Source organism: Podarcis tiliguerta (assembly GCF_965153285.1).
Source record: "Podarcis tiliguerta genome assembly, chromosome: 16".
Classification (NCBI taxonomy): Eukaryota; Metazoa; Chordata; class Lepidosauria; order Squamata; family Lacertidae; genus Podarcis; species Podarcis tiliguerta.
Window position 1 is genome coordinate 42,094,002 of NC_139549.1, and position 110,713 is coordinate 42,204,714.

The 110,713-nt window shown below is 47.5% G+C and overlaps 4 protein-coding genes across 8 annotated transcripts; 2 read left to right on the top strand and 2 right to left on the bottom strand.

The window, feature by feature from the left end:
• Positions 1 to 11,824: 11,824 nt before the first annotated feature.
• On the bottom strand, positions 11,825 to 43,850 carry PITPNB (phosphatidylinositol transfer protein beta). Its single transcript, XM_083419089.1, is given in 13 exon segments — positions 11,825 to 13,377; positions 14,507 to 14,592; positions 16,074 to 16,196; positions 16,432 to 16,542; positions 17,969 to 18,046; positions 31,674 to 31,757; positions 32,657 to 32,731; positions 33,892 to 33,899; positions 35,598 to 35,689; positions 36,091 to 36,236; positions 37,760 to 37,790; positions 43,761 to 43,786; positions 43,788 to 43,850. Coding segments are annotated over 12 exon segments (870 nt in total). The 5' UTR covers positions 43,836 to 43,850; the 3' UTR covers positions 11,825 to 13,377; positions 14,507 to 14,544.
• A 21,128-nt stretch (positions 43,851 to 64,978) lies between these two features.
• On the bottom strand, positions 64,979 to 81,130 carry CRYBA4 (crystallin beta A4). 2 transcript variants are annotated; one of them, XM_083419096.1, is made up of 6 exons: positions 81,050 to 81,130; positions 71,952 to 72,006; positions 70,985 to 71,103; positions 70,152 to 70,293; positions 68,616 to 68,758; positions 64,979 to 68,059 (listed from the first exon to the last, which is right to left on the bottom strand). In XM_083419096.1, exons 2-6 carry the CDS (start codon positions 71,988 to 71,990, stop codon positions 67,912 to 67,914), a joined length of 591 nt encoding a protein of 196 aa, XP_083275222.1. In that variant the 5' UTR covers positions 71,991 to 72,006; positions 81,050 to 81,130; the 3' UTR covers positions 64,979 to 67,911. The 2 variants fall into 2 exon arrangements, with proteins under 2 accessions (XP_083275222.1, XP_083275221.1); XM_083419095.1 differs by lacking the exon at positions 81,050 to 81,130 and adding an exon at positions 72,884 to 73,182.
• On the top strand, positions 73,991 to 83,161 carry CRYBB1 (crystallin beta B1). 2 transcript variants are annotated; one of them, XM_083419093.1, is made up of 6 exons: positions 73,991 to 74,173; positions 75,150 to 75,303; positions 77,199 to 77,317; positions 80,021 to 80,153; positions 80,324 to 80,469; positions 82,791 to 83,161. In XM_083419093.1, the coding sequence occupies exons 2-6, from the start codon at positions 75,169 to 75,171 to the stop codon at positions 82,969 to 82,971; spliced, it is 714 nt and encodes a 237-aa protein (XP_083275219.1). In that variant the 5' UTR covers positions 73,991 to 74,173; positions 75,150 to 75,168; the 3' UTR covers positions 82,972 to 83,161. The 2 variants fall into 2 exon arrangements, with proteins under 2 accessions (XP_083275219.1, XP_083275220.1); XM_083419094.1 differs by having other exon boundaries at positions 80,327 to 80,469.
• Positions 83,162 to 90,004: 6,843 nt separating this feature from the next.
• Positions 90,005 to 105,078, top strand: TPST2 (tyrosylprotein sulfotransferase 2). 3 transcript variants are annotated; one of them, XM_083419080.1, is made up of 7 exons: positions 90,005 to 90,254; positions 99,216 to 99,309; positions 99,994 to 100,919; positions 102,432 to 102,630; positions 103,726 to 103,776; positions 104,302 to 104,350; positions 104,593 to 105,078. In XM_083419080.1, exons 3-6 carry the CDS (start codon positions 100,081 to 100,083, stop codon positions 104,329 to 104,331), a joined length of 1,119 nt encoding a protein of 372 aa, XP_083275206.1. In that variant the 5' UTR covers positions 90,005 to 90,254; positions 99,216 to 99,309; positions 99,994 to 100,080; the 3' UTR covers positions 104,332 to 104,350; positions 104,593 to 105,078. The 3 variants fall into 3 exon arrangements, with proteins under 3 accessions (XP_083275206.1, XP_083275208.1, XP_083275207.1); XM_083419081.1 differs by lacking the exon at positions 90,005 to 90,254 and adding an exon at positions 90,998 to 91,336; XM_083419082.1 differs by lacking the exon at positions 99,216 to 99,309 and having other exon boundaries at positions 90,162 to 90,254.
• The last annotated feature ends 5,635 nt before the right edge of the window (positions 105,079 to 110,713 follow it).

Here is a 110,713-nt window from a genome sequence, read left to right on the forward strand (position 1 = left end):
ACCAGAAGGAACTTTGTCCTTTTTAAGTAAATGCCCCTCTTACACCATATGCCAAACTGCTGTTGAAGCTCTCCATGATCTACTGCAGCCCCTTACTCTTCCCAGATGTGCAGTTCTTGGCAGTTTCCACCATTCTGAATTTGTTTACATCTCTGTGTGGAGTCCTTTAAATTGTTTAATTTTGCTGTTTGCAGCTCAGTGCTCCAGTGCATCAAGGTTATACATGGAAGAAAGCAGCAATTTGAAAAACAAAAGCTGAGATAATTTGCTATCTCTCCCTTTCAGCACCTGCAACATCACAAAATTGCATCCTGGAAGGGTGCAATTAATTGCATCACAGGACCAAACAGTCCTATACATGGAAAAATTGGCTGCTTCCCACAAGCCACTTAAACTGGCTTGGAGCTGCTGAAGTTGATGGGTTTGAAAACAATTTAAGTGCAACGTGGACACTTTAAAAGGCTTGTGGTTTGTAATGATTAGACCCTGTAACAGTTAAGAGTCTGTTAATTAATTAAGGACCAGCATGTGAACCCAGAAATACGCAGCTATGACATGTGTCTCCCTAGTTTAAGACGAGATCACAAACATGGAAGGAGTAGCTTAAGCACTCTCTCCTTGTGCTATTTTTCTATTTGTAAGATTGTTATGCAGGGGACCATTAAAAAGTGGCCTGTCTTGTTCCTTCTATGGGCATTGGTATCAGAGACCAATGTTGTCTAGAAGACTCACTTCTTTTTAAGTAATTATGTTTAGGATGGTGGTATGAAGTCTGCAAAACTCAGGAGAACTGTTACTAGCACAAAAGTACTTAGGATAACATTTCCCAAGTGCTACACCAGTACAACATCTCTGCAATTGTTCCGTGCTGTCTGCCAGAAGAGCCCAGTGAAGTCAATAATTGTTATTCCTGTTTTCCAGATATGCAATGAAATCTGAGAGCTAGCAACTACAGGACTCTGAAAATCCAAGCAAGCTAATAAGTGCTTCCCACAGCTGTCTTCAAACTGGATGAATGGGCAAGAAAATAACCAATTAGATTTTCAGTTAGTGTAAAATTATTCAACCTCCCCCCACCCAACTTCACATATATACTGATGAGGCATGAACTGGTAGTGAGAAGACTAATCAGGAAGAAGATAACTTTAGTTTAGTTTTGTTTTATTTATATACAGTGGTACCTCTGGTTAATAACTTAATTTGTTCTGGAGGTCTGTTCTTAACCTGAAACTGTTCTTAACCTGAAGCACCACTTTAGCTAATGGGGCCTCCCACTGCTGCCGTGCCGCCGCCGCCTGATTTCTGTTCTCATCCTGAAGCAAAGTTCTTAACCCAAGGTAATATTTCTGGGTTAGCGGAGTCTGTAAACTGAAGCGTATGTAACCTGAAGTGTATGTAACCCAAGGTAAAACTGTATACCCAGAGGTCTTAGGGCGGTTCACATAAAAGGATCACAGTATATAAAATAAAAATAAAAGCAATAACCCAATAATATCCCCCCCCCCAAAAAAGAGCCACATTTTAAAAGGGTATGGGATGTTGATCAGGTCAACCAAAGGCCTAGTTAAAAAGGAATATTGAGCTTGTGTGGATGGCTCAGTGACAGTGTCAGCTCCCTGTGTAGTGCAATGAATGAAAAAGGCACCACAGAGGATTAGGAAATTGAAAGTATTAGGGATTAGGGATTGAAAGTATCTTTATATGCTTGGTAATCTATAATACAACCATACTGGCATATTGGGTACTCTCCTGATCGCCTCATTTCAAGGTGGGAGCTAGAAAAGGTGCAGAAAAGAGCAACCAATTTTTCAAGGGACTGGGGCAACTTTTTTTATGAGTAACGGCTAAATTGTCTCAGCCTGAGGCTTTTTAGCTCAGAAACATGTCAACTACAGACCAGGCCTGACAAGAGACCTCTAATGTTAAGTGTTACATAATGTTAAAGTGTGAAGAAAGTAGATCTATGGGTCCCCCGCCTCCTTTCCTCTTGGAAAACAGCAAAACTCAAGGTCTTCTAATGAAACCAAATGCCAGTAGACTAAAGGCAGACAAAACAATGAGCTTCTAAACAAATCACATAACTATTTTATGGAATTGGTTGCAACAAGATGTGATGATGATCAATAGCTCAAATGGATATTAAAGATGCTTATAGTGCAATCCCATACATTTACTTGGAAGTTAGGTTTAGTATGTGCAATTTACTTACTCCCAGGTTGCAGTAAAGGGTTGCAGCTGGGAGGCAACGTAACAGGTATGTTAGTAGATACGTAACATCAACTGCTGTGGGCCATGATAACTAAACAGCTTCCATGTTCAGAGGTAGTATACCTATGAATACCAATTGCTAGAGAGAGCCATTGCTTTCATGCTATGCTTGTGGCCTTCCTAAAAACCTCTGGTAACCTACCGTTAGAAACAGGGTGCTGGATTTGACCTCATTCCATACAGGCTGCTCTTATATAGATTTGTTCAAGGCCGTACAATAAATCCATGTTACTTGCCAAGCCTAACCCAACCTTGCTATTCACAGATCCAGAAATACTATTCAATATTATCCTGTCACTGGAAATAGCAACTGCTCCAACAAGAATGTTTCAGATCACAGTGCCAGGTTTGGAAATAAATTCCACTGGAATTCATCAGACTTGCACCTCACTTTGAGACCACCAGTGCCAGGACCATTCAGTGGCATCCAAACTGAAATTTCTCAAGCTCAATTTTATAGTGCAGAAAAGAATACAACAGAGTTATTGCTGCCGTATCCATGTGGAACCGGGAAGGGTGGGGGGCTTCTGACACGTGAGGTCCGGCTGCTGTTTCAAACATGCCAAGGCTGAGCCACATGATTGGATGTTATACAGGCCAATTCAACTTGCTGAGAAAAGTTGCTGCACAGCAAAATACATGTCCTTTAAAACAAAATGAATGCACCATACATAAAACATCACCAACCATACACAATTAGCAAGGAAATGCAAGAGTTTAGCTTAGTCCATAATTATTCAGCAAAGCTATTGAGAATGATACTCTCTCCCCTGCAGCAATCAACTTTGTGGGCTCATTACCACTGAGAATCTAACTAGAAATACTGACATGTAAACTGCACAAAACAAGCACGTACGCGGGAGAAACTTGAGCTCAGTCAGTCAGCAGCAAGAAAGACTCTTTTAAATTACTTCATCCAGCAAAAATGTATCTTACCTTTGCTTGCTATAAAGAAGCCATTTCAGTAAAATGCAAGTCAGAGCTGCATATACCGTATAGCCTTTGAGAAGCAAAGGTTCCACTCCAAAATTTGATTTGTGCTTCCTCCTGTCTGAAATGGGGTGGTGGCGGGGGGATTGATTAGCGTATTCCTGTGGCAAATAGAATTAGTTTCTGTCACTGAGCATGGGGCTTCAAAAAGGGCCTGTGTAAATTGACAATCTGAGTGCCCACCTATTGTCCATGTAATCCAGCACTGTTGTTCATTCCAACAGTCACCAGCAAGAAGTTTCTAGGAAACTCATAAGCAGGGACTTGTGGTGGCTGCCCCCAGATTTTGGTAGTTACAGGACTACTCCCTCTACACAGAGAATGAAATACTATTTGTAGCCATCATGCTTAAAAGGCAGAGGGTTGTTTCTCACACACTATAAAACAGCATGCATGAAACTGTAATGAGGAGCAGCCCTAATAAAGGTGAATGGGTGCACAGTTTAATGTATTTTTTAATTCTTCTGTATCAATGGCCATCTTAACATCTTGTAGCAATGAATTCCACAGGCTACTTCTGTACTGCATGAAAAAAGTATTTCATTTTGATTTGAACAAATTAAATTCATTGAGAGGTTCTAAATTTTAGTGTTTCTGACACACAGAGAGAAAATTATTTCAGACTGTTTGCAGTCTCCATATAATTAACAATTGTATAGATCTCAAACATAAAATGATTGGCCCATTTTTAAATGCATTGTGCAGAATTTTGGGGCTCAGCAGTTGATATCAATGGTAGAAGAAGTTAAAACATCTAATTTATTTATTTAACAACATTTTACCACTAGATTCTAACAAAACATTTAAGTGTTGTTTTTTTAAGAAATATGAAAATTATCAGTAAAAATAGTTAAAAGCAAGGAATAAAAAACCATTAAAATTAGCAGTAAACTAAAAAGAAATTAAAATACATCAGCATTTTTGTGTCTGGATAGGCTTGTCTAAACAAAATGTTTCAAGAAGGCCCTAAGGAGAACACACCAAAGGCACCTACCAGGTGACAATAGGCACGGAGTGATAGTTCTGCCACACTAAAAGAATGATTCCACACATATTCACAGGGGGTTTCCATAATTTAGCTCACCTAGTGAGAGAATTGGCCCATTTACCTTTGTAGGAAAGCTGCTGAGGGAAAGGGCTTGCCATAAAAGAGGGCTGGAGCATCACCAGCGTAGGCACATGACACTTGGCCGAGTGTTGGCAGAGCAACAAATGGCGTCAGATCAAGATGCAGAGTATCCAAGGCCAGCCGTAGTATTTTGGAGGGGTGGGGGGAACTCACAAGTGCTTCTCTCCCTTCCTAGCAGTAAAAATGCATGAAGGAACAGATCAAATCGTTAACAATCTGCTGCCCTTTCATAACACTCAAAATGAGCTGCCTAAGGCAGCTGCCTCCCTCTGCCTAACTGCAGGGCTGGCCCTGAAAACTTATGCAGAGAGGACTTCTTTTGACACATTGACCTGAGAAGCCTTGAGAAACAAAAGTTCCACAAATATGCTTTCACAGAGGGCCTGTAAGGGCTCGGGGAAGATGGCGCAACGCTTCCTTCATTTTGTAATATACACCATAACAACAAGGGGAAATGAGACAGATTTGGAGGAGCCCCTCCCCCCTCAGCCAGGATGGAGCCCTTCCCCCCCTTGCACAGCATCCTTCTGGCAGAACTGCCCCTCCCACCAGCCCCTGCAAGATTCAGGGTGCTGCAAAGGACAGCCAAAGGAGGGGCTGAGCAGACCCTCTCCCTGCAACCCTCTCCAGGCCTTGGCCTTGGCCTGCTCTGGTGAACTGACTCCTGCCTTTAGGGCTCCATCTTCCCCCAGCCCCCCCCATTTAATCCCCAAAGGGGGGGGGACTGGCTGCTCTTCCTGGGAGGGGGTGTTGCGATGGGCTCTCTCTCCCTCCGTTTCTTTTCCAGCTCAGCCTTGCCAGCTCAGGGAATGACCAGCAATGCTCCTGCAGATGATCTCAATGACTGAGCTGGAGTGCAAGGGTTGAGGTGATTCCTCTGTTAATACTTAGCATTTCTAGAACATATTTTGCATATTTTTATTACAGCTGTCATCTAATTAAAAATAAACACTGTAATCCTAAAAAGTTAAGGCTATCCTAAACTGACTGATTTTGGGAATTCAGTGAATTCAATGGGATTACTTCTCAGTACACATATATGATCACATTGTTGAATCAATTATTACATTAAATACAGGTTTGAAGGGGAAACAGCAACATACTTTGTTCTCAGGCAATGTCCCAGGAGACACCATCCTGGATAAGGGATTCCCTCTTGTAGCAGGAGAGCCTTGCAGCAGCTGGATGAGGCCAAAGGGGCTCATCTTGTCCAGCATCCTGTTTTCACAGATGCCCCGTGGGAGTAAGCTCACTCGCAGGACCTGAGCACAACAGCCACCTTTTCTGTAGCACTACCCCCCCCCCCCACTTCAGCCCCCCAGATGGGAAGAATGCCATCTATGTGTTTTATAAGTAAGAAGGCTCTTTTAAAAATGTTCCACCCAATTAGTCAGAAGCACCTTTTCCTCAAGCAAAAGGCTTTTCTAATCGGTTCAGTGTTGCAGCCTTGCTATCATCTTTAGTTTTCACTTAAGTGTTCAAATGCACCATCCCAGTGATCCTTGCAGCAACCATGTAATGCAGGCCAGGAGGCTTCCCTAAGGGGACCCTGAGAAGGCTCAGCTTGAGCCACGGACTTCCTGGCTCAGGAAGACTTTTTTATACAAGCATTTCAGTTCTTGTGAGATTAAAACTTCTTTATTCAGACGACTTGCCTTTTAATACAGAATACAGAAAAGAAAGCAAAAGGGTGATTTGTTGCACAAATGAGAATCCTGGCCAGCTTTGGCTTCTAGTGCCAGCAGGAAATCTATCCGAGGAGCAACCAAGGTGTCCTCAAATGAAGGGATGGGGACCCTGTGGGCTTTCAGATGCCATTGGATCCCACCAGCTCCAGCCAGTGTGGGCGACAGCCAGGGATGATGGGAACTGCAGTCCAACAATCTATAGGCACCACATGCTTCCTTTCCCTGACCTAATAGGTAATACTGAGGTTGGTCAGTGGAGAACATGGACCCCCCCCCCCACCAAACAACCCTTTCAAAGTTACCTGGTATATACTGTAAATGGCACAGCCACTCCTATCCGTAAGTGTGGAGTTTTTGCCTCTCTCTCTCAATTAATGGATGGGATGTTTTGTTGACCAGTCACACAAGAAGCCTGTGCCCATCTTCTCTGACCATCTCCTTTGATGTGTCACCTCTGCCTGTGAAGCCCAAGTTGGGGAAGGCGAGGGGTTAATATTGCTGAAGTGGAATGGGGGGTAGTTACTAGAGTGGATACCAAAGTTCCTCTCAGTGAAGTGGTTCGGAATATGCTCCATTCACAGACTCTCTCCATGTAGTATAAATGAAGTCCACGTTCCCCTGGAAATTCTTGACCAGCTCAGAAAAAGATTCTCCACTTGCTCAGTTGGCCTCCAGACTTCTCTGTTGAAGTTCACACAAAAGTCCTTTAACATGAGCAGCTCTTTATTTGCACTGAAGCCTTAACGGATTGCTAGGAAAGGGCACAAAACGGCACAATCCAGATGCAGAAGCTCTCTGAGGGAGGAAGTCCCTCACTTGCTCCTTCCTTATCCACTCTCCTTCATCACTAAGAACTCTGGGAGCAGGCAGCCTTCCCTTTGCCCTCTTCTCCCCATTTCACTCAGTCCTCTTGATTGTGCTGTGCAAACATTTTAGGTGGTGATTATTCCCTGTGCAGAGCTAATCGCCCTCCTTACTTTTGTTCTTGGGTGTGCCCTGCTGAGGGGCAAGACAGAGTTAGCCAGAAGTACATAGCCCCCTCAGCACACATGATGTGTCAATGGCAAAAGCCAGGAGAGAGCTCTCAGAAACTGATTAACTTTCTTCCAACTGGTCACCCACAGCTTCTGAATTCTCTTGAGCTGAGGGGAGTGTTCCTAGAGCAGAGTGTGAAAGGAAGGAGGCTGGGGAACAACCAGGAGGCCATCCAGAAAATGTTAACTCCAGTAGTGCAGGGAATTGGACAATGTCACTGGGACCCCTTGGGGAAAACTGCTCTCCCCCAACACACACAAAAACACACCCCAAGCTTGGTAGCTCTTCCAGGCACTGGGGACTCCCAGACATTCAATATAACCACAACTAAGGATTCAAACAGCCAACACAGGCAATGTAGCTTTCAAAAACAGCTGCTTCCATGCATATAGTTCTGAGATTGCCGCCTGTCTCTTTTAAATCCTGATCATTCAGTACAGGAAGGGGGTGAGGAGAGGAAGCAATCACAATTCCCCGTGCACTACATGCATCCAACTCTCTGCAAGCAGAGTCCTAGGATATTATATACAATCTAATTGCTTTCCATTTTATAAACATGCAATCTGCATTTTCACTCCATGAACAGCTGCTTTTGGTTAAAGTCCTTCAATATGTGTAGCTGGCTTGAGTAGTTTGTGTAAAAGCAGCAGCAGCAGTCTTCCTTGCCCCTCCGTCCTGCAAGGAGTGGTGATCTTGCACAGTGGGGGAAAAAACGATCAGAGGAAGTCAGGCCTATTCTCACATCCTTCACCACCACCTACTGGTCATTGGACTCAAATACACACGACTCTCACACAGATAGAGGAAACACCATCCAAGGAATGACTCTGGGAAGGTGACAGGAGCAAAGAGAGATGCCCCAAAAACCCATGTTCCCTTCCACACCTTAACTATTACTTACCTTGCATAGTTCAGCAGTAGGGTCCTGCCCTGACAACACCTCTAGATAGGGCTGGGAAAGACATTCATGTTGCCCACAATCCTGAGCTGCTTGGACCAATGACCAGACAGCTTCCTATGTCTGAGATAGCTGCTAACCCTTAGCCTGTTTGATAGATGGATGACTTCATGCAATGAATTCTTAACTGGTTGTGAGGTGTTGGTTATCTAGCTCCGTCGGGAAAGCATGAGATGCTTACTCTCAGGGTCATAGGTTTGAGCCCCACACTGGGCAAAGGATTCCTGCATTGCAGGGGGTTGGACTAGTGGTTCCTTCCAAATCTACGATTCTATGGTTCTATAAACAGTGATTTGCTCCTGTGCCCAGGTGGGCTTGTGTCATCCAGTAGTCTGGCGTCTTTGGAAAGCATGGAGTGTCATGTGAAACAAGGACACACAGAGGGATTAAATTATTGAAAGCTACAGAAGAATCACACACACACACACACACACACAAAATCAGTATTCTCTGTACAAAGGAAAATCCTGCCTCATTGTATGGCACCAGCATCCTTGTGTAATTGCTAGGGTCCCAGCAGAGCCCACTATTGTTGATGCCTGGCCATCTGAGTCCCCTATAGAAAAACTGAGAGGCGTCTGGTGCTTTAAGAATACCAGGCCCAGTGGAACTGCATCATGAGGAAATTAAATTGGGGCAGACCATGGCAAGTTCAGCTGCTCAATCCTGGCCATTCACGGTCACTGCTGCAGACTGAAGGCTACTCATTGTTACCTGGTAATCCTTTCGCTGGGCTGTGAGGGCACTTAGGGCCTCCTGAAAACTTGTGCCACCCTTGCCAACCCCTGAGCGTGGTGGCAAGACTGCAGGCATCATTTTAATTCTAAAAATCTTCTGACACAGTCCTTTGCACAGCCAGGCATCTGCTGAGGTTCTGTTGGCTAGACCTGAAGCAAGAGGGCCCAGAGGCCCCCCAAAACCTGGAGCCAACGCAAAGTCCTCTGATGTATTGGTAATTAGGAAGAGGAAGGCGAGGATTAGCAACATATGGTCCTTACAGTCAAGGGATGTTAGCAGTGGAGTTCCACACAGCTGTAACGCAACTGGTGTTATTTAATATAAAAATGATCTGGAGTTAGGCACAACCCGAGAAGCGGCCAAGGCTGTGGAGATTCAGCAGAATGCTGAGAGCCCAAAGACAGTGGGGTCCCTCAGCCCAAGCCACTCTCTCTATACCAGGTGAATGGCCAATTCCATGTTAGGGATCATCAGGAAAATAAAAATGCTTTGACCCATGGTGTGACCACCTTTGGAGTGCAGTGTTCAGCTCGTGTTGTCCATCTCAGCTGCAGGAAATGATCAAGGAGTTGGGAGAATTGTTCTGATGGCGTCTGGGGCTTTTGGTTACAAAAAATGGGTTGTAAGCCAATGCTAGTTGTCCTGAATGTAGACCCATTGAAATTAATGGGCCTAAGTTGATCATGCCCATTACGTTTGTTTACACTGAGTAAATAACATTAGACACAACCCCAAATCAGCATCTAAGAAAGAGGGAGGACAGTGGATGCTTGTATGATTCTGAATGTTGTACAGAAAGGTGATTTTTTTCCTTCACACGAGAACTTGAAATCCAGCCACTTAAATCAAGTATGAGAATAGCTAGGCAATTATCAGTTCTTGGTCTCTGGGCATCTTACTGAAAAGGCCACTCGTGTGTCTGAAGCAACTTAGCATCTGATGACACCTTAAGTATTAACACATTTATTATAGCATAAGCTTTTATGGACACTAGCCTATGTCACCAAATGCATGAAGTGTTGCTGTGAGTTGCTGGTATATGTAAGTACACATAAGTTGTTTTTGGGATGCAGGTAGAATTATAAATACTAAGGTCAAAGGGAAATGAAATGTAGTGAGCAAGGGTTCTTAACCAAGGGTCCATTAATTTGGCACAAACATTTATTTTTCCAACGTGATAAAATCAGTTGTTTGCAAATCTGTGTGTGTGTGTGTGTGTGTGTGTGTCCTTTTCTGGGAAGAAGGTCCATAGCCTTCATAAGATGGTGATCCCCAACCAACTGGCATGGACAGTGACAAACATGCTATTAACAGTGGCAGTTGGCAACAGAGCTGGCAATAACACAAATATATTGGCATTGGTAAGCCATTTAACACTTGTCCTTTGTCTTGGTTCAAGTCGCAGCTGACAGAATTTAGTATCTTTAGAATTTGTAGTTAATAGGTTGCAGTAATTTGAAGTTCCTCTATTGCTTGACTCTTCTTTAGGGGTGGGGTGATGTCTGTTCTGGAGTGAATTTTTGTTGTTGTTGTTAAGCAGAAAGCAATACAGATGAATGATATCTGGAACACAAGATACTTTAGAAATAATCGTGGCCTAGCAAACCAAAGCCTGAAAAAACTAAGCAGGATACATAAAATAAAAATAATGCATTCCAAGTGCAGATGAGGACTCTAGAGAGAATGAACTCAATTATTCTAATGTGCCAGAGGCTTCATGGAACATACTTCATGTAAATCTTCCACACTTATAGGAGATAAAATTAGAGTTTAATCAAGAGAATCAATAAATAAGAGTGTTAAATCACCTCCAGGCCCAGGAAGGAGACACTGCAGAGCACTTCCTACACTCTCACTTTGTGGGGACAATGAACATGATGGTGAAGGCTAACACTTAATGGGCAGATCATAATAACTTCAAACTCATTAGCGCCCCAGGCCCACCTTTCAACTTTGTCACTTGGACATATTAAAAAGGACAAAGCTGCATTGCTCGAGACGACAAGCATTGCTTTCCTCACCCTCGGCCCAGCAGGCAGCCAGGATGCCTTTGGGACGACTGGGCTGCTTGAGCTCAATCACCAGAGAGGCTGCAGATCCACTGGGATGCACTGCCTGGCAGAGCGTTCTCTAGAACTGAGCACCAAAATGACACCTTCATGGATCCCTCATATGACAGGGAATCCGGCTCAAAATGGCACACAAGCCCTTTCCTGAAGGGACTCCATCAAAGGATGCACAACCAACTAAGATCAGGATGCCATTGTGGATCTGGTGCTCATGCCAAGGCAGCTTCTTCTATTATTTAATCACCACCATTATTAATTCATTTAGAGCATTTGTACCTATTATTCAGGCAAAAAGCTCCCAGAGCAGCTCACATACAATAAAGTCTTGCAATCTTTGCCTTCTTTGGTGAACAGTCTCTTTCCTGCTCCCTTCACCTGCTAAGTGGCCTCTGACTCTTTTGATCCCAAATAACAGGCAACGCAGACTGACTACTGAGCCACACTCACTACAATAGAGGATAAAAAGAATCAGAGAAGAAGGGAGAGGGGAACCAAATCTCAGAAAGAGGCCAAAAAATGTATTCATATATGATAAAGTGACATAACCCCCCAGCCCCGGCCATAAACACTAATGGATAGCAAAGTTAAGATGGCCAAATTTCACGATCACAGGAACATCTTCCTATAATCGAGCAGCTGCATACTCAGTTTTGCCTGTCCCAGGGCCTTGGTGGCATAATTGGGGTGGGGTGGGAGGGACTCTAACCAAACCGTTGCTTTTCTTAGCCTGTGTGGATATTGCCTTCTTTGAGCATCAGATGAGGGCAATTCCTAAAGGACTATCGGCTGCTACTCTTCGGCTGATAAAATGGCCATTCTGTGAGGCTCCAGGCAAAGCGACCTTCCAGACTGAAGGCTCTGCCTGCCCCTCCCTCTGAACCAGTTCTACGCCCTCCACTGCTTCTAATTCTGCCCTTCCTCACCAGAGCCGAACACAACAGACAAGGAGTATTTTCTGAGCAAATTTATTTAAATTTTCTTAATACAGTTTAGAAACTGCAGAAGTAAACTAAGTTTTACATTCGCTACAAAGTTCCCCCTCTTCGTTTATTATGAACCGCCCCCCCCCCAACCAAACCCACACAACTGATGCATTGTGTAACTTGCTGTTTGGGGCAGGTATTGGGGCTCTCCTTTGTATTGGTGGGAGCAGACTCTTGCATGGGAAAAGCCAGCCCTTGGATTATTTTATGAGCAACAAGCCTAGAGGAGCAAGTCTCTTAAAAACAGTATTTATATATTTACAAAGCTAATCATCTGGTGGGGTGATGAAGAAGCACCATAATCCTGGAAAGGTCAGGCTCCAGATGAAAATGCAGCAAGCTTCTATTGCACTTTAAGTGCCTCCCCCCGAACAAGCCAGTGGCATGCTTGCCTCATTCAAAAAGAGGGTGAGCTCATCAGACCTCAGCGCCTTTTGACCAAACAAACAAAAGTCCATTAGCTCTCAAACAGAAAGCCAAACCCAAACTCTAAGCTTGCTTGGGGTACTGGAATATTTGCTGCTGAGCTACTAAGCACTGTGATAGTTATATCCAAGATACAATTCACCTTCCTCAACTGAAAACAGCTTTAAGAAATTTCTATGGAGTGCCAGCTTTATGTGATCATGTGCTTGGTGCAAAACTCCTGAACTTCTGCATAGCTTCCGAACGAAACTGTTGGAAAGGCAACCTTTCCAGAAAGCAGCCGCTTTGGCTCTTTTTGGGCGCTTTGCTTTTATGGTAATTTATGCTTAAGAACAGAACTGACAAGGTTTCAGTAATGCCTTTACTCCTGATGCTTATGACATAAGCATTTTCTTATTTTGCCAATTATAATGAAGAAACACTTGATTTTCCAATGTAGAAAACTCCAATAAGACAGATCCTTTTGCAGCAGACAGATAAAAGTTGTGTTTGTATTTTTCACTCAATAGAGGGGGAAATGATCCTTACTGCCAATAAACAGTTCTGATTTGATTCCAAGATAGTGACAATCTAGAAATAAATAGCTATAAATACATTCAGAGTTCCTATTACAGAATCATGAAGGAAACACAAAATGGGGAATTAACTTCTGATCCAAACCTAAGCATAAAAGACAAGGCATGTCCTAGCAGGAAGAGACACTCAAGACAGGCATAAAACAAGAGGGAAAGAATTGGTCCAGCATCAACAGTCTTGAAACATACCAATTAGCATAATTCAACAATCTCTTCCTCTCTTAAATGACACTAGGTGGCTTTATTTGCTTTGGGTATACATAATGAAAGCAGCTTCTGTCTTTTTTGGAAGAGATTCAGTACCTTGGAGAAACTGCAGCGGTCTCTCTGTACAAATGCACACCATATGTGTGTGTGAGCGTGTGCATGTGCATGCATGATTGCACGTGCAAAAATCATGCACCCACATGCACACACACACAGTTGTATCAACACGCCACGTATGCGACTTGAGCACAGATCGGTCTTCATTCGTCATTGGCAGCACTTGTCCCTCTCACTTCACCTTGGTTACGCAACTGTATGGGGGGAGAGCGGGGGAAAGAGTCCATCAGTCAGTGACCAGCTTTCACTGATAGACAGACAGACAGACAGACAGAGAGACAGACAGACAGACAAATGCTCTTGAACATTTCTCCAGGGAAGCCATCTTTACATCGTGCAGCTAAACCACCAAGATAAAGGAATGTTGTGAAGCTGATGTGAATGTCAATTTACAATTGAAGCAGCATTCAGCGATTTGCAGGGTGTCCCACTCAGAATAAGAGATCCTGATGTTGTGCATTTAGGTATGAAGGCCAAACTTTGGGGCTCAAGAGGCTGTAGTTCATTCAGTAGGAAGATCTGGCCTTCCTGGAATTCCTCGGGAGCCCAAACATGCTAACTTGAGAGAAACAGCCTAGAGTGTGACTATGGCTCGGATACACCTTGCAAAATGAGGAAAGGCCTGCAGCCTGTTACTTCTTTTCCAGTTTAACCACCAAGTTTTTAGTGCCTCTCCTACTTCAGAGAAAAGTCCTGAGCGACCCAGATAGCTCTGTCTAGGGTATATCTAGGGTGTGGCAGGAAAGTATGAGGTTCTGCTACTGGGGTGAGGGTGGGGTTTGTTTGTTTTTTAACATTCTGATATAAAACCACAGCTGTCACATTCACAAGAAAAGCCACTCACTGTTGGGGTGAAGCAAGGACCCAGAGTGTGTCGCTCTGAGGAGATGCCTTTGCCCTGGAGTGTGTCGCCATGTTGGCTGGCGAAATGCCCTCCCCTGACAGGCACACCAGATCCCCAAGTGAAAATGAGCCTCCTTACCAAGGCTTTTTAGGTTTTTAGCTTCTTCTTTTCTGCAACTGTTTTCATCACCTTTTGTTTACTGGCGTCTTAAAGAATTATTTTTTTGTTTTACTGATCAGTTCTTTATCATTTATATTATGCTGTACCTCATCATCATGAAAGGTGGGCTATAACTCTTTTAAGTAAAGTAAATAAAAAATGAAATGCCTGCATTGAGGTGCCAGCGCCTGAGCTGGGAAAGGTGGAAAAGGAGGCTAGAGGAGCACTGTGGCATCATTTGAGTGATACAGTAACTCCCCTTGGCAGGAAATGTCCTTTGGCAGGAGAGGCCTGAGATCCTCAGCACCCAAGTCACTTACACAGCTTCATTTGGCCTCTGACCCTACAGAAGATTCCTCTAGACATCGGCAGCCAACGTACCTCGGACGGAACCCTTCTTACGCATCTAGATGCAAAATAAAACTGTCAGCCACTAGGCAGTTAACAGAGGAGGATTTAGTTGGAAAGGATTACACTGGTCAGAGAAAAGCCTCTGGTAGCCAGTATCAAATAGCCGTGTGCCCTGAAGCAAGTGAGAGGAAGGAAGAGCGCTCCATTTGCAACCAACAGCACACAGTTCAAGCAAACGGCAAACTCCGAGTTGCCCAGGGGAGGAGAAATGGAAAGAGAAGAGGAGGAACCACCACCAAGAAAATATATATTAAAAGGTTAAGAAATGGATCCCCAAATGTATGTTAGGGTTAAAAGTGGTCCCTAGGTCTAAAACAGTTGAAAACACCTGTCCTGCAACATCTCTCCCCTGCTGGGGCCTCCTATGAAGGGCAAACAACCACCAGATGCAAGATGTTAGTCACAACAGACAGAAAGAAGGTGGGATGCAGGAGGTGAGATGAATCAGAGAAGGAGCACACACAACAAGATGTCAAGAAGAAACAGAAAAGCTGGCTGAAGAAGAGATGAGCCAAGGCAGCCAGAGACCTTCAAGGAAGGAGGAAGGCCAGAGGAGCTCAAGGCAAGAAACCGGGTCCTGAGGGGGCAAGAGGTCCGTAAAGCCCACTCCCCCTCCCTCCAGGCTAGGCAGTCTTGGCACCCCTCAGCACCCCCGTGCCTCTGATCACATGAGGAAGCATCTGCGCAACTGGGCTGCCCAGAGACACAAAGATGCTTGTGAAGAGGGCAGCAGCTTCAAGGAGCTGGATGGGCTGCTGGAGGTCCCAGTGCAGAGCCCAAGAGCAACCTGCATTTACCTCCATGGAGGGAGCCCCACAAAGCAACACGCAAGAGGAGACAGGCAGCAACAACATGACAGGGAAGGACAGAAAGGAAACACAGGACAGTCTCCATGATGTACATGTACTGTAAAATCCTTGTTCGCTTGAGGATTGAAAAAATGAGCAGCAGCAGAAGAATGTGGCAGACACCAGGGGGCATGAAACAAGTAGCCCCTTGCTCTCTTGGGGATCTTCCTTCCTGCTCTGACTCTTTCCTCAGGTTTCTCAGCCACTCTGCTCTATGGGGAGATGTCCCTTGTAGCGTTAGTAGCATTAGCAGTAATTCAGAAGCGTACAGAACAAGCACACATATCCAGCAAAAAGCCAAGGCAAGTTTTAATAGCCAAACTTCATACAGGGGAAAGGAAAGCCCTGCAGACTGGCCAGGATGTCCTGGTCAAAGAGGCAGCTAGCCCACCAATCTGTGGTTTGCCCTTTCAAAAAGGGGGGCTGGCTCAAGTGAGCAGCCTGCCTACAAGCTCTGTTTGCCACTCTTGTCTTTTTTGCTTCAAGAGTGAGCCTCCAGAGGGCTGAGCAGTCTCTCCCACCACAGTAATGCTCCAACAAAGTGCAGTCCTGCATTTCCCAGAAGGCCTGAATGCAGCAGAACATGGCAGCTGCGCCAAGTCAGAAACCTCTGCAAGAGCACTCTTACCGCTTCCAGCTCTCTCTGCGTTTCATCCTCCATCCGCCGGATGTCCTCCATCGTGAGGTCAATCCACCTGTCAATCCAGCAGAAGAGCTGGCGATGGAAGTTGGTAAATATCCTTTTTTCTTGCTTTAGAGAGAAAAGAAAGCAGGCTGAGGCCACAGTCCCTCAGGTTCACTAAGCAACTGCTGTTCTATTTCTCCTGCAGCCTTCATAGCTGCCTCTCTCACAGGACTAAGGGAACAGTCCAGAAGCAGATCTACCCCCAAGAAGGCAATTCTTCCAAAGTCAAACCAAGCAATTCAAATCAACACGCAAGAAGCTCGTCTCCTCCAAGCTCTGACAAACATTCCCAGCTTCTCACCTTCTGAATAAAATTCTCTATTTTGTTCTGCAGTCCCCACCACTTAAACTTGATTGTCACCAGCTTGTAAGCACACATTTTCGGACAGTCTCCATCAGCAGACAACTCCTTCTGTTTGCAGAGAAGCAAAAGAAGAAGGTGAGTGGGGCGTTTCTGTTTGACAGGCATCAGGCAGACTCTGGGAACTGAATTGAAGTGTCTTACCTTGAAGTCATCCCTACTAAAAAATCAAGCCACAATTCTATGGAACAGGACTTCCTCTCCAAGGCTGCTTTGGGCCCTCACTGTCAGTCCTTTTCAATGGCTGATTAAGATGCACCCAGGAGGCCTCTGGCCCAGTGGGCAGTCTTCCTTCCAACATGGCTGTGCAATGCAGTTCTAGCTGGTGCACATTTTCACACACAGGCCAGTCACCCTCCTCAGAGAAAAGGGCTGATAGGGAGGCTGGGGGAGGCTGGGCAATATCCTACCACACAGCAAGAAATGCTGGTGCCCCGGAAGAGGCGAGGGCAGCAAAGAGCCAGAATAAATGAACCGATATTTTATCAATGCTACATTCAGTTCAAGAGCAGGTGTGCCATTTCATATCAAAAGAAGGCTCAAAAGAGATTTAATATTCACAGTACCCCTGTTCTCATAGGAACACAGGAAGCTGCCTTGTGCCAAGTCAGACCCTTCTAGCTCAGTATTGCCTCCACGGAACGGCAGCCATGGTTCTCCAGGGTTTCCGAGGAGGGAGTCTCTCCCCCGCCCACCTTGAGATGCCCCTGGGCATCAAACTTCAGACATTCCACATGCAAAGAAGATTCAAGGTTTAAATAGTTTAAAGGCAACCACCATGTTTACCTGCTGTGGTTGCAGATTAATAGGAAGCAGTTAGGATTAATTAGGATGCTGAATACTTCAAAAATCCGGCACCATGATAGAAAACTAACATGCCAGTTTTGCCTTGACGCTCACCCATTCACAGGAGAAGGGAGCTTTAAGAGATCTATACCTACAACCCCCCAATTCAGGCCTCAAGACACAGCCAGGAGAAAAATCCCTCCCTCCCTCGCCCAGACACAGACCACAGGCAAACATGCCTCTCACTCAAGGGCAAATGCTTCACCTGCACACCTGTGCCTCACTCTCACAGCCCACCTATTCAGACATACCTCCCCCCACTCCCCCCCCCAAACTACCCAGACACTTGCTCTTCTCCTTCTCTCACAAACACACCAAACAGATGCACACCTCTCCCTCTCTCACACTTGTGGCCAAAGGGGCACAAAGCAAAACACTGAAAAGGTACAGCAGGCTAGATTCTCAACCCCCCAAAACAGTAATAGTCTATATGTTTTATTTCATATATCTGGTTCTAAAAAAGGCTAGAAACCTTTTTAAAACAAAAACTGGGAATTTACGAATTATGGTTCATCCTGGGGGCACCAAAGGACCACAGCGCTTGTGGGTGCTGGGTTGGCAATCCCTGCTCAAGAGCTATTCCATGATGACTTTTTCTGTTGATTAGGACAGAAAAGTCAAATAGTATTACCTTCCAGTTAGGTCCCAAAGGGCCTCTCTTGGTCTTGACTGACTGGAACAAGGCTGGGTCCTCATCAGCTTTGTAGTCCTGTGAAATCAAAAGCCCAATGAGGAATTAGGATGGGGTTTTTTTGGGGGGGGGCACTCAGGCAGCATTTTTCATTGCCAAAAAACAATCAAGTAGGAGCCACAGAAGCTGTAGAATAAAGGAGAGTATAGCTGTGTTCTGTTCATTTAGTACAGGGGTAGGCAACCTAAGGTCCGGGGGCCAGATGTGGCCCAACTGCCTGGGGAATCAGGGTGTTTTTACATGAGTAGAATGTGTCCTTTTACTTAAAATGCATCTCTGGGTTATTTGTGGGGCATAAGAATTCATCCCCCCCCCAAAAAAAAATAGTCCAGCCCCCCACAAGGTCTGAGGGACAGCGGATCGGCCCCTTGCTGAAAAAGTTTGCTGACCCCTGGACATCATGAAGATGATTTCAAAACTGAGCCCACTTGGTTGGGGCGTAGGGTTAAGCATGCAACCCCCACATCTAATTGGCCACTTTACCAGCCAAGGTGTGAAATCTCGTTAGAACATTAGCACCGCCTTGCCTAACAATAAAAAAATACAGCTGGGGAAATTGTGTTGAACTTGCAAGGGGAAGAGAAGAAGAAAGCCTCACACACTGCTGGGAATCAACACCTTCCTGGTATAACTGTGATGCCACCCCAGAATGGGCCAGTTCCAGAGGCCCGCTTTAGCTACATTTCAGTCCACAGCTGAAAAAGGTTGCTGACCCCTGATTTAGCAGCAGCTAATTCCCCTAAAAAGGGGAATTTAACACAATACTGGCCACTTTTCCAGAAGACTCGCCCTTAAGCTGACTTCCCAATGCGTCTTCCATTAATATCTCTACACACAGGTGTTATTTATTTATTTAGGAAGTCTCATTAAGAAATCCTAAGTCCATTTAAAAATTTGGACTTCACTTGATGCCTGAAGGATAGCAAGGATGGCAGCAAGTGAACACATTCCAAAAAAAGGCTTGTCCCCCACCCCCGACACTGCAGAATCACAGGTGGTCACATCTGTTGTTGAGGGAGAGCATTTTGGACTTGTTTATGCCAGTGGGTGAGCAGGCTTTAAAAATCCGTGTCCAGACATATGACCAACAGAATGGAAGACTGTCCAGCCTCTGGGCCCCCCCACCGCCCTGCCCCCATCAGGATGATGAACAGGTATGCAAGAATCAATCCCATGGATACCAGAGAAAGCAAAATGCTCCATTAGCAGTTTTGGAAGATGGGAGTTCTGCTGCCCTCCCTCGGCATTTGCTCCCAGCTCTAGGTGCACACGCCAGGCTCTGGCCAGGTGCAAGTTGGGACCTTGGCCTTAAGTCAGTTGAAGCCAAGGGATTCCTGTGCAATTGCCACAATCACTCTTGGTATGTACTTTTTCCTTCTGCGTCCAACAACTACAGCACAGAGCAAACATCACCTCAGCTCTAATTCTGAGTTATAGAGAAGCAACTGACCAGCAGAGCCAACTCGGAGGCTATTGGGGAATGGGAGAGAGACGTGGCTGAGCAGTTGCCTTCTCCTTGCCACCAACTACAGACTCTTCATCTCATTATCAAACCAGTGCAGCCCAGGCAAATCTTCAATGGCTGGTTGCTTCAGATTCCTCCTCCTTTGCCCGGCAACGAGAGCACCATCTTGTGGGCAGGCCTCCCTCCTGGGCAGCAGAGCAGCACCTAAGCCACTTCCAATGGCCCCTAGCAGTTGGCACCTATGCCTGGAGATAACAGAGTAAACGATGCCAGGAGGGAGCTGCAGCCCAAGATAGGAAAAGAGGTGCTAAGGAAACACTAGGCTTCTTTAAATGAACTCAAATCTCCGGGGCCTGATGAGGTGCACCCACAGGTACTAAAAGAGCTTGCAGATGTAATCTCAGAGCTTCTGTCTATAATTATGTAGAATTCTTGGAGAAGAGGTGAGGTCCCTGTGGACTGGAAACGAGTAAATGTTGCCCCCATCTTCAAAAGGGGGTGGTGGTGGAGGAAGACACAGGTAAGTACCAACCAGTCAGCTTGATGCAGATACCAGGAAAGGTCCTAGAACCGATAATTCAACAGTTGATCTGTGAGCCCTGTGATTACTAAGACCCAGCATGGGTTTCTCAAGAACAAATCATACCAGGTGAATCTCATTTCTTCTTTTGATGAGTTAGAAGCTTGGTGGATCAGGGGAATGCTGAGGACCTAATGCATCTTGATTTTAGTAAAGCTTCTGACAAGTCCCCCATGATACCTCAATTTGTATCTGGTTGGCTGACCAAACCTAAGGAGTGTTCACTAATGGTTCCTCATCATCCTGGAAAAAAGGGACAGGTGGGGTGACAGAGGGTTCAATTCTGGGCCCTTTGTTGTTCAACAACTTGGAGAAAGGAATTCAGGGAATGCACATCAAATGTGCAGATGACACCAAGTTGGGAGGGTTAGCTAATGTCGCAGAAAGCAGAATCTGGATTCAATATGACTTTAACAGATTGAAGAACTGGGCTCAAACTAACAAAATTAATTCCAATAGAAACAAATGTAAGGTTTTACACTGAGGCGGGAAGAACTATCTGCACAAATATAAGATGGGGAACACCTGGATTGTCAATAGTATATGTGGAAAGAATCTAGGGGTTTTGGTGAACCACAAGATTAACATGAGCCAACAGTGTGATGCAACAGTGGAAAAAACTAATGTCAGCAGAAGTATAGTGTCCAAATGAAGAGAACTAATAGTTTGACTCTATTCTGCCTTAGTCAGACCACACCTGGAGGACTGTGTCCAGTTCTGGGCACCACAATTTAAAAAGCCGGAAGGTGTGCAGAGGAGGGTGACCAAGATGATCAAGGGTCTGGAAACCAAGTTTTATGAGGAACACTTGAGGGAATTGGGTATATTTAGCCAGGTAAAGAGGAAACTGAGGAAACATGATAGTCATCTTCAAATATGTCAAGGGCCGTCACATGGAAGAGGGAGCAAACTTGTTTTCTCCTGCTCTAGAGGGGAGGACTCGAACCAATGCCTTCAAGGTACAAGAAAGGAGATTCTCACTAAACATCAGGAAAAACTTTCTGAAACTAAGATCTGTTTGACAGTGGACCCTCCTTCCTTGGACGTCCACAAGAGGTGGTGGACTCTCCTTCCTTGGAAGTTTTTAATCAGAGGTTGGAGGGTCGTCTGTCATGGATGCTTTAGTTGAGATTCCTGCATTGCAGGGGGTTGGACTAGATGACCCTCCAACTCTACAATTCTGATTTGTATTGCAGCTATTTTGAAGGCCATTTTTTGTGGCAAAAAAGGCCTTTAACTGTTGCTGTCCCCTTCATGGATCACTGCCTTGCCGTGGTGAAGGGGCTTGAATAACTCAGAGAAGCTATGAGCTATGCCGTGCAGGGCCACCCAAGATGGACAGGCCATAGTGGAGAGTTTTGACCAAATGTGATCCCCCTGGAGGAGGAACCGGCAAGCCACTCCAGTATCCCTGCCAAGAAAACTCCATGGACAAAAGCAACAGGCATATAAAAATTATGGCGCTGGAAGATGAGCCCCTCAGGTTGGAAGGCGTCCAAAATGCTACTGAGGAAGAGTGGAGGACCAGTACAAGTAGATTCAGAGCTGATGAAGCGGCTGGGCCAAAGCCGGAAGGTCACTCAGTTGCGGATATGCCTGGAAGCGAAAGGAAAGTCCAATGCTGTAAAGAAAAATATTGCATAGGAACCTGGAATGTAAGAACCATGAACCTTGGTAAGTTGGATGTGGTCAAAAATGAGATGGCACAAATAAATATTGACATCCTGGGCATCAGTGAACTAAAATGGACAGAAATGGGCGAATTCAGTTCGGATGACCATCATATCTACTACTGTGGGCAAGAAACCCGTAAAAGAAATGGAGTGGCCTTCATAGTCAACAAAAGAGTGGTGAAAGCTGTACTGGGATGCAATCTCAAAAATGATAGAATGATCTCAATATGAATCCAAGGCAGACCTTTTAACATCACAGTAATCCAAGTTTATGCACCAACCACTGGTGATGAAGAAACTGAAATTGACCAATTCGATGAAGACTTACAACACCTTATAGAAACGACACCAAAGAAGGATGTTCTGCTCATTATAGGGGATTGGAATACTAAAGTAGGGAGTCAAGAGATAAAAGGAACAACTGTCAAGTTTGGCCTTGGAGTTCAAAATGAAGCAGGGCAAAGGCTAAGAGAGTTCTGCCAAGAGAACAAGCTGGTCATCACAAACACTCTTTTCCAACAACACAAGAGACGACTCTACACATGGACATCACCAGATGGGCAGCATCGAAATCAGATTATATTCTCTGCAGCCAAAGATGGAGAAGCAAAAACAAGACCTGGAGCTGACTGTGGCTCAGATCATCAGCTTCTTATAGCAAAATTCAAGCTTAAACTGAAGAAAGTAGGAAAAACCACTGGGCCAGTATGATACAATCTAAATCAAATCCCTTATGAATACACAGTAGAAGTGAGGAACAGGTTTAAGGATTTAGATTTGGTGGACAGAGTGCCTGAAGAACTATGGATGGAGGCTCACAACATTATACAGGAGGCAGCAACGAAAACCATCCCAATGAAAAGGAAATGCAAGAAAGCAAATTGGCTGTACAAAGAGGCATTACAAATAGCGGGGGAGAGAGGGCAAGCAAAGTGCGAGGGAGATAGTGAAAGATACAGGAAATTGAATGCAGATTTCCAAAGAATAGCAAGGAGAGACAAGAAGGCCTTCTTAAACGAGCAATGCAAAGAAATAGAGGAAAACAATAGAATGGGAAAAACCAGAGATCTGTTCAAGAAAATTGGAAATATGAAAGGAACATTTCGTACAAAGATTACCATAATAAAAGACAAAAGTGGAAAGGAACTAACAGAAGCAGAAGACATCAAGAAGAGGTGGCAAGAATACACAGAGGAATTATACCAGAAAGATATGGATGTCTCGTACACCCCAGGTAGTGTGGTTGCTGACCTTGAGCCAGACATCCTGGTGAGTGAAGTCAAATGGGCCTTAGAAAGCAGTGCTAATAACAAGGCTAGTGGAAGTGATGATATTCCAGCTAAACTATTTAAAATTTTAAACGATGATGCTGTTAAGGTGCTACACTCAGTATGTCAGCAAGTTTGGAAAACTCAGCAGTGGCCAAAGGATTGGAGAAGATCAGTCTACATCCCAATCCCAAAGAAGGGCAGTTCCAAAGAATGCTCCAACTGCCGCACAATTGCACTCATTTCACATGCTAGAAAGGTTACGCTTAAAATTCTACAAGGCAGGCTTAAGCAGTATGTGGACCGAGAACTCCCAGAAGTGCAAGCTGGATTCCGAAGGAGCAGAGGAACCAGAGACCAAATTGCAAACATGCGCTGGATTATGGAGAAAGCTAGAGAGTTCCAGAAAGATATCTACTTCTGCTTCATTGACTATGCAAAAGCCTTTGACTGTGTCGACCACAGCAAACTATGGCAAGTTCTTAAAGAAATGGGAGTGCCTGATCACCTCATCTGTCTCCTGGGAAATCTCTATGTGGGACAAGAAGCTACAGTTAGAACTGGGTATGGAACAACTGATTGGTTCAAAATTGGGAAAGGAGTACGGCAAGGCTGTATATTGTCTCCCTGCTTATTTAACATATATGCAGAATTCATCATGCGAAATGCTGGGCTGAATGAATCCCAAGCTGGAATTAAGATTGCCGGAAGAAATATCAACAACCTCAGATATGCAGATGACACAACCTTGATGGCAGAAAGTGAGGAGGAATTAAAGAACCTTTTATTGAGGGTGAAAGAGGAGAGCACAAAATATGGTTTGAAGCTCAACATCAAAAAAACGAAGATCATGGCCACTGGTTCCATCACCTCCTGGCAAATAGTAGGGGAAGAAATGGAGGTAGTGAGAGATTTTACTTTCTTGGGCTCCATGATCACGGCAGATGGTGACAGCAGTCACGAAATTAAAAGAATCCTGCTCCTTGGGAGAAAGGCGATGGCAAACTTAGACAGTATCTTAAAAAGCAGAGACATCACCTTGCCAACAAAGGTCTGTATAGTTAAAGCCATGGTTTTCCCAGTAGTGATGTATGGAAGTGAGAGCTGGACCATAAAGAAGGCTGATCGCCGAAGAATTGATGCTTTTGAATTATGGTGCTGGAGGAGACTCTTGAGAGTCCCATGGACTGCAAGAAGATCAAACCTATCCATTCTTCAGGAAATCAGCCCTGAGTGCTCACTGGAAGGGCAGATTGTGAAGCTGAGGCTCCAATACTTTGGCCACTTCATGAGAAGAGACGACTCCCTGGAAAAGACCCTGATGTTGGGAAAGATTGAGGGCACAAGGAGAAGGGGAGCAAGGAAGAAAGGGGAAACCCCACCCACAGGCAGCTTTGTGGGGGTGTTGGTGTGTAGGCAGGTGGGCAGAATGGGGACACTATCCCCTTTGTGGCGTGACAGGCAGAAACGTGAGTCAATCGGCTGCCCTTTGCTTCTGCTCCCTAGAAAGGGGAGTGGGCTTGACTTGCTGCAGTTTTACAGATCCTTTGGAAGGCTGTCACAGTTGAATTCACCTTTTCTCTAGGATGATTCCCAACTGCTGGCAAAACATTTTTACAACCAAAAGCATACTGAGCAACTCTGGTGAGCCCCAGTGATATTTCAAGGTTATGGGAATGGCTTGTTCTCTCCAATATGTTTTCATTTAATGTGAAAAATCCTGCTCTCCATATTGTTAGAGAGACTGTCAATTCACTCAGAAGCACTTTCCACAACAACCACTGCATTACATATATATATATGTATGTATGCTAATGAGCCCTTTCAAGAACAGCATTAAAAAGTGCTGGAACCAGAGTCAGCCGTGGCTTCATGTCAAACCACAGCAGGCGCCTCCAGCAAGATTGCAGCTCCTCACTTCTCTTAACCTAATTTCATGTATTAAAACTAAATTAGCAGGAATGTTAAAACAAGAGGAAGCACATTCAAAAGATTCACTCAATATGCAAGTCAGCGTGGAGGGAGGCAGATGGAGGATCCTGTCACAGCGTGTGTCTGCGTGGGGTAAACAGCAGGGGCAGCACGTGGAGGTGGAACAACAGCCAGGGCTCTTGACCGTCCTGCCAAGGGGGTTCCCAGGAGCTGTAGAGACCACCAAGGAAGGAGCCCTGCAGGGATCAAGGTGATCCTTGCTAGCCCTTTAGCCAACTGCCCAGGAGGGAGTTCAGGAAAGGCAGGCAGTGGTTCGTGCTCTGGTGTCTGGGGGTGCTGCTGCTGCTGCTCCTTCTTCCTCTCCACAGTCCTGTTGCCAAGGGAAGGAAACTGTTGGAAGACGCTCCCCACTTTGTGCATTTGAACCCCCACACCCCGGAAGCTGCAGCAGTAGCTCATGGTTCACATGCAAGACGCAATGAGGCTGGCTTGCTGAATGAAGACCCAAAGGGGTGGTCCAGATAAAAAGGCTAGCTAAGATGACAGTGCCCTGAGGGCAGAGCTTCCTCGGAGGTCCTCCTCCATCCAATCAGGATGGCAGCCCTAGGATGGCGAGGGAAGCCAAGACACTGACAGGGAGGTGATGCAAGTAATAATAATAATAATAATAATTTATTATTTGTACCCCGCCCATCTGGCTGGGTTTCCCCAGCCACTCTGGGCGGCTTCCATAGAAACAAAAAATACAGTAAAATATCACAGATTAAAAACTTCCCTGAACAGGGCTGCCTTAAGATGTTTTCTAAATGTCAGGTAGTTATTTATCGCTTTGACATCTGCTGGGAGGGCGTTCCACAGGGCGGGCGCCACTACCGAGAAGGCCCTCTGCCTGGTTCCCTGTAGCTTTGCTTCTCGCAATGAGGGAACCGCCAGAAGGCCCTCGGCGCTGGACCTCAGCGTCCGGGCAGAACGATGGGGGTGGAGACGCTCCTTCAGGTATACTGGGCCGAGGCCGTTTAGGGCTTTAAAGGTCAGCACCAACACTTTGAATTGTGCTCGGAAACGTACTGGGAGCCAATGTAGGTCTTTCAAGACCGGTGTTATGTGGTCTCGGCGGCCTCCCCCAGTCACCAGTCTAGCTGCCGCATTCTGGATTAGTTGTAGTTTCCGAGTCACCTTCAAAGGTAGCCCCACGTAGAGCGCATTGCAGTAGTCCAAGCGGGAGATAACCAGAGCATGCACCACTCTGGCGAGACAGTCCGCGGGCAGGTAGGGTCTCAGCCTGCGTACCAGGTGGAGTTGGTAGACAGCTGCCCTGGATACAGAATTGACCTGCACCTCCATGGACAGCTGTGAGTCCAAAATGACTCCCAGGCTGCGTACCTGGTCCTTCAGGGGCACAGTTACCCTATTCAGGACCAGGGAGTCCTCCACACCAGCCCGCCTCCTGTCCCCCAAAAACAGTACTTCTGTCTTGTCAGGATTCAACTTCAATCCATTAGCCGCCATCCATCCTCCAACCGCCTCCAGGCACTCACACAGGACCTTCACCGCCTTCACTGGTTCTGATTTGAAAGAGAGGTAGAGCTGGGTATCATCTGCATATTGATGGACACCCAGTCCAAACCCCCTGATGATCTCTCCCAGCGGCTTCATATAGATGTTAAAAAGCATGGGGGAGAGGACGGAACCCTGAGGCACCCCACAAGTGAGGGCCCAGGGGTCTGAACACTCATCCCCCACCACCACTTTCTGAACACGGCCCAGGAGGAAGGAGCGAAACCACTGTATAACAGTGCCCCCAGCTCCCAGCCCCTCTAGACGGTCCAGAAGGATGTTATGGTCGATTGTATCAAAGGCCGCTGAGAGATCCAGCAGAACCAGGAAACAACTCTCACCTTTGTCCCTAGCTCGCCGGAGATCATCAACCAGCGCGACCAAGGCAGTTTCAGTCCCATGGTGAGGCCTGAATCCCGATTGGAAGGGATCCAAATGGTCCGCATCCTCCAGGCGTGCCTGGAGTTGTTCAGCAACCACGCGCTCAATCACCTTGCCCAAGAATGGAAGATTTGAGACTGGGCGATAGTTGGCCATACTGGCCGGGTCTAAAGATGGTTTTTTAAGAAGCGGTTTAATGACCGCCTCTTTCAGCGGATCTGGGAATGTTCCCTCACAGAGGGAAGCATTCACCACCCCGCAGAGCCCATCGCCCAGCCCTTCCCGGCTTGCTTTTATTAGCCAGGATGGGCAAGGATCAAGGAGACAGGTGGTTGGTTTCACGCGTCCAAGCAGCCTGTCCACATCCTCGGGGGTAACGGATTGAAATTGATTCCATGCAACTTGACCAGACAGAGCTCTAGCACTCTCCCGCCCCGGCCCTGCTCCCACGGTGGTGTCCAGCTCCTTCCGAATATGAGTGATTTTATCTGCAAAAAACTTTGCAAAATCGTTGCAGGAGATCTTGGGGTCTTTACAAGGCCCCGGTGGTAAAGGTGGTTCCGTTAAATTGCGAACCACCTGAAAGAGTCTCCTGCTACTATTTTCTGCAGATGCAATAGAGGCGGTGAAGAAAGTCTTCTTCGCCGTCGCTATCGCCACTTGGTAGGCTCGACGTTGAGCTCTAACCTGTGTCCGGTCAGATTCGGAGTGAGTTTTCTGCCACCGACGCTCTAACCGTCTCAACGATTGTTTCATCGCCCTCAGCTCCGAAGAAAACCACGGGGCTGTTCGGGCTCCATGCAATCGGAGAGGGCGCTTCGGAGCCAGACAGTCGATAGCCCTGGTTAACTCCGCATTCCAGCGGGCCACCAGGGAATCAGCTGAAAGGCCATCAACATGGGCTAAAGCATCCCCTACCACTCTCTGGAAACCATTTGGATCCATTAAGTGGCGGGGGCGGACCATCCGAATTGGTCCCACCTCCCTGCAGAGGGGAAGGGTCGCGGAGAAGTCCAGTTGCACCAGGAAGTGATCTGACCATGGCACTTCTTTTGTTTCACTTTTACTTAGTGTCAGATCACCCATGTCACTAGAGGTGAACACCAGGTCTAAGGCATGTCCATGACTATGAGTTGGGCCAAACTTATTCAGGGACAGCCCCATGGAGGCCATGCTTTCCACGAAGTCCCGAGCAGCCCCTTGTAAGGTCGTGTCGGCATGGATGTTAAAATCCCCTAGGACAACCAAACTAGGTGTCTCCAGGAGAAAATCCGCCACGACCTGAAGCAGCTCGGACAGGGAATCCTTGGTGCAGCGGGGAGGTCGGTACACCAAAAGGAATCCTGTACTGCCCCTATTGCCCAACTTCCAGAACATGCACTCAGAGAGCTGGATCTTCCCAGTAGGACGCCTGGTGCAAGCTAGTGACTTCCTAAAAATCACTGCAACCCCCCCTCCCCGCCCACATGACCTGGGTTGCTGTGCGTAAGAGAAACCTGGTGGGCAAGCAGCGGCAAGGACAGGCCCATCTGCTTCCTCCAACCAGGTCTCTGTCACACATGCCAGGTCAAATCCTCCATCCACAATCAAGTCGTGGATGGCAGTGGTTTTATTCATCATTGACCTGGCATTGCACAGCAACACTTTCAGGTCATGTGGGTTTCCCCTGTTGATTCCAGCATCCATCCGGTCAAGGCCAGACCCGGAGGCAGGGATAGTCTTCAAACAACGACTAAACCTGCCTCCTCGGTAATGACATGGTCTGGTCTTAGCGTAACTCCGCCTCCTGCCCATGATCACCGAGATCGGATGTCCCAGTGCTTTCCCCCCTGTGAAACTTGTCCCAGCCATTGTGTTGGCTGGGGAGCCACTCCCAGGCAGCCCTGATCCCACCCCTTAAAAACAAAACACAAACTATACAGAACCAATAAAACAACAACAAAAAGGAACAGAACAATTGTACTAAAATTAATCCCCAACCAACTATCCATCCCACCCACCCACCCCCAGCAAGGAAAAAAGAAAAAAAGGAATAGAAATTTAAATTGCCACCGACTGCTTGAGGACATGAGGAAGGGAGCAGGCCCTGCAGTCCTCACCCAGCCGATGGTCCGAGGCTTTCCTGCAGCAGGAGTCCCTTTATAGCCGGGAGAGAGGGCCTGGGCCACGCCCCCTGGGCCAGTTGGAAAAGGCCCTGGAAGGGAGCAGGCCCTGCAGTCCTCACCCAGCCGATGGTCCGAGGCCTCACTGCAGCAGGAGTCCCTTTATAGCCGGGAGAGAGGGCCTGGGCCACGCCCCCTGGGCCAGTTGGAAAAGGCCCTGGAAGGGAGCAGGCCCTGCAGTCCTCACCCAGCCGATGGTCCGAGGCCTCACTGCAGCAGGAGTCCCTTTATAGCCGGGAGAGAGGGCCTGGGCCACGCCCCCTGGGCCAGTTGGAAAAGGCCCTGGAAGGGAGCAGGCCCTGCAGTCCTCACCCAGCCGATGGTCCGAGGCCTCACTGCAGCAGGAGTCCCTTTATAGCCGGGAGAGAGGGCCTGGGCCACGCCCCCTGGGCCAGTTGGAGAAGGCCCTGGAAGGCAGCAGGCCCTGCAGTCCTCACCCAGCCGATGGTCCCAAGTGACTGAACCATCATGGATGGCCTGAACTTGTGGCCCAGGTCCCTTGCCAGACGGAAAGCCAAGGAGATGGTGCCGGGAAGCTGGCCTGGGCCTGGGCAGAAGAGGGGGCAAGCAAGAGAACCCCCAGCCCCTGGGCACAGAAGAAAGGCAAGAAGCTGATTTCAATTTCTGGGTTTTCACTCTGCTCATTTTCTTCCAAATCACTTCCAAAAGCAGAGGCCTTTCTGTAGTTAATTGTGTGTCTCCTTCTGCTTACACTTTAAAAGATTCCTCCTCTCTTGGGAAGTGACTTTTGTATACAAATCACGTAAAACTGCTTAGACAAAACTCTGGAGATGATTAGAAGGGGCCAGCTTTCCATTTATACCTTAAGAAAGCAGCAGATGTCAAATGAACCATTTGTATACATTTGGAGAGGCAAAGAGCTGGCATCTGAGTTTCATTAGGACCTTCAAGAGCACACAGAGCTTGGGGCCAGCTGCTCATTGATTAGAGCCTTGGAACAAAAGGCACCGCCTTGCAAAGATGGTTTGGCCAAGGTTCACTCAAGTCGAAGGCCGAATGCTAAGCATAACATGAGCAGCACATGAGCAGCTGGAGAGCAAAAAAAAATCCCTGTGCTCCCCTCACAGGGTTATCTGCTCACTTTTCAGCCAAGTCTGCAGCACCAAGAATAGCCAGGCTGCGGCCTGATTCCGAGAGGATAGCAAAGAGCTCTTTCTACTACAAAAACACTCCGGGGCGGGGGATGGGGGGAAGCAACAGGAAGGGCCTTTACTGCTGAGAGATCCCCTTTCCAAACCAACACAGGAACTTGAAAGGCAAAATATGACAAGTGTTGCAAAACATTCCACGGACCGTGCTGAAACAAAAAGAACAAAAAAGTCGCTTCAAAGGTTAAGCCTGATGAAAAGAGGAGTGAGAAGCCCAGCAAAGGGAGGTCTGAGCAGTGGGCTGTGATGGCCCAATTCTGTGCAGGAACTGCAAGCCCTTCCAAGGTCAAACGCTTCCAGACCTTGAAGTAGAGCTAGGACAGCACAACTGGGATGCACGAGTCCTCCAACTACCAAGTAGGGACAAACTGCAGAGGGAAAATGGGGGCTGTCATCATTCCTCACTTTTGCGAGTGGTTCCTATAATTCATTTGGAGCGTTCAGAAAGGAGTTAACTGTGTTAAATGCAACACAGAGCGAGGAGGAGGAGGAGAGTGGGGCGAGCTGCTCAGGATTACAGTACAGTCGAACCTTGGTTTTCAAAAAGAATGCATTCCTGAAGTCCGTTTGACTTCCGAAATGTTCAGAAACCAAAGTGCGGCTTCCGATTGGGGGCAGGAACGTCCTGCAGCCAATTGGAAGCCACGCCGGATGTTCGGCTTCCAAGGCAAAATTTGCAAACCGGAACACCTACTTCCAGGTTTGCGGTGTTTGAATTCCAAGTGGTTTGTGAACTAAGCTGTTCAAAAACCAAGGTACAACTGTAGTACATTGTTCTGCACATGGATCATTCACTCACTCTACAGCTGAAGCAGCTAACCTGCAGCCTGGATCCCCTCGCCGAAGAGCTCTTGTGGACTCCCAACATTTCAACAATTAAATTTTTTTAAAAATCTGTTCTGCAGAGATGTTCCCACCTTTGGTGCTGTGGGTATCCCAGCAGCCCCCCCCCCAAAAAACCTGGCTGCTTCTGCCTCCATTTACCTCGCCTTTAATGGCCTCTCTTCTTCGTCTGCTGTGGTGACATTGTCCTTGGCACTCAGAAAGGAACACTCCTTCCCCTTCCCTCAGCCCATATTACAATGGGCATGGGGGGGGGTAGGGAAGAGGCACATTTGCAAGCTAAGAAGGCACCTGAATGCATCCCCCCCCCCCTCAACACAGTGCAAGGACGTGGACGGAAAATGCTGGAGAATCTCCACCCCCACCCCACTGCTGGTCTCTGTGAGGCCTGGGGGAGGAAGGGGCAGAAAAAAGGCTAGAGGTGCTTCTGCCCTTCAGATACAGCAGATGCCAAGCCAAGCAGGGCAGGTGGACTAGCACAAAAACAGCAAAAAGTTTCAATGAAGGCACTGATTCAGGAAAAAAAAGCCTTCCACAGGCCCATGTGATTAACCCCACCAGAAGTGTCTGCAGCACCCTGAGTTGTGTGATCTGCAGCTGCATGAGACCACTTACTCCAGGCTCGACTTGGCTCCTGTCAGCAATGTCAATGTGGACAACTTCCACGTTCTTCCACGTGTTTGGATCTAAGTCGTGCACCTGCAGGGAGGAGGGGAAATGGGGTCAACCTGGGCAGCAACTAAGAGTTTCCCCAATAATGCCCTCCTGGCTCAAAGGAGGAAGAGATCCTTCAATGTGGCCTTGAGGGTAGAGTCAATGTGAATCCATTTCCCTCTGACTGGGGCCACTGTCAGGCTGCAGCTCACCCACCCAATATGGACCACCAGCTGCAAACACAACAAGGCAAAAAGAGGGCGTGAGACCATTTTGAGAGGAACATGCATGTCTCATTTTAAAGGGAGTTAGTTTCACATTTAATGTAACTTTCTTTCACCTGAGCTTTTAAAAACATTTTAAAAATTAACGTTAGTATTTTAAACTGAATGAGCATTTATCTGCTGGGTTTTTTGCATGTATTTATTGTTGATGTGCTTGTTTTAGAAATTTCTTAGCTACCTTGAACTAATTGCTAAACGTCCGTATACATACATGTTTAAAATACAGTGGGGCCTCAGGTTACATACGCTTCAGGTTACAGACTCCGCTAACCCAGAAATAGTGGTTCAGGTTAAGAACTTTGCTTCAGGATGAGAACAGAAATCGGGCTCCGGTGGCGCGGCAGCAGCAGGAGGCCCCATGAGCTAAAGTGGTGCTTCAGGTTAAGAACAGTTTCAGGTTAAGTACGGACCTCTGGAACGAATTAAGTATTTAACCCGAGGTACCACTGTACCAGAGCTGGATGGAGCCAGAGGCTGAAGTACAGTATGAGCACTCAGGGTAGGGGAGAAACATTTGCTTTGGTATGAACCCCCGTGCCCCCCACCCCTAGCGTTGCTTAGTGGCTGTCAAGCTCTGGAGTCTGCTGTCTGGCAAAGAAGCAGCAGCAGTAAAGGCCTTGCCCAAACAAGGTGGTGGCAAAATGTGGTTCTCCAACTTACATTGTTAGATGTTCCCAAATCTGATTTATGCCAAGTCTCAATTTTGATGAAGAAGTCGTCTTTCATATATTCATTCTATCAAAGATAAAAGATAAATAAGGCAGTAACTAATGTGGCTCCTTTGTAAATCCTCTTCCAGTCTTTTGCAATATATCCATCTGGTCTTTAGAGAGGCAATCAGGGATGGGGGGAGGCAAACCTGATTCCCACCCCCAGCTCAAAGGCAAGTACATGTGTGGTAGAGGAAGAGAACTGTCAGGAAGCAGGAGAATGCTTGAAGCTTCCAACCAACCAGATTCTTTCCTGCAAATGTCCCCCCCCCATACCCCACAACAGCAGATTCATAGGAGAGCACTGCCCAGAGCAGGTAGGGCAAAGCACCTTTCTCCACCCTCCCTAACCCTCCTGCGTAACAGGGCAGGCAAACATTTGTAGGCAGACCACCAATGGAGTGTTTTGTTTTGAGGTTGGCCTAATTAAATTCCCTGCTTTTTTATTTTATTGTTTATCATTGTATATTATTGTTACTGTAAGCTGCCTAACTATTGGGCAATACCTACATAAAATAAACATGGAACTCCATCATGAATGACTCCCCCCCCCCCGCCCCGAGCAGCAGTCTCTGCACCCTGCCTTACAGACTTACCCTCCACTAAGCAACCCACATGAACTAGACAAGACTCCCCTCCAGCCCATCCTTGTAGGATCCTGGCCACAGCTACCACATCCGTGTTGGGGAGGGGACACCGCAGCAATGCCCAAACAGGCAAGCTCCAGAACGTCACCCCACTTTATTATTTTAGCTGTATTGTGATGGCAAGTGGGGAAGTGTTAAACACACCACAGACTAAAACTTTTGTCTGACCCACCACTCCCAGTTTAGCTCTCACAGAGCTGAATGTGGCATGTGTTGCTGATTGAAGGCTGTGAAGGAGGGAAACCATTTTCAGAGAAAGGTAAGAGTGCTTTTTTTTTTAAAAAAAATGAGGTGCCTATACTCATACCTTGATAAAAGCATTGTGGGCACCAGCACAAAATGGCTGTCATGGGGAGGGGTGGTACTCTACTGTTGAGCACTATCATAGAAGCAGGACTGCACCTGAAAGATTGAACCCCTCATAGAGGGACCTCACACTGAGGACCCAGGTGCCTACATTCAACCAAGAAGAGCTAAAAAGCTTCAAAGGTGCCAACAGTTCAGCCTATTCACAAGCCAAGAGAAACATAGTACTCACCGTTACAACTGAAGCCCACCAAGACATGGAAAGAAAAAGAAAAGGGAGACAAAGAGGTATGAATGTATCTCAACATTCTTATTTACAGAACTCAAGGGTGAAATTGCTGGTCTCACAACAAATATAAGTAACTTTTGCCCAAGAACAGCTTCTGTACCTGATGGCTAGAAAGTACTAGGGGGGTTATTAGGTTGTCTTAGTTTTTATTATGTGTTTTTTTTTTTTTTTTTTTGTATCGCAATTTTATGTTGTGAACCACCCTGCGCTCTACGGGTATAGGGCAGTATACAACCTAAATAAATAAAACTTGATGTGATAGAGATCTAAAATAACATCAACATCATAATGCTGTGGATACATTTTCACTTGGGGATAAGAATGGCTGCAGGCGCTGGGGTTTTTCCCCGATGGCTTGGAGCACTGAGTGGGACTGCGGCAGTCAGGGCAGCCACCAGAGGGCTCATGGTTTCCCTCAGAGTGACCAGGATGTCTACTTAAAAGAGCTCTATGAGACAGCCAACAAATATCACTTCCTCCACAGCCTGGTCTCCTGGCTGTGCCCCACAGCCGCTATCCCTTGATGGCTGGCGGCTCCCTATCCCTGGGCATGTTCTCCGGTGCCCTGTATTGCTACACAGTGACAGGGGACCTGGTCCTGACCAAGGCAGCACCTTGTGATGGTTCCCTCCTCATCCTCAGCTGGATTGCCATGGCCCTTGACACCCCCAGTCCATCCCCAGGTGCACCCTCTCTCCCATCGCTGGGGCAGCCACCCCTGCTGCTCATTCCCCCTCTTGGGCTTGCAAGAAGAGAACCCTGGGAGAGGAGAGATCTCCCAAACATCAGAGAGGGATCCCTTGAGGTTGTTAGCCTGCTCTGAACGTGTCTCTATCCTGCATCTTGGAATTCCCTAAATGCTGAATCCTTTTTTAGAAGTCAAGATCCTTTTCAAAAATTGCAGCCAGATTTGAGTTTGTGATGGAGGAAGAGCTTAGGCCTCAATGAAATGTTGGTGCTTTTTAACTTAATAAATGAGAGTGATTTAACTTAAAAAACAACCACCACCACATCATAATGCTGGTGGCTGCATTGTGAAAAGGCAGGTTGGCCACTCTAAAAAACCGTATTCAAGGTTACTTGTGAAATACTAAAATACAAACAGCATCAAAGCAGGCATCATGAAAAGATATGAGCTAAAAACAAATAAAACAAAGCACTGCAAACTGCAAAAAAGCCCCTCTGGACATCACAGCTTAAGAACCCCTTGTTTGATTGGTGCTTGGTGCGATCTCTCACAGACACATGTGGCTCCTGCAGCATCAGGTCCAGGCTAAGGCACACACTGCATGAGCCACGGTCACAAGGAACTGCCCCCCCCCCCCGCCTGAGAAAGCAGCTCTTTATAACTTCAGACAGGTCAGAACTGAGCCACAACTCCAATGAAAGCAATCCCAGTTGCAGACAACTCTGAAGAGTTTGAGATCGCCCATATCCCTGCAGTTCTATGAAGGGTTCAGGCCTTTGGTGCTTCCCCTTATGAGGACCTGGCATTAGTGACAAGCCCAGTCAAAATCCCTGGAAGTCAGAGGGTGGAGGTGGGGGACTGAAGTGGCAGATTATTTTCCTGCCTGGCCCGGCCCCACAGTGGAGTTTTGCTTGAATACCTTTGAAACCACATAGCCAAAGAATGGGGAAAGGAGACTCACTCGTCCTGCAGTAAGGATAGGCATTCCAGGCCTTTTCATGGAATACCAACGAACCTTCTGGAGCAAACATCCGCACAAACCCAGGAACTTTGCTGCAACAAACCAAAGTGGGATGTCAGATGTGAGCCTTGCCAAGTGAAGTATGGTCCAGGCACCTGCTCCAAGAGGCATCCCTTACACAAACACATTCTATGGCATGCACAGCCTCAGCAATGGCAAATGCAGTTGTACTAAAGTCAGGGGCTCAGCTCTGCCTCTTTCTAAGAGTCGGAGGGAGGGAGGTATGGTGGACAAGGAAAGGTCATCAAGTCCGAAGGAGGATGTCTCTCCAGCCCACCCCAGCTGCTGAGATCTGTCGTGCCCTCAAGAGTGGAAGCTGAGGGGGGCACTCAGAAAGGGAAGCTCCTGTAGCCCCCAGGCTGCCTATCAGGGATTAAGGCTGAGTCACCCCACTCTTTCAGGCACACCTCTCTGCAAGCAGCCCTTCTCCTACCTCTTTAGGTGGTAAATCTTGTGCGTATACTGTCCTTTTTCGCCATCCTTCTCATAAGGCTCGTTGGTTAAGACTTGGATCCCTTCACCACCACCAGTTTCATTTTTACTGGCTTCAGCCACAGAATAAAGTTGTCCAACTTGATACTAAGGGGGGGGGGGAGGAGAAAGGAATGTTAAGATTCTTTTTTTGTAAAGTGCCTCGTATCTTTCAGCAGCCCACCACACATAACTGTGATATTTATGGAACGGCTGGGAAAGCCCAGCATAAGGGAAACCCCACAAGAGTTCCCCTTGCTGTTGTCCCCACAATGCTCTGTTCTTTGGCCAATAAAACCCCATGCTCCAATACGACCAGAGGTTCTCCTGGCACCCCACATACAGGACTACCATTCACCAAGAGATCTCTGCTAAGGCTCAAGAGAAAACTGTTTCCCAAGACGGCTTACACTCATTCTTAAGAACATTTTACAACATGTCTAATTTTTTAAAAAGCAAAACAATTCCCAATAAATATCAATGAACATGTTAGTTTAAAGCTTCAGCTAAAGGCAGGTTAAAATATCATGTTTAAAGCCCACTTAGAAGCAGTCAGGGAAGAAGTCAGAGACAGACCTCCTTCTGGGAGGGAGGGACATGCACAGATCTGTAGCCTCCACTGAAAATGACTCTGTCTTTTGTATCCACCAATGGTAACCGACCTAGTAGCAGAGCCTCTGTGATGGTGCTTGGCACCTGGGCAGGTGAGCCTTAAGCACTCTGGCCCCAAGGCATTCAGGGAAGAATGGGGGCCCAAGGGTGGCACTGACAGCCAGTCATTTTTTAAAGGGCCACACCCCAGTGGCAGACACAGCCAATATAAATGCATATACACACACAAATATATAAACTCACCAGTCATGCAGGAGCAAAGCACCCACTCCCAACCCCACCGAGCATTTCTAGCCCACCCCAATCCAGCACTTGGGTATGTCTGGAAACGCTGCCTTTTGTTTTGCAAATCATTCTGTGCAAATTAAAAAGAAGCCTTTCTCCACACACCCACTTAAGAGATGAGGTGGCTAGCAATACTGCATTTCACTATTAACAAGCAGACAGAGAACTATTTCTACTCTGAGTATAAAGCTGGCATTTGCCAGCCACTTCCTATGATATGGTTGGCTAAATCTGGCCCACAGGCTGCAGGACTGGCACTCCTGGCTTGCAGCTTTAAGGGTCAATTTATCACAGAAGAAAGCAGGTAGCCAAAGTATCTGACACAGAACCAGTTTCATGTCCTCTGAACACAAACATCCAGGCAGCTGAACCATCTTCAAAGGCAGATGAATGTTTGCCTGCCGAACTGCCTTGCCCATCCAAGCACAGGGCCAGGAGGAACCCCAGCCCCTTTTCACACCCTCATCTTCCTGGGCTGAAGGGGAGTCGAGAGCTGGCTGGAAACTCATATCTTCACCAGTAACCAGAGTCACATAATCCCAAATAACAAGGAAGCAGCTGCCAGGCCCTTGTGAGCAGCAAAGGATTGGTGATACTTCTCTGGGCGGTGACAGCCGATCCATTTTCGGAAGGATGGGGCAAGCATTGCCAGGAAAAGCAGCAGGCAGCTTCTAGCTTGATTCAATCCAAATAAAAATTGGATCACCAGGGGAACGGGGCAGGGACACACGTACCTCTTGGACAGAGCAGGGCAGGACCACACGGCTGAAAGACAAAAGAGAAGAGGCCATGCATGTAAGACACCTTCGAAAGAGGGCTGGCAAGAGGAAGAGTCCACAACAGTTCAAGGCTGGCTAAGGATTTATGTTTGCAGATAAAACAGTTTCTTGGTGCAAGGGGTGGAACAGTTTCACTCAACTACAAGAAAGTTCAAATCCTGCCCTGAAAACAAACAAGAATTGGCTAATAAGCTTTGCAGTGTTTTTTGTTCTAGAAAAGGGCTATCCAACTTTTCATACCAAGTGGGCTGCGAGAGGACTTTGAGACAGAACCTGTGGGCCATATACTGAATTAAATTTTCATACTGTAAATTAAAGTGTTCAATATATTTAATATATACTATTAATATAGTTAATTAAAGGTAAAGGGACCCATGACTGTTAGGTCCAGTCACGGACTCTGGGGTTGCGGCGCTCATCTCGCTTTACTGGCCGAGGGAGCTGGCGTTTGTCCGCAGACAGCTTCTGGGTCATGTGGCCAGCAATGACTAAGCCGCTTCTGGCGAACCAGAGCAGCACATGGAAACACCGTTTACCTTCTTGCCGGAGCAGCACCTATTTATCTACTTGCACTGTGTGCTTTCGAACTGCTAGGTCGGCAGGAGCAGGGACCGAGCAACGGGAGTTCACCCCGTCATGGGGATTCGAACCGTCAACCTTCTGATTGGCAAGTCCTAGGCTCTGTGGTTAACCCACAGTGCCACCCGCGTCCCAATATAGTTAATTATATATACAGATATATACATATAAGTAAATATGCAATTTTATGGGGGTGCTGTTTTTCTCACATGTCCGAGAAAGAGATAAGCAGCAGGGTTGTGGGGAAAGACTCCCTGGCTCCTTTTCCCTTCAGCCCTTTTCAGCTTAATCTGCCACTTCAGTCCCCCCACCCTCTGACTTCCAGGGATTTTGACTGGGCTTGTCACTAATGCCAGGTCTTCATAAGGGGAAGCACCAAAGGCAAACACCCCTTCAGAGAACTGCAAGGATATGGGCGATCTTCGTTCCTGGGTTTTATTCCCTTCCCCTCCACCAGAGGCAACACTGGATCTGATTGCCTGGGCACCAGGTTATTTTTTCTACAGCTATTTAGTGGCACTTTAATGGTGGGCTTGTGAAAATGTGCCACTAAATATCTAGAGGTAGGAGTGGAAACACTATAAACCATGCCCACTCAACTGATCCAGTTTAGGTACCTAGAGATGGGAAGGCCTGGGGGGAAACCGGAAAATATGGGACGGGAAACCAGTTTCCCCCCGTTTTTCTCCCAAAGCCATTTTTTTCTTTTTAAATTTTTATTTGCTTTTTTGTTGACACACTGAGAAAAAAAAGGAAGAAAACTAAAAATACAAATGAAAATAATAATGAACACAAAATTATTTACAAAACAATAAAGCAAGATTTGGTCTTTGAACCCGACCTCCCGTCCATTCCTTACTTCAATTATATATTACTTGTTACCAATACACACTTTTATCATAATTTAACTAATCCTTAGTTTGTCTAAGATCTCGTGTCTTTCTTAATGCAACAGAGTTTAAACTGCTGTAATTATTTTTCAAATATACTTTAAAGACCTCCCATTTTGAGACAAATTCCTGTTTTGGTTTATTCTTTATTTTTCTGATAGACTATCTAACTCTGCATATTCTGTCAATTTTTGAGTCCATTCATGAATAGAGGGGATTTCATCACTCTTCCATTTTGCAGCAATAAGAACTCTTGCTGCAACCATAGCATATAAAAAGACACCCTTCATTTTTGGGAGGATATCCAAATCTGTAATTCCCAGAAGATAGGGTTCTGGTTTTCTGTTAAAGGAGATCTTTAGCATTTTTTGTAATTCTGAATGGATGCTCTCCCAAAATACCAGGATTTTCTTACATAGCCGCCACATGGGATAGAGTACCCAATTTATCTCCGCATCTCCAACAATTGCTTGGGACACCTTTATACATTTTTGAGAGTTTCCAGGGTGTTAAGTATCATCAGTGCTGCATTTTTAAGAAATTCTCTCTTAAGGCATAACAATTTGTAAATTTCCAATTGTTTTCCCATTGGGACATAGTTACTGAGTGCCCAAAGTCTTGTAACCACTTAACCATGGCCGTTGTCACCTCCCCCTCCTTGACTTCCCAGTCAAGGGGGAGTTGGTATACTTTTGAAAGGGTTTTTTTGTTTTAGAATTTACTAGCTCAGATTCAAATCGAGAAGTTTCTATTGCAAAACCCTTTTGTTTATCAGATTTGAATTTTTCATATACCTAATAGTATTGGAAGCAATCTGCAATGAACTCTCTTATTTCCTCAAAACTTTTTAGTTTTAGTTGGTTATCTGGTGTTTTGTATGTTGGTCAACCTTCCTGGGTATTTTTCCTTTTCACCGCAGAGGTTTCTATTGGGCAAGTCCACCACGGGACTTTGGGCTCCAACAGGTCTTTATATTTCTCCCAGACTACAAAATTATTATATGATTTGTGAACTTATGGACTTTGGCTTTCCTGTATATCAGGTAAGCGTGCCGTCCCCATCGATTATTGAAGCCCTCCAAATCTAGGAGGTCTGGGTCCTGCAGCATGCACCAGTCTTTCAGCCATGTGAAGCCAGGCTGCCTCATAGTATAATTTCAGATTGGGTGGGGAAAAGCCTCCTTTGTCCTTTATATCCATCTATTGGGGAAAAGGGGGGGACTGGTTCCCCCTCATTTTTCCAGGTTTTTTCCAGGCCTTCTCATCTCTAAATACCACACCTGAACCTAGATTGAAGTGGATCCTTGCCTACTGATATCAGGCAGGTGCCTTCACTGTACTCTTTTTCAGCACCTGCTAAAACATTTTTGTTTAGGCAAACCTATCCAGACATGTAGAATGTTGATGTGTGTTGAACTCAACACATTTGCAAAGGTGTCAGGCCTACAGGTAAATTTTGCAAAGTCTGAGACTATGTGCTTCAACACCGCCCCCCAATACCCAAAAAGAATTCACCAGCATCACCAACATAAAACTTTGCTGCACCAAGTTCAGATACCTAGGGGTACAAATAACCAGAAACCTCAACAAATTATACCTCCACAACTACAACCCCTTGTGGTGACAAATCAACAAAGCCCTGAAGAGGTGGAACAACACCAGCTTCACTCTCTCACACAAAATAGCCATGATCAAAATTATCACCCTCCCAAAATTAACATACCTATTCCAAACCCTCCCAGTCTGGATTCTCCCAGCCCAACTTTGCAAATGGCAGAGAAAATTACACCTTCTCTCACAAAAAAACAAGAATAAGCCCCAAATACCTGCACCTCCCCTCCTCAGAAGAAAGATAGGTAACCCCAAACATAGAAGCGTATTACATTGCCAACCAAGTTCACCACATAATCCCTTACATCCTGTAAGACGAGACAAAACAATGGGTACACCTGGAGAGGAATACAACTGAAAATACCCACACCACAGCATACCCAAACAAACTAAGGGAAATCCCCACAACACTAAACAGGTTCACACAGACCATGCTTAAAGCATGGAAAGAAATAGGTAAACTATCCCCAACCCCATCCCCACTAATTCCCCTGGCACAGCACTTGCTATTCCACCATGCAGCATAAAACCTCCAGATAAAAACCTGGCAAACCAAAGCTTATACCACCTAACAGATTTCTACAAAAATAACAAACCCATATCAACACAAGAAATACAAGACAAACTAGGGGACACCCAAATGGCCTGGCTAACACACCACCAATTACATGCCCTCTTAAACAATCCAGTAGTAAAGTCAGCAGCAACTAGGCCCCTGACAACCTTCGAAAACATGGCAAAGGGATGGTATCCGCAATATACAAAATACTACTCCAAAATCCCACAAAACCCCTAAATGTAATCAAAAAACAATGGGGGGATGACATAGGCTTTGAGATTAACCCCACCCAATGGACCAGAATGTGGTCTAAACCTCCCTTTAAATCTGTATCAGTGAAAAGAAAAGAACTCACTCTGAAACTCACTTACAGGTGGTACCTAAAACCACGAACACTAATACGCCCCGGAGCCTCACTAAAATGCTGGAGAGGATGCACCTCCACAGGCACATACCTCCACATGTGATGGGAACGTCCTAAAATCCAACTCTTATGGACATCAATCATACAAGAAATATGCAAAATAACTAAGCAAGTATTACAAGTCACCCCAGAACTGGCCCTACTAAACATCTTCCAAGACAATGCCCACTCACATCACAAGGAGCTCATAACCCACCTACTCTCAGCAGCCAGAAGCATCAAACCCTGACACTGGAGAGACCTGTCAGGAGTAATGGTATCAAATAGTATGCAAAACAGTCTTATTAGAAAAACTAACCAACAAACTGAAACTGCCACGGGGACAAATCGAAGAAGACGTCTTCACCCCGGCATAGTTACCCTTTATCACATACACAACAAGATAACAGCAAGAACCCACCAACAGCATACAAATCAATCTGGCTAACCTGATCCAAAACCAGACACACACACACACCCCACTCACACACAAAAACAGATTTCACTACAGTCAATCAAAGAAAACCACACCCTGGGCCACCCCTAAACTTTCTCACCACAAGCGAATAATAAAGAGAACCCCCACAACTGATGCTGACACAAAACCCCCACATTCACTAAATAGAATACAGTGGTACCTCTGGATACGAATGCGATCCGTTCCGGAGTGCCGTTCGCATTCTGAAGCGAATGCAGCCCGCGTCTGCTTGGGCCGCGATTCGCTGCTTCCGCGCATGACGTCATTTTGAGTGTCTGCGCATGTGCAAGCGACGAAACCCGGAAGTAGCGCATTCCGTTACTTCTGGGTCGCCGCGGAGCGCAACCCGAAAAAGCTCAACCCGAAGCTACTTCAACCTGAGGTATGACTGTAGAAGCATTGCCACCCAACCCCCCTCCACCTCTTTCCCCCTTCCCCCACGCATCATTGAACAGCAGAGACTAAAAAAGACAACTCCTAGCTAAAGTAGTAGGTTCAGCAGGACGCAAAGCTCTCTCCTGCACAGATCCAGACACTGGGTTGCATCAATGAACTTAGTGAAGCATGCCTAAGGGCTCATTTCTTCAGTATCACTGATTAAACCTAGATGATAACTTCACATTTCACCACTGGGGTTTGGAATCAACTATCATCCCTGTGGATAAACCTTTCCACAAAAGTGTTTGTGACTGCAACCCTGTAATGAAGTTTGGTTCCAATACAAAACATTCAGGTACATTACAGGAATTCTATAACGCAAGTGCTGCCCAGTCAATAGCACAAGATGCTCACTGGATCCCGTATTCCCGGAAATAAAATAGGAACAACCCAAAGCAGCTCACTCTACAGGATAATGTGTCCAGCAAGGCTCAGAAGGCTCTAAATTCTGCTTAACTTTATGTATCCCACTCAACATACGTTTCAAAATGGGTCTTAAACGCCCTCCCCAAGCTCCTTATGAGTGAGCAAAGCTCCACATGGATAGGAAAATAATATTCCTGCCTCCAGACAGAAAGTTCGCGTTTCTTCTAGTTAAATACCATCTGACATTGTCTGGAATTGAAGCTGTTGCTTTTCTTAGGGGAACTGGCATCAACCCATCCCCGCAGGGGCGGCCCCTGGGCTGGCCAGGAGTGGAGGCGACTTGCCTTCCCAGCGATCTTCCCCTTCTGCTCGACCGAGTTTCTCTCTCACGGAGAAGCCCATACGAAACCCGGCCAGCTAGCAAAATACAAGCCGGCCCGGCCTGGACTTCAAGACTAGCGCTCCCCCCCCCCCCAACCGCGCAGAAGCCACCGAGAAGCGCAGGAGGCGCCCCAGGCCGGCCGCCGCCTCCCTCCGCCTGGCTCCCCTGAGCGCCTCGGGGCTTGGTCGGGCGGGGGCGGCGCTGGGGCGGCGAGGCCGGAGGAAGGACCCCTCCCCGCTCCGGCCACTCACAATTCCTTGATGAGCACCATCTTCCCCCGCAGACAGGAGGCCAACGCGCAGGCGCGACCGGCGCCTCCAGCCCATAGCGCACCGCGCACCTTCCGGGAGCTGCTCCCCGCCCCGAACGAAGAGAGCAGCCAATCGCCGTCGTGACCTTGCCGCGCTGACCCACCAATAGGAGCGGGACTTGGGAAGGCACGACGGCCGGGAGTGTCCGCCCGCCCCCCAGCGTCCCGACGCATTCGCTCATTGGCGGAGCGCGCGAGCGGACGGGCCGTAGTCTCCAGCCAATGACAAGGGCGCCCCGGTTCTAGCCAACCAGCGCCACCCGGCGCCCGGAGGCCGGGCGGGGAGCGGAGCGCGGCCGGAAGTGACTCGCAGCAAGCCGAGGCGGACATCCGGCCGCCCAACGGAGCGGCTTCCGGGCCCTGTCTGCGGAGGCCGCTGCTGGTGCGTCCGGGCCAGCCCTGCCGGGGAGGAGGCTGCTGGAGACCCGGGCGGCGCTGAGCCCCTCCCCGCCCTCGCTTCCTCCCAGCGGGCGGAGCCCTCCGGCCCCGGCGGGAAGCGGCTCTCGGGGGAGCGGCGTCCCGGCGGTGGGCGGAGAACGGGACCGCGGATGGAAATCATAATAATAAGAATAATAATTAGTAGTAGTCGTAATGCTTTCTGTGATTTACACGAAGCAGCTTTGGCGCTTCCGAGTCTTGGCTGCCTTGGCCTCCTGCCTGGACACCTCCGCTGGCTAAAGCTGACAACAGGCCGGTTGTCGGTCGACTCCCCGCCTGGGACGGCTGCCTATTCCTGCACTGCAGGAGGTTGGACTAGAAGATACTTGGGGTCCCTTCCAGCTCTACCGTTCTTTGCTTCTATGCCGCGAGTCCCTTCAGAGACGCTTCATAAAGACCTTTGCCAAGCCAAAGGGCGCTGAGCATCGCCCCAGAAACAAGCGACACACACCGGGAATATATAGGCCACTCACGGAGAATATATAGGCCCAAAGAACAACCCACATTTTTATAGCATAACTGTCAGAGCTGGCTCCAGGTCCCAGCTCACAGAGGACCAACGCTAGCCGGTAGTAATGTACAAAAGTCTTTATTGAAGTACAGTTTCCATTTTCAAGCCGGAGCGCCCCAGCTCTACGTCTAGGGTTTAGATCGGCGAAGCTCCATCTGAATCTCCGCCCCCTGTACACCAGTTTAAGATTCTAGCCTTACTCCACCTCTTCCGTCTCTCCTTTCTCCTCTGGGTCCTGCTACCCCCCGGGGTCCCTTCCTTCCTGGATTCTTCTGACGCTGATGCTGACCCCCCTGACTCCTCCCGCTCTTTTCGGCGGGCTTTGGGACCTGGCTCCCTATCCGGGCTGCCAACTGCGCCGCCCTCCTGTACATTTGAACTTGGCGCGCGCGCCCAGCCTTCAACCTTCCTCTCGACCGTTTCCTCGCTCCCCGATGGAGGCGTGGCCAATCCTGACTCATGTCCTCCCGCTGGCAGTGCGCCGCCTGATCCCGATGCCTGGGACTCCTCCCCCCTACTGCACTCTGGTGTGGACGCTGGTACTGATTCCCGACAGCTGCTCTCTGAGTCCCCTCTGGCCCCTTCTTCCTGGGGTGCCCCCCTAGGCACCCCCCTTGCTCTGACCATGGGAGCCCCTTTCTGTGAATCTTCCGATTCGCTGGAAAGACTCAGAGACCTCGGACCGCTGTCATCGCTAACATTTCCTTCGGACTCCTCCCCCTCGCTCTCTATTTCCTCCCTTTCTTGTGCCTCTGCTCCTGAACCCCTGACAATAACTAAACAGGGCTTTCTGATTACCCGCAGAATACTGATCTGTGGGATTTGGACTGAGAAATGCAGAGTCCTCCTTCCTCGCTTGTTGCTGTTTAGTCATGTCCGACCCTTCATGACCCCCTGGACCAGAGCACGCCAGGCACTCCTGTCTTCCACTCCCTCCCGCAGTTTGGTCAAACTCATGCTGGTAGCTTCGAGAACACTGTCCAGCCATCTCATCCTCTGTCGTCCCCTTGTCCTTGCGCCCTTCATCTTTCCCAACATCAGGGTCTTTTCCAGGGAGTCTTCTCTTCTCATGAGGTGGCCAAAGTATTGGAGCCACAGCATCACAATCTGCCCTTCCAGTGAGCACTCAGGGCTGATTTCCTGAAGAATGGAGAGGTTTGATCTTCTTGCAGTCCATGGGACTCTCAAGAGTCTCCTCCAGCACCATAATTCAAAAGCATCAATTCTTCGGCGATCAGCCTTCTTTATGGTCCAGCTCTCACTTCCATACATCACTACTGGGAAAACCATGGCTTTAACTATACAGACCTTTGTTGGCAAGGTGATGTCTCTGCTTTTTAAGATACTGTCTAAGTTTGCCATCGCCTTTCTCCCAAGGAGCAGGCGTCTTTTAATTTCGTGATTGCTGTCACCATGTGCCGTGATCATGGAGCCCAAGAAAGTAAAATCTCTCACTACCTCCATTTCTTCCCCTACTATTTGCCAGGAGGTGATGGAACCAGTGGCCATGATCTTCGTTTTTTTGATGTTGAGCTTCAAACCATATTTTGTGCTCTCCTCTTTCACCCTCAATAAAAGGTTCTTTAATTCCTCCTCACTTTCTGCCATCAAGGTTGTGTCATCTGCATATCTGAGGTTGTTGATATTTCTTCCGGCAATCTTAATTCCAGCTTGGGATTCATCCAGCCCAGCCTTTCGCATGATGAATTCTGCATATACGTTAAATAAGCAGGGAGACAATATACAGCCTTGCCATACTCCTTTCCCAATTTTGAACCAATCAGTTGTTCCATACCCAGTTCTAACTGTAGGTTCTTGTCCCACATAGAGATTTCTCAGGAGACGCATGAGGTGATCAGGCACTCCCATTTCTTTAAGAACTTGCCATAGTTTGCTGTGGTCGACACAGTCAAAGGCTCTTGCATAGTCAATGAAGCAGAAGTAGATGTCTTTCTGGAACTCTCTAGCTTTCTCCATAATCCAGTGCATGTTTGCAATTTGGTCTCTGGTTCCTCTGCCTCTTCTAAATCCAGCTTGCACTTCTGGGAGTTCTCGGTCCACATACTGCTTGAGCCTGCCTTGTAGAATTTTAAGCGTAACTGTCAGAGCTGGCTCCGGGTCCCAGCTCACCAAGGACCAACGCTAGCCGATCGTACAGTAACAAAGTCTTTATTGAAGAATAGTCTCCATTTACAAGTCTTAGCGTCCCAGCCCTACGTCTGGACTTTAGACCGGCGAAGCTCTGTCTGGATCTCCGCCCCCTGTGCACCAGTTTAATACTCTAATCTTACTCCACCTCTTCCTTCTCTCTCTCTTCCTCTGGGTCTTACTACCCCCCGGGGTCTCACTCCTCCTGGACTCTTCCGACGCAGAGCTTGACCCCTCTGACTCCTCCCCCTCTCTTCGGCGGGCTTTAGGACCTGGCTCCCTACCCGGGCTGCCCACCTTGCCGCCCTCCTGTACATTTGAACTTGGCGCGCGCGCGCGTTTTACTTTCCGGATGACCGTTTCCTCGCTCCCTGACGAGGGTGTGGTCAGTCCTGCCTCACGTTCTCCCTCTGCCTGCGCGCTCCCTGATTCCGATGCCTTGGACTCCTCCCCCCTACTGCACTCTGGGGGAGACGCTGGCCCGGATTTCCAGCTGCTACTCCCTGAGTCCCCTCCTTCCCGAGGTGTCCCCCTGGGCTCTCCCCTTGCCCTGACCATGGGGGCCCCTTTCTGTGAATCCTCCGAGTCACTGGAGAGACTCAGAGACCTCGGACTACTGTCGCCGCTGACATTTCCTTCCGACTCCTCCCCCTCGCTCTCCGTTTCTTCCCTCTCCTGTGACTCTGCTCCTGAACCCCTGACATCCATCCCCCCCTCGAAGCCCCCCCTTCCCCCCTCCCCTTCCTCCGGCGGGGGTGCTGGGTGCTCCGTCGTTGTGGGGGTGAATGGTGGATACAGTTCGTCCCCCGTGGCGTGCATCCAGTTAGAGAAATCCGGCTCGTCCTCCATGTCTTCGCCGACCTCGTTCTCCTCTGCTTCCATCTCCGTGCCGCCATGCTCGAACCCAACGTCCTCCCCCATCACGTCCATGTCCCTCTCACCCTCGTTCCCCTCTGGGTCCGTTGCCTGCCAAGGGCCCCTCAGCCACCTCTCCTCTCCTCGATTGTCCCACCAAAAGGAGCGGTCTGAGGCAAACCCCGAGGGCGAGCCCTCCGGTGAACGTGTTTCTAATGCTGGTTCTTCGTCCGAGGTGAATCCCTGGAACGTGCTGGTAGAAAGCGTGGGTGTGAAAAGCCAGTCGTCGAAATACTCGGCTGGCATGGGCCTGTGTGGGAACAAGGCATGAAACTCCTCTTTGAGGAGAGGCTCGTCCAGGGCATAGTCCGGTACCCAACTGTTGGCGCTGGCCGGGGTACCTTCCCTTGCGAGAAAATATTCGACTCCCTCCTCCCCCCATCTCGAGTCCAAAATCTCTGTGACCTGGTTGATGGGTTCCCTTCTTGGCGACTCCCTCCTTGGGGGGATCTCCTTATACTGGTCTGGTGCCGTGCCCTGCGCCTGAAATCGGTGAGGTGCTTTGTAGGGCGTGAGCACCGACCTATGGAATACTGGGTGCATTCTGGATCCTTCCGGAAGTGTCAACCGGAAGGCCACCGGATTGATCTGTGCCTCAACTAGGTAAGGTCCTAGCTGCTTATGTCCGAGTTTCTTCTTAGCTAAGGATCTTGTCGGCACTGCGTGGGCCGCTAACCACACCCAGTCTCCCACCTGTATGTCTTCACCAACTCTCCTGTGCTTGTCAGCCTGCAGTTTGTATGCGTGCTTTGCCAGCTCTAACTGCCTCCGAAGCTGCTCGTGAACTTCCTGCAATTCCGCCGCCAAGACTTCCGCTGCCTGTGGTTCCCCCTCCCCCAGTCTCTCTAATCCCGGGAAGGTTCTGGGATGCCTCCCGTTGTTGGCGAAGAACGGCGTCACCCCTGTGGACACGTGCTTCGTGTTGTTGTAAGCGAACTCGGCGAGCGGCAGGTAGTCCACCCATGTCGTCGGCTGTTGATTTGCATAGCATCTCAGGTACTGCTGCATGACGGCGTTGACGCGTTCCGCTTGTCCGTTGGTCTGCGGGTGTCTCGCCGACGCTAGGTTGATCTTGACATTCAGGAAACCCATCAGCTTCTGCCAGAAGCTCGAAATGAACTGGCGCCCCCTGTCGGACAAAATAGACCGTGGCAGTCCATGCACTCTGAAGACGTGGTCTATGAACAGCTTGGCGGTCTGTTCTGCCGTGGCCACCTTCGCGCACGGGATGAAGTGGGCCATTTTAGTGAACATGTCCACCACCACTAGCACTGCCGTTTTACCCCTTGAGCTGGGTAAATCCGTGACAAAGTCCAGGGCCACCCTCTCCCACGGTTCGCTCGGAGTCTGCAGCGGTTCGAGCAGTCCCGCCGGAGGTTTGTGCACTGATTTGGCCCTTTGGCAGGTGTCGCACCTCGAGACGTACTCCGCGACTTCCCCCCGCATCTTGGGCCACCAAAAATCCCTGGCAACAAGGTCTGCCGTCTTCTCCTTGCCAAAGTGCCCGGCGGTGGGTGCGTCGTGTAACTGCTGCAGTACCTTCGCCCGGAGGTCGTCTCCCGGTACATAGAGAGCTCCTCTGCGGATGAGCAATCCGTCTCGTACTTGGAACTCGTCGTCCTTCACCGTGCCCTTGTGCACCTCCTCCATCTTGGCTTGTGCAAAGGGGTCCCCCTGCAGTGCTCGACGGACCGCCTCCAAGTCCACGGTTGCTGCAGCGCACGCCCACGCTTTCGGAGCGAAAATGTGCTTGGCCGCTGCTGGTGCCGCCTCTTCAAGGTATTGCGGCTTCCTGGACAGTGCATCCGCCATGATGTTGTTGTCGCCTGGGATGTATTCTATCCTGAAGTCGAAATCCGCGAAAAATTCCGCCCATCTGATGTGCCGCTGGTTTAGGAATCTTGCCGTGCGCCAGTACTCCAGGTTCTTATGATCCGTGCGAACCTGCACGGTGTGCTTGGCCCCGACGAGGAAGTGCCGCCACGCCTTGAATGCTGCATGAATGGCCAGCAACTCCCTGTCCCAGATGGTGTAGTTTTGCTCCGACTTGCTGAGCTTCCTAGAGTAGAAGGCACACGGTCTCCAGTCTCCATGCGGGTCCTCTTGCAACAGTACGGCGCCCACGGCTCTGTCTGAGGCGTCTGTTTCAACCCTCAGCGGTTTGCTGGGATTCACATGCAGTAGCTGCCCTTCGGACGAGAAGAGACGCTTAAGGTTCTGAAAGGACTGCTCCGCTTGCTCCGTCCAGATGAACTTCTTCTTCTTAGAGCTGAGCGTGTCCGTAATGGCCGCCGTCTGCATCGCGAACCCCTTGATGAACTTGCGGTAAAAGTTGGCGAACCCCACAAACCGCTGGACCTCCTTCCGATTGCGCGGGCTCTTCCAGTCCAACACTGCGCGAACCTTGGCGCTGTCCATGGCGAGCCCCTTGTCCGACAGCTTGTAGCCCAGGAAATCCACCTCCTTCCTGTCGAACTGGCACTTCTCCAGCTTGGCATACAGTCGATGCTCCTGCAGTCTCTGCAGAACTTCCTTGACGTCTCTCTCGTGGGTCTCCTCAGATTCTGAGAATATCAGGATGTCGTCCAAGAAGCAGACGCATGTCTTGTAGAGGAGACCCGCCAGGACGTGATGCATGAAAGCTTGAAAACAGTGGGCGCCATTTTGTAAACCGAAGGGCATAACTCTGTATTCATATGTGCCCAGGGGCGTGAACATGGCAGTCTTCCACTCGTCTCCTTCCCGTATGCGAATCAGGTTGTACGCCCCTCGCAGATCCAACTTTGTAAAAACGCGTCCTTTCCTCGCCGTCGCCAGCAGGTCATCTATCTTGGGCATGGGAAAGGCCGCGGGCTTGGTCTTTGAATTTAAGAGCCTGAAGTCTACCACAAGTCTTTTTTGGGGCGTGTCCCTTTTCTTCACAAAGAATACAGGACTGCCCCCCGCTGCCTTCGACTCCCGGATGAAACCGCGCTTCAAGTTGAGGTCTATGAACTCCTTGAGCTCCTGCAGCTCGTCCTCAGACATGGAATACAGTTTCCCGGCTGGCAGCGTCGCTCCTGGCAGGAGGTCAATCTTGCAGTCATAGGGCCTGTGGGGAGGCAGCTTGTCCGCTTCCTTCTCGCAGAAAACCTCCAAAAACGCTGCGTACTTGCGCGGCACTGCTTGCAGCGTGCCTAATTGTAGCTGCGGGTCGTCCCCTCCTTCTTCCGGGCTAGGAAGGATGCAATGTTCCGCGCAATAGGAGGAGCCGAAGGTCAGTTGGCGCTGGTACCACGCCAATGCTGGGCTGTGCCTGTGCAGCCAACTCATGCCCAGGACTACAGGCGTGTCTGACAGGTGGGTGACGTTAAAGCTGATGACTTCTCGGTGATTTCCAATCCGCATCACCATTGGTTGCGTTTGTTGCACCACCTGCCCCCCTAACAAGTCTCTGCCATCCACCGTGACAACGTTCAGGGGCAGTGTGGCTGGTAGCAGTGGTATATTGTGCTGCTGAATGAATTCCAGTCCTATAAAGTCAGCGTTGCTGCCGGAGTCAATGGTGATCGGCACCTCCACAGTGCGTCCATTGGGCAGTTGGAGAGACGCTGTAAGCTGCACCACTGGTTTGGGTGGGAGGGGGTCTGTGGGTTGCAAAAGTGCTGGGGATTGTTTCATTGACTTGTCTGGCTGGACCCCAGTGCCTCTTCCTCCAGCCAGACTCCGTCGTTTAACTGTTGCTGCGTTTTCAATTGAGCTGCTTCAGCGACTGTTGCCGAGGCTGCAGTGTGCTTGTGGAGCCTCTGGGGACACTCTTTCGCCATGTGTTGAGCACTGTCGCAGATGTAGCACTTCCTGTTCCCTCTAGGAGGCTTCGTTTTGGCTGCTCCCGGCGTTAGGGCTCTGTTAGCTGACTGAGCCCTGGCACCTCCTATCTCCATCGGCTCTTCTCCCCCTCCCTGCGAGGGTGTGGAGTGCGCACGCGCTGCTTCTCTGGGAAAGAAGGGAGGTGCTCTGGCTGGTGCCCTTCCCCAACGTCCTTCTTCCCTGTTCCAAGGACGTTCTTCCAGATGCACCCCGATCTCCAGAGCCCTCTGGACTACCTGCTGGGTGCTCTTTGGTCTCTCCCCTCTTCCAATCTCCGCTTTTACATCTGCATTCAACCCCTCCCAAAAGAGGTCTCTGACTGGCGCAGAATCTTTTTCCCACCCCAGGGCATGAACCAGTCCGAAAAATCGAGTATGGTACTGCCGCACGCTGGCTTTGCCTTGTTTAAGTCCATGTATGTCCCTCCTGGCAATATCGACGTCTACCTTTGATAAAAAGCATGAGTCCATTGCTTTAATAAAAGCCTTCGCATCTTGGAGCGCTGGATCATTGTCCCTCCATAGATTCCGCAGCCACGTTTTGGCTTCCCCATGCAAATGGGACAGGATAAACCCCACTCTCTCTCTCTCATCTCTAAAGTCTTTGTCAAGGAGATCCAGCGCAAACAGCAGGTCTGCTCTGAAGTTGGGGTACTGCTGCAAACTCCCGTCGAAATGCGATACAAGGCTGCCTCCCCTCCTCCCCAAGCCAATGCCTTCTGCCTTGGATCCCGTTTGCCCCTGTTTAGAAAGCACGTCCAACCTGGCCTGGAGATCCCGGCAGGAGGTAACCATTTCCTCCTCTCTCTTCCTGGATGCAATTACCTCCGTGCTGAGGTGCGTCACCGCTTCTTGCAGGGCTTTTATCTGCTCTTCCGTCGTCATCTTGCCTGAGTTTTGTGAGCTCTGTAAGCACCCCTCCTCTGTCCTCGCTGCGTCGACTCACGTGGCGAGGTTCTTGGTGCCAAAACTTTAAAATTTGAGACAGAGCTTACTGTCAGAGCTGGCTCCGGGTCCCAGCTCACCAAGGACCAACGCTAGCCGATCGTACAGTAACAAAGTCTTTATTGAAGAATAGTCTCCATTTACAAGTCTTAGCGTCCCAGCCCTACGTCTGGACTTTAGACCGGCGAAGCTCTGTCTGGATCTCCGCCCCCTGTGCACCAGTTTAATACTCTAATCTTACTCCACCTCTTCCTTCTCTCTCTCTTCCTCTGGGTCTTACTACCCCCCGGGGTCTCACTCCTCCTGGACTCTTCCGACGCAGAGCTTGACCCCTCTGACTCCTCCCCCTCTCTTCGGCGGGCTTTAGGACCTGGCTCCCTACCCGGGCTGCCCACCTTGCCGCCCTCCTGTACATTTGAACTTGGCGCGCGCGCGCGTTTTACTTTCCGGATGACCGTTTCCTCGCTCCCTGACGAGGGTGTGGTCAGTCCTGCCTCACGTTCTCCCTCTGCCTGCGCGCTCCCTGATTCCGATGCCTTGGACTCCTCCCCCCTACTGCACTCTGGGGGAGACGCTGGCCCGGATTTCCAGCTGCTACTCCCTGAGTCCCCTCCTTCCCGAGGTGTCCCCCTGGGCTCTCCCCTTGCCCTGACCATGGGGGCCCCTTTCTGTGAATCCTCCGAGTCACTGGAGAGACTCAGAGACCTCGGACTACTGTCGCCGCTGACATTTCCTTCCGACTCCTCCCCCTCGCTCTCCGTTTCTTCCCTCTCCTGTGACTCTGCTCCTGAACCCCTGACAGTAACCTTTCTAGCATGTGAAATGAGTGCAATTGTGCGGTAGTTGGAGCATTCTTTGGCACTGCCCTTCTTTGGGATTGGGATGTAGACTGATCTTCTCCAATCCTCTGGCCACTGCTGAGTTTTCCAAACTTGCTGACATACTGAATGTAGCACCTTAACAGCATCATCGTTTAAAATTTTAAATAGTTCAGCTGGAATATCATCACTTCCACTAGCCTTGTTATTAGCACTGCTTTCTAAGGCCCATTTGACTTCACTCACCAGGATGTCTGGCTCAAGGTCAGCAACCACACTACCTGGGGTGTACGAGACATCCATATCTTTCTGGTATAATTCCTCTGTGTATTCTTGCCACCTCTTCTTGATGTCTTCTGCTTCTGTTAGTTCCTTTCCACTTTTGTCTTTTATTATGGTAATCTTTGTACGAAATGTTCCTTTCATATCTCCAGTTTTCTTGAACAGATCTCTGGTTCTTCCCATTCTATTGTTTTCCTCTATTTCTTTGCATTGCACGTTTAAGAAGGCCTTCTTGTCTCTCCTTGCTATTCTTTGGAAATCTGCATTCAATTTCCTGTATCTTTCACTATCTCCCTCGCATTTTGCTTGCCTTCTCTCCCCTGCTATTTGTAAGGCCTTGATGGACAGCCACTTTGCTTTCTTGCATTTCCTTTTCATTGGGATGGTTTTCGTTGCTGCCTCCTGTATAATGTTGCGAGCCCCCATCCATTGTTCTTCAGGCACTCTGTCCACCAAATCTAAATCCTTAAACCTGTTCCTCACTTCCACTGTGTAGTCGTAAGGGATTTGATTTAGATTGTATCTTACCGACACAGTGATTTTTCCTACTTTCTTCAGTTTAAGCTTGAATTTTGCTGTAAGAAGCTGATGATCTGAGCCACAGTCAGCTCCAGGTCTTGTTTTTGCTTCTCCATCTTTGGCTGCAGAGAATATAATCTGATTTCGATGCTGCCCATCTGGTGATGTCCATGTGTAGAGTCGTCTCTTGTGTTGTTGGAAAAGAGTGTTTGTGATGACCAGCTTGTTCTCTTGGCAGAACTCTCTTAGCCTTTGCCCTGCTTCATTTTGAACTCCAAGGCCAAACTTGACAGTTGTTCCTTTTATCTCTTGATTCCCTACTTTAGCATTCCAATCCCCTATAATGAGAAGAACATCCTTCTTTGATGTCATTTCTATAAGGTGTTGTAAGTCTTCATCGAATTGGTCAATTTCGGTTTCTTCAGCACCAGTGGTTGGTGCATAAACTTGGATTACTGTGATGTTAAAAGGTCTGTCTTGGATTTGTATCAAGATCATTCTATCATTTTTAAGATTGCATCCCAGTACAGCTTTCGCCACTCTTTTGTTGACTATGAGGACCACTCCTCCTTCCTCGCAGGGGAATTCAAATAGGGACACGGTCCAAAGTAGCACAGGCTGCTCTGGCGCATGTGGCAGTGAGACAGTTTTGGACAGCACAGAAGAGGTAGAAGGGTAGTTATGTTGCTAACATATGAATGTATTTCAAAACAATACAAGGAAGGCTTTCATCAGTTGTCCTACATTCCAACTACCCAAGCTCACAACAGTAGCAGAGAGTTGCTCTCCTGCCTTTAGCAGTCCTCAGAGGCAGGACCTCCTTTAAAACAGCATTTTTTTACATAACTGGCAAATAAACCATTTTGCCCCTGAAGAACAGTAACGTGGATTGGTTTATTTGTTAGGGCAAATAAATCACTTGCAGCTTCCTCCTCTGCGGTCCTCTATCTCTCCCTGTTGATTTTTAGCCACCTCTGTCATGTTGTTGTGCAGAGCAGGAGAGCAGGTCTGGGATTTTTTTCAGTGCAGGGGTAATGGTGTCATCTGCTGGAGTGCCATGTTGCCTCGCAGACCCTCCTGGCTCTGAATCAGATCTTGATGAGGCTTTTAAGCTTTACTATTGTTTATGACTGATTAGCATGGAAGGAGGATGAGGAAGACAATCAGATAGAGGCTGGACCCCTCTTTTCTTTGAAGGGGTTCCTACTTCATGCTTGCAGTTTTAATGATTAACACATAGAATCATAGAGTTGGAAGAGACCACAAGGGCCATCGAGTCCAACCCCCTGCCAAGCAGGAAACACCATCAGAGCACTCCTGACATATGGTTGTCAAGCCTCTGCTTAAAGACCTCCAAAGAAGGAGACTCCACCACACTCCTTGGCAGCAAATTCCACTGTCGAACAGCTCTTACTGTCAGGAAGTTCTTCCTAATGTTTAGGTGGAATCTTCTTTCTTGTAGTTTGGATCCATTGCTCCGTGTCCGTTTCTCTGGAGCCGCAGAAAACAACCTTTCTCCCTCCTCTATGTGACATCCTTTTATATATTTGAACATGGCTATCATATCAGCCCTTAACCTCCTCTTCTCCAGGCTAAACATGCCCAGCTCCCTTAGCCGTTCCTCATAAGGCATCGTTTCCAGACCTTTGACCATTTTGGTTAGAATCATGTTCGCTGGGTTGTTTGCACTTCTAATTAAAAGCTAAAGGTTACATTTCAGCTAGCTGAAGATCTTTTGCTAAAGCTCAATGTGCTTTACAAGCTGCACTTTAGCAGTCAGAAGTCAATGTATCCGAGGTCTGTTGAGCTTCCTCCCCAGAAACAATGTGTAGGGTTGTGATCTTGGGATGTTATGGTGTTGCTGCTGTTTAGGGTGTGTGGGTGTTATACACATGATCAGAGCAGCTGGCTGCATTTTTGCATTCTCCATGGTTCTGTGGCTGCTGTGGGGGCCTCTCATTATGGCTCCTGCACTTCAGAATTTACCTCTGCTTCCCCAAAGCAGCTTCCCCCTGAAGGCCTCGTTATTCCCTGATGCTGCCTGAATTTTTTTGAGCTATGGGAAATACACAAAGTGGTTTTGTTTGCATGTTCAAGTGGGGAAACGGTTGCTCCATTAGTGCAAAAGGGGACCCCTCTCTCCTTCCCTCTCTCCAGACCCTTTCCGCTGCTCCAATAATTCTCTTTAAAGTTATTGGGAAGTGTATGCTTAATTATATTTGCATATGAAAAATAGGGTCTAATTAGTGTGATTGATTATTATTTTAACCTTAATGACATTTTGAGTATCTGTCCCTCCCTAATAGCAAAAGTATCACTAATAAATCATGGTCTTTGTATGGCGATGCTCTATTGAGCTGCCTTATGAAATATATTTTATTAATGTTCCAGAATGTATTGAATCTGAAACAAGTCAAACAACTGCTCATTTATTAAACCGTTTAAATGTCAGCTTTATACAGGCATAATATTACAGGAAATATGTTCCTGTGAAAGACATCTGCAGGCCAAGCCGACTCAAAATATTAGTTATTTCACTCAAATATATGAAGGAAATAAAAATTCAATTATGTAATTTATGGCACTAAATAAATTTATATCGGCTAACATAAATGTTTTGAATTAGCAGGCGTACTTTTCTCGCAAAGTTTCCTGCCTTCCCTAAGAAGCTCAGCAGCTGAGACCCATTTGCACATTTCCCCCCCTCCCAAGACAAGCGGCAAGCAAGGAGCGAAAGGAAGGAAGCGGCCAGAGGGGGCTGCTTGCACCATCAGCATGCAAAAACACCTTGCCAGAGAGGAACTTGGCCGGCAAAAGAGGATCCTCGGCCGTTGCCTTAAGAAGGTTGCCTGCAGTTCATATGCAGCATTGGCATTTCAGCCCTAATTAGAAATTAGCATAGTCACGGAGACTTCCGCGTAGTCTTTGCTCACGGACAGATGCGTCTCTCCCACTTTGCCAAGGTCAGGAGGTACGCGTTCGTTAGCGGAGCTAGAAGGGGGAGCTAAGGCTAAGCTGACCCCGAAGCCTCGGAAGGAGATTCCAAGGTGATATGGCGTTGCTGCAGCACGAAGAAGAGGACCCCCAGACCATTTTCAAGCTCTTAAAAGCAGAGCAAGAAGGGGGAGAACTTCTTCAGTGCTAGTTCCTGCAACCCTCCGCTGACGAGAAGCTCGAGTCCGTGGGTATGTCTGTGGCTACACTTCTAACAAACTGAAGCAAACCTAAACGATTAGCCTATTTTACTTCCTGAACTTGCTAATTTACTATTAAAACAAAGCGTTTGAACTTAAAACAAAGTGTTTGAACCTAAATGGCTTTTCGCAACTGACCAAGATTTACTTACAAGCTATATCAGACTGTTTCTTTTAAAAAGACGTCTATTCCATTAATACCAAGGACGTTTTAGCCATCCTTTCCTGCTGGAGTTATGAACAAAAGAATACCAGTGGCTTCATTAATGTTGAGACAGAAATAAACCAAGAAGTCATGAAGAAGAAATAATAATAATAATAAAAAGACCTTTCCCAAGTGGTGAAATTATAAAGAGGTTTCCAAACTCTTCAGTACAAAATTAACTGTTGTTCACAAGCCAGTTCTCAACTGTCTGTTTCTGCTGGCAAAAGGAATATAAGAACCAGTGACTCCCAGAGAACGGCAGTGAATGAGAGGGTGATTGATTACAAAGTTATAAAACTGTCACAAGACTGATAAGCATCGCCTCTCCGCTCCCACAAAGTGTTGCTATCCCTCTTTTCTGGGGATTTCTGTTTTTGGCTGCAGACTGCTACAGACACTCAACGGAGTATAAATCATCTTACAACGGCTAAGGGTACTTCTGCTGACTCATGCACTCCGACATTTTCCTAGTCGGATATTTTCCTGGCTGAGGAACGGAAGTGAATTGCATAAGTCTGCCATAGACTCACACAGATTGAGAAGGGGGTTGAAAGTCGCAAAGAGGGAGCAGCTCAAACAGCGACATCAGCTGGTGAAAAAAACTTTGCACTCTTTTGAAAAAGACGTTCCTCTAATAAGACTTCTAAGAACAATTACAAGGATTTTTACAAGATCTGCAACTAATGAAGATCCCAGAGCGCTGCATCATAGTCTGCTGAAAGAGACAAGGTTTCATAAATTTTTACAGACCCTATACCTCACTACTGGAATAGCATTCCTGTTGCCTCTGGAAGAGTAACATCTAGAGAGAACTTAATAGCACATAATATTATTGCATTGTACGTTATTAATTGAAAATACTCCCCAGCTCTTTTCTAATTATTTACACATACTTTTGTATATACTTTTCATATTTTCTTTCCCCTCTTTATTTCTCTACAAATTATAAATTGCACTATTATTATTACTCTCTCTTGCTTTTTTTTTTCTTACCCTCCCATCTTTTCTTTGTTTTCTTTACCTTGCTTCTTTTGTAAATTTTTTTGGGGGGTTTCTTTTTCTTTTTTCTTTTTTTCTTTTTTTTTTTTTTGTTTGTTTGTTTTGTCTCACTGTTTCATTTTTGTTGTTTTTCTGGTTGTGTTTTTTGTGTGGTTTTCGACTTGTGCGGTTTTGTTTTGTGTTTTTTTTTTGTTTCTGGTTTTTTTTTTTTGGTTTGCTTTGCCTTTTGCTATCTATTGGTAGCTAATGCAGCTGATATTTGCATCAGATGCCATTAGCTTTGTTGCAAGGGGCTGATTAACTGAACCGCTAACCTGCTTAAAGATCTATATATATGATCTATCACCCTGAATGAGTAAGTGAAGCAAGGAATGCAATCATTTATTATATTTATTTATTTGATCTGATGAATTTGTGATATTGCTGTATTGAGGCTTGGCTGTAACTAATTAGATAATTGTTCAAAATCAATTTAAAATTTATTTAGTGAAATTGGTGAATATAAAGAATTAGTGGATACATAGGCCGGAGATTATCATCAGACTGGTAAAATTGTCATGATTGTAGTAAGAAAGACTGGATTTAATTAACATTCATTAACTATCACATTGAAAATATTGTCACGATTGTATTAAGAAAGATTGAATTTAATTGATATCCAAGCTGTAAGATAGAAAGAAAGAGAACAAATTACCTAGTGAGCTAATTGAATTTCTTAGTGATGTATGGTAAAAAAACAACTGTGTCAGGTTCTGCGGCAGTTTCAGCTTCACAAACCAGGAGAACTTCTGTAAGTGACATGGATCAACAATTAGATATGAGAGAATTAATTTTAAGTTTGAAGAAAGATATCCAAGATTTAAAAAATAATGTAAATGAAAAGGCAAAAGCAACAGAAGAAAAACTTATTTCAATGGGAGTTAAAATAGATGAAAATGTGAAAATAGCAGCTGAGTTATCAACTCAGGTCAATAATTTAGTACAAAAAAATTCAGAACTGACGAAAATAGTGCTAGACCTTAAAAGTAAAACACAGAACCTAGAGGAAGCTCAGAAAAAACTACAAAATGAAAATAGAGTTGAAAAGGGAATGCGATAAGATAAGGAAAGAAACAGCAGATCTGAAAGCGCAGCAGGATTCAACTTTGGACTCTATTGCGATGTTGCAAATGCAGAGAAGGGAGAATACCCTGAGATTCAGAGGACTAACAGAGGACGCAGAGGAAATAATTGAGAAAAAAATCTCAAAAGAGCTAGCAGCTTGGTTAGACCTAGAAGAAGCAGAAGTAGCACAAAAAATAGAAAAAGCATTCAGAGTCAAATCTAATGTAGCAAAAGCAAATAACTGGCCGGCGGACTGTTTAGTCTCTTTTAATTCTTTGGATTTCAGAAATAGAATTTTACAAGCTAGTAACAAGAAGAAATTCCAATCGGAAGGAAATGATATTATTGTCCACAAGATTATCCCAAATCGGTTGATAAAAAAGAGAGAAGCTTACAGACCTTTGGCCGAAGCACTAAAGGCAAAGGCAGTGGAATATAGGTGGGAGTACCCCGAAGGCATCTCCTTTTTCTTTAAAGGGAAACGTAGAAAGTGCTTGTCGGCACTAGACGCGGACAAATTCTGGAGAAAGTATCGGAAAGAGCTCGGAGGAAAAAGGCAATTGTTGGGAGAATCAGAGGAAATTGATCAAACAGTTGAGAGTTAGGAGACAGATCTAAGAAGGGAATTTATTAAACGTAGACTGAGACCTTGAATGTGTAATTTTTATTTTTTTTATCTCATTAAACCCATTGACGTATCATAAGAAATAAAGTATGGATTATAAATTTATTACTTGGAACGTAAATGGTCTAAATGAAAAATCAAAAAGGAACAAGGTGGAACATATTCTGGTTAAGCAAAAATATGATTTAATCTGTCTGCAAGAAACCCATGGAGCGGAAAAACATAAAAGAGTATTAATAAATAAAAGATTGGGGCTTGAGTCTATTACATCAAGTAAAGAAAAAAAGAGAGGGGTGGTAATCTATGTAAAACCTCAGCTGGAGCCAAAACTGCTTTACAATGATGAAAAAGGTCGAACAGTGATTATAGAAGTTAAGATCAATAATGAAAAAGTGATAGTTATTGGAATTTATGCACCAAATGAAAGAAAATCTGAATTCTATCAATTCTTGGAAGAAAAAGTCATAGAATATTTAGGGGGGGAAATTATATTATTAGGAGATTTTAATGGAGTAGTCAATCCAAGCATGGACAGAACAATAAAGAAGAAAGAAAAGAGGCAGAATAAACTCCCAACTACATTTTTCCAATTAATAGAACTCCTGAATTGGTTTGACGCTTGGAGGTTTAAGAATCCAACAGAGAAAGAATTTACACATTACTCAGAGCCACATAAATCGGCGGGACGAATCGACGCGATCTGGACAACAAAGGATTTATTAAATAATATTACAAAAGCAGAAATTCATCCAAGGACAATTTCAGATCACAGGGCGGTCGGGGTTAACTTTAAAGGAAAAGAAGAAAAGGTTAAGAGGTGGCAACTTAATGAGAGTATGCTAAACGATGAAAAAACTGTACAAAAGGCCAAGCAAATCTTAGAAGAATATTTTAAGTTCAACTTAAATCAAGGAGTAGATCTAGAGACGGTTTGGGATGCGGGTAAAGCCGTCATAAGAGGCTTCTTTATCCAACAAAACACATTCCAAAGGAAAATAAAGGAGAAGAAGAAAATGGAGATATGGGAGGAAATTAGAGGAAAGGATCCTTTTCCAAAAACCAGATGATGAACTAATTAAGCAAAGTATAAAAATTTTACAGACACAATTCTCCATGATAATAAATGAAGAGATAGAATGGAAGATAAAATGGTTGAGACATAGAAACTTTGAGTTTGCAAATAAACCTGGCAAACTTTTGGCCTGGCAATTAAAGAAGAAAAAGGAAGATAGAATTATCAATAAAATTAAAATTGAAGACAAATGGATTCAAGAACCGAAGGAAATTAGTAAAAACTTTGCTAGTTTTTTCGGAAAACTATATAAAGAAGGTCCAGAGACTCTAGAAAAAATAATTGATTATCTGGGCAGAAATGAACTACCAATAATACCTAAGGAAAAAACTGAAATCTTGAACTCACCAATAACAGCTATGGAGGTGCAACAAGCTATACAGAGATCAAAATTAGGAAAGACACCGGGCCCAGATGGTCTCCCAGCTATTTACTATAAAAAGTTAGAACAAGCATTATTTCTTCCCATGAAAGACCTAATGAATAATATTTTGGCAAATGGAAAGCTACCGAAAATCTGGAAGGATAGCTTTATTACTCTTATCCACAAACAGGGAACAGATACCTCAAACATGGCCAATTACAGACCCATTGCACTGTTAAATAACGATTACAAAATATTCGCAGACATTCTTGCAAATAGATTAAAAATGGTGCTGAAAGAGATAATTCATAAAGATCAAACTGGATTTCTTCCCAGACGATTTATGCAATCCAACATTAGATGTGTGATTAATGTATTAGAATATTTGGATAGTAAAATTGACAAACCAGCAGCTATTATGTTGGTGGATGCTGAAAAAGCTTTTGATAATGTGTCCTGGAAGTTTATGAAAAAATTAATGGAAGAAATTGGACTGGGAGAAAATATTTGTAAAGGAATAAATGCCATCTATACAGAACAATATGCAAAACTGATAATCAACGGAAGAATTACTGTGGAATGCAAAATAAACAAGGGAACCAGACAGGGCTGCCCACTGTCACCACTGATATTTATCTTGGTGATGGAAGTCTTGAACAACCAGATAAGAAAGGATCAGCTTGTTAAAGGCATCACTCTGGGAAACAAAACATATAAAATTAAAGCTTTTGCGGACGATTTACTCGTTATGACTGAAAACCCTAAAGAAAGTCTGAAAAGAGTGCTGGAATTGATTAAAGAATTTGGAGAAGTGGCAGGCTTTAAGCTGAATATAACAAAAACAAAAATGCTTGTTAAAAATGTAACCACAGAAGAAAAGGACGATTTAGAAAAAATATTGGGCCTGAAAATCTCATCAAAAGCGAAATACCTCGGTATTTGGATCACCCCCAAGAACATAAATTTATTCCAGGATAATTACACCAAAACTTGGTTAGAGATTAGAAAAAACTTTGTAACCTGGAGTAAACTAAAATTAACATTTCTGGGTAGGATTTCCATTATAAAGATGAATGTGCTTCCAAAATTAATCTTTTTATTTCAAATGATTCCAATACTGGGCGAAGCAGGTTGTCTCAAGATATGGCAAAGAGAAATTTCCAAATTCCTGTGGGAAGGGAAAAAAAACCTAGGATTAAACACCTGATCTTAATAGACATAAAAAAGAGAGGAGGCTTTTCCCTACCCGACCTAAAACTTTACTACGAGGCAGCCTGCTTCACCTGGCTAAAAGATTGGTGCACGTTGCAGGATTCGGACCTCTTGGACCTGGAAGGTTTTGACAACTGCTGGGGATGGCACGCCTACCTAATATATGGAAAAGCGAAAATTCATAAAAACTTTACCAACCATATAATAAGAAAGTCACTCTTTGCTGTATGGGAAAAATATAAAGACCTGATGGAGCCTAAAATCCCGTGGTGGACTTCTCCAGTAGAAGCCATAGCAGTAAAACGGAAAAATACTCAGGAAAGCTGGTTCCAATACCATCAGTTATTTGAAAAATTTAAATCTGACAAACAAAAGGGGTTCTCAACAGAAATTTCCCGATTCGAATCTGATCTTGTAAATTCTAAAAGAAAAACCCTTTCCACAACTTACCGACTCCTCCTTGACTGGACGGTCAAGGAGGAGGAGGTAACAGTGGCAATGGTGAGGTGGTCCCAGGATTTTGGCCACTCAATAACCATGGCCCAATGGGAAAATTTATGGAAGATCAATTGGAAATTCACAAATTGTTACACGATTAGAGAGAACTTTCAAAAAATGCAACATCGATGGTATCTAACACCATGGAAGCTTTCAAAAATGTATAAAAATGTATCAAGTAATTGTTGGAGATGTGGAGACTCAGGAACATTCTTCCATATGTGGTGGATATGTAGGAAAATACAGGTATTCTGGGAGAGTATACATGCAGAGCTGCAAAAAATGCTAAAGATCTCTTTCAATAAAAAACCAGAGGCCTACCTCCTGGGAATTACAGATTTGGATATACCACAAAAGAGGAAGGGTATCTTTTTATATGCCACGGCGGCAGCAAGAGTTTTGATCGCAGGAAAATGGAAGAGTAATGAAATCCCCTCTATTCAAGATTGGATCCAAAAGCTGACAGAATATGCTGAATTAGATGGTTTATCAAAAAAAATAAAGAATAAATCAAAACAGGAATTTGTTTCAAAATGGGAGGCTTTCAAAGAATATCTGAAAAATAAATATAGTAGTTTAAATTCTGTTGCAGCATTCGAGGAACTTCAGTAATAGTTGCAAGGTAGATATAAGAAATTAGATTTAATGAGAATAAGTTTAATTATAAGAAAAAAATGTGTATTGGCAATAAGTAATATGAATTTGAAGTATGCAATGGACGGGAGGTCGGGTCTTTAGTGTTAAGACCAATAGATGTTTTATTGTCTGTTAAGAATATTATGTGTTTATGGTTATTTTTGTAATTTGTGTATAATTTGGTATTTATGCTCTTTGTTTGTTTGTTTGTCTTTCTTGTTGTATAAATAAAAAACTTTTAAAAAAAGAAATTAGCATAGTCACATTGAGATGAATTGAATCAGACTAAAGATGATTAGCAAAGTAATGCAAGAAATCATTAAATTAAGCCAGTGTGCCAAGTCCACTGCTTTTCTATCACAAATTTGGGCTCCTAATGAGCTATTAATTAATGGGTTGGGTCAAAATCATGTCATTCAGCCCAGGGAAGATACACCCCCCTAACCCCCCCCCATGAGTGCTGAAGACAAATTTATCAGGGGTGAGTAAACAGACTGCGAAACTAACAGAATGCCAAGGTGGCAGGTGGCATTGCAGCAGTGATGAAGAGGAGGATTTGTCCTGAAATGTTTGTGGGATTGTTGGGGAAACAGCATAGAATCATAGAATTGTAGAGCTGGAAGGGACCACAAGAGTCATCTAGTCGCCTGCAATGCAGGAATCTCAGCTAAAGCATCCGTGACAGATGGCCGTCCAACCTCTGCTTAAAAACTTCCAAGGAAGAAGGACCATTGCAAGATTGGAACTGGGAGCTTCCTGGCTCACAGCTTGGCTTTTTAACCTCAACTGGTCCTTCCCCTACATGACTGGCCTTTTGCATCTGAAACCCTGGAGAGCCATTGTTGCCGGCCAGTGTCGGCAACACTAAGCTAAATGGACCTGTTTTCTGACTGGGCTGCCCACACTCTGCAAGCTGGCAGGTGGAAGATCAGGTGCCTCCAAGGTCTGAAGAAGCACCTCAACTCAGGAGTGGCTGGAGGGGCCCAGACTCAAGATGGGTGGCAACAGAACTCCCCAGCAGCCTTTGTGAAATCTCTTGCTGCTGGCTTAAAAGGCACCAACTGCCGTTGATCAGTATGGGTCATGAGGAGAAGATCTTAGTGGAGGAGAAGGATAGGCATAGAGGTGGGGCTATGAAAGGGGAGGAGAGGTGGGATTTGGATTGTTTGTTGTTTTGTTTTGTTTATATCAGTGGACACAAAAGGCCTTCCCAATGGGAATCCTAAGAAGAGTTCCACCGCTGAGTTTGTAGAATTTCAGTGATAAAGAGGAACATCTTGCCAAAAACATTGTTTTTGTTTCAATCAATCCTGGTGGTAAGCAGTGTGAGCTGCTTCAAAGAATGGCAAAAAGACATATCAAGAGTTATCTGGAGAGAGGGAAAACCAAGAATTAAACACAAATTATTAATAGATGTTAAAGATAGAGGAGGTTTCTCTCTACTGGATTTAAGATTATATTATGAAGCATCTTGCATTTGCTGGATCCTGGGTTGGATAAATTTAACAAATGCTGATTTCTTAGATTTGGAAGGTCATGATAATAGATTTGGTTGTCATGCGTATCTATGGTATCATAAGGCCACAAAAGTTTTTATAATCATATAATAATAAACTTGATTCTTTAAGTCTGGGAGAAATACAAAGATCTATAAGAACAGAAAACACCATGGTGGCTTTCCCCATTAGAAGTAATATCTATGAAAAAAAGTGAATATGAGGACAACCAATTAAAATTAAAAGATTTTGAAGATGTTAGAGAAAAAGTAACAGATGGTTACAATATTTTAAATTAAATGAAACACTTTAAAATGATAAAAAGAAAGAATTTAGTTATGAAGTGTCAAGACTTCAAAGAGAAATAGTAGAAGGTAGTACAAAAGTGCTGTCAAAAATCTACAATCTGCTCTTGGGAGTTGGACACCAAAGAGGAACAGGTCAAATGTGTTATGATAAAATGGGCGAAAGATGTGGGACATAATATATTAATGGCGGATTGGGAAAGGCTTTGGAAGACAGATATGAAATTTACTGCATGTACTCTGCTGAAAGAGAATTATATGAAAATTATGTATCGGTGGTATCTAACCCCGGTTAAATTAGCAAAAAGATCTAATAAGTGTTGTTAATGTAAAGAAACAGAGGGTACGTTATATCTGTGGTGGGAATGTAGGAAGGTTAAAAACTTTTGGGAAATGATTTATAATGAAATGAAATAAGTGTTTAGAGTAACCTTTGTTAAAAAAAAACCAGAAGTCTTTTTATTAGGTATTGTAGGAGCAGAGATTCCAAAAGACCAGAAAAAAAAGTTTCTGTATGCTACAACGGCTGCCCGGATACTGTTAGCCCAAAGATGGAAAGAGGAAGCAGTCCCAACCAAAGAAGATTGGCAAACCAAGTTACTGGACTAACTAACTGGAAAGCTCACAAATCAAGATGACAAGAAATTTTAAAAAGAATGGGAAATGTTTATTATGCTTTTGCAAAAGTATTGTAAACAGGTTAATACGTTGGGAGGATTTTAAAAACACTTGTAATTCTAGAAATAGTACAGAAAATCTGAGGTAAATAATAATAATTTGGAGTAGAAATGATATGCAGTGGGTGGGGGGAGAGGGGAGTCACGGGATTCGGAGAATCCCATTTTATCGATTTGATATTGTTTTGTATATATTTTGGTTGTTATTGTATTTGTTATTGTGTGTTTTTTGTTTTTGTTATTTTCTTGAAAATGTAATAAAAATGTTATAATAAAAAAAGTCCCGCAGCTGGATCAAGACAATGGGAGATCCTATTTCCTGCTGTGTCCCCTCCCAAGCAGGTATGGTGTGCAGTGTGCCCATGCTGTTCTTCACAGGTCGACTGCCTCTGAACACATTCAGGCCTCACGCTCAGGACCCTCCCTTCTCTTGTACAAGCACCCCAGTCCGATTCATCCATGCTTGTGGCAGCAATAAGTTTGAGGTCAATGTATTGAGACGGTCGTTAATATGGTGACTTTATTAGCAGTTTCAGCCAACACTCATTTCCTGATGGAGTTCCCTCAGCCATTCCCCAGGGATCATCTCCAACTCCCACCCCAATCTCTCTTGGAAGGAAATGTCTCCTGATTGCTGCAGTGGAATCTGACCTTAAAGCAGTGAAGTTCATGCACAAACCAAGCAATTTCACTGTGAAAAATTTCCCTCCCACGCACCCCTTTCCTACCCCCCACGCCACCCCAAAGAGTGAAACTCTTATCAGCACAATGCTTCTACCACCCCTTTGCGAATATTTGACAGTTGTCTGAGTTGAGGGAGCAGCCCTATAATTGCTTCAGAGCCATTTCTGGCTGGCATCTCTCTGGCTTATATGTGAAACTTCCCTTGGACTGGTGATGGAATAGGGGTGGAAAGTGCGCCCTGGGGAAGATGCCACACCACTGGCATGAAAGGGAGACTGCAGCCTCCTGAGAGTTCATGGGTTTGGGGGAGGTGGGAGTAGGCAATGCCTTCTGAGAGCCTTCCAGATGCCTTGGGTTACAACATTAGATGGGTAGAGATCCTTGGCTTTTTCTCTCTGCCTGTGACAGCCAGATATTCAGAAGAGTTTAAACAAATGGACTTGACAACACACCATCGGAGAAAATCCTTGCTGTGGCCTGGCAGTTAATTATTCCACTGTGCCAGCGCATGGCAAGGGGAGCACAGGATGAAGTAACCCTCGGCTTGGCAGACCCACCCAGGGGCCAGGCAAGTAGCAGACGCTGCATGGGGCTTGCTCAGTGCTGCACTCGGCGAATGGATTGCACCTGGGAGGTCTGAGCATGAGATCCCAGTTCCCGGACATGCTTGTATTCGCCCCCATGGCAATCGCTCTCCACGATGTACTGGAAGCCCCGGTACCCAGGGAACTGGAAGCATACCCATCTGAGGAGACAGAAAGGAGGGGGGAGAAATCAGCTGAGATGTGGGGAGATCAAGCCAGCACAGAGCAGGGCAGCCAGGGGCTCAGGACTCCCTCAAAGTGCTCAGAGGGCAGGGGGTGTTTGGAGGCTGCAAGAAAACTCTGATTTTGCAAGGCCACACACCATCCTCATCCGCATAGAATTCCCTGCTGCTGTTTATTCTTAGGGAGCAGAGGCCCCTAAGAATGGCAAGGCCTCCGCTCTGCTGGGTTCAGGGAGCTACCTTCTTCAGACCAGAGAGCCCACAGAAACACCAGAAGGTAATGTCACAGGCCAGGCCACCAGGCCTTGTGCAAAGTCGTATTGGCTCCATCCTATTGCTATCAATCAATCAATCCCTTGCAGAAAGGAGGAGGAAGCCCTTTCTCTACCAAAGACAAGTCCAGGGACATGAAAACGTTGCAATATGCTAGCTCAGTTCTCCTTTGAAACTCGCCCTGAGAAATGTGACCCTCAGTTCCAGCCCTGAGAAACAAATGGAAGAGGAGTACTTGGCAGGGCCCCAAAAAAGTACTTACGCTCCAGAACTTGCACGGAGGGACCCCACCTCATTGCTGCCCCAGCCCATCGCCTTGAGAGATGGGTAGTCATCACTCAGCTCCCCTTTGCGTCCCATAAAATTTTCCTGCTCAAATATGGTCATCTTGCTCTCCCGGTGATTCTGTGCAGGGCAAAAACATCATCTTATGCACTGGCCTGGACTCCTCATTATTAATAAATGCAAATAACAACAATATCAATATCAATAATAATACCAGCCACCATGTCTGTCCTGCAGCTCTTGGACCTCTACAGACAAGGAGCCAAATCTGTTAAGGCGCAGGTGAGCAACCTACAGTCCTTCAGATGCTGGATGTGAACAATTCCCGCCAGGCCAGTGTGGCCCTTAGTCAGGAATGACGAAAGCCCGGCAGCCCACTGACACCCCAAGGGCTGCGTTCCTGTGTCAAGGAGATGCTGGCTGCTTCCTCCTACTGACGCTTCTCCTGGAGGGATGAGAGGCTTGGCTGAGCTACCTCCTGCCTCTCCAGATGTCAGTAGTGCAGGGCTTGGTTTCTAAAGCCACCAGACAAACTTGGTCGGTTTTGACTTTCCCTGTGATCTCTAAGGCAGTGTGGCCGACAGCTGGGTTCCAGTGGGCTTGCTGGCACAAAGCTATGAAGTTCTTTGGCAGTAGACCCAGGGCAGACCACAGGAGGGACTTCTCAGTGATTTACTTCAACCATTAGCTCCTGTCTGAGACATGGTGATGCCTGCTGGTCCAGAAGGCTTTCAAAGGGAATGAGGGAAATACATGGAGAAGCAACATTCTTAACCCCCAGGTTTAGAAGCTGTCTATCTCTGAGTAACAGCTGCTGGGACTGAACAAGATGAGGAGGATGCTACCTTCAGGGTAGGTACCTGCTGGGTAGGCTCCTTGGCTCAGCCACTGCAGGATGTAGGATGCTCAGCTAGATGGACCCACCTGAGTCTGATTCCGCCTGGCTCATCTTAAGTTTGTTAGCAAAATAAAAAAGCTGAGCTTAGCAAGTCAGAGGGGAGGACTTGGACTCCTGGCTTCAGGTTCCAAGAAAGGAGATTCTGACTAAACACCAGGAATAACTGTTTGACTGTAAGAGCTGGTTGACAGTGGAACAGCCTCCCTGGGAAGGTGGTGGACTCTCCTTTCTTTGCGGTTTCTAAGCAAAGGATGTATGGCCACCTGTCATGGAGGCTTTAGCTGAGATTCCTGCATTCCAGGGGGTTGGACTAGATGGCCCTTGGGGCCCCTTCCAACTCTACATTTCTATGATTCCTCAGCAGAGCAACCCTACTCTCACCGAGGAACATAATTTGGAGTCTAAACCTTGGTCTGCCTGCTCAGTATTGCGTGCGCAGGCAGGCAGAGGCTCTGCAGGTTTCAGGCAGGGTCTTTCGCTGGCCCTCCCTAGAGATGCTGCCAGGGACTGAGCCTGGGACCGTCTGCATGCAAGGCCGGCACCCTGCCACCCTCAGGCAGCCTGGGCTACAACTCCCTCCAGGCAGCTTCCTGCTGGCCCACCCCAGTTGCTCACCGCACAGGAGACGGGTCGGAAGGAGCTCAGCCGGTGGGCATGGTAGGCGTTGCTTCCGCTCCAGGCTTCCCAGCAGGGGTAGTCGCCTTGCTCCAGCACAAACTGCTGCCCCTGGAAACCGGGGTGCTCAAAGCCGACCCACCTGTGGGGAGAAAGGAGGTGGGCCTCTGTAGCCAGGAAGGTGCAGGCTTAGCTTGGGGGTTGAGGGGGGAAGGAACATTCTGCAAACAAAGCCCGGCCCCAGCAGGCTCAAAAAGCATCATCCAGCTGTGCCCTGCATGGTGCCGGAATGTTTGTGTGCAGACATTGGCGTGAATGCACAAGACAGGCTAGGCGCACTCTCTCCCCGCTGCACACAGCATAGTCCTGGGCACATTCACTCTCCAAGGCAGCTGGAGCTATTTTATTGATTCACTACATTTATATTCCTCCTTCTTTCCTCCAAAGCGCTCCCCATACCATCCTCACAACAACCCTGTGAGGTAGGTTAGGCTGAGAGACTGTGATGGACCCATGGTCACCCAGCGGAGCCTTGTGGCTGAGCAGAGACTTGAACCCTGGTCTCCCAGCGTCCCAGCTCAGCACTAACCACTGCACAACACTCCCCATCTGAGCAGGTCTAGGGTTGCAAGCCTCAGGGATTCACCTGCTAGGAACTCAGGCTCTCAAGGAGCCAGGCTCTGAAGCTCAGCAAGGTCCACTCACGACGTGTGAGCGAGGCATTCACCACCAGAGCGAAGGTGAGGACGAGGCAGGGGCAGTGGGGTGAAGGGGTCCCAGGAAAAGCAAGAAAGTGGGCAAGAGTTCTGGGAAGCAGTAGGGAGCCAACTCACGTGCCGCTCTCAACGCGGGCTGAGCAGACATTGTCGAAGCCACACAATGTGATGTCGTAGCACTCAGAGGTGAACTCATGCTTCCGGCCCTGGAAGGCGGGCTCGTCCCAGGCCACAATCTGAGAAGAGACGAGGGTGGGGGCTCAGGGTCCTGGGGAGGGGGGAGCAGGGAGGAAAGCCCACCAGAGAACCTGCTGTCGCTGCTCAGAGATCTGCCCTCAGACGGGCAGGATTGAAGGGGCAGTGGTGGGTGAGGGTCTCTCATTCCTCACTGGAGGGTTGAAGGCTTGGTCGAGAGAAGGGTCAGGAGCAGCCAGAAGTGACCCTGAACCCCTTCTCCAGAGTGCAGGGGTGAGTGGAAGAAGCCACACACTCAATGCCCGCCACAGTCGTATATGAAGGCATGCGTCCGCATTCAACCCCACAAGCAGCACCTCTGGGGAGAGGCACCTGCCTGCCTGAGCAAACACGAGGAAGCACATGAATGCAAATGACCTCATCTTATCCCCAGAAGAGCCAGTGAAGTAGGAGGGAGGGGAAGGGAGATTTTGAGGGGATTTGAACACAGGCCTGAGCCAAGTGCTCCCAAATCACTACACCATATGATCCCTCCTTAGTGCAGAAACATCTGAGCTCAAGTCCTTCCCTGTCCTGGACTCCTTGTTTAGCCTTGAAGAATTCACTCACTCTAAGCCTCAGCTCTCCATCTGCAAAATGGGACGGCTGCAAACCTAACTGACAGGGTACTTGGGGGGAGAGCAGAATGAATGCAGTGAAGCACCTGGCAGATCGGAAGTGTAAGATAAATAACATGATTTGCTTCTGTTAATTGGTTTCAAGCAACCTGCCCCAAATTTCTGTTCTCTGCCTTCACAGTTTCTTGATACCGCCCCCCCCCCTTGCAAAAAAGTTTGTTCCCTGGGACTCCTCTACAACCCTGCTATACACATGGCTCATTGCTCCATACCTTCCAAAGTCCAGAGACTTTTCCGCTGTGATGACTCATGGTAGACTCTGCTTCCCTGTAGGGGAGAAAAGCGCAGGGCCAAAGGTGTTACAGGACGTCTTGGGGAGCTAAGGTTAACGCTGGAAACCTCTTTTCCAGGCTACACCACTCATCCTTCCAATATGGAAAAGCTGGGATAAAGGAGAAACATGTGGAAAGGGCAAGAGTAGCGATTACTCAAGGGACCTGCCTTCAGCCAGGACTAGGGCAGGGAAGACACTCAATTCAGGACGCATTTAAACCACATTTTATCACATTTACACTTTCCTTAACAAGATGAGAACCAAATGCAGACCTACCCTTTGAAATTGCACATATATGAGTTTTTGCAATGAAGTTTTCCAACCAACCAAAGTTTTCAAACATTCAAATATTAGGGTGAAATGTGCATTAAAAATGGATATATTTGTGAAAATAGCATACACAGTTGTATTCTATTAGAGCAAACTGCTTGCAAAATGTGTACGTTGGTCAAAATTGTTCACATAAATATCTTTAGCAGAAGAAATTTGCACTAAAATGCTTAAGAATACACATGAAGATTTAAAAAAGGACAACCTTCAAATTGTTATAGAAATGTGAAGAACCAAATTTAAGGTTGGAAAAAATGAGGAACTAAGAGAACCAACATTGACAGATTCTTTCACCACTAGACAGCACTTACGGATGAGTTTGCCACAGAGCATGTGCAGAGTATGGTTCCCCTTGACACCTATCAGGGCACGTTGCCCTCGGAAAATGACATCCAATCCTTCCTCGAGTCAATAATTCACACCCATTGCCTGGGGTTGCTAGTTCCAGGATTGTACCCAAGTCTGCCTGAACCTGTTCTAGGGTTGAAGCGAACGGCGCCATGCCTGCCTGCCCCCCATGGGACTTCCAACGGCACTTACCTGGTGAGCTCCAGCCAGACTCTCCCCATCAGCTCTTCTCCAGAGGGATTTTTATATCTGCTGTGCATCCCCAAATGCCCTGACTCAGCACAGGCCGGAACAAAAGACTGTCTCCCAGAGGATCAAGCTGGCCTCATCCAGAGCCCGACCCCTCACAGTCACTCTCCCTCTCTTCCTCTCAGGGCAGGAACTAGAGACAGGGAAAAAGTCACTGGGCACATGGTGGGGTTCAGAGCAGCCCCTGTGTGCAGAACTACTATTTCCCTGATGCTAAGCTTGGCCCAGAAACAAGGGGAAATGGTGTGTGAGGTGGAGGACGAGGATAAAGAGAAAGCCACCTATATCATGCTAGAAGCCAGCAGGGCGGTCTGGTGAAGCTGAATGTTGGAAGGTGCAAGACGGAGTAATGCCTGGTTAAACTTTGGGTCTCCTTCCCACAGGAAGTAGCAACGGCCACCAACTCTTATGAAGGAGGCAAGACAAATTCATGGAGGAAATGGCTATCAATAGCTACCAGCCACGATGGCTTGTCCTGCCTCCACTGTTGGCGAAAGGGCACCTTTTCCAATGCCAGTTGCCATCAGCCCCCGCCTTGTGGGTGTCTGACTGATCGTAGGCAGGAGCGGATTGTGGACTAGATGGGCCTTTGGCCTGATCCAGCAGGACTCTTCCTATGTTCTTCTGTGGATGCCTCCCTCATGGCACTGACAAGCCACAACAACCCTGTGGAGTGGGACAAAGGGGAGACTGGGATGGGGATCTGCTCAGAACCACTCAGGGTGCCAATGAAGGTTTGAACCTGGGTCTCCCTCACTGCGTGGCTCTCTTGGCTGGTCCAGGAGGCCTGGAGGTTGGGTAGGTGGTCTTGGGGCTGCGTGCCCTGCTTGGGATGCTATTTATAGCCTGGCATACAGACTGAGTTGCAAAATATTCCTCAGCCCAGGAAGGCCTTTTCACAAGCTCCACAATGGAAGCTGCTTCATCAGCAACTGCTCTGCTTGGGAGGGAGGACCAGTCTGGTGGTGGCGGCGGCGGGGGTGGGGGTGGGGGGTGGGTGGGTATTGTGGAGCAGAGGGCAGGGCTGGGGTGGATATCTGGTGGTTTTCCAGCTGAGTGCCCTCATTGCAAGATGTGATGACTGTGGCCTTTGAGGAGGACTCCGATGACCAAGCATCTCCATTGTGTCCTCCTGGGCTTTGCCCTGGCTAGGGCATAAAACGAGAGTGTATAAAATGCAGGGGAGTCACAACACCAGCCCAATCACTCCACCACAAAGCACCAGCAACCCAGGTAAGAGGTGGAGGGAAGGTGCCCTGCATCCTGGAGGCATCTGGGGGCTTCTGGCTACTACGTGTGTGTGTGTGTGTGTGTCTGTGTGTGTGTCCCACCCCATCAAGGCACGAGATCTGCCTTCATTTCCTGGGGAGAGCCCTTTTCTTGCTCACTTCCTTCACCATGGAAACCTTCTCGTCAGTCCCTCAAGCAGCAGGAAAGATGGCTCAGGATCTGAGCAGCAGGAAGATGGACCAAATCAAAGAAATGTTATCAGGACAGGGAGCAGAAAGTCGTTCTTCCCGCAGGAGGCAGTGATGGCCACCAACCTCGAGGGCTTTGAAAGAGTGCCGGGCAGATTCATGGAGGCGGGGAAGGCTATCAATGGCTGCACCCATCATGGCTGTGTCCCAGCTGCAGACAGCTGTGCTTCAGAATGCCAGTTGCTAGAAACCACAGGAGGGCAGAGGGCTCTGGGACTCCATTGCTTGTGGGTTTCCCAATGACGCTTCTGGTTGGCCACTGCGAGAACAGGAGGCTGCGTGAGGTGGTCCCCCATTGCCCTGATCCGGCAGGCCCTTCCTAGGTTCTTTCCTCTGAGCATTGATGAAAAGCACACACTGCCCTGAAGAAAGGGCAGAAAGGAACTGGCAGCAAAAGGCAGAGGTAGAAAACAGAATAGTACCAAAGGGGCAAGATGAATTTTGGGAAGCAACAAACTCTGCCCCACAAGTTAGATATTGGAAAGAGAAGTAACAGCATATTTCACCAGAATGCTCCTGCAGTAAGGAAGTGTGTCCCGGGACAATAGCAATCGTATTTTAATTTGCAGCTTATGATTAGTTGTGTGGAAAAGTATGCAAAAAGTGTTTTTCTTTTGAGAAACCAGAGGGAGTCAGCAGGAAAGGGCAGGAGGTGGCAGGAGACTGCTCCAGATATGTAGGGTAGGCACCTGAAGAGGTGCTTTCTAACTGAACAGGTGTTACAATTTCAGGTCTTGCCCAGACACGGCCATGTCCGAAAGCACAAGAACCAGCCCTCCCAGCCATGACATGGACAGGAAGGAAAAAGACAGTCCCACCCCATCCACCAACTCATCCCCCGATTCCAGCAGCCAGGGTGAAGAGTCCTCTGCAGAACCTTTCCGGGTGAGTTGGGAGAAGGTGCCAGTTCTGAGCAGAGAGGCAGCACATGGGGAGGAGGCCCTGATCCCTTAGAGCGCATGGCTGTCCCTTCGGTGCTGCATCCAGTCTGGGCCTGTCTTGGGAGGGGAAGGGAAGAGAGCCCTGTTGGAAGCCCAGTCCCTATCCTTTGGTTAGGGCAGTGGCTGGTAGACCAGAACTGGAAAGAATGGTGAGGAGAGACTTGCAGCTCTCTTTCTCTCTGCTGCAATGGAATGGCCAGCAGAGCTTCAGGAAAGTGATAACAACCACCACCATTGATTTGTACTCCCTCCCATCCGACTGGGCTGCCCCAGCCACTCCGGGCAGCTTCCAGCATATATCAAAACATAGTGAAACATGAAACCTTAAAAAGCTTCCCTATGCAGGGCTGCTCACTCTCTCCACCCAGACAAACACACCTGACCTCCTGAAAGAAACAGCAGGCGGCTGTGGGGAAGAGCCCATGACATGCCCCCCTCGGACTGGGGAGGCCACGGGGGACCCAGGTTCCACCCCTGGGGACCCCTCTAGATATCCTTCCTATGGGGCATGCAGGGTGATTTGTATTCACGATGCTCAGGGGGAGCCATGGGCAATCCCATTTCCAATACTGTTTGCACCCTCACAAGATTTGGGCTGGCCACACTGCTTCACTTTCGGTCAGTGCCTAGCCCACAATTCCTGCTGAAATCCTGTAACTTCTTGTACCACAAAGATACTGGTTGGCTTCGCCTTGCTCTTGTCATCTTTTATCCCCCCTCAGACAGAAATAGTGGGCTGGCATCACAGAACAAACCAGGGCAGAATCAACCCACTGCTAAGGCTCTGCTTCTGTGCCCAGAACGTCTTCCCCCTACCCAATGCCTGCCAGGAGGGGGTTTGGCTCTCAGCCTAGCCTGGCCCACTCGGTTCTTGTGAGGATCAAGGTGTATATGGGGGGAATGCAAGCTATCTTGAGGTCCATGGAGAAAAAGTGGGATGTAAAGAAAAGCAAAAAATCATAAAGAGCTGCATCTTTCTCCAGGGTCTGCTGTCTTATCAGAGGGGTTGGCATTCACCTCCCCGTATGCTCTGCTTGCTTTTTCTGTATAGAAACCTTACAAAATAGCTTCACCATACTAGTCTTTCCTCTGTAAGGCAAAGGCACCAACCCTGGACATGGCGCCCCGAAACATCTTACCAGAATCTGAATTAAATGGGAAATTGAAAGGGGGCTCTGGCAACTGACAGGAATAAAAGAAGATAAGGCAGCTGGGTGGCGGAAACACAGGAAGAACAGAGGGCGGCAGAGAAAGTTCACTACATGGCCATTTCCTCACCAAGCACACCAGGGATATATGTGTTTGGGTGTGCATGCATGTGTGCAAACACACATGTGTTCTTGTATTAACCCAGCAGGGAGTTTGTGAGCTACAAAGTATGGAAATTGGATTTATGCTGTTCCTTAATCCCTGCTGAAGGATTTTAATCTGGTACATGTGGCTCCAGAGCTCACCTCTGCCGCATCCCTGGACATTCAAGCCACCCTCCCTGAGCGCTCATTCCTTAAGGTGTCAATGGAGCAGTAAGTAGCCCTCTGGCAGCTGGCCCCGTCTGACGTGGCACAGACTTCTCAGGGTTCATATTTTGATTTGGGGCAGCAAAATTACCTGTTCTGGCTGGATCTTCTTGTAATCACATCTGTGCTGTTGATGCATTTTGTTCTGGTGTTACATTGCCAAACTGGGGCTTTAATCTATATGTGCTGCCTGCCCTGGGACCTTTCAGGGAATGAGAGACTACAAATGTCCATAGCAAATAAAGAAACAAATCCTCTAATAACTGCTGCTTGTGCTTCTCCCCCAATGCCCCCAGGAGACGTTTCATATTGCTTCTTTCAGATCATTGTGTTTGACCAGGAGAACTTCCAGGGCAAGCAGATGGAGTTCACCAGCGCATGCCTGAACCTGGGGGACCATGGATTTGAGCGGGTGCGCAGTGTCCTGGCAACCTCTGGACCGTAAGTGATCTCAGCCAAACAGGGTTATCGAGAGGCAGGTGCTGGAGATGGGGATGTGCTAGGCTCCATAGCCAATAGGAGTCCCAGGTGATTCGCTTTCTTCCTTCTTTTTAAAAAAGTAAATGTCTACCCTCCTAGAAAGAAAACAAGGAAGCAACATAAGACGTCTCCCCTATTTTATGTGAGGTGAGCCAGGCAGGCTGCTATGTTTTCGTGTTTCTAGTCAATGAATGAAATCAGAGTTGGGGTTGACAAATGAGCTCTTTGGATACACCCCCCTTCCTTTTCTTGTTAGGGTCTCCTTGAAATCTCAGCTTGAGATAAAGTACTCCATGTAAGCTATTTTCTGCAGATTCTACTACTCAGTAGACATGTTTGCTCAAAAGTAAGTCTCTTTGTGGTTTATAGGGCTTACTCCCACATAGGTGGGTGCCAGATGGCAGCAACCTAGGCTTTTTTTGTGAGGAAGCGGCAGGGAAGAGCTCATGGTGAGAGGGTCCATTGTGCACACTAACCTGGAAGTAAACTCACTTGAATGCAATTGGGAATTATGCATCTAAATACACAGTAATCATGCAAAATTGGATGAAGCCTTGGAGGCATGCTAATCTACAGGTGGGAGTGAAAGGGAGAACAAAATGAATGCCTTTGGTTAAAGCAAGCAAAAATTGATGCCCCCAAAGCAAGCACTAAATCCCCTTTTACAGCCATTTTATACCTCCAAACATAAGCCCAGAAGAAGAGCCTGCTGGATCAGGCCCAAGGCCCATCTGGTCCAACATCCTGTTTTCATAGTAGCAAGCCAGATGCTTATTATGGGAAGCCCACAAGCAGCGCCCAAGTGCAAGACCAGTCTCCTTCCAGCAGTTTCCAGTGACTGGTGATATTCAGAAGTGTTACTGCCTCCAACAGACCGAGCCCTGGGGCCCAGAAGTCCTTGACAGCTCTCTCCTCCATCCATCTCTCCCGTACTCTTTCCAAGACATCAGAGTTGCTGGCCATCGCTTCCTCTGGTGGGAGTGAGGATGCTCCACTTCGCCATGCTTTAAAGGCATTATTATTATTATTATTATTATTATTATTATTATTATTATTTACTTATACCCTGACCATCTGACTGAGTTGCCCCAGCCACACTGGGAAGCTTTTAACATAATATATGAAACAAAATTTTAAAAAATTCCTTCCAGTAGCACCTTAGAGACCAACTAAGTTTGTTATTGGTATGAGCTTTTGTGTGCATGCACGCTTCTTCAGATACACAAAAGCTCATACCAATAACAAACTTAGTTGGTCTCTAAGGTGCTACTGGAAGGAATTTTTAAATTTTGTTACGACTACGGCAGACCAACACGGCTACCTACCTGTAACTATAAGAACACATTCTCATTCTAATCTAGGCTACTCTGCTTCCTTAGGCATATCACAGTTCAAGGAATGGGAGCTATGACCTGAAAAGTAGTTCTGCTTGCAGTAAATCTAGTCACGTTTTGAGCTGAGCTGATTTGCAAAAATGCTTTGCTTTCAGCCAGCAGCCTTGACTTTCAACTGTTTACTAGTCGTCCGGAGTGGCTGGGGAGGCCTGCCCAGATGGGTGGGGTATAAGTAATAAATTACAGTGGTACCTCGGGTTACATACGCTTCAGGTTACAGACGCTTCAGGTTACACACTCCGCTAACCCAGAAATAGTGGTTCAGGTTAAGAACTTTGCTTCAGGATGAGAACAGAAATCGTGCTCTGGTGGCGCGGCAGCAGCAGGAGGCCCCATTAGCTAAAGTGGTGCTTCAGGTTAAGAACAGTTTCAGGTTAAGTACAGACCTCCAGAACGAATTAAGTACTTAACCCGAGGTACTACTGTATTATTATTACAAATTATTATTACTTTTGCCGGTAATGCTTAAGGAATCCCAGCAAAGCTAAAATGAGTCACAGCAAATGTAACATCAGGAAGATGGACTCCAGAGCAGAAGAAATGGACCTTTAAATCTGGAGAGGGTCAACTGAAATGGAAGTTAAATCCGCTAATAGGAGGGACAGAGGGTGGTATTCCTGCTGGTGTGTGGCACATGCCACAAAGTTGTCCCACCACCCACTTGTGGTCCCCATCAGCATCTAATCATAGAAATGCAGTTGGAAGGGACCCCAAGAGTCATCTAGTCCAACCCCCTGCAATGCAGGAATCTCAACTCAAGCACCTAAGAAGAGCCCTCTAGCTGGATGAGGGGATCTAGCCCACCATCTTGCCCAGCCAGAACCCTCTTCTGGGAAACCCACAAGCAGGACACAAGGGCAATAGCAGCAGTACTCTCCCCCACAGGAATCAACTCCCAGGGGCCAAGGGGTCTTTGCCCCCCCCCATAAATATCTGAGGGGGCTAGGTCCACCCAAAGTTGATGATCTTTGCCATCAGGTCGCAAATCGGGGGCGGGGGGTGATCTAAAGCCTTGGAAGACAGTGCTGCCCTCTGCCTCCCAAGCAGAGCCCTTGCCCTCTGGAGTGCTGAAGGAAGATTTAGCTACCACTGCAGCTGGGTTCTACATGTGGGAGGGGAGGAGCCCCCCGCCCAGGACCTTGCTGTCTTGAAATGCTGACTGCCAAGTCACAGGTGCTCTGCTGCATCCAGTCACCCTCCATCTTTCTGTCTTGTGGCTGCCAATGTCCTCCGTCCTCTGGACACACCTTCCTTTGCACGCTGCCCTCAGCTGGGTGGCCTTTGAGCAGTGCAACTTGCGTGGCGAAATGTTCATCCTGGAGAAGGGCGAGTACCCGCGATGGGACACCTGGTCCAGCAGCTGCCGCAGCGACTGCTTCCGCTCCCTGCGCCCCGTGAGAATGGTGAGTCCAGGTCTAGCCAGGGTAGTGCCTTTGGGCATCTGCTGAGGGCCCCCACTCCCTCCCAGACCTCTTCCTCCCTCGCAATCTCATTCTGCCACCTCTTGCTGTGGCCTGGGAACCTGTGGGGGTGAGGAAGAGGAGCAGTTGATGCCCCCCCCTCTCTCTCGCAGCAGGAGGCCCAAGAGCAGAAGATCCTCCTCTTTGAAAGTGCCAACTTCAGGGGAAACAAGATGGAGATCCAGGAAGATGACGTGCCAACCCTCTGGGCCCACGGTTTCTGTGGGCGTCTGGGCAGCGTGAAGGTGCCCAGTGGAATGTAAGTTAGAGCCTGCCTGGATCTGACCGCTTCCCTCTGAATCAATGGATGCCATTTCTCTTTGGGAAAGCTCCGTAGCTCGTGCAGAAGACCCCAGGTTCAATTCCTGGCAGCATCTCCAGGCAGGGCTGGGAGAGACTTCCTCTGTGGGGGGCCTCTGCCAGTCAGTGTAGGCCGTACTGAGCTCGATGGACCAATGCTCTGACTTGGTCTAAGGTAGCTTCGTATATTCCTCCTGGAGAAGAAAGGGTTTGGGCTGCAGCCCCTGGCATGAACCGCAGATCCTGTCAGGGAATGGTGAGTTCCGAATGCTAAGCACTCCACTTCTTAGTGGCAAGGAAAAAACAGATATAAAAAGAATTTCCTGGGTGCCAAGATCCAGGATTGGGGCAAGTACTCTTTGGTGAGAGAACCCCAGCAGAGATTTAAAATCACAATATATGCAGTGCAAATATAGGCTGTTAGACCTTTAAAAAATACCCTTGCGAGTTCCCAAATAGCCCCCTCTTACCCCAACATAGAAAAAGACCACATGCTTGGTAAGTTTAAAACAGTTTGTATGTAAAAACAGTTTACTTACCTACTCTCCAATGGTCAGATTTATGTGCTTTTCCATATAGCATTCAGGAAAAGTTGCAGAGGCAGTAAAACTTGGTTTAGTAACAGTGGTGAAAGTTCCTAAATAATTATCGGTATAGGAATTGAAGAGTGGTTTGTAAGAGCCATGAGGTCTGAGCTTGGAGCAAGCCGCTCAGATCTCTTTACATGCTGAGCGTCTCAGGTAGACTGAGGGTGAACAATAGGCTTGATTACCTTTTCCCCAAGGTGAGGGGGAGTGACCTAGCTAAGCCTGGCAAGACAGTTTACTCTATGGCATTAACCCCTTCATGCATTAATTAGGATAAGCATGTTTGTTATATGAAGCTGGTTATCCTACATTAAAGGTAAAGGTACCCCTGCCCGTACGGGCCAGTTGTGTCCGACTCTAGGGTTGTGCGCCCATCTCATTTAAGAGGCCGGGGGCCAGCGCTGTCCGGAGACACTTCCGGGTCACGTGGCCAGCATGATGAAGCTGCTCTGGTGGGCCAGCACCAGCGCAGCACACGGAAACGCCGTTTACTTTCCCGCTATAAAGCAGTACCTATTTATCTACTTGCACTTAAGAGTGCTTTCAAACTGCTAGGTGGGCAGAAGCTGGGACCGAACGACAGGAGCTCACCCCGCCGTGGGGATTCAAACCGCCGACCATACGATTGGCAAGTCCTAGGCACTGAGGTTTTACCCACAGCGCCACCCGCGTCCCTATCCTACATTACTGGTGTTCAAATGAGCTTTGGGTGGCGTATTTCCCTAAGGAGAGGAATCTGCCTCTGTTGCTCCCACAAAGTGGGATTTTTCCTCCCTCTCTCATCATGCTAGGACTTTGGGATCATCCAGTGAAATTGATGGGCAGGAGATTTGGGCGAGACCATGGAAATCCTTCCCACACAACATTAATTTTTGGAACTGCAAGATAAGAGGGATTGTCAATAGCTGAAGTAGCTATATAATGGGGACTTGGGGAAAGAGAAGGGGGAGTTCCTTATGTCAGTTAGTCTTAGTCATCATGATGGTGAGATGGAGCCTCCATGTGCAGAAGCAGTTTATTTCTGAATATCAGTTCCTGGGTATAAGCAGGGGAGAGCTTTGGCTTCTGGGCTTCCCATGGGCACCTGGCTGGCAGTTGCAGGAAGCAGGATGTTGCCTTTTGGCCTGATTCTCTTGCAGGGCTTTCCTTGTGGGTAAAACAGCAGCACTAGCATCCCCACCACCACACAAATAGGCAGCACAAAACTAAGAAGCGGATCCTCCCAAATGCATGTTTGGGCTGAAGGTGGTTCTCTGTTTTGAAAAGTCTGAATCACAGAATCATAGAATGGTAGAGTTGGAAGGGACCCCAAGGGTCCTCTAGTCCAACCCCCTGCAAGGCAGGAATCTCATCTAAAGCATCCATGACAGACGACCATCCAACCTCTGATTAAAAACTCCCAAGGAAGGAGAGTCCACAGCCTTCCAAAGCTCTCTGTTCTGCAGTCGGACAGTTCTTACCCTCAGAAAGTTCTTCCTGAAGACCGCAGCCTCCCATAACTGCGACTGGATCCCTATGATCCGTGTTGCTTTGGGATGATTTTTTAACCACTGGCTTTTATGAAAGCCAGGCCGCCCTACCTTGGCTGCCCTGTGGCTTTGGCTTTGGGCAGCTGAGCCCTGGGTGAGAGATAGCTGGGCACCTTCTCCTCCTGTGTTTACTGATGCCAGCCTTCTCTTTGTTCCCCCCACAGCTGGGTGGGCTACCAGTACCCTGGCTATCGGGGTTACCAGTATCTCTTTGAGAGAGGAGACTTTGCACACTGGAATGAGTGGGCCGCCTCCCAGCCGCAGATCCAGTCCATCCGGCGCATCCGTGACATGCTGTGGGCCCCCCAAGGCTGCTTCCTTCCAGCCAGGAGCCCCTCAAACTGAGTGAGCCCCTCGGGCAGCCGGCAGAGAACCTGAGAAGTGTGGGGGAGCAGGTGGAGGAGAAGACGCTGCCTCCCCCCGAGGGACCTGCTACAAGCAAGAGCAGCGCTCCCCTTTTGTGTTCACCGAACCTTCCCCTTGTACATTGCACTTTGGTGGACAAAATTTGTGTAGTTATCCAAACTAAAATATAGTCAAGAAGAGGATTAAAAATTGTGTGTGTGTGTGTGTGTTTCTACCATGTCCCATTGGGATTTAGCTCTGGGATTGTGATGGTTCCCCACAGGGGCGAATCTTCTATGAAACGAATGAAGCTTCAGCTTCAGAGCCCCCATCCTGGAGGGGACCCAAAAGACTGGAGTTCACTTTGCTTTAAAAATTGCTTTAAAAAGTGCATCACACATGTACAATGGTACCTCAGGTTACACATGCTTCAGGTTATATACGCTTCAGGTTACAGACTCCGCTAACCCAGAAATAGTACCTCGGGTTAAGAACTTTGCTTCAGAACAGAAATCACGCGGTGGTGGTGTCAGAGGCTTAGTGCTGTCCAGCTGTCCATAGATAAGACTCCAGGCTCCCAGCCAGTTCCAAACAATTGATTTATTTGACAAAGTTCAAACGTACGTTTGAACATCTCCAGCGTTTCCATTAGCCTCCTTCCCCTTGTGTGCAGTTGCTCCCTCTAATGTTACTTCCTCCTTTTCCGCACCCAGCATGCAAGTCTGTGAAAACTCCTCCCCTTACTTCCTCTGTGTACAGCATGACATGTCCCAGGCTTATCCTCCTCCCCCTCTACGTCAGACTGTCAGACGACAAGCTGCTGATAATCTCTTTAGGCTCTCTATAACTGCTGGTTTCTGTCCTTTCATCTTTTCCTGTTTGCCTCTCCCTGACAGGCGGCACGGCAGCAGCAGGAGGCCCCATTAGCTAAAGTGGTGCTTCAGGTTAAGAACAGTTTCAGGTTAAGAACGGACCTCCGGAACAAATTAAGTACGTATATAACATTTCCCTGATTTTCACCCCCCATATTATTTAATTAATTTATTTATATACCATACCATTTTAATCAAAATCTGTAATGCAGTAGTAGTTTTTGTGTGTGTGTGTGTGTGTGTGTGTGTGTGTGTGTGTAATGTCAGGAGCCCAGGTTGCCGTCTTGGTAACACAGCACACATGTCATAATTAGCTTGAATATTTATTGCAAAACAAACAATCAGCCTCAGATGCTCTATCGGAGCTTCCGTACCCTACAATTCAGTTGACCCTTCTGAGGAGTTCTTCCTGCTTCTACAGAATATCCTGAACCTATGGCTCTTACGTTTCTGGGTTTGTTTCCTGTCAAATACCTTTCCCATATGTCTACTCCTTGGGCTCATAGGATTAATTGCCTCCTCTTCTTTTCTGAGCCTGCCTGTGCTTCTTCAGCGAGTTGGCTTCTCTTCATCCCGCCCTCTGCTAGCCTCTTATCTGCATTCCTTTCAGTGTCGGGGGGGGGGGGGTAGACAGCCGACTGCTCCCAGGTGTCTGAGAGGAAGGCAAGCTTTCCTGCTGCTGGCTGCTTCCTAACTCAAGCTGTGCCTCTCTACTTGGGGCAGATGTGTTCATGACAATATATACCGTATTAAAAAGTGCTGATCTGTCGTAGAACAAACCCCTTGAAGATGATGACAGGGGTTACCCAGACCTTGCTGGTTGTGAAGGGGCTCCCATGACAGTTCAAGCTTCAGGGCCTCCACCATGTAGGTCCACCACTGGTTCCATGAGATTCCTGTGGGTGGGTGTTTATTGGGGTGCGTGGAGACGGATGGAGAAATACCATAACTTTATCTGTGCACTTACTTTGTGTGCGTGTGTGGCTTGCAATAAAAATACAATAGTAATTAAAATTGCAAACAAATTCAGTAACCAATACCTAACAAATGAGTTACAAGAAGATAAAAACACAACTGTATATCACAAATGAAACCAAGTAGTCTACAGAATTAAAATTTAAAATCAAAGTGTCGTGAATCTAGGAGCACATAAGTTCTTAAGAGCCGTGTCTGTCTCCTCCTTGTGAATGGCCAGAGGGAGGAGGGCATCCCAGTGGGGGGGGGGGGTGCTGTCTTGGAGAAGGCCTGCTTTCGTGACAATTGTGGAAGGCCCAGCTAAGTCTCCTGGGTCTCTTTGGAAGATCTGGTGGGGTCTCTGCACCAGGGGAGGTGGTCTGCTGGGCATTGCCCTGCTCTCACCTGCAGGCACTGGAGTCCAAGCAAAGGGCCAGGTGAGAGGCAGGATTAGAGGAGTCCCTGGTCAGGCATGGCCGAGAGAGGCCATCCAAGGCATGCAGAGTGCAGAGCTGCAACAGAGACCTTGTTCCAGCAGCTTTTCTTTTTTTCTCTCCCCCCCCCCTTTTTTTTAAAAAAAAGCCAGACAGAGCCCGTAGAGTATCGAACTGCTGTTAAGCAATTAGTGATTCTGTAAATGTAAAGTCGAAGTAACCACTAGGCTAAGCTGGCCCATTCCAGCAGCTTTTCCAGGCCAGAACTGCAGGTGCCTGAGCTGGAGCCCAAGAAGACCTTGATTCCTGAGGAGTCCTTGCTTGAGAAGTCAAGCATTTCTCTATGTGGGCCAGGTTTGCATCAGGTGTTTAAGGTGCTGCCTGTCCAACCTCAGTGTCAGAAACCCTGGGAACTTTTAGCAGGGGAGTGCAGTGATCGTAAAACCTTGACTAAAGACTCTCCTTCTGTCTGGAATGGTTGTCCTCTTCCATCGAACAACACACAGCTTCAGGAGGGATGCAGATGGAGCAGGGAGGGAGGGGATACCCGCCTAGCCAACCAGCCCAGCCCAATCAACCCTGGCAATCTATGGGGTGACAGATGTCACAGCCAGATCGCTCTCACCTCCCAATTCACCCTGGGTGCAAAGTGGCTCCTCCTTGGGTTCATCGCAAGGTACTGGCTCTACGCCCTCAGAGGGATGAGCCTCTGATGATGATTCCGCAGCTAAGCCATGGCAGAGATCTGGGTCTCCAGTTGTTTAGGGATTTAAATGTCCACAAACAAAGCTTGAATTTGGCTCAGGAGCTAAAAGGAAGTTTATTTATTATTTCTTCTTCTTCTTCTTCTTCTTCTTCTTCTTCTTCTTCTTCTTCTTCTTCTTCTTCCCATGCAATTTCTCAATTTAAAACAATACAGAAAAGCACAGAGTGGAAAGATGCCTACAACTTGTTTGCTTTATCCCTGCCCCTTTGTTTGTGTGCAAAGGAAAGCAAGAGGGAGCGCAGGAAAACGTGGAAAACAGAGTGAAACCCTGGCAAACCTCACCCAGGAGACTGGGAAGAAGACAAGGAGAACAGGCTCTGGCATGTTTTGGGCTGAAAAAGCCTCCATCTCCAGGAGCTTGAAAGATTAGTAGTATGCCCTCAGTTATTCTTTGCAGATGTTCCACATAGATGTGGAGAAATATTTCTTTGTTGTTGTTGTTGCTCTGCTGCTTTTTCAAGCTGTTTCTTTACCTGGAATGAGGTCTTTTTGACTTTTAAGCACTCTCAAGAGTTCTTGCATCTGTGGGTGTCGCCAGCGCCTGCTCTCCTCTGGCTCTTGTTCATTGCAGGGGCCTCTTGAAAAGCCCGGGGACCATAACTGATAGGGCTGTGAACTGCCCAATGGAGTCAACTCCTGGGGGCTGAGGGGTCTTTGGCCCCCATAATAAAATATTTGAGCCCCCCCCCCCTTGATGGGCATTGCCATTTGTGTGCTGTGTGCACACCGCATCATGTGGTTGGTTATGCAGGGCGGGGATTACCTGAAACCTCCCCTCATCTTCACCCCCTGCAAAGATAGGGTCAGGTTCAGGCAAGCTGTGGTGATGCCCACCAGCGTAAATGGGTTCATAAGAGAAATAGACCAATCCATGGAATAGACGCTGGTGAATGGCAATCGCCACAAGGCTGTGCACTCTTCGCAGTACAGGAGGCAGTCAGACCCTGAATACCAGTTGCCTTGGGGGGCCCCTCTGAAGACCACTTTCTTCTTGTCCAGCATTGAGGTCAACGGCCTTTCACCCTCCTTCAAGGAAAAGAGAGTACAGTACCTGATCATTTAAAGTCCTTGGGGATCAGCCTGAGATGCAAACCATTTATTTATTTATTTATTTATTTATTTATTTATTTATTTACTTACGTACGTACGTATTTACCCTTCAGGTCAGATTGTGATGCTACAACTCAGGGCTCATCTACACTGACTTTTTGCCCTGCTCTTTCCAGCCACAAGTCTGTGTCTTAAAGATCCGTTTCCAAGCACCCTGCTCCCTCTTTTTCTCTTGCTCCAGAGCTTTCCCTGTGAAAACCTGCTTTTTAAAGCTCAAGTGAAGCAAACAGCAATATTGGTTTTCTGCAGATTGCTATTTGTTCCAGTTCAGAGCTAAAGAGTAGGTTTTCGCTGAGAAAGGCATGGGGCAAGGGGAAAACTGCTCTGATTCGTGCCTAGGAAGCACCAGGCAGCCCAAAACCACTCGTACAGCTGCTTTCTAGGCCCAGCAGAAGTGTTTTTGGGCCCTTAATCCACAAACTTGTGTCTCAGCGAACAACCCAGTGAGTCTCTTTTCTCTCTCACACACAGAATCAAGGCCTCCAAGTTCAAGGGTATGCCCCCAGCTACACTTTTAGCCTCCTGTGTCCTTTTGAAAAGAGAAATTAAACTCTGTTGGGCAGAGCATACTTTCTGTTAACTCTTCGTAGCTGAAGAAGGCTTGGGACTGGAAGTCTGCAAGGCTGTGGGTGCCAGTGGGTCCTCTGCAGCAGCCTGAAGGCAATTCAGATGGGGCTGGGCTGGGCTGCAGCCTCCCACAGAAGCTCCCAGGTTTGACACCCACACCAAGCTACAGTCCTTCCTCATCCAAGCAAGTCACAGCTCTGGGAAGGAAAAGGGCTTCTGAAGCATGAACTCTGTTGTAAATAAAAATATGCCCTTTTCCCTTATGGGTTATCCAAGAGCCCATATAGAGTCCTTACATAGGTTCCCTATTGGTAGGAGAAAATAACAGAGGCCAACCAGAGAATATTGAGAAGCAAAGCAGCTAGTAAGCTTGATCTTTATTGATCTGTTGCAACAGGGTGCTCCCCTCACAGGCAGGAGAGGAAGAGGACCGCCCAAAATTGCTGTGCAAGGGCTTATAAAGACTTTTGAAATTCCCATTCTCTAGATCAAGACCACCCCCAGAAACATTCCACCTACATCACAGAAATTTAAATGTTGTTTTTCTCCTGTCACAGTTTATCTCCTGTCTGGCAAGTTACTTGATTGGATTGCCTGGGGAGCCTGGCCATTCTTTTGTAGTGGTAAAATACTTATTTCCTGGGCCAGGTCACAGGCTCACACCTTATTCAAACAGACATATCCTTGAGACAGGATTTGTGAGGAAAGAGACAATGGGGAGGCTTTTCCAGTTTAACCTTGCAGAGAAAGGATTTGGTCAGTTGGTCAGTTTAGGAATCAAAATGGTTCCAGGTTGGTCTTCCTGTGTTGATCTATGTATGTGCAGTTATGAACATTACCATATATCTAAGACCATAAAATTCCTATCACAACTCCCAGGCAGATTCTTCCATGCAAGGAGCACCATACACACCACCTTGAGCTCCATGGAGAAAAAATATGGGGTATAAATGCAATCAATCAATCAATCAATCAATCAAGTCCTTCTAACTTTTGTGCTATCAAGGCAACACTGAGAGGGAAGGCAGAGGAAGCTGGCAGGCAGCACCTAACTTGCCCCACAGGATTGCTGTGGTGGGGATAAAACAAGGCCCAGGAGAACTTCTACAGACACCCTGCTTAGGGCTGTGCAATAAATAGTTGAACACTGGTATTGAAATAACATGTGATAAGTGTTTCAACAAGGCAACACGCCAGTAAACAAAAGGAGGTGGAGAATTAATAGCTTCCCAGCTGAACAATGCTTTGCAGATACCTTGCAGGCAGTGTAAACAAAGAACTGGAGAGCTCTTCTTTCTTTCATCACACTCACACACACTGCTGGAAAAAAAAGGAGGAAGAGTTTTTATTTTCATTTTCTGGTGGTGTTTATGTTGTTGGGAATGGTGGTGTTTTTTTTTATTTAAAGAAGCCTAAGTCTTTGCTTGCTTGCCCTCCCTCCCTCATAAAGGTAAAGGGACCCCTGACCATTAGGTCCAGTTGCGGACGACTCTGATGTTGCGGCGCTCATCTCGCTTTATTGGCCGAGGGAGCCGGTGTACAGCTTCTGGGTCATGTGGCCAACATGACTGGCGAACCAGAGCAGCGCACAGAAACACTGTTTACCTTCCCGCTGGAGCAGTACCTATTTATCTACTTGCACTTTGACGTGCTTTTGAACTGCTAGGTTGGCAGGAGCAGGAACCCTGTCACAGGGATTTGAACCGCCGGCCTTCTGATTGGCAAGCCCAAGAGGCTCAGTGGTTTAACCACTCACGTCCCATCCCTCCCTCATACCCTTTGATAAAAAGGGAGAGATTGATGGAATGGAGTCTTGGGTGGGTGGGGAATGGAGGGGAGAATATTTGGCTGGCATCCTTATGCTTAACTGGAAGGTTGGGTACCTTGTGAGAATGGTGGGGAGGGCTTTTTTCAGTGAGCAATGGAAGCAAATGTGTGTCTGCTCACAAGCAAGCCCTACTGAATTCAATGAAGCTTACTCTCAGGAAAGTAGAAGTAAGTTTAGTAGAACTCAGTGGGGCTTATGCATGCACAGATTCCACTTAGACCTCTGAGTGTGGAAGCAGATGCAACTTTACTAGTAAATCACTGAAATAAGTTGAAAATATATAAATGGAAGTTTATTTAAGATTTTTTTTATTAAATCTACTACTTCCTTACATTTTAAGGCCCTCCACCACTGCGGCGAAGTATGGTGGGACCCTCTGCCGCCATGGGGAGGCGTGACAAGGTCCTCCTCCGCTGCAGATATATATCGGGATATTTAGCGGTGATATATCGCAATGTTGAAAACCAGGTATCGCCCCGCCCTAATCCCGCTGAGCTGCTGGAAGGAAGGCGGGTTGCCATCTTTCCAAGAGCGAAAAAGAGGAGCCCTTTGCCGACTCCTCCTTTCGGCAAGAAGAGGCCCGGGGGCCCCACGCGGCAGGCGGGGGCGGCGGGCGCGTTCCTGCTCCCGGTTGCGCGTGACGTGGTCTCGGGGCGGGCTGCGGGAGGAGCGAAGAGGCGCCGCAGCCGAAGCCGCCCGCCGCCGCCGCCCGCGCTCCTCTCTCTGCTGCCCGGCGGCGCCCCATCCAGGCGGTGAGTGCTCGGGGGTCCCGCAGAAGGGAGATGGGGAGGGGTCGCCCGCCCGCCCCCCCCGGCCCGGCCCGGCCCGCGGCTTCGGGCCCCGCAGGATCGGAACATGGCGGGGGGGGGGCCGCCGGTGAGACAGGACTCCCCCGTCCCGCGAGCTCCGTCTGCTTCGCCAGGCACATGGCGGCCCTGATGGGGGAACTGTCCAGCCTTGTGCGCGGAGAGATGCGCTGCCCTTTGGGAAAAGCTGCGGGAGAAGTTGAGTCGAGAGCAGAGGCCTTTTGCTGCTCAGGCCGGCCAAAGCGCCCCCCCCCCCCCCGTCTTAGGCCGTTTGGCATCTCCGACCTGGGGCGCGCGGGGGGGGGGGGGCAGACACGACTGGGCTGCGCTTGAGCTGCTCCTACCCTCCAGGCTGTTGGTTTCTGCACTGGTGGGGATGCGGGGTGGGGAGGGGGACTGGATTGTGCCCCCAGCCTGGACACCTTCCCTCTCTCCTGTCTGGCCTTTGGCTTCCTGCTGAGCCCACCAGCCTTGAGGAGAGTGGCTTGTGGGGTCAGGGGGGGGGTGGCTTGGGCAGCTTTCAGGCCCTGCTCTCATCCTGGGGAGTCTTTTCTGGGCCTTGTCAATAAAGGATTGTCCAGCTTGAAGAAAAGGGTTTTTCTCGGGCTACACAAGTTGTGGGCTAGGAACTTGTGTGGCCTTATGTAGGCGACTTCCTCTCTCTTCCCCTGCAGTTGGGCAGGAACAGGGTGTGCTGCTGTGCTGCCTGAATGGGACATCCGCCTTCCTGTGTGAGAGCAAGAGGCTCAAGTCCCTTGTGGTGTGACAGCTGAAGGTGGTCACCAATGCGCCGAGGGAGCGAAGGTTGCTTGTGCGCATGACCCCAAGGCCACTGCATGCTCCTGTCTCCCCGCTAACTGATCAGCAGAGGGTGAGGAAAGTCACGGGACAATGGCCTGGGGCTAAAGGAGGAGCTGTGGCTGGAGCAAAGGTTCCTGTAACCCAGCATGGCCAGCCAGGTGCCCCAGGGAGAAGCCCACCAAGAGGGCTGCCCCACCTGCTGGTCCCCCAGCACCTGCTCTTCCCAGGTAGGCTGATTCTGACCCTGAGGTTCCATGCAACCATTGTGGGTGGCAGGCGTGGATAGACCTCTCCTTTTCAGAAGCCACCCAAGGCAGAGCCACCAACACATCAAGTGACAGGGAGGCTCTGTTAGGTAATTCTGTGTAGGAGCGCATGTTTCAAGGGCTAGGATACATTTTTAAGCAGGGTGCTGAGAGTTGTGAGGAGACCCCCATTCCCCTCCCAGAGCTACAATTTGCAGAGTACTGTATTTTTTTGCTCTATAAGACTCACTTTTCCCCTCCTAAAAAGTAAGGGGAAATGTGTGTGCGTCTTATGGAGCAAATGCAGGCTGTGCAGCTATCCCTGAAGCCAGAACAGCAAGAGGGGTTGCTGCTTTCACTGTGTAGCGATCCCTCTTGCTGTTCTGGCTTCTGAGATTCAGAATATTTTTTTTCTTGTTTTCCTCCTCCAAAAACTAGGTGCATCTTGTGGTCTGGTGCGTCTTATAGAGCGAAAAATACGGTAGTTTAACAGCCTCTCCCTCTTCATAGGGAATTTTAGATGGCAACATAGTGCTTTAAGTAGCGTTTTTGTAGTGGTATCCTAGTGCTTCAAATGTATGGCATGAAAGTGGCTCTCCTCTGTCTTGAATTTGCCATCCGTTTCTTAGGATGACTCCATAGTATTGTGAGAGGGAGATAAACTCTCTCTCTCTCTCTCTCTCTCTCTCTCTCTCTCTCTCCATAGCTGCACTACAGGCAACACCATCTTTTTCTTTGCTAAGAAGCCCCAAATTCTTTTGCTTTCCCTTGAAGGCAAGGAACTCTTTCAATGTTTCTTCTACCTTTGCAACATCCTCTGTTAGACTCTGGGATTCTCTCTCTCTCTCTCCCCCCCCCCCCCCGTTTCTTAAAACTATTTTCCATAACATACTGTATATGGGAGGATCTGATTTCATAGCCAGTATGCTTACAATTAATAATGTGCAGTATGAGAATTTGAAGGAGGAAAACATTTTCCATTTTCCCCCGTATCTCCAAATGATTTTCATTGTTTGGGACAATCCCATTAAACAAGAGCAGGTTGAATCTTACTTCCCTCCAATGATTTATTATTTTTTCAACTTAAGAGTCATGATCCTAGTCCTCATGGGTTCAGGGCTACCCAAGTGGCTGTGGTGGTGAAAATAAGTGCCTGACAGGCTGCTGTTGGTGAGGTGAGGGTGCTGGTGGGAGAAAATGGGGTACAGTATAGATAAGTGGAGAGGAAGCAAATCCTGTGCCAGGATTGTACTTTCCTGATGAAAGATGCCTGGGACCTTCTCCTCTCCTCCTGTCTTCACATCACGTGCTCCCCCTCCCACTTTGCCGTGATGCTGTTCCCCAATTCTGTGGCTGCCTTGTTCCAGGCCATGCTCTTGGCCTAGCCAGCCAATACAGCTTACAGGGTCTCGGGTATCAGCCATTTCTGATGGAAACACTGTTTGCCCTGGTAGCTCCCAAAGCCTTCTGCTCCTTTTGTCTTTCAAAGAAGATGAGACTGTGACCTCAGCCCTACAGCGTGCAGGACACCCATCACTTTCGTTTTAATTGCTGCTCTGAAACTTGCATCCTTTGGGAAAGAGCCCTGTGCAACCCAGAAGCTTCCTCGCAGGATTTTGACTGCTTGGCGTGCAAAAAGGGGTAGTGATGGGGAGGAGCTGATGCTTAAGCTTCACGATGCTGCACTTCCTCTGCCTTGCGGATATGCTGTTTGGGCTTGGCTGGCCTCCAGAGGAAGCCTCTCTGAAGCTGAGTGTGCAGCGGCTGCCTTGCTGCTCTTCTGCAGGAGGCCATTTAGCAAAAGCAGTGTCTTGGATGGAGTGAGCTCCATGAAGCCAGGGGGCTTGTGGAGAGTGAGTGAGCAGCTGGCTGCCAGGGGGCTGTGGTGGGGCAAGCCACTTACACAGCAGACATGCCCGGGGCCTCCCTGGCATCATTTTAAGCTGTTCCACGTTGTCACTTGTGTGCCCAGGTGAGCAGTCAGGTGATGCATTGCTGGGCTGGCACACTTGATAACAGCAGTTCAGCTTGCAACATTTCTATTGCTCTTTTGTGAGGCCAGGCGTCATGGAAATTCCAATAGCAAACTCAACACAACCATTTCCAACTGATGTAGATTTACTCTCTTGATAATGGGGGATTTAAATTCAATTGAGCCTCTGTTTGCATTTCTGCAATTTGCTCTAGTGATTTCAAAGCCTGATTTTTGTTTGTTTGCCCCCGTCATAGATGGATACGGGCCTGAGGAGGTGGGGTGTCTTTGTATGCTGTGCTGCATTTTCCCAAACCTTCATAATCAGCAGTTGCACCAAATCCGAACTGTACCATCAATGAAACACTGTGAGCTTTGGAAAGCAACTCTTAGTTCACAAGGGATTTGGAATAACCACTGTACTGTGGGTGGATTAAATGCTGCTGCATCAGCAGCTTATCTCCTGAGCTTGTGTGATTTTTGGTCATTTTGCAGTGGAAGAGACACGGGTTCCAGCAGAGACTCTTGGCTGCTGGACAGGAAGACTTCTTTGCCAAACAATAAGAAAACAGGGAATGATCTGCACACAGCAAGCAGGACTTTCAGCTTGTGTATTTATTTTTTAAATAATGTAGCTTATTTGCAGGTGGATATTTTGAAATATGGGCACGCACTCATGAACACTTTCTGATGTCTCTTGGAAAGTCACTGATAGCCATGCGCCAGTGTTTTAATTGCCTGGGATAGTGATGGCCAATCTTGGTATTGTTTACCTGACCTGTTTTGTTGGGGGTTGGGATGCCTCCATAATGAAATCAGAGCAATCCATCAGTGAATGCTTCGTAAATATGGAGCATGTGTATTTGAGTTTGGATTTGATATCCCGCCTTTCACTCCCCTTCAGGAGTCTCAAAGCGGCTAACATTCTCCTTTCCCTTCCTCCCCCACAACAAACACTCTGTGAGGTGAGTGGGGCTGAGAGACTTCACAGAAGTGTGACTGGCCCAAGGTCACCCAGCAGCTGCATGTGGAGGAGCGGAGACGCGAACCCGGTTCACCAGATTATGAGACTCTTAACCACTACACCACACTGGCTTGCAGATGTGCATCAACTTATGGCAAACCCAGACCAAGAGAGAGCTGCAATACTTGCAAGCTTGGACTCTCTCACACAGACTTACAAACAAAACCTGAAAATATTTTTGAGGAGGCCAGCAGGTGCCACATAAAATTGCTCTGGGGGCCAAACCCAGCCCCTTTCCTGGTCCACGTCTCCTGTTTCTATGTCAGATTGGGTTCATGCCCATCCTCTGGCCAACTCCATCACTAGCAAAGTGCCACGATAGCTGGTTGTCCCAGTTCCACTGCAGCTGTGTTGGCATCCCTTCACCCTCATACTTCCTCCTGGCGTTCCCTAATTTAGAGTCAAGGAGGGAAGCAGCAGGTATTGCTGCACTCTCTGTCTCTGTCTGGCAGTAGCAGGGATGGAGGCATCAAAGAAAGGGCTGCTCAACAGGTCACGGCGTAGCCTGCCCCATCCAAGGGTTGCAGCCCTGAAAATTAGCAGATACTGAGGGCTTCTCCACACTTACCTTTCCTCCACACTTTCCAGGCACAGCCCACGCTTTGAGGCTCCAGGTCTGAGTGTTCTTTTTTTGCCCAGAGCTTTCCACATGAAAAACACAGAAATGGAGGAAATGGCAATCTTTGGAAAACTTGAATTGCTCTTTGTTGTGCTTCAGCTTCATACAGTAGGTTTTTGAGGGGAAGGCTCCAAGGCAAAAGGACTGGGACACAAAACTTCAAAGTGCGGACCATGCAGGAAATGGTGAACTGAATGAGGAGCTCACCAGGTAGCCCAGAGATGGAGAAGACGTTGGCCCTCCATATGCTGTGAGACTTTTAACTCCCATCAGCCCCAGTCCACAGAGTCAGGGTAGAGGATGATGAGTGTTGTAGCCCCTCAAGATCTGGAGAGCCACAATTGCTCAGCCCATCTGTAGGCCAATTCCCATGGGGGTGTCCACAATGGGAGTTCATTGCCACCTGTTTTTTCCCTACCCTCTTTGGGGGTAGGTAACTCTCACTGTTTGGTTTCTGCTCTGTGAAGGAGGACACTTGGAATATGCTGGGGGGGGGGGCTCTGGTGGGCTTGGATTAGACTCTTTAACTGTCCTCTCACTTTGTAAGCCAAGAGGCCTTAACTTGGACCTTGCGTGGCAAACACCTTGCCTGTATCGTGGATGGTTCTCCTGTGGGCAGAGAGCAATTTCTCATCAACAGATGATCTGGGTTGCTGCCCACCTTCTACTGCTGTCAGTAGTTTGGACTGCCTTGCATGTTGTTGGATAGAGGGTGCTGCCTTGAAGCAGAAGGTTACAAAGGCAGGGCAGCCTGGAACTCGGAGGGAAAGCTGTGCCCACAAAAAGTTCCAATCTTGATCTCCAGGCAGGGCTGGAAACGTCTCCCGTCTGAAACACTGGAGCCCCGGCCTCTGTCCTTGTAGACAATATGGAGCTAGGCAACTCCAGGGCATAATTGGTTATAAGGCAGTGGGGGCCTTTGGCCCTTTCCTGCTTGTGGGATCTCTGCCTTCCCTCAGCAATCCCAGAGTGCCTGGCCTCGTCTCATGGGGTGGCAGAGCAAGTGGCATATTCCACCTTGGCAGGCTTGGTGGTGTGCAGAACACCTGCAATCGAAGACAAGCTTCCTGCTGTCGTTTCCCTCCCCACCATCTCACTCGCTCCTTCTGGAACAGGAGACTTTTTATTAAAGGGAAAAAGCCTTGCACCAATTTATTACTTCCGAAATGCCCTGGAGTTTAAGCCGGATAATGAAATGCCCTTCCGATCACAAAAACTCCCCAAGGCAGTCCACAACTGAGTGCATTTGTTGAATCATTGCTGATTTTATTTAAACCTTGCTGAAGAAGAAGCTGGTGTTTGTTCTGCCATCCCTGGTGAGGTGCTTTGTAGGAGTGCATGGAGAACGTCCAAAGGGTCCTCTCCTATGAATATCTCTCTTGACAGTGAGCTGCACGGCTCTGAATTTCCTTAGCAACAAGCACATGTGACGGTTCTAGAGTATCTCCATCTATTTGAACTACTTTTTGAAAAGTCTGTAAGGCCACAAGAACATAACCCTTTACTACCTTGTTTGCAAGTAGGACACCAGGGTTTAAGCAGATAGATTTGGAGACTTGCTGGACTGCACAGTCAGCCCTTCTGCTCCTCCAGCTCTTGGTAAAGGAGCCTAGTTTACAAGTTGGGACGGATCTTGCGTTAATGTTCTCTCTTTCGGGGGGGGTGCGATTGCAGGAGAGATTCAGCAAGAGCGAGCTTATGCTTTCCCGCTTTCCCTAGTCTGCATCTTCTCCCAAGGAACATGCCCCCCTGGCATTCTCCCCAGCCAAGCTCCGTGATCAGAACCAAGGCCCGCTTGCAGGGCATGAGGGACTCAGAAACAGCAATTATGGGGGAGAATTGGTGGCAGGATGTAAGGTGACACACCTCTCTGCCCTCTGAGTCTCCCCTGAGTTGGGAACATAGCTCAGGGGCAAAAGTTCCCAGGTTCATTTGGTTAGTAGCTTTAAGACTGCAGCCTCAGTTTATTTTTGTTTCTCTCTGTGTGTAACCAAGAAAGTGAAGTTGAATCACTCATGAGTGTGCATCAACTAAACACATGAACTATCCCCTTAGAAAAGCATTGTGATCTGAGTTTCTGGGAGGAAATGAAATGCATAGTAAATAAATTGACATGTCTTCTGCTTTTTAACTTTTCTTAAGTTTCTTCCAGTGGTGGTGCAGTGCTGAACACTGCTCCCTTTGTAGCATTTGATCAGTGATGGCTGTTGCAAATACACAAGTCCTGTTTGATATTGCGGCCATATATGTATACGTGTGTTTAGGTGTAAGTGAGTGCGTGAACTCACCCCAAATAATGCCTTAGGTCCAAACTAGGTTCCGTGTCAAATGTTTCTTTGCAGAATGCAGGTTTAAATCGCTCCCCTGACACTGCTGTTTGTATTGGGAAGAAAGCTCCCATGGGCACCAATTTTGTGTTTTTATATTTTAAACCACCCTGTGATCCTCGGATGAAGGGCAGTATAGAAATAACAACAACAACACCCTAGTCGCATCTCCAGTTAAAGGGAGGAGCAAGGAAGCAGCAAGTGATGGGGAATTGGGAGTAGGGGATAGAGGGGGACACAACAGAAGGTGTGCAAAGATGTGTTTATGAAACCTTTGGGCAACTCCCCCTCCCCCCCGATCTTCCGGGTGGCTCCCACCACTTTCCACCTGTGCCCTTTGTGCTGTTCTGTGCGTTGTGGTTCTTGCCATCTTTGTCTGCGGAGCCTGTGCAGGTACCTTGTGAGCGAGGCTGTTAGCCAAAGCTTCCCTCCTTCTGAGCTAAACACATGCTCAGTTGCTGTAGCATTGGGACGACCTCCTGTGCTTCAGAGAGAGTTTGTTATCATCAAGATGCTGATGCTGCCTTGATGATTGCCAGACAGGCCATCAGGGTGCGAGTCTGGCCTTCGCCAAAATGGTGCCCTCCAGACACTTACTAATTGGTTCAATGTACCTTTAGCAAATTAATATTAAACCTCTGTTGAGCATTCCGCTTTTGATTATTTTATTTTTATTTATTAAATTTGTGTACACCCCATACCCTTAGATCTCAGGGTGATTCACAACATAAAAGGACAATAAAAAACCCACTTTTGATGATATTCCACATGTATTCCCAACATTTAGCAAAACAAACAACACCGAATGCAGCTGCTTTGTGCTATTCTAAACACAATGGCTAAGTGGATGAGAGCAGATTTCTCTGAGATTGCAAAGAGGAAGTTTCTTCTTTGAACTGCTGACAGGCCTTTCCCCCCTTAAGTCATATTATACATATTCGTGCGTGTGCGAATCTATAAATAAGAGGAGGGAAGGCTGCTCATGGCTGAAGCCCTTTAAGGGATGTTTATGTCCCCTGCTTTGCTTCACTTTGTACAACATGGCTGCCCCAGGTTGCCATGGTGACAGGCTTATTCTGTGGGCTGCGCATTTGAAGGGTCCCTTTTTTAAGATGGGGACAAGTCAGTGCCTGCCAACACCACACTTTAACCTGGGGTAGCTTCCGCCAAAAACATTTAGATTGCCTTGGGCCATTTGGAGTGAATCTGTAGTTGTAAAGAAGCCCCAATGATCAGCCATTTAGACAATAGTTATTTGCCTCCCGTTCTAACTCAAGTGGAAATTTTATGTGTTTTTTAAAAAATTGCCTCTTGTAGGATAAATACACTTTTTGCTACATTTCCCACACATTGCTACTCCTTGGCTGGCCATCTAGCATGTGGTAACATTGCCAAGCGACCGAGGGCATCATGGAAAATCTGGCCTTCAGAATGACCTCTAGCGAGATGAGGGCTCTTATCATGTGTCCTTCTTCCAGTTTGGGATGGAAATGATCACATAAACAGCAGCAGGGTATTTATGTCTGTTCAACTGGATGCATAATTTTGTGGAACAGGGATGTGGAACCTCTGTGGCTCTCAGGATGTTGGGAGCTGCAGTCCTGCAACCTTTGACGTCCTCCATCCCTGAATTACAGTGTTAAGCTATGTATAAATGGTTCAACAACACGGCTGCTTGTTTGCACACCCAGCGCTCGGTTTGGTGTTGCAGATGCAACCCACTTTTGTGTGGGCTTGTGTCATAACTGCATGTCTTGGGGTGGGTGGAGGAGGAGCCCAGCTGACCGCTGCTGAGAAACAGCACCCATGCTGCCGAGAAGGAGAATCTCTTGCTCCCTGTGGCTCCAAGGGCCGCCCCGCCTCCCTGCTCAGCATCTGACTGACCTTGTCCTTCTTCCCTCCCTCCCTCCCCACCACAGAGAATCTCTCTCCCGCCTGGGTGTTTTTGGAGAGCAAGGAGCAGCTAGCAAGCCAGCCAGCCAGCCAGCCACAAAATGAACTTCCCAGACCGAGGTGAGCGCCTGGCTGCCGTAATGGATGTGCTGCCATGTGCTGGCAGTGGGCGCATGAATCTTTGATGGCTCTGCCGGCGTGTTCCCGCTGTTCTACCCCCCCCCCCCATTTTGTGAGATTAATATTTGATCACGCTCAAAAGCTACCAGAAGCCATTTGGAGCCGGCTTGGTTATTGGCACGGAGGCCCAGCGGAGCATTGAGAGGGAGGCTGCTGTGCCGGGGGGCAGGGGACTGTGAGCCAGAGGGCCTGGCTGGGCAGAGGTATTTGAGTGGGGGTCCCACTTTCTCACAGAGGAGGCTCTAGTCTTGGCTCAGACGGGGGCTCCAGGAGTGGTTCCCTCCAAGAGTTCAAGGGGTCTATCGGCAGTCAGCCTTGGGGGAGTGTTAGAACTGGATGAAGGTCCAGAAGGTTCAAAGTGGTTGAGCACCTGCTTTGCATGCAAAACGTCCCAGGTTCAATTCTGGCATCTTCTGGTAGTACTGGAGGAAAATGCTCTTCTGAAAATTTGGATGGCCATTGCCAGTCAGTGTAGACAAAACTAAAGTAGATGGACCGCTACTAAGCAGTTTGGCTCCCTTGTTCTCCCCATAAGGGAATAGAATGCAATGAAAATATTAAGCTAAATGCCCAAAGAACAAGTATCCATCCCTGTCTTGAATGGTTGGCTTCTGTCCTTTCCAGGGAGTCTGTGGCTTGGTCTTCCATCCTCCGAATGCTGAAAGTGGGGAGAGCACCTCCGGATCCTGGGCCCATGTGGATGGGGAGAGGATGCGGGTGACCATGAGGCGGGTTCTTATGGGGGTGGGCTTTGCCATTGCCCTGATGGTCTCTGCCCACCTGGGCCAACAGATGCTGCAATGCCAGCACATACTGGGCCAAGGCGCCAACCGGGGACTGATGCGCCCGGAGAACGAGGAGCTGGTGATGTTGGACTCCAACCGGGTGGAATACCGTTACAGCAAGGAGATGCCTCTGATCTTCATCGGTGGCGTCCCCCGGAGCGGGACTACACTGATGCGTGCCATGCTGGATGCTCACCCGGAAGTACGCTGTGGGGAGGAGACGCGCATCATCCCACGTGTGCTAGCCATGCGCCAAGCCTGGTCCAAATCTGGCCGGGAGAAGATGCGCTTGGACGAGGCTGGGGTGACTGACCAAGTCTTGGATGCCGCCATGCAGGCCTTCATCCTGGAGGTGATTGCCAAGCACGGAGAGCCAGCCAGGTACCTCTGCAACAAAGACCCCTTCACGCTCAAGTCCTCCCTGTACCTCTCCCGCATCTTCCCAAACTCCAAGTTTCTCCTGATGGTGCGTGACGGCCGGGCTTCCGTCCACTCCATGATCACCAGGAAAGTCACCATTGCTGGCTTTGACCTCCGCAGCTACCGGGACTGCTTGATCAAGTGGAACAAAGCCATTGAGGTGATGCACTCCCAGTGCTTGGAGATTGGGCTCTCGCGATGCCTCCCCATCTACTATGAGCAGCTTGTCCTGCACCCCCAAAAAACGATGCAGGCCATCATGGAATTCCTGGACATCGCCTGGAGCGATGCCGTCCTGCACCACGAGGAGCTGATTGGGAAGCCAGGCGGAGTCTCCCTTTCCAAGTGAGTGTCTGTGCTGCAGCCTCGCTGCAGTGCTTGAGATGTGTGCATTCCTAGCACACTGGCTGTCATCTCTGGAATTGTCACGCCTTAGTTCACACACAATATGGGATAGGGTGCGGCTGAGTCTTAAGAGCATCTCCTTGGGTGCAGAAGATCCTAGGCTCCGTCTCTGCTGATAGCATCTCCAGAGAGGGCAGAGAAAGTCCCCCATGTGGAACCCTGGGGAGCCACCGCCAGCCAGCAGAGACAACACTGAGTTAGATTTTGCAAGGGATCATTAAAACGTGATTGGAGGGCTCTCCTGTCCCTTGAGAATCTGGCATGGGAGGGACGAAGAGCTCCATCTGTCTTCCAGGTAGGGCCCCGGGAAGCTGCTTTGCTACAGCTGCAGGAGGGGGCTGCAAATTTAGCTCTGGAGACTAGCAAGGAAAGTCATAGGGGAAACTCATTTCTTAAAACTCGCACACAAGGAGCTATGGGAGGCAAAGTCCCCCTCAAAGCCTCCCTGTATTGACTTGCTTAATTTATATCCTACTTTTCCTCCAGCCCTGCTACTTTTCTAGCTTCATAGCTGTTTCCCCTCCCTCCAGGCTCAGTGTGGAGTTTGTGATCTGACCTCCTCATCTGTTGCTAAACTCACACAAGTGCTTAATTCACCTGGCCATTGTTAGTGTTTTCCTGGGTGCTTCCCTGCCCGGGACAGCCTCTTGCTTTGTAGAGCTGGGCTTCCTTGCAAACTACCTTTAAACTTATATAGCCGTGGGGATTGAGAGCCTTGTTGCAACAAGGGCACGTGGTTCAGCTGTGGACCAGAAACAGTGGTGATGACAGGAGGGTTCGGATAGTTAAGCACCTCCTATGAATGCAAGCTTGTTAAAATTAGGTAAAGGTAAAGGGACCCCTGACCGTTAGGTCCAATCGCGTACGACTCTGGGGTTGCGGCGCTCATTTCGCTTTATTGGCCGAGGAGGCTGGCGTACAGCTTCCGGGTCATGTGGCCAGCATGACTAAGCCGCTTCTGGTGAACCAGAGCAGCGCATGGAAACGCCATTTACCTTCCCGCCGGAGCGGTACCTATTTATCTACTTGCACTTTGACGTGCTTTCGAACTGCTAGGTTGGCAGGAGCTGGGACAGAGCAACGGGAGCTCACCCTGTCGCAGGGATTCGAACCGCCAACCTTCTGATCGGCAAGCCCTAGGCTCTGTCCCACAGTGCCACCCTCGTCCTGGTTTGTTAAAATTAGCTCTTGCCTAAACCTATGCTAAAAACTTTTAAATTGAAGCAATGAACTGCATTTAAAACTTAAACTGAGCACTAGGCTTAAACTTCTGTTTGTACATTGAATTATGTCCTGGCTCAATTGCTGTGGCCTTCTACGGTCATTTAGCAATGGCTACAGTAAAGAGAAGCCAATTAAGGGCCTCACAGAAATCAAGAGAGAACTTGAGCAGGTGCCACCCCTTGCCTCTCTGCTCTAGCCGGTTCTTACTGTTTTCTTGCTATTGTGCAGGATTGAGCGATCCACGGACCAGGTGATCAAGCCAGTGAACACAGAGGCCTTGACGAAGTGGCTGGGGCACATCCCGGCAGATGTGCTGCAGGACATGGCTCAGATTGCTCCCATGCTGGCCAGGCTGGGCTATGACCCCTATGCAAATCCACCCAACTATGGGAATCCAGACCCTCTGGTGATCAACAACACACACAGGGTGAGTGCCACTAAGCCTGTCATCCTTCAGGTGACGGTAGCTGGGTTGTGTGGTTTCCACCAGATCTATGCCATGTGATAAAAGATCCTGTAGCAGATCAACTTGTCTGGCTTTTAGCATTACTAAAGTTTGTGTTTATGGTGCAGCAGTTCAGTGACAATGCATTCTGCTCGAGAATGTGATTTAAAAAAAAAAAAAATAGCTCGAAGCCTTCATTGTTCAAGGAAAGGGAAACAACTAGTACAATATCAAGAAAGGCAGCAAAAGTTCTTACTCTCCTCAGAGTAAGATTTGTGATCAGATCTCCTGTTTAAATAAATAAGTAATTATGCAGTTGCTGCGGCAGGGAAAGGTTTTCTGAATGTGATCAGAGCAGCTACGCTGATCTGATTCATACCCCAGAAGGATCCAAAGAGCCCCTGCAGTGGTAAAAACGCATGCCAGTACTTTCAGAGACAGTCTAGATCAGGGAAAGGGTTAATCCCCATGGCTACCAAGAATGGAGCACTCTCCCCCCCCCCCCCCCATGAAAGTACATTAAAGAGTTGTGGGGTGTGGGGTTTAAGCTCCCTGCAATACAAGCTGGTCTGGTAGCCTTGATATTTTAAACATTCCAGTTGTGTTAAGTTGGGCAGAATTGGGAAGTTCTTGTCTCTCATTCCTAGCATCCTAGTGGCTGAAGGACCTCCATTTCTCAAAGCTAGAAGATACACATATTGTTCTCTATCTGAGCTCTTCTGTGTTCCTCTGAGCAGCCAAAGGTGTCTTCCTAGAGGTCAAGAAGAGCCTCTTCCCACTTTCCCCATTTCTCCAGTTCACTTCCTTTCCATTCTGTGATTTGCAGCCTTTATTGTCCTAATTGCAGTCAGTCATTGCATTGCATAATATTGACTAGAATCCAGAATGGGCCAGCATTATTAAGGATAGCCAGCTTCCCAACTGCGCAGAGATATTCTGCAGGACTAATCACTCATGCCGTGGCCAAAGAGCAGCATTCAGAGTGGAGGTGGACTCCGTGAGAGTTGAATGTGAAATCAGGGGTGTGGAAATATTAGGCGGGCAGGGGCCTCACCTGACCTTTTGCTCTTTGCACAGGTTCTTAATGGGGATTTTAAAACGCCTGCCAATCTGAAAGGACACCTACAGGTGAGTTCCCCTTTCCCAGTCACCTTTCTTCATCTCTTCCGCTCTATTCTCTGTTGCCTCTATGCTTGTCCCCCCCCCCCCCCCAAGACCCAGGAATGTTTTGGACCCTCCCTCCCAGGCCAGCTACTGAAGAGAAACTGCAAATGTCCTCTTTCCCCCTTGCCTTGATCTCGAGGTTCTGCACTTTGGAACTGAATTGCAGCCAGGTTTAGGAGATCATCTGGGACTCTGAAATGTTCTTCCCATGGAGATTCCCCCTTCATTCTCTTCTAATTACACATATTTGTAAACAGAAAAGAAAAAAAGCTCCATCATGGTGAAATGTATAATTTTACACATTTTTAGGCAGCTTTGACTTTTTCTAATTGAGATATCAATTCTGCAGCACATGATATATAGTGGGTTGATTTAATATTTTGGCAGACTAACTTTGCTCCTCTTTGGCCAAGTTTACAAAGGCAGAGTTTCCAGTGTAAAAAGAGCACAAATAATATGCTATTTTTTCTGTCTTGTGTCTTTTTGCAGGGTGCACAAAATACTACTGCTTTTCACTGACAAAGCTAGTGATTTCCAGGTACGTATTTGAGAAGGTGAGCAGATCTTCTTGCCAGGGTAGTAGAACTTATTTCTCTCAATTCTCAGCTTCCCTAAGTTTATAAAAATTAGGAGTGGGGGGATATGTCTGAAAGCTTTGCCTTGTAATCCTAAACTTATATATTTTGGGTGGCAGCACTGGCATTAATATAATAAATATCAATAGTTTGGCACTGAGTTCCAGGAGTAACTTTTTTCTGCCTTCCTCTTTGCCTCCTTTAGATGCAGATTGCTTCCCGTTGCTCTGAGGAGGAGAAAATTTGCAACCAGCAACAGTGGAGCTCCGTTATCCAAGCATATTGCTTGCTACTGATATTGCCAAATCAAGTGCTCTCTGTGAAACACTTTTTGTGTGTGTATGTATGTGTGTGTGCATTTATTTGCCAGGTTTGGACAATTCTGACTCCCTTGTTTGAACACTCCCTGTGGTAAAAGGGTGAAATCTGTGGAAATAAAAGAGAACCACAAAGTATATTGGAGAAGATTTTATAGTGGTCTACTGGGGACCTTTTAAAAGTGTCTTGTAATTTTTGTTCTCTAATTTGCAGACCTCAGATAGCTCCATTAATATAACCTCGTTACAGCGCTTTTGTCTTATAGGCAACAATCCAAAATTTGCCTCCTTTTAATTATCTCATTTGTAATTTACAAAAATAAAATAGATTTATTTATTAATTCTTTAATAAATATATGAGGCTGTCTCCTTCACATGTTGCCTTCCTTTATTTCACCTGAGCTAAGAATGGTTCAGATACAGTATTCAAGTGCTGTAACCACAAAGCCACTCTTTACATAGAAGATTGTTCCTGTTGTCATCATATTGAAATTAAACCCCCACCTCCATGTTTGTAGAAAAGAGAAAATGTGTGACTGTCTCTGTAGGCACAAGTGCGGCACAGAACTGAATGATAGGCAGGGACAGGTCTATAAAGGTATAGCAGGACATGGTGACTTTCCTGGTTATTTTGAACTCTTCTTACTTGCAGACACAAGGAGAGTGGGGCAGAGAGAGAGGGAGGGAGAGGGCTCCAGACTAGGGTGGTCAGGAGGGCCATTTGTTAGGGGCCCAAAGCAGCCGAGGGCCCCTTGCCCTGTGAGTGCTGCCCTTTCTACTTTGCACAGAAGAAGCTCAGGTGCTGCCAAAGATAAGGATCCATTTGTATGTCCTGCCTCTTCCAGGTTAAGAGGCCCACTCAAGGTGCTCTGGAGCCAGCATTGCCCAAGAATGTGTGTACACATGGGGAGCACACCCCTATTAAAAAGGGCAAAATAGTGCCACTACATGGGGGTCACCACCACCAAAGGCTATGCCAGCATGAAAGGTACTCCAATACACTAACGCCATCCTCTCCCTGCACAGCTCTGCTTCTTTGCCACTGAACTAGCGGGGGCGGGGGGATTCCTCTGCAAACCCTACCAAGACCCCAAACAAGCTTCTGCTTGCACACCTCTCCATCCCTTCTCATCAAGCAATCCCTCCTCACCCCCTTGCCAGCCCACCTTGCTAAGCATCTCAAAAGTCTCTTTGTGTCCCTGTGTGATGCACCAAAGCAAGGGCTGCATCTGTTTCATCCTTTAAGGGCCTGTTGTGTCAACGCCAATATTTCCTGGCCTGCAAAGTGATGCCAGATTGAGCAGGAAATGTAGCACCAAGTCAGAGAGACAACAACATAAGCGGAGCTCTTATCTTCCATTCACCTAAAAGTCTGCAGCTTTTCTCACCTTCTGGGTGACAACCAAGTTATCAAAACTGGCAGGGGAGAGGATGAGAAAAATAAAATTGCAGCAGCAAAAAAAAAAAAAAAGCTAATGTAATTCTAGGCTGCAGCAACAGAAGTCCAGACCCAGGGAACTAATGGTGACACCAATTCTGCCTTGGTCAGACCTGGAGTCCTGTGCTCAGTTCTGGGCAACACAGTTAAACGAAGGCTCATGGCAAGCTGGAAGGGTGCTCAGCATCTGACTGACCTTGTCCTTCTTCCCTCCCTCCCTCCCCACCACAGAGAATCTCTCTCCCGCCTGGGTGTTTTTGGAGAGCAAGGAGCAGCTAGCAAGCCAGCCAGCCAGCCAGCCACAAAATGAACTTCCCAGACCGAGGTGAGCGCCTGGCTGCCGTAATGGATGTGCTGCCATGTGCTGGCAGTGGGCGCATGAATCCTTGATGGCTCTGCCGGCGTGTTCCCCCTGTTCTCCCCCCTCCATTTTGTGAGATTAATATTTGATCATGCTCAAAAGCTACCAGAAGCCATTTGGAGCCGGCTTGGCTATTGGCACGGAGGCCCAGCGGAGCATTGAGAGGGAGGCTGCTGTGCCGGGGGGGCGGGGGGGGGGGACTGTGAGCCAGAGGGTCTGGCTGAGCAGAGGTATTTGAGTGGGGGTCCCACTTTCTCACGGAGGAGGCTCTAGTCTTGGCTCAGACGGGGGCTCCAGGAGTGGTTCCCTCCAAGGGGGTCATCAGCAACTCTTCATTTTGGGTAGGGCTGGGGAAATGTTGTCCCTCTTGTTATAAGAAAATTTCTGCTCCTTTATCCCTTATGGGGTATCCAAGAGCCCATACAGAGAGAGTCCTTATGTAGGTTCTCTATTGGTACAAGTATATTGAGAAGCAAAGCAGCTAGTGAGCATGACCTTTATTAAACTGTTGCAACAGGGTCCTCCATCCCCACCCCCCACAGGGAGGAAGGAGAGGAACCCAGAACGATGGTGCACAAGCTCTTATATTGTTATTGTTTAGCCATTTAGTCATGTCCGACTCTTCGTGACCCCCTGGACCAGAGCACGCCAGGCACTCCTGTCTTCCACTGCCTCCCGCAGTTTGGTCAAACTCATGCTGGTAGCTTCGAGAACACGGTCCAACCATCTCGTCCTCTGTCGTCCCCTTCTCCTTGCGCCCTTCATCTTTCCCAACATCAGGGTCTTTTCCAGGGAGTCTTCTCATGAGGTGGCCAAAGTATTGGAGCCTCAGCTTCACAATCTGCCCTTCCAGTGAGCACTCAGGGCTGATTTCCTGAAGAATGGATAGGTTTGATCTTCTTGCAGTCCATGGGACTCTCAAGAGTCTCCTCCAGCACCAGAATTCAAAAGCATCAATTCTTCGACGATCAGCCTTCTTTATGGTCCAGCTCTCACTTCCATACATCACTACTGGGAAAACCATAGCTTTTACTATATGGACCTTTGTTGGCAAGGCGATGGCTCTACTTTTTAAGATGCTGTCTAGGTTTGTCATTGCTTTTCTCCCCAGAAGCAGGCATCTTTTAATTTCGTGGCTGCTGTCACCATCTGCAGTGATCATGGAGCCCAAGAAAGTAAAATCTCTCACTGCCTCCATTTCTTCCCCTTCTATTTGCTAGGAGGTGATGGGCCCAGGTTCTTTAATTCCTCCTCACTTTCTGCCATCAGGGTTGTGTCATCTGCATATCTGAGGTTGTTGATATTTCTTCCAGCAATCTTAATTCCGGCTAGGGATTCATCCAGCCCAGCCTTTTGCATGATGAATTCTGCATATATGTTAAATAAGCAGGGAGACAATATCCAGCCTTACCGTACTCTTTGCCTAATTTTGAACCAATCAGTTGTTCCATATCCAGTTCTAACTGTAGCTTCTTGTCCCACATAGAGATTTCTCAGGAGACAGATGAGGTGATCAGGCACTCCCATTTCTTTAAGAACTTGCCATAGTTTGCTGTGGTTGACACAGTCAAAGGCTTTTGCATAGTCAATGAAGCAGAAGTAGATGTCTTTCTGGAACTCTCTCTCTTTCTCCATAATCCAGCGCATGTTTGCAATTTGGTCTCTGGTTCCTCTGCCTCTTCTAAATCCAGCTTGCACTTCTGGGAGTTCTTGGTCCACATACTGCTTGAGCCTTCCTTCTAGAATTTTAAGCATAACCTTTCTAGTGTGTGAAATGAGTGCAATTGTGCGGTAGTTGGAGCATTCTTTGGCACTGCCCTTCTTTGGGATTGGGATGCAGACTGATCTTCTCCAATCCTCTGGCCACTGCTGAGTTTTCCAAACTTGCTGGCATATTAAGTGTAGCACCTTAACAGCATCATCTTTTAAAATTTTAAATAGTTCAGTTGGAATACCAACACTTCCACTGGCCTTGTTATTAGCAGTGCTTTCTAAGGCCCATTTGACTTCACTCTCCAGGATGTCTGGCTCAAGGTCAGCTCTTTTGCAATTGCCTACCCTGTAGGGGTGGCGCTGTGGGTAAAACCTCAGTGCCTAGGACTTGCCGATCGTATGGTCGGCAGTTCGAATCCCCGCGGCGGGGTAAGCTCCCGTTTTTCGGTCCCAGCTCTTGCCCACCTAGCAGTTCGAAAGCACCCCAAAGTGCAAGTAGATAAATAGGGACCGCTTTATAGCGGGAAGGTAAACGGCGTTTCCGTGTGCTGCGCTGGTGCTGGCTCACCAGAGCAGCTTCATCACGCTGGCCACGTGACCCGGAAGTGTCTTCGGACAGTGCTGGCTCCCGGCCTCTTAAGTGAGATGAGCGCACAACCCTAGAGTTGGACACGACTGGCCCGTACGGGCAGGGGTACCTTTACCATTTTACCCTGTAGCTCAAGACCCCCCCCCCCAAACATCATACATACATCACAGAAAGGGCGGTCTACAGCAGAAATCCTGTCTAGCAGGATACTGATAATGGTCACTTGATTGGTTTACCTGGGCAGCCTGGCCATTCCTTTTGAGATGCTAAATACTTAGTTCCTGAATCCATGCCACAGGCTCACCCTATTCATGCACTATACACCCTATTCATGCACAATACACCCTTAAGACAGGATTTGTGAGCAAAGAGACAATGGGAAGATTTTTCCCATTTCCTTCCTCACTGCAGAGAATATTTGAGGTCACTGGAAGAGTCAAAGTGGCTTCAGGATTGCTCTCCTGTAGTATTTCAGAAACATGGTTTATATACTTACGTATCCATTTGCCTTGTACATTTATGAACATTTCATTTATATATATGTGAGACCTTAGAATTCCTATAACAATCCCCCCTCTGGGGGTATAATTTGTACTAAAAAAATTTGCCCCACAAATAATAACCATGTTTTGTAAATGGATGCTTTTGTGTTAACCTGAAGAAACTTGCATGTCAGACCTCTTAAGGCTATTCACAAGTGAAGCAGTGCGCATAGGTGGACATGGGATATCACATTAAAAACACAAAACACATTGCGTTCTTTTACTCAATTACTTGGGTGAAACATTTTCTCAGCAGTGTTCTATTCTTTTCACTCAGCAGGAAGGTCCAAAAATGATTGGAAAATGCAGTTTGTTTTGTTTCTGCCTTTTTTGTGTTCTCAGATGTCAAAGTTAGCCTCCTGGCCCTTGTACGTTCAGCATACTCACAGCAACAACCCGTCATAATGCATCCCTGGTTAGGGCTTGCAGTGATGGACCTTAAGGAGTATCTCATGTAGCAAGGTGGCAACATTCCCTGGAGAGAAATGCCCCATCTGGACCATCCATGGGGTTATACCTTGGCTTTGGTCCTGGGCTCAAGCGGTGTGTTGCACAATTGCTATTAAAGGAACCAAAGAAAGCTAATTGCACTTGGGATACACTTGTCCAATTAGAACTGAGCCCAGTTAGAATTTATATAGCCCCATGGTTCTCTTTTTTTAAAATAATAATTTTTATTAAGTTTTCTATTTTAACAATCCAATCAAATCACATTAAATATTCCAAATTATGCAAATACAAATCATAAAGTCCAAATATTTTGCTAAATTATAAATTTTTGTTGGGGCTTCCCATGCTTCAAGTTCAGCGGGGTCCAATCATCTTATGTTTCTACTGCTTTGAATGTCCAATAGTTCCTTCTTTAAATGTTCCTGCTGTTATCCTTCTTTCTTTCATAGCCTCTGAGTTGTTTCCACAGGCGAGCTGAAATGAGCAATAATATGCTTCTGTGTGAACTCTGTGTGACTCTCCTTTTCCCCCCTTCAGCTGGTAAGTCTTTTATTTGCAGTATGTCTTCACATGCTGGTGTTTATGTTGAATCAATCCAAAAGTCCTTCTCTGGTGGCAGACGCCAACTTCTCTCAATTCCGATGAAATAAAATCTAGGCGTTTGCTCATTAATTTTCTCAGACAGGTTGCACCAAACATTAGTCTTTCCAGAGGAGGTTTGCCAAATCGGACTTGAAATACAGATATAATAAAGTAAGAGCTCGCCTCCCCCTATGACTATTAATCTCTGCAACTCAGTCTGTCTCATAATGGCGGATCCTGATTAAAGGTGTGTCACAGGAGAGTCTTTTATCTTCTTCCAAGTATTTCAAAGAACAAAGGCTTTAGTTAATATTATTTCCACACAGTTTGTATT

Bases quoted from the DNA above. Each gene is read 5' to 3' on its own strand.
- CRYBA4 (XM_083419095.1), bottom strand. From the start codon at position 72,951: ATGCACAGCAGATATAAAAATCCCTCTGGAGAAGAGCTGATGGGGAGA. The intron at 70,294-70,984 runs GTGAGTTGGCTC...TTCTCCCCACAG, and splicing joins GCCCGCGTTGAGAGCGGCAC to GTGGGTCGGCTTTGAGCACC. The intron at 68,060-68,615 runs GTAAGTACTTTT...CTGTCTCCTCAG, and splicing joins CTCCGTGCAAGTTCTGGAGC to ATGGGTATGCTTCCAGTTCC.
- CRYBB1 (XM_083419093.1), top strand. From the start codon at position 75,169: ATGTCCGAAAGCACAAGAACCAGCCCTCCCAGCCATGACATGGACAGG. The intron at 75,304-77,198 runs GTGAGTTGGGAG...TGCTTCTTTCAG, and splicing joins CCTCTGCAGAACCTTTCCGG to ATCATTGTGTTTGACCAGGA. The intron at 80,154-80,323 runs GTGAGTCCAGGT...TCTCTCTCGCAG, and splicing joins CCCTGCGCCCCGTGAGAATG to CAGGAGGCCCAAGAGCAGAA.
- TPST2 (XM_083419080.1), top strand. From the start codon at position 100,081: ATGCGGGTGACCATGAGGCGGGTTCTTATGGGGGTGGGCTTTGCCATT. The intron at 100,920-102,431 runs GTGAGTGTCTGT...GCTATTGTGCAG, and splicing joins GGCGGAGTCTCCCTTTCCAA to GATTGAGCGATCCACGGACC. The intron at 102,631-103,725 runs GTGAGTGCCACT...CTCTTTGCACAG, and splicing joins TGATCAACAACACACACAGG to GTTCTTAATGGGGATTTTAA.